Source organism: Ptychodera flava, chromosome 6 (genome assembly GCF_041260155.1).
Source record: "Ptychodera flava strain L36383 chromosome 6, AS_Pfla_20210202, whole genome shotgun sequence".
NCBI classification, from domain to species: domain Eukaryota; kingdom Metazoa; phylum Hemichordata; class Enteropneusta; family Ptychoderidae; genus Ptychodera; species Ptychodera flava.
The window spans coordinates 46,821,894-46,966,072 of NC_091933.1; the positions used below are offsets into that span (position 1 = coordinate 46,821,894).

At 38.1% G+C, this 144,179-nt stretch overlaps 4 protein-coding genes and 1 long non-coding RNA gene across 9 annotated transcripts; 3 read left to right on the forward strand and 2 right to left on the reverse strand.

Annotated features, from left to right (window-relative positions):
• Positions 1-27,034: 27,034 nt before the first annotated feature.
• LOC139135986 (fibronectin type III and SPRY domain-containing protein 1-like) lies at positions 27,035-28,504 on the reverse strand. Its single transcript, XM_070703809.1, has 2 exons — positions 28,032-28,504; positions 27,035-27,799 (listed from the first exon to the last, which is right to left on the reverse strand). Exons 1-2 carry the CDS (start codon positions 28,495-28,497, stop codon positions 27,075-27,077), a joined length of 1,191 nt encoding a protein of 396 aa, XP_070559910.1. The 5' UTR covers positions 28,498-28,504; the 3' UTR covers positions 27,035-27,074.
• Positions 28,505-28,987: 483 nt separating this feature from the next.
• LOC139135982 (serine-rich adhesin for platelets-like) lies at positions 28,988-46,423 on the reverse strand. The gene is made up of 6 exons (XM_070703791.1): positions 45,563-46,423; positions 43,597-43,692; positions 33,555-33,791; positions 33,184-33,206; positions 31,933-32,222; positions 28,988-31,110 (listed from the first exon to the last, which is right to left on the reverse strand). The coding sequence occupies exons 1-6, from the start codon at positions 46,193-46,195 to the stop codon at positions 28,991-28,993; spliced, it is 3,399 nt and encodes a 1,132-aa protein (XP_070559892.1). The 5' UTR covers positions 46,196-46,423; the 3' UTR covers positions 28,988-28,990.
• Positions 38,070-75,698, forward strand: LOC139135984 (organic cation transporter protein-like). Of its 5 annotated transcripts, none has more exons than XR_011553071.1 (12): positions 38,099-38,471; positions 56,054-56,528; positions 56,951-57,054; positions 60,497-60,651; positions 63,928-64,096; positions 66,296-66,455; positions 69,358-69,458; positions 70,995-71,212; positions 71,625-71,739; positions 73,361-73,570; positions 73,733-73,932; positions 74,369-75,698. XR_011553071.1 is itself a non-coding variant. In XM_070703795.1 (12 exons), the coding sequence occupies exons 3-12, from the start codon at positions 56,079-56,081 to the stop codon at positions 73,773-73,775; spliced, it is 1,725 nt and encodes a 574-aa protein (XP_070559896.1). In that variant the 5' UTR covers positions 38,099-38,471; positions 53,206-53,343; positions 56,054-56,078; the 3' UTR covers positions 73,776-75,698. The 5 variants fall into 5 exon arrangements, 4 of the variants coding, with proteins under 4 accessions (XP_070559895.1, XP_070559896.1, XP_070559897.1 ...); XM_070703795.1 differs by adding an exon at positions 53,206-53,343 and having other exon boundaries at positions 73,733-75,698; XM_070703794.1 differs by having other exon boundaries at positions 38,070-38,471; positions 73,733-75,698.
• A 22,406-nt stretch (positions 75,699-98,104) lies between these two features.
• LOC139136010 (uncharacterized) lies at positions 98,105-103,801 on the forward strand. Its single transcript, XM_070703829.1, has 6 exons — positions 98,105-98,272; positions 98,716-98,806; positions 99,013-99,341; positions 101,680-101,779; positions 102,115-102,242; positions 103,790-103,801. The coding sequence occupies exons 1-6, from the start codon at positions 98,267-98,269 to the stop codon at positions 103,799-103,801; spliced, it is 666 nt and encodes a 221-aa protein (XP_070559930.1). The 5' UTR covers positions 98,105-98,266.
• A 762-nt stretch (positions 103,802-104,563) lies between these two features.
• LOC139134371 (uncharacterized) lies at positions 104,564-106,871 on the forward strand. The gene is made up of 4 exons (XR_011552804.1): positions 104,564-104,902; positions 105,320-105,411; positions 105,743-105,831; positions 106,522-106,871. It is a non-coding gene; the product is annotated as an uncharacterized lncRNA (long non-coding RNA).
• Positions 106,872-144,179: the final 37,308 nt, after the last annotated feature.

Consider the following 144,179-nt stretch of genomic DNA (forward strand, 5'->3'; position numbering starts at 1 on the left):
AGTGTCATCAATGTATGACACTGTCCCCGAAAGGAAGGTTGGTAGTATTTTTTGGTCGTGTCGAGCGGTACATGATTGAAACAGCGGGTCCTTCACTCTGGACTCCGCTCCGAATAGCTTAACTTAATTCAGGAAAGTTTTGAAGAGTATTTACTGTGAACTATGGCATTATACATTTATCGGTGGTGGGATCACAAGACGCAAATCAAAGAAGTGACAATCAATTTCGCTTTTTTATTTTTGTTGTTGTTATTCAAAATGAACTCTCGTCAGTCTAAGTTCAACGTCAGTTTATGCACGCTGCTACTAGATTTCAGGGCTGCATTACCTATCGCTCCTCCAGTTTTACTTCTAAGATATGACGAAATAATATGTATATCATTCTAATTGAATTATGCAAGTTATGGGTCGACGAATGCCAGTTTTACCATTGCTTGCGGTCACAATGTGTATTTATTTATATACTTATTTCTAAATATCAGATATAACGTCATTGAAGTATTTATTCGTATAATCCACGGTTGGGATTCTCCCGATGGTGTAAATCTTAACACAGCTGCGTTCCATAAACTGATGTTACATTTAAACTCATCTTTCTCGCAGAAAAGTAAAGTACATAAACCGACTGATTGGTCAACCGACGAAACGTTTATGACTGAAATGTATGAAAACAAGAAAATCATGGAAATGAGAATTAATGATTCACGATGGATAAAATAAAATGGGAATCAATGCAACTAGGTCTTTTTGTTCTTGGACGCTTGACGTCACGTGATTACGATTGCTTGATCACCTGTCAAAGCTTGTCGGCAACTATATTTGAAGTTTGTTCAACCCCTGAATGCGGCGAGAAGAAGGATTTACTTGTGTAGTTACACTTAGTGACTTAGGGCTATGTTGTAAATCCTTCGCTTCTCTTCCGGCAAATGAAACTGTTGCTGAATGAGGCGCGGGGGTTGCATCCAATCGTCCATTTATTATTTACGCTCACTTGACAACGAAAAAATGTACTGTAGTATTTTTGTATCACTTAATTTGATATGGTAGAGCCAGCGTAAAGCCTGGATCATACCTATTGCGCAGACAAACTTCCCTGTATAAAGAACCTAGCTATCCTAAGCGTTCTATCTGGTGAAACGTATTACGATTGGCGAGAGTTTTCGTACCATAGTTACGTGGTGCAAAAAGTAATACTGTCAATACCTTCCTCGTTGTAAATGGCATGAAAGAAGACCCAGCAACAGACTTCAATCTGTGAAATCTGATTTTGAGGAGTGACATTAAAAGGTGCTAAAATCAGCACCAACAGCCATACTGTACCGGAGGATCAGTCCCGTTGTCCTGACAACCGTGACGTAAACTTCCCGCTTGGTCACAGGTTTACACAAATGGCCTAATCTAAGTAAGATTTCTTCTGTCCCTCAACGTCTTCATGAATAGATAGATGAGTAACTCGCTAACAAAGACTGCAACTTCAAACAGAGAATCAAATCTAATTATCCCATAAAAATTTACATCAAAACGTAAAGATAATCATGAGAAGAAACAATCGTTATCCAGATATAGAGATCTTTGACTCAGATCCAATAGCAGAAAATGTCGGTAGAGCGATAAACTTTAAGGCTGACGACCCTAAAAAATCTCCGGTCATAGAGTCTATGATTACTAAAAATCTCAAGTCTCGCTTGATATTTTCCTATCACCTATCCAAGGTAATATTGAATGGGCAGGATGCACTTAAACTGAGGCAAGGTGTGAAAGGCAAAACGCTGTGCTACCGTAGAAATCCGTTCGTAAATGTTACACAATATTAACCGTTTTTGATTACGATTTGAGCGCAGAGATGGTTTCATAGAGACGATTTTTTCGCGATTTGATTGATTAAAAGTATGGCAATGCTGATAAAAATATGCGGAATTCTAACTAACAATGGGAACATAGCCTGCTCAGAGCCAGAGATAAGACGCACATTATTTTGTTTCGGTATCTTACAGAAATCCATATTTTGGAACCCATTGTTCAAATCTGTTATCTAGCCACCGACTATAGGTCGTTAAGGCTAATGACTGACTCAGTATTCGCCAGATCGTTACCTTTATATATAGGTAATTTCTTAGCTCCGGTATCGAATTTCAGTAATGGTGTCTATGCTTTTTATGTTCGGGCTGACGTGAACAATTCATATGTTCTATGGGGAATCCCAGACCTATGTGGTGGCCTCGGTGTCGCTGTATCGAACGTCGACGACAGTCATGGATCCACGCCAGCGAATTATTCACAGCACGGGGACGAGAAAAACATGCAACGGCGCACTTTCGCGTCATGATCATCTCTTGAACAAGTGAGCATACATCAAGTGACATCAAGCAAAATGGAGAAGCCCAGCGTCCTATCAAAGGAGTTATTTTTAGCTTCCGGGTTTTTTATACATGCATAGTCCCGCCGTCTTTTCCCACTCTCTCCCAGAGACATACCAGAGATTCGTAATGATACAAATGACAGCGCAATATTTCTTTTTCTTCCAAAACGTTGATAGGACTGGCCATTATTCGTGAAGAACGCATAAATTGTATTCAAACTGCCCTTTTCACCCGCAAAATTATGACCACGCTTTACGGTTCCAAACTTTTTAATCGAAGTTGGTATTTCAATTGAAAAGAATTTACGAGAGGAATGTGGACTGACAATAACCTTAAAAGCTGCATAAACTGTGTCTTTGATTTGATAAAGTCAGTAACCAATAAAGCATTGCATAATGGTGCAACCAATACAAAAGCACATGAGTATGAAAGCGTCTCTAGGTTAAATTGACCGTGATTTGAAACAGAGCCCCGAGAAGGACCATGGGCCATGCCTTTAATACGACAGTAAAACACAACACAGCAGCAATTAGTAGGCTTGATTGCGCACAGCGATCAAACTTAATTACAAATTCACGAAGGCGGAATCCTTTAATCTGTAATGGGTTTTCTCTGGTTTAAAGTTGCAAGAGAAATATCTAAGATTTACCCCTTTTAACGAGCTCTGCAGCTCTTTGATGTTGTTTTTTGTTTAAGGGACTGGCCAGAAATTGCAAGAGGGAGGCGTTTTTCAAAATGACGCTGCACAAAAATAGTGATCCTTCGAAAATGTTTGCATGAAAAATAATGACCCTTCCAAAGTTTCACGTGCAAACAATCCACAGTTACCCTTCCCCTGCGTATAACAGTCCATATCAATAATATCTTAATTGACATATAATTTCTCATTTGATCTTTAACCTTAAAAGAATACGTTTATGCAAGTTTTAGTTATTTTGATGGTAGAAAGATCTATTTCAAAATAGATAATTCTATAAACTTCTTGAAAGTACAGTTGACTATTTGAAATTAAAAGGGACAATTGCTGTAATGTTTACCTTCATTTATAGTTTGGCTTGTAATTGTACAAAGAGCACTATAAACATATAATATACACTGATACAACAAGTATTGTAGGGAATATTGTTCATATTTTACAACTAGGCTACCATTTAGAGTGCATTGATATTTTTCGATGAAATTCCAATATCATGTTTGTCGTTTACATCTGTACTTTCCGTCCTACCTATTCGAATCACAAAAAATTATATCAAGTGTAAACATTTATAAATGCTCAGACACTGCTAGTTTTGTGTTGTAAAATATTGTCCATAGTTTTCTCATTGACTGTCATGTATAGTGAATGAACAGTTTCGGTGAAATCCCAAAAACCAAATTTATTTATGCACCTGTAAACACCCTATTTTACTTAATTAATTACCTTAATATCGATTATGAAACATATATAAATGCGCAGATATTGCAAGTTTTGTATTGAAAAAAAAACTGTTCATAGCTGTCTCATATAGTACCATGTGTTGTGAATCACTTTCTCGGTGAAATCCCCATATCAAATATTTTGTTTACACATATGCAATTTCAATTATCGTACTCTTGTTAAGTATATAAAATGTGAATGTATACGTAGATACATAGATACACACCCACCCACCTACAAACCTACACCTAAACCTATACCTACATACACATACACACATATACACACATATATATAATATAACCCCCCCCCACACACACACATATATATATATATATATATATATATATATATATATATATATATATATATATATAATACAATATTACTTCAAGTACAAATAGAATGGTACATCCCGATCATACATATATAAGACTGTCGAGCTGAGAGCTAAGAATCCTTTCACTACTTCTGTCTGATGATTGCAGGATGCATGAAACAGATATCATGACTTTGTACTTGAAGTAATTTTTATTTATAACGCTCTGTTTTAACATTGAGCACTGTAATTTCCCACGAGGACCTCTGTATATATATATATATATATATATATATATATATATATATATATATATATATATATATATATATATATATATATATATATATATATATATATATATATATATATATATATATATATACGAAAACCCTGAAGCTGTTGCTCGGACTATATCGACCATAATGTCCCTTTATATGTTGCTCGAAAATGGCGATGCATAACCATGAGCGAAATTTCATGACCCATTAAAAAATTCTTGCGCGATCTATGGCGACCAGCCCCCCCCCCCAAAAAAAAAACAAAACAAAACAAAAACAAAACAAAAACGCCCGCCCTCTCCTCTGTTATTTCTGTCCAATCCTTAAGTATTCCCATTCACGATAAGATCACTGAAATACGTCATATTTCTTTAAATCTATAAATGGCTTCAACTTTAACCTCTCTGGCATTGGAATGGACTGGTAACAGCTGTATATTACAACGAATAAAAAGCAACTGTTAAAAATGCCAGGCTCAGCAGATCAAACCTTTTGGAAGCTTCTCGAACTCCGCTTGTGTCCCTACCTTCAGAAAACCGCTGTTACGCTTGCGCAGGAAGGCAATGCTTTTTTCCTGCACGTTGTTGCTGTTTGCCATGATTTGCATTGATTTACATATTCACGAAATGGAGGGTATAATCCAGACAATCTTACAAGATGGTTTTTTGTCGGTTGAAACCCATCAGTCCGAAAAGTATTTCGTATACCGGTATGTGATTTATGTACATCGCCCTCGAGAATAAAGTGGTATAACAATATAGAACTGCCAGGTGTACATGTCACAATCTCCATATATGATAAACTGTATATAAAGTGAATCAACGAAGAAACACTTTCATCCGAAACCCGTCTTTTCCTTGCAAACATATCACCGCTTTTTAGATGCAGATTGTCGACACTTTGTATGTGCCCTCGTCTATAACTTTGAGGAAATTTTGCCGTTCGTTGCTTATCTTGCTTATGATTTTTTTAACTCAAACATTTATTCCATCGTCAATCGGTCTCATGCAGATAACTCGCGCACTTCACCTGTCAACACCAAGTCATCGAATTGGAATTTTTAGACACAAGCTGCCATACAACATCCATCTGTACTGTGTAATTCAGAATATCTCGTCACACAACAATGTTCTCATTGTGCAGTTGGTTCACAATAATGTGATATGAAATGATCGCCTTCCTGTCAATCACCTTGTGTTGTGGGCATCCTTTGCTTGTCTATGTTACATGAGCAAGAAAAAGGTGACGATGACTGTATTGCTGCCTGATTTCTGACATCTGGCTATCAACCACTGGGAGGAAATTAAACCTCGTAATTGACCAAGTGTTCTGTATAAATGGTTAATTGTCGTTTGTCAACTACAAGAATTTCTGAACCCAATCATGGGGGAATCACCATACCGTAATTAAGGCACCGCCGTCTTGGTTTAATTTCCGCCTTCTCTCTACGCTCAATTGTTGGTGTATAGGATCGCAAAATGGTTGAAGGACATTTTGATTGATTGATCGATTGATTAATGGGGTTAATAATCGAATTAGATTTGATCATAACCTAATGAAAGCTTGTTGTCATGGAGCATTAGTGAGTCGTTACGGGAATTTAGATGGCGTTGTAATCTCTTCCTCTTTAAGAATGTCATTATCACCTGCAGCGACACGCTGTGCAAGAACAATACAGACATGACTTACATCCTCTCAAAAACGTCAACATAACATCATTCCACTTCAACCTCAATTTCAACCACCTGTGTGATTTTTTTATTTGAACACATGGCCATCAAGGTTATCGGTTGGATAGCACTTGACAGGGGTTATGTTCAGTGATTAAATTAAACATTACAAGCGAAAAGAAACCTAAACGTAAATTTAAATCCTTTTAACTGTATCTTTTTTGCATTTTGCCTAACCCCCACGAACCTACCTCACTCATTTTCGCAGAAATGTTTTGATTCGTATCATTAAGCCACGTTGTCTTTGAAATGTCACAATTTCAATCCTTGGCAATGGATTCGGTGATGTTTTTATATACCCGCTCGCGGCGACCACATACAACTTACAAGTTGAAACTTATTTGGTTGTTCAAATATAAGTTTTACGTCTTCACAAATATTTGTTCTGAGGTCATGTTTCGGTGAGCGGTTTTTCATAAGTTGCTTTTGATTTCAAATTATCTTATCGGAAAAATAGATGCAAAAAGATATAACTAATGGGACTTTACCATTAACCGATCTAAACTAAAATCTTGCAATGTACTAGTTAAAAACTAAACAGGAAAACCTGCAAGGTTTGTAATTATTTTCTGAAAATATGTAAATATCGGTACTGTATGTCCTAGATAGAGTCAGGGGAAGACAGGATTTTTAATGAAAACATCAAATATATATGACTCTACGATTTTGTTGCATACAGTAAAAGTGACAAATATCACAAACGCGGCATCCTCTGTTTCTCAACGATATGGCAGGATCATAACAAATCGCAATTCGTGGAAGACTCTTGTGTCTGGTAAAAGCATTAAAAAATCATAGTCAGGTGAAGGTTTGAACATGGTCACCAAGAGACATTACGAATAAGCGAACAGAATGCTAGATTGAATAATTGATGGGAAAACGATAGCCCCCACCGGCATAATATACCTAGAATTCTCAGGACAATCTCAATGCATAATTAATGAATGAAATCTCATATCCGGAAACAACCTTGGGTATTGCATATGCTGCCATCTAGGTGCGAGATGACGTAGCTTATGAGGTTAAAGACCTACACACAGTTTATTTAATTAATGCTTATCCAATGTCGCCTCTTTTTTAAATCAAAGCTGTCTACAAAAGAAAAATATCGAACATCTTTGAAGAGGTTGGTATACACACAGCCTATGTTTTCATCATACCGCTGTGAATAAATAGAAATCGCATCATGTTGCCGAACAAATCGTCCAAAACACCTGCTCAAAGATGTAACCTGTTAATATTAGTATCGGTTGGGCCAGACGTAAAGTGTTTGTTGACCCTCACCTTTGACCCCCAGGGCTTTGACCCCTTTCCACTTGGATAAAGGGAAGAACGGAAGCAAGTTTCTATTCTACAACAGCTTTCTGCTGGCGTCAGTGCTCATGTATGTTACATTGAAATAGGATTCGAGATATCGAGTTACTTCCAAGGCGCTCAGACTGTAATTTATCACTAATTGGTGGCTAGCGCCTTGCATATTACAACCTTTTGTGTTGCCATGCTAACGCAATGAGAAAAGACAAATTTTTATTCAGGGCATTAAAACGAACGTGTTGCGCTCTCTTTCTTTGCGCTCTCGTGACTTGGTTTGTGTTTGGACAGCGGGGATGAGCACTCTGTCTGTACGGAATATACGAACCCAAGTCAGCCTCCAATTGCATGTGTCGGTATAGTTAAATTGCGCACAGAAATTGTTGGGGTATCGTCAAGATCAACCTATATATACATGTTTAACTTTCTAATCATGTGAATAGAACCTGTATGCACTCCGTGTACAACCGGACGTACCTAAATGATGTTGGACAGAGGAGTTGATTAGTCCCGGTCGGTGGCATATTTGCAGTGGCAATCACTTTGTTCAAACAAAAACTCGCTTGCCTTGAAATAATTGCACACCTAGAGAGACACTAGGCCGCATCCTCGTTTTCTTGGAAATAGTTATTCTGGGGGCGCTTATAGTGGTGATTAAATACAAAAATATCACTTAAGATAATATTGAGTCGTGCTGCACCTTTATGTACGGGCCCAATGTTCCTCAGTCTTGCAGTAAGAAGATGGGTATTCGAATGATATGAATGTTGTCTCCTCTAGTGGACGTTGCTTTTAGAAGATATCACTAAAATCCAATGAAATTTACAATTGTAAAGCCTCATTCGTCAATTTCCAATTACTCATTAATTTACAAGACGTCGCTGTTTTGTTTCACAAGAAAAAAGTTTCCACTCGCACCGACCGACTTGACGTTCATCAATGTTCAGTCATCCAGCGCAGTGTCAACGTGTTTCAGCTTCTGGGGAGGGATCGTAGAGTCTTCGCCCTGCCATACCTTTGTTATCTGTTTTAGGTAGAATGCTCCTCAGGGACAGATGTTTGGACTCACAATTTTTCTCCAATTCTTTTCTGATCGATCACCTTTGGGAGGGGGGGGGGGCTAATTCTAAAGCTCTTGGAAGAAGACAATTTTTCACACTCATAGTTTTTCAAAAATCGAAAATTTATTTCCCCATAGAGTTAACACAGGGGTGGCGGCCATTTTGAATTTCAAATCTCGCTAAATGTTAGATACTTTGTTTTTCTCTATACTAGACTTTGTACGGTGAACCCTGATTTTTCTTCTTGATTTAGTAAGAAAATGGTGGAAGGTTTCACTGAGGAAAATTTGAGCAAAATTTTAAGTCTTTCTCTTTCGGGGTGCAAACTATACCTGAAAAGAGCTGAAGAAGAACATCAAAAGAAACAAGATTATGAACATTATGAGTAAGGCTCCTCCCGAACATAATGGATTTCACACGACCTGAACCTGATCATACTTCCCACTAGCATGGGAAGGAAATGCCTTTTGCGCCGGATAATGATCGTGTTTATGGAATTACACGTAAACCATATACACGCGCCCGGTTGGCGTATATACCGTATTACTGACAGCATAGAAAACCCTGTCGAAGGCCGACAGATGTTTTTTGCACGACCACAAGTTTCAAATGAGTCTGTGCGAATTTTCCGCAGAAGAAAGTGGCAAAGTATATAACATATTCGATGGATTAACATAGTCTGACTTCGGTCGCAATTACTCATTTTTCAGGGCTGTAGATTGTTTATGATGTTCAAGTCATACACCTTTACTGCATGACGATTTTGCTGTAACTGTTTCATTGATCTCCAAAACTGAATATTAAGTTTTCACTGTCGCGTTCTCTAGAAAAATGACAATTCTATTTTCTCAATGGAGTTAACACAGGGAGTGGTCACCATTAATGATTTGGAAATATTGGTCAATTATAGGCAACTTGGTCATTTTATTTGGAAGGCAAGGTGGCCAAAAGTCTTACTTAGTGATTTAAAGGTGCTTTATGTTGTGTAGAGTTGGAGAAATGTGTCAAAAAGTTGAAAAGTTCCTTTTTGCAACTCACATTGACTCATATTGCAAGCTTACCTTCATCCTAGTTGATGTACATGCAAAACTACGTTTGCCGAGAAATAAACCTGCTAAATGATGCTGCTAGCGTCTAGTTTGATATTCAAATGGCGCTCTTCACCGTCGTTAGTTTTACCGCATTATCAAAAAGATGAAATGATAAAAATTCCTACTTTATACGACCTAATGAGATATTATTTAGACTAGACTGTCAGCTATAAAACACTGAGGGTTTGACCATTGAGGGATGATGTTTCATGTATTTACTTTTGCCACTTTCGAGAAATCCTAAATTTAGATTTGCCTGAAAGATAGTGAACAGAATCTTTTGCTTCTTCTTTCTCGTACTGTTCTCATTAATTTCATCTTTATCTAACAAGAAAAAAGAACTTCTTTCTTTAAAAGGTTCCGGAAATCTGTCGAGGGAAATAGTATTGTGACTAGAAAAAGTGTGAAATATATGAACGCTTCCTACGAACAATGATCGGATAAATTTATACAGCCGTTTTGGGGGATGGGCATAAGTAAATGAAGTTTGCTTTGCCATCTATTGTATTCTATAGACACAATAATGATGTTGCTCTCCCTGATGTAGTCAAGACACCATTAATCGGGGAAAGATGTCGGTGTGAAATGAAACAATAAATATAATACGCTTGAAAGCTTGTTTGTTTTTTCCAAGATGTCGCTTACAACTTAAAATCTCTCCTCAGTTTCCATATAGCGTCCGCTTGTCAAATAGCGGGAAGTTTACGTTGATTCCGAGGATCGATGTACAGTTACAAGACAGCGGGCTAACAGTTGCAGCAACCCTTAGACGCGGCCACTGCTTAGCTATCCTTTCGAATTCAGACCCGATTGTATATTATTGCCTGAATACATGGGTTTATGTGCCCTAGAGTAAGTGACAATTTACCCGACGCCAGAAGGGCAAAATGTCTCCTGCTGCGAGGGCACATAAACCCCTTTGTTCAGGCAATAATATTTTTATTACATGCCTCTTCACAGTTAATGCTATATGACATTTAGTTACTTGCAGGGCATTCTCGAACAATTTTACCATAATTATCGCCCATCAGCGAACAGATTTTGAACGAAAGTCAAAATAGCAGTGCGCGCATTGATATTTTACATAGCGTTAAGCGCCTACTTTGACGTCGAAAACGTCGAAGGGCTTCACTGGACCGGGTAACTATGGAAACCGGTCAGTACATTGTTCACCGGCCTGCTAACTCCCCGGATGTTCCTATTCAAATCAATGCACTGATTTGCACTCACATCGATACATGTAATAAAAGTCACTCAACACGCCCTCCGCCTGATAGGTTAAATTCCGTTGTCTTTTTATATGCGTTCTGACCAAAGGCCGTCTTTAGGATAGTGGTTTCACCATTGACATAGTGTTGGGATAAAAAATTCCCAAATTACTGTTTAAGAGAAGTCAAACGATAGCCCAATCAGGCCGGGTAAAGCTTCACACAATCCGAGGAGAGTGAAAATTTACTTGTCTGATGTGTCGTGTCTTGCTTAACGAGGCATCATTGATGTCATATAGGCAATCAAATTGTTTATTACAGGCAGTGCTCCTGTATTACCATCAGCACGGACAAGTCTTTAAAAAATAAATTGACTTAATCAAAATTAATAGCGCTGATCGCAAATGACGTCACTGTTCTCTCTCATTAATATGCATAAATAAATATTTGTCCGCATTTCCCGCATAAACGACGACAATAAAACCTGCTAGTGTTACAATGGATATTTAGCGTCACACTTATTCGTATGAATTGATGACTCTTACTACAAGCTGCAACAACAGCCGCGCATACAACGATAAATTTGTCCGAATTTCAGGCATATTTGTCCGAAAGTCGCGCGCGTGCAGCTATATTTAGTAACAAACCTGAAATCGCGATCAACGCTATTTCTGTAGTGACAGTGGCTCTAATGCATCACTGATATTTTAATTATAGTAATTTACATTAACAACAGTACCAGCAAATATACAAGTCAGGACCAGTAATGGTGACTTTTGATGATGGTTTCATTATTTTGATTTATATGTCATTTGAAAGTTCTTACTCTACTTCCAAAAACATGTTGAAATATCCATTATTTAGCTTGTCAACATAGCGTTTATATGTGTAAAATGCACTGTTATTGTTTACATCTGAATTCTAGTCCGGACCAGAATTCAATTGTCAACAATAACAACGCAGTCTACACAACTACAGGCTGAATTGACAAGCTGAATACTGTATAAATTGACAAGCTGAATACTGTATATATCAACTTGCCTTTGAGAGTAGAACAAGAAATTATGGTTGACATTAAAAAACAAAGTGAAAAAAATCATCAAAAGTTAGTATTACTGGCACTTTAATAAAGTCAACTAAAAGTTTTTCTATATAGCAATTTTTATGAAAATGATGCTATGACCTCTGCTGTGACGTCGATATAAGCTGTTGCCAAGCGACGATCACTAATCAATATTGCAGGGTGTATTAGTAAGCTGCTCAGCTAAACTTGATTTTCTGTTGATTAATATTAAAGATTTAAATTTTGATTTTTCATACCTGCACTTCGGATAAGTTGTGCTCTGAACTTACCCAAGCTGTTGTTTTATAAAAATCAAGGCTTTTAATGCATGCATTTACCAATGTAAAGATTAGCTCATGTTATTTACCCTCGTTTTCACCCTTTGAGTGCTGTATTTTTCCCAAAAAAATTTCAGTGCAACATTTTACCAATTTTTATGAATTTTTCTGTAATTTTCCTGATAATTCTGGACCAAATGAACACAACATTTCATTTGCTACAGTTTTTTATCAAAACTTTGGCAAAAATCTGACAAAAATTGATTTGGGTACAGTTTATAAGGGTGATAAAAATTGACTTTTGCGCTCAAAGGGTTAAAAGAAATACTATATCCAGTAAATATTCGTCAAGTGAGCCTAACTATACTACGTCTAGTAAGTTCCCAGAGTGAATACACTTGCGCCGGCGATGTTGATGTATCGTTGTATCCTGCTACTCGACCAACGTGCATATCCTGATGCACGTGTGAATATTGTCGACTTATACGAATTCTACCTGTACTTAATTCGCAAAAGGTCATAATCACGTCCATTATTTAAAAAAAATGTCATCTCAATACCAGACACAAGTTTTATCTGGCCTTCTGCTCATTTTTCTTTTCATTTTGTCGACTTCAAATTTCCTGTTTATCTCATTCAACTTAAACTACACTCATTAATCATATTGGTCCGTTCAAACACCACAAAAAACTATGACATAAAAATACCAGAAAGGACGGCCATGACCAAAGTAAGAAAGCAAACAACACAAAATATCAACAGAGAAAGAAGAAAGTGGTGATGAAAACGAGCCATTAGATAGACAATGCGTTTGTCAGGAGAAGTAAAAAGGCGACGGAAACAAATGGGAGGAAGGAACCATCAGGAGAACCCCGTCTGTTCAAGAACAATCGACGATGACAGGACCAATATAGGACACAGTTCAACGAGTCAACGCCATCTTTCTCCCGATCACACTAAGGCTGGATTGTGCACCGAGGAACAGTTCCGTTGCTGCTTGTGCCCGAGGGATCTTTCCGCCGTCAATAGTCGACCTACATCGGATATGTCAACGATTGACCTGGGAAAACTCAGGAATTTTACAGCGCTGCTAAAGTTTCCGCCGTAGGGGCGTCGGACCGGAGCTTGTTGTTAAAATTATATTGCATGGCTAACGAGACGTAATCATTCTTGTGAAATAAAACACCGGCGAGGATTCGATAGAGCAAAGGAGACTGAATTTACGGTGAAACGGAGTTCTGTAGGGTATTCACAAGTATATTTCTGTACGGTCTGTCGGCCAGTCATGCGACTATCACCATTTTATCTGTCTCGTACCAGACATATTCGCGCTTTACGAATTTCTGCGAGAACTACGAATTACACATGAACTTTACCGCATACTCATCCACTTAAAGATAAAGTCGATTTATTAGATCCACCTTCATACCCTCATACAATTTAGGACCTTTCTTTACGCGAGACCGTACCGGAAAATACACCGTCACTGAGCAATTGACACTAACAGGTACAAGTATGACTTGAGGTGACAGGGACAAGAAATAAGTTCTGTGCATTATCGATATCTTTTGGGTATGAGTATAAATAGCTTTGTAACAGAATGCTTCCCCGAAGGCTAGAAACTTCCGATCTGCGATTAACGTTCTCGGGTAATTATAAGTCGGTGCATTGCCGCTACTGTATACGATAGCAAGGGTAAAGTTACGACACGGTCCCTCCCGGACGGTGATCACGAGTAAAGAAATCGGGTTGAGCTTACCGTTCAGGGAGGGAGCAACATTTTGCTCTCGGAGAGGGTGTGGCGAAGTAAACATGGGAAAATAAAAGCTATGAATTAACGTCGACGGAAAGAACATAAACTCATTAAAGAGAGTTACCAACGGTGAGGATATTTCCTAACTCATTCGACAGATAGTAAATGTGCCATATAATAGTCAAAAATATGAATTCATTATGTTTTGACACTGATTGACAAGTGGTATTACACTTCTTATATTACGGAAGAACCATTCAGCATCGAGTGCTTTATATGTCTTTCAGTCATGTATCTGCGAATTCATTCATTTTTAGCTCACGTGTTAACACACGTGACCTAATGTCGCAGCGATGTCTCTGTGTGTCTGTGTGCCTGTCTGTTTGCCTGTCTGTCTGTCTGTCTGTTTGCGCGATTTCTCAAGAATGGCTTATCGGACCAGAATCAGATCTGCAAAAGGCAAGAACTGATTAGCTTCGAAGGGTGTGGCTTGCATATTTTATGCTTGTTTGCATAATTAATGATTATAGAAACAATGGATATACATTGACTACGGATGCACACAATTGGATGACAATCACTTCAATGTTGATTACACTAGGATATCGGTGAAAGATATTAAGATGAAATGTAAGTTGATTGCTAATTTAGTGAATTTTCCTAATTAGGGATATATCCGAATTGACTTGATCAAAGTTGACGAAACTTGCAAATGTACATTGGTGATACTATGATATCACATTTTTGAAAGTCATTTAGCATTTTGCTCATAGGTAATTGCCTATTTGCATATTTAACAAACTTTCCTAATTAGGGATATATCTGCATTGAATGTATGCTATGTACATTGGAGATACTATGACGTTATTGAAGGTCATTCAGCAATTTTAACACCAGTTATAATAAATTACTGATTTGCACGTTTAGCGAACTTATATATATATAGTATATATATATATATATATATATATATATATATATATATATATATATATATATATATATATACTCAACCAAATATATACATACTCAACCAAGACAAAACGCTGTAACCTCTGCATCACGGAGAAATTTCACATTATCAACTCAGACAAGTCAACACTGCTAAACAAACGTACAAATTTTCTTTCGAAATGTAGACACAGAAGCAAATTCCTTCTCATTTACACTTGAACGCGCCAGAACAACAGCCTCGTTTGCATATACACCTGACCCTATATATAGGTAGCAACGAGCCCGCCAACATCACTCCTGACGATTGCCAAGCGCACGAAACAGTCTGTAGAGTAATCAAGACAAGTTCCACGTCTAGCAATACCTATGCCCTGCGGAAACGCATCGAGCACTATACATTGCCTGAATTGACACTAAGCCACTGATATATATATATATATATATATGTATGTATATATATATATATATATATATATATATATTATATATATATATATATATATATATATATATATATATATATATATATATATAAATTGACGAAACTGGCTATGTACGTTGGAGATACTATGATATAACATTCATGAAAGGTGTGTTAGTATCACCAGGTAGTTACTGATTTGCATATTTAACTATTGGGGACATAAGACTGGAAGGACTCTACAACTCTACAAAAGTTTATGAAACTTACTATGTATATTGGTGAGGTAATTATATTGTATTAGTGAAAGATACTTTGCCTTTTCATGTCAGCTAATTTATAACTTCATATCAAATGAGCTTTCCAAATGGCTTATAAAGCTTCGATGACTTGACTAAAGGCAATTAAACTTGATACAATTAGAGCAGTCAAAGAAATTTCAGCTAATTACATATTTGTATACTTAATGATCTTTGGAATTAATCTGCGGTGGACATTGTTCATGATGTCGATCATAACAGTTTCAATGACGTTTTTCCACGCAGCCACTCACATGATATCAAGCTAGGTTAGATCATGCATGACTTTTGTCCTTGGCTTGTGTGCTCAAATGTTGTATATTTTGAGCTCTGAGAGCCACGCTCGCAACCTCAAAGACTTGATTCAAAGTTAAACTCCTACTAGTTATAAGACTCACTCTCGAGATCTCACATGTGTTCGAAATATGTCTTTATACGATTGTAAAAGAAAATTTTCAGCTTGTACTTGTTTGAAAATTTGTAAGGGATTCGGTTGAAATTGAAACTTCAACACAATGCATTCTGAATCAAATTCTAACCTGAGCACCTCACGTGCTCCTACCTTTGCACTTAGAGTGGTATTTTTTGAACCATATCCTATTTCACAATAAACTTTGTAGTTTGTTCGATTCAAATGAACTTCAATATATCAAAAATTTGCTCAAATGACGACGGAAAAGAAGATCACATGGACGTGGTAGTTAATCCGAATCTGAAAATAGCAATGTTCACAAGCCAGTGCGTTGGTATTTTCCCAATATGCCAAAATGCAATACAGAACATTTCAAGGCTGATTATGATAACGATGGAGGGCATTTAGGCAACAACTCATTCATAATTTGTTAGAATATAGTTTTCTCTAATCTTGATACCTCTCGCAATCCCTATACTCAGTGTTCCCCCTAAATTTTTCGACAACACCCGGTGAAAATTTCAAAGGTCAGCAAAGCCAGCACGTACAGTACCATTTTCGCTCCATATTTAGTTTTGATATGAATCAAACTTACTTTTACTGTTATATTTCACCGTACCGGTAATTTGGGGTTTATATCAGAATCTCTGAGGCTGCCTGCTCTAACTGGGTCAGAGCCTCGGAGGGCTCTGATATCCGCACTCCTACATTTTTAAGCTCTTAAAGTCAACTCTACCTCTCAGCTTACTGTCTATCTCCAACTATTTGACGTTTCTGAAAAATCATCTCATATTTTCCATCCAAATCTGTAATTCAGATACGGTAATATGCAAGACTTCTTATCTGTGAAAGTATCGGCGATTAGGACGTCGCTTTCAAGGTCTGTGGTCAATGAAGATATCAAAACCGGATGAAACTAAGTGCTTTTTAAAGTTCACACATGAGCTCGTTAAAGTAATGTAACTATATAGTTCGGTTCAGGCATGCATTCTAATCTCATGATGCCCGAACAACGAAGACCACAATCAACGTTAAATTGCGACTGCATAGTTACTAGTACTACTAGTACTAGTAACGCTCGAAAGTGTCACGACACGATTAAGTCAGGATTAAAGGACACATGCGTCATGGAGAGAGAGAGAGAGAGAGAGAGAGAGAGAGAGAGAGAGAGAGAGAGAGAGAGAGAGAGAGAGAGAGGGGGGAGAGAGAGAGAGAGAGAGAGAGAGAGAGAGAGAGAGAGAGAGAGAGAGAGTTTTTTTGAGTTTTTTCACAAAATCTTTAATATTTACAATAAAATATGAACAGTCAAATTTTCTCAAATCAAGTTACATACTAGTTTTTAAGGTAGATATAAATGTATATACAAGTGAAATTGTCAATATGCGCTGAGGATTCTGGGTGTGCAGTTCTATTTTCCATTCTTAAATTGAGGAACATTATCTAGAGCAGTGTTCATATCTTAAGAGACAGATCATTGTCAGTGTTCACTTCACAGATGACGTTGTCGTTACACCAAATGTTCTTAAAATTTTCAATGTTTCCATTCATTTTATAGTAGTTGAAATCTACGATGATTCTGCTGCGAACACGTCGTTTAAACATATTTAGTGGTCGTGGCACTTCGTCCAATCGGCAGTATATAGTTGAAACTTTTGCTGTGACCATAAGATAGTTACAAAGCTGATGTAGGTGGCGATGAACTGTTTGTCCCTTCGGCATTCCGATGACGTACCAGGTCAAAGGTATTATATCAGTGTTCAGTATTTTCTGTAGCCATTGGTTCAAGTACTCATGTAACGGTTGTATTGCTGGACAGTCAAGTATAAGGTGAAAAAGTGTCTCCATTTCTCCACAGTGTTTACAATCGGCACTATCTCTCAGGTTACTCAAACACAGATAACGACCAGTTGCCAAGCAGCCATGTATCGCTCTCCACTGGACATCACTGTCACGTCTGCTGAGAGGTTCTGAATACACTGTGTTAAAGTTTGCTTCAATGTCATTTGGAATTGACAATAGGTCGTGCCATGGCGTTGGCAGTCTATTTAAATATTTCTGGCAGTAAAGCTTTTTGATAAATAAACTGTAAATCTCTTTTCTGCAGAACTTACTAAATGAGATAGAATCAACATTAATATCTGATATTGAAATATTGAAATGAATGGGTGTTCTTTCACCTGGATCGTTACCGTTCCCTGCAAAATAACGATCCAGTTGAGTTTTCCATTTATGTGGTATAGCGTTCCAGATCAACTGAATTGCTCTCTCCAAAATTCTAATTGAATAGATAGGCACTTTTCTCTGTATTTCATGCAGACTTTTCTTCCGTTTTTCACCTAAATTGAGAAGGTCACCTATGGTTACAATACTACCTTCTACAAAATGTTTCAAATAGAGAGGGCATTGTTGAACAGGGTGCAGAATCAGTGGGTTATAGAACAAGGGTTCTGACTGAATGTTTGTAACATTGCTGTGATCATTAGAACGCTGTGCATCAAGTAAATTCCAGGTTGTTATCAATTGTTGATAGAAAGAGGGAATGCTGACATCGATATTTACTGTCGGCGGTAAATTAAGAGCAAAAATATTAATTCCACAATTGAGATCAGCAATCTTGCTCAGGAAGTAATTTGCATACTGATACAGGGTGTAATCTGAATTGTCATACAGTAGTTTACGTATGTACATCATTCGGAAACTATTGATTTTGGATTGAACATGGATAAGAGCTTGACCTCCCTCATCAACCGGTAAGTACAATATTTCGTGAGGGAGCCAATGCTTCCCTTGCCAAAAGAAATTCACAAAGAGTATTTGAATATTAATGACTAGGCCATCTGGAGGTATTAAACATAACATCTTATGCCATAGTTTAGAAGCTGCCAATTGATTGATTATCAGAGCTCTTCCCCGGTAGGAGATAGCCTTTGCAAATGGTTTCCACTTTTTAAGAGTCCGTTCAACTGATTCTAATAGACCTTCCCAGTTTTTAGCAGTGTAGTTCACATTATTACCCAAGTAAACACCTAGAAATTTCAAGCCCTCATTATTCCAAGCAAGGCTGAGAGGAGAATCATGTCTTTCACGCCAAATTCCAGCCCATAAACCCTTTGATTTCTGAAAGTTAATTTTGGCATTTGAAGCCCCTTCATACACCTTTAGCCAATATGAAAGACCTTCAAAGTCACCATTGTGAGTGACAAAAATATTAATGTCATCGGCGTATCCAGAGAGGATCTTTTTCCTCGACTCAGGACCAGGCACTGTAAATCCCTGTAGACGACCACTGGTCCGCAGTTTATGTAGGAGAGGTTCAATGCACAGAGTGTATAATTGCCCTGACAGGGCACATCCTTGACGGATACCACGACCGAAAGCAAAAGGTGCTGTAAGATCGTGATTCACCTTTAAAATACTTTCAGCGTTATTATAGATAAGCTGAATACAATGAATAAAACTTTCGCCGAAACCAAATGCTTGAAGAGTGTTAAAAAGATAACCGTGATGAACTCTGTCAAAGGCTTTTTCTTGATCGAGAGACACAATAGCGAAAGGCTTTTGCTGTTCATTTGCATGGAAAAGAGTGTCACGAATACAGTGAATATTATTAAAAATTGATCTACCGGGAATGCAGTAAGTCTGATCTTCATGAATGATCTCAGAAAGGGCAAATTTCAGTCTCAGGGAAAGAGTCTTGGTGAAGATCTTGTAGTCAGCACACAGAAGTGAAACGGGTCGCCAGTTTTTGAGAAAACCGTTATCTCCAGTCTTTGGCAAGAGTGTGATCAATGCTCTGCGACAAGACAGTGGTAAACATCCACTTTGAATTGAATCGAGGAACACTTCATATACATCTCGTCCCATCACGTTCCAGAAACATTATAGAATTCCGACGGAATCCCGTCGATTCCAGGTGATTTATTGTTACGAAGTAAGCCCACAGCTTTAGTGAACTCATCAAAGGTAAATGGCTGATCAAGAGCTTGTTTGGTCTCATCTGAGAGTTTTGGGACATCTGTCAAAATTTCATTGAGGCAATCTAAGTCTATTTCATCAGGGGTATACAGTGATTTGTAAAAGTCTCTTGCTGTAGAACGAATAATCACTGGGTCTTCAGTAATGGTGTTATTAATTTTTAAGTGGGTCATCATTTTTCGTGAGCTTTTTCGTCTTTCTAGATCAAAGAAGTAGCGTGTAGACTTATCACTTTCATTGATGAATTGAAATCTAGAGCGAACCCAGGCTCCTCTGGCTTCTGTTTTGAGAAATTCATTGATCTGGGCCTTTTTCTGTTCATATTCCGCATAGTTAATGTTATTTGAAGAGATGTCATTTTCCAGATTCGAAAGATCATTGATTAGTCTTCTTTTTGCTGCAAGTTCGCTTTTGCGACGACCAATGCTATATTGTTGTGATAGCGATTTGATTTGTACTTTAGCTACATCCCACCATTGCTGAATAGAATCATAATCTGATTTCTTTGTTTTCCAGTCTTGCCAGAAATCAGTGATAAGGATTTTGTAAACTTCGTCATCTAGAAGAGAGGTATTTAAAGCCCAGCAGGCACTTTTACTTTTGATTTGTTTTTGAGTGATACGCATTTGAACAATACAATGATCGGAAAAAGTAACAGGGATGATCGTCGCGAGTTGAACTCTGTTGGTAATGTGTTTAATGACATAGAGACGATCAATTCGCGCGTGTGCATTGTGTCCATGCCATGAATAACAACTGCTTGAGGGATGAAGCTGTCGCCAGGTATCAACTAATTTGAACCTTTTAATAATATTTTGGAGGAACTTTGAGGACTCTGGTTGTGGTTCTCTCCCACTGTGTCTGTCTATTTTGGCATCTATTGTGCAGTTAAAATCACCACCTAAAACGATGGGATCTGAGGAAGATTGAATTCGATTGAGGAGATGTTTAAGTTTTTGAAAGGTAACGAGACGTGTTTGGCCATCATTCGGTGCGTATAGGTTAATAAAGTGGTACTGGTGATTGTTAATTTTTGCGTGAACATGAATAAGACGACCGGGTATGACGTCATCCTTTTGTAACACATCGACCTGTGCTTTTGGATGGAATAATATTGCAACTCCTCCGGAGGAAGGTAGTGCTAAGGTGTAAAAATTCAATGTTTCCCCGCCATAAAACTCTCCATAAAGGTTCATCACTTATTGTGGTGTGTGTTTCCTGAAGGAACATACAATCACTGTCGTATTGAGACTTCAGTGATTCAAGAATGGTGTAGCGTTTCAAAGCATCTCTACAACCACGAGTATTACACGAGAGAATTGATAGACGAGCCAGAATTAATGGCAACAAGAGTTGTAAAAAGATGAACTTCGTCATTATGGAAGGAGGTTGAGAAAAACAATCAAAACATAGGTGCCAGTCCGTTTTTTCTCATATCATTCCTCACCTTTTTCATTAATTTGCCAATTCTTTGTTTAAGTGGTCTATCTGTCGAAGATGCCTTATATGCGTTTGACAGAGCTTCAAGTAGATCGTTTTGATTTGGACAGAATTCTCGGCATCTCTCAACATGATTTTTAAGGGATTTAATATTTTCGAGAAATAGCATGAGTTTTTCTTGTGTCGGTACGGTATGACATTGAGACAAGGGTTGTTGATCACTGTTTATGTCTTCTTCCTGGGAAGAATTTACACTCTCGTCATCTGATTCACTGTCAGAGCCGTCCGCATTGAGTGTACTGAGAACATGAAACTGACCAGAGTCAGGAACAACATTTGCGTCTATTGAAAGCGTCTCATCAGCAGCCTCATTGTTATTATCATGTATTTTTGCTTTGATCTTACGCATAGGAGATTGCAATTTTTCAGAAGTTTTCTTTGTGATCGTTTGAAGCTCTGAAGACTCGTCTTCCGAGTCAACAGCCTGATATTTACTTTGATTGCCAGCAGATTCGCCTTCATCACTATCGTCATCCACATTGTCTATTGAGCGTTTTATTGGCTCTGTGGATTGTGTTGGCATTGCGACATCTGTTTCAAAAATTCGGTCGTCAGACAGTACATCTGTCTCATTTGCATTGTGTGCAACTGCTGAATTGTTATCCGACGGAAGATCGATTTTTTGGGCAGCACTGTCACCAGGACCGAGATCTGTCCTTGGTGTTGCAATGTCATCCTGAGATGATGAAGCTTGAGTCAGAGTCTCGGGTGATGAAGTGTTATCAGTGTTATCATCGGAATCAACATGATTTATATTTTCATTGGCAGTTTCAAGTTGAGGCTGTGGTTCAGACTCAGTGGTCTCTTCAGTGACATTTTTCGGACAGTTCTTTCGAACATGCCCTATACACTGACATGAAAAACATCTCAACTCATCAGTGGATATGTAAACAGGGTAATATTTGCCATTGTAATTGACTCGCAAAACGCCATTGAACGTCTTGAACTCTGGCTTCAGAACAATATAAACCTGTCTACGAAAGGATTTTACATGTTTCAAATCTTGTCTGGGACAACCGAGAGAAATATGACGAAAAGTATGCTCTAAAACTTTCCCATATTGCAACAATTGTCCATATAAACGTGAGTTGGTAATAAATGGAGGAACATTTGATATAATCACTTTTGTTGCAGGTTGAACCATAGGAGTTGGCTGCAGAAAGATTCCATTTACATGAACACCTTCAGTGCAGACCTGTGTCACTTTTGATATTGTTTTGAGAAAGACAACGACACACTTATTCATTCTAGAAGCAGCTAGAATATCAGAGGTATCAACAACTCGAGAAACACTTTCAACATAATCATTAACAGATATGCCTTCAAGACTTTCAAATTTAAGACCATGTCTCATAGAGAGTTTTGAAAAGGCGTTGTCAGTGTCCTCTTCGAACTCCGATACACTGTATTGGTTGGCAGCCATATTGGTATGGCATGCCAACCTAAACCCCAACGAACAGAATCCCTTTCAATCCTCAAGAAAACAGGACAAAACAGACTCCAATTATAGTGGACACCAAATAGAAACAAAAACCAACTGACCGAAACAGAAGTCCAATAGACACAGAAAAGCCAAAAAAGGCGGAGCTCTCTTATCCCATGTGTTCACCGCGTGAGGGCGAGAGAGAGAGAGAGAGAGAGAGAGAGAGAGAGAGAGAGAGAGAGAGAGAGAGAGAGAGAGAGAGAGAGAGAGAGAGAGAGAGAGAGAGAGAGAGGAGAGAGAGAGAGAGAGAGAGAGAGAGAGAGAGAGAGAGAGAGAGAGAGAGAGAGAGACAGAGACAGAGAGCGAGAGCGAGAGAGAGAGAGAGAGCGAGAGAGAGAGCGAGAGAGAGCGAGAGAGACAGAGGGAGACAGAGAGAGAGGGGGGTTCTTGTGAATTCTTCAGCTACACTTTGGCCCACAGAACTACATTACTTTCTCATCATTCTGCTAAAATTGCGCAGGCAAAATCTATCCCTAGTATCCTCAGGTAAAGTGTCTTATTTCTTGTAAATTGGACACACAAATCGGGTAAGCGAGGTGCGTGTGACGAACCAATGGTACATTATAACATCATTCGCTAAAATTAAAAGCCAATCTTCTTGGTTTGCCTGCCCGTCCCTACACATATACACACACATTTAAAGAATAGGGACTGCAAGTGAAAGTATTAAGTGAAGGAATGAAGGGAGACGCTCTGACTATTAGTGTGTATCATCCGCGATGGCGGCGAGAGGAACACAAAAATTTACGGATATTTGTTGACTTTCCTCTGGCTCGCATCAATAAGTTAAAGTTAATGGTCAGCGCGAACCCTTCATCAATAAAAAAAACTAGAAAAGATACCTCGTAAGTTATACAAAAATTAAGTTGCGAAGGACAGATTTACCCTTAAACATAGATAAGTAAGTATAATGAACAGATTCCCAAGGACGGACGCGTTCACTCACGTTATGTGTGGATGAATATTAAGTCATTCATTTTGTACAAGGCAACTGGAACAGTGATAATTCTTGTCAATTCTCTTAAAATTGTTAGAACTAGACAAAATAATTGGTTTCGAGGTCAAGATATCATTTTTTACGTACAAAGCCATTTGATCGCCTTCACTACGGTAATTGTGCTTTAGTAGAACGTTCACTAACATGTATGCACCGTCCGCTGCACGTTGAGTGTGTGTCCTAAAAAATTATCAAAATCCAACAATTTCTCTATTTTTAACACTATTTAATCGACCAAAATTAGGTTAGATGTATTACAAACCGTCCATGTAGGAAATTAAATGAATCAAAGTCTAACTCTTTGCAAAAATCAGTGAAGATCTGTTTTTTCATGACATTCTTAATAATCATTGAACGAAGTAAGGTAATTGGATACGTTAATTATGAAGATGATTTATATCCGCTAACAATACTCATTGAGTCGTTTGTAACAATTTTCTTGTATCGCAATATATGATAAAAGTTGGATACAGGTGAAATGTCATACGCGGTGTCAGTGACGGGGTACATCGTTCAAGGGAGCCGCCCTTGTAGGTAGTATCCGCTTCGAAAGTGAAAGACTTGAACTTTTGCTTCAGCTTTCCTCGATGAAACTTTCAATCATTCTCTCACCAAATCAGGAATCAAATCCTTGGGTCGCCATGCAAATCATGGCCCGAGTCTTAAAAGTCAATAAAATGGCCGGCTTCTGATAACACACACTATGATAAAACATAAATCTGTCGTGGCAGAAATAGTGCCCACATTGACAAAATTTAAACCACATACTTGAACATGAATAGTCGACATGTTTCATTACCTATATTGTTCTGAGGTATGTTGACGTAATGATTAGTCTGTGACGTTAACGTTCCCGTTTTTTCATAATTCAAATGTATTTCGTTTGGTTCTCTTAACGACAGTGCTCCACAGCAAACACAAACAAATAAATAGACAAATAGACAGTGCTTCGCAACAATAACAAACAAATAAATAGACGGAACAAGAAAGTCTAAGAGACTTAACGAAGCTGATAAACACCGTCGGACATACCGATAAGCAAGATATATATAGTTCTTTTTTCATGCAACAATATTTCTCGCACTACGAACCCTCATTTCGTCGACGACTAAAGTGGGCAGAATATCTCACATGGCGCCACACAAAGTATACATATAAGGCGATTAGAGACCATCACGATGCCGTTAATTCGACATCTGAGTTTGATGTTGCAAGGACGGATGTCCAGAGTTTCACCGGAACCACGCATTTCATCGAATTTCTGTGGCAGATCATAAAAAGACGATACACGATAAACATTATCTCTTAAGTGTAGAGAAGAAAACGAAAGCTAATTTCATTTCATGCATGTCACAATCTCGATTTGGGATTTGTGTATCCGCTGCCCTAAGCACAAATACAAATCATGACGAAGGTGAAATTAACCAGTAGGAACAAGTTGAACAAACCAGACTCTGATTGATTTTTCGACAACAGTACCATCATGAGCAATTTGCTAGGCAGATTAAGATAGTAGGACAACACCACAAATCTATGTTTGAAGTACAGTGAGACAACTCCAGTTCTCTGTATCATCCAGACGTTAGCAGCTGTTTATTAGAGGGCAAAGCATTGGTTCCACACGTTGAAGGTAAACATATCGCCATATCAAATCAAGAGGCACAATAAGGATCAAACCGTCCGTAGTAAAACCTTTGCGCGACTTGCGACATCGTCCGATCATTGGACTTTGTCACATCATCGGCATATCCTGCAGACTGCCGCAAGAAAATAGTGCATAATGAAAAGAAAGGTTTTTGCTGAAAAGGTAAAAATTTGGTGTAATACCGAGAAGAAACTTAGCTGACGAAAGAATAGCGCATGGTCAGGATGAAAGTTGTGTATTTGCGTGAATATGATATCTCCTTACTACTTGCTTTGTTAAAATTTGAAACCTTGAATACGATTTCGACACTTTCTGTTTGTTCAACTGAAGTGGAATATCAGTACAGTAGACAATAGTGAGCAACAGCTACCTCATTATTCTATGGTCTTTGCGTTTGGACGGTTTGGTACAGATTTTTACGATATCAGTGGATGATAATGGACTGTAAACCTTTCAAAGTGCGTACTTATGTTGCAGTGTTCCTTTCGTCACTAGCGGGCGCTGTTTACTTCGATTTGTTCCTCGGATGAGGAAAAAAAAGGATGAGTGAAGCTACACTTAAACTCTGTACAGCTTTCTCATATTGTCGATGGACGATGTTGTTGTTTAAACTTCTGTTGAATCGAATTCGACTCTGTCGAACTGTATACCTACATGGTAGACGGCATGACCATTCGGTTCGACTATTCGAGTTATAAGCTTGAGAAGTGAACGACAGCTCCTTGCGGAAATGTGAACCGAAACTTACCACTTTTTTAGGTCAGATAGAATTATTACCGAAATGAGGTAGGACTATGCAATAAGCTTTGTGAAATCAACACATAATTTTACTTCACATGTTGACATCTCGAAAGAGTAAAGCATTCACTGTAAATCAGCTGTAATTTTTATAATTTCTTTGCATTCTTTTCTTTGCATTGTGGATATCGTAAGTATTATCTAATTAAAGAGTTCGTCGTACTGGTTTATGTAGTAGAAGACCAACAGGTGAATCTAGCATGTAACGAAAACATGTTGCCTCAGCAGTTCCGATGTAAATATCTCCCCGGTGCGCAAATATATTCATAAAACTTCTTTCAAAACAAACTACAGTAACGATAAAACTTTTAATGCGATTGGCTATGACTGAGTCGTGTGCAAAGTTTGGTGGCGATACGAGGGGGTTTCCTCGAAATTCTCAGTGAATTCCTATCGGGAAAGTCAAAATCGTCGGTCTTCTTGTACGCATACACCGTGGTTTGTGGTTTTAATGCTGACTCAGCATTTTATCCAAGCCCTGTTTTGACGAGAAAAGTACTAGTGTTTTCGCCTGGAAACAATCAATCTTTATTACAGACATTGCCACCTGGTTTGCAGAATCTGTCAATATTAAAAAAGACGAAGCATTGACAATTCTGATGAACGCAATATTCACATTCTTTATGAAATTCATTTCATACAATATATTTTATGGTTCATAATCGATAAGAATCGTGAATTTCTCTATGAACTGCAAGCAATACATGTACGGAAATATTCAGCTTTTTACCTCTCGCGGTTTTTTAGTTTCTTTGAGTCTTTTTGCTCTTTCCTCGTTTTCCTGCCGGATTTGTTGGCGAAGTACCTTTGGTAGTTTCAAACCGTTGATCACCGTCAACTGATAATTGAGCGAAGTCACCGTGAAAGCAGGGTAGAGCGGTCCGCTACACATATTCTCGAACAAGCGCAGTCTGGACGGGGCGTTGCTGTCTTGCAGATTGTAGAAAGAAAGGGTGTTATTGGAGAAACTGAGTAAAACGCCAACGTGGATGGCGCTGTCACCGTCGTGACCATCGCCAACGAATTTGGTGCACATGCTCTGGTTGATGCGGTTGTGATGCCCTTCAAACCCTGTCTTGTACACATGAAAGCACCATCCCAATGGGTGGAAACAGAGGAGAGCGTTTCGGGGACAATCACCAACGGTGACGCCAAATGAGCAGAGATCGTTGTCTAGTTGACCTGTGTAGGAAACCCTAGTTCCGTAGACCTCCCAGTAATATTCGCCAGTTGTCATGGCAACGTCTCCCAGTACGGTAGGTGACCAGGAGATAAAACGACCCGTTGTTGGAATCTTCGGGATGTTGGCACCCTCCTTGTCGACTTTCTTCGGCGTGACTTGTAGAGTCTTGGGTTTAGAGGATCTTCGCTCTATCGTTTTGTGGTCTTCCGTGAGCACCAAGTCCTCGTGGAGTGTGTGAGTGTCCAGTTGAAAAGATATTGCTAAATTTGAAAACAGAAAAAGGGACAATATCAGTGTCACATTTCACATTTCACGAGCTTACACGTAAAAGGTTTTATCAGCAAATTTGCAGCACTCTTCATTGAAGGAGTGTTATCACGCAATTACCACATCTAATAAATATATCTGTAGTTTTGCTGAACTTCGTTGGGGCACGAGGAGTGTTTCTGCATGCTATGTTGCAAGCAAGATGACAAACTACGATAAACATACCTGTTGTTTTTCTGATCTTGGTTGGAGCACGATGCACCATTTCTTTGTCGTGATTATCATTATCATTATCTCGATGTTCAGATTCTTTTTTATCTTCAGTCTTATACCCAGTGAGGCAACCATCCACGTTTAGCAGAACCGGTCCTCCTTCAAGGTCTTTGCTTTTCAGCCTACTGACTTGGCTTTCACACTGATAGTCCTCTCGTCCACAACTTTCACCGTCAAAAAGCTGTCTTCTTGCATTCCGTGTCATCGACACATTTCTCTGGTTTGAATTGCCTCTCTCTTGCTTGTTGGAAGTTGCTTCAGAGGATTTCGGTGAATCACCGGCGCCCTCTATCGCCTGGACCGATCTGTGTGAAGTGTTTGCTGAGCTCTTGGATGCGCCCTGTTTGACTTCTTTACATACTCCTTCGGTTTGTCGAGACAGTTTGGGAGATGGAATATTGGCCTCCTTATTAGGCATCTTCTGAGGCACAGACGAGTGACATTTCGGGGATGACAAATCCCCAGCTTCAGTCTTCACGGGGACACTTTTTGTCAAGGAAATAGTCAACCCGTGATCGTCGACATTTTTCGAGTAAACCTGATGGTGCTGAAGCGATGTTTGATGGGATTGATTAATTTGTGCCCGTGCTGGGCTGATTTTTTGTCCTGTACTTTTTGCCGTTGTGTCGTTAACCACAGTCTTGGCGCCTGTTTTGTACCTCTATCGTAGGACACTACTGAGGCTGCGATGGGCGATGTGATTTTGTCGCTCCCAGTCTGTTGCGGCGAGTTTGGCGGGGCTATATTCCCTGATGTTGGAGCAGTCGTAAGCTTGTCACCCAAGAACACTGGTGCTAGGTTACTGTTTCGCTTGCCGTTACCATTTTGAATGTTACTTGACTGGCGGGTGGTGCTTGTGAGAGACTTTTTTTGTTTATTTTGAATATGACTTTGAGTGTCACATAAGGTTCCTACCTGGTTTTTTTTCTTGACGGATCAGCACTTGTCAACGCGAAATTCGACACTCGGCCAGATCCAATTTTCCCGTTATCATCAAGAGGTACGATTCCCGTCGGACATGTGTTCTTCTTTTCTGTGATAAGGGCGTCTGATGGTATCTGTGCCGTATGTGACGTGGCACTGCCACCGCTTTTAGTGTGCTCTTTTGCACTTAAGACACTACTGTGGCCATCGATGAAGAAATCATCACCTTGACGAGTTTGTGTCATATCCATCCGCGCTGCCTGACGCCCTTGTGTGCAGCCAACATTCAATGCTGATGCAGTCACAGGTCCACGATCAGACTGTCCGCTGGAAGAACCATGGTGATGGATTGTGCTAGATGTACCTTGGCGTTTGTCACTCACAGCATTTGAACCATTATTGATCGTTGAGGAAGACACTTCGACTTTTGTCGCGTTGCTAGTGTTGAAAGTTTGCGAAGGCGGCATGGATACATTTGGCTGAACAGTGCCAGCAGGAATGGCTGAAGCTTGGACGCCGGTCTGGTCAGTGGGATGTACGGTATTGGTTCGAAAGGATAGCATGGTATTAAGCGATTTCTGGGTAACTTGATCGTCGCCAGCTCTTGTTACTTTGGAGCTATTGATGCCTTGTTGACGCACATTTGTGGAATTATGGGGATTGTGAGTAGCAACACGTTCATTACTTGCTGCAAAAGTTTGCACCGTGTGAGCAGAATGGACGTTACATTGGCCATTGACGGTTGCTGAAGGCAATGAATCGAGGCTTCCATCGTTGATGTCAGGAGAAAAATTGTCATTTTGGAATTTCTTGGTCGGTACTGGCGAATACGTGCCAGTGCCTATGAGAACTGGTATTTTACTGGAGTCAGTTCGAGAAGTACCGTACACATTATAGGTCGATGAACTTTGCAGGTTCTCATTGTATCTGTTCCCCACTATTCGGTGATCCCTCACAGGTGTAGGCAACTTGCTCTGAGTGCAAGAATTGGTAGCACCATTTCTCGTAGTGGCATTCCTTCTTTGCAAGCTGGAGCCAACTTCACTACGGCTGTTTGAAGCGAGGCCACCTGAGGTGCGCACGGTTGTCTCGTCCTTTCTGTTGCTTGTAGAATCGGTGGAAGTACAATTTACTCGCCTGGTGAAGCCTGGATAAGATTTGGTCTGCGCATTGCTGTTGTTGCTCGCCAAAGTTGGAGTTGCGCCATGTATGGCAGTAGAACGCTTTCCATTGGTACCGGAGCTGTCATTTGTGCGCCATTTCTGTGCAATGGACTCAGAATTCGGTTTATTACAAGGAATAATATTATCCTCAGCTTGATCAGCGGACGGGGTCTGAGCTTTAAGGATATGCTGATTAGAATCCCAATTAGCAGCTTTTGCTACAATGGCACTCTGTACATGGGCTACTTCACCTGGTGCTTGTGGCGTCAAGCTATGTTCACCTGTTCCTGCACTTGGTGTTCCTGTTTGGCGTCCATGTTGGTTCTGTGACCACTTGTTCTGGGCTACGGCTGAATTGGCAGCAGATAATGGAGATTGCCCCTGGACTTCAAACTGTTGGCGTCGTTGCACAAACTTCATGTAGGAGCCAACCGGGTCACAGTTTTGGTTGTTCCTATTGGCGGGTATGATTGAGGACCCACGTCCAGTGGCATCTGACAACGTTGAACCAGCTTCGACAGTGTGAGGTTGCTTGTCCCGAGAAAGTTTGTTGCACGGTCGGTTCTCCGTACCCTTCAAGTCGGGCGAAATACGATTTTGCTCGAAACTGTTGTTTCTTGTTGTCGCAGATTTTGTTGTGGTCCCAAAGTTATTATTCTCTGTCTGAGAAGGGTTGAAAGGAACTTTGCCGAAGTTTGGAAAGTTGACCCTTGCTGACGTTGGAGACGAGGCGAAATTCAGAGGAGGAGACTCAGACGGGGTAATTGTCGGGGAGGGCGGACTCTCGGCATCACTACTTTCGCTCGACAGTGATCTCCCTTCTTGTTTCTCACTTTGCCGAACACTGAACTCCGTTGTCGGCCGTTCGAGGTTCCTTGGCTGCTGAGTGACATCCGTATTAGCCCTTGAACCAAAATTTTCTGGAACACGGTCATTGTTGTTGTCTGAAAGGTGAAGTTTGCATCTACATGTTGTTATATTGGAATGAAATAAGTAAATAAGTAACATACTTCCTTAAACTCCTTTTCATTGAAAAATGTCAATGATATTGTAAATTTCAAGTAATTCTAAAAAGACGAGGATTTCTTTGGGTGAAATGAACCACTCATAAGTTTGGTCCAATGAAACCAAACCTGGCTTTATTTCGGCCTTTTCTTCATGCAGGCTGTGTTTTTTTTATTCAATAAAATATCAAATGTCCTGTCATGTACACGGGCAGTGCTATTTATTGTATGTGTAGCCACATATTAAGAGCAAGTTTTTTTCGATCCAACTGTATCAGACTTACATCACATCAACCTCTGATACAATGCGAAATTCTGTTAACATTGTGACTTACTAAAATAAAACATCACCAGGATTCAATATGGTGGCCTTTTCGTTTTAGCAAATGACAGCGATTTTGTATGATAAACTATCAATACAACCCACTTTACTCTCAAGCGGTACGAACATTTTACAAATACTTAATTAGCATATGTGCACACCATGGAGATTTTGCTGCAGATGTCTAAGTATAGGCTAAATTGTTAGTATAATTGAGCAGCCATATTATTGAAAATCAAGTCTATTGGCGCAGTGACCAGTGCTTGTTGCCCTAGTGTACTACAAAGACCATCGCCACCAACACCCTTTGGTACTATCGAATGAAGCCTTTTTAAGAATTTATTTACACACACACACACACACACACAACACACACACAGACACACATACACAAACACACATTGATTACACATCTATGTCAGCATATAGATAGGCCTTACTTTGCTCCAAAGGTTTACCCGTCTCAACAAGAGAGACCATGTGACCTGGAATCTCACCAGCCATCTCGACGACCACGTCGCCTTCCCCGTATCTGTCGATGCGGGGAGACACCTCATTGTGAGCTCCATTGGCCGTCGAAGACGTCTGTGGTTTGGGTCGACCGGCGATACGTATTGATTCTAGCATCTTCTTCGCGGAAGCGGTGTTGAACATGGTCCACTCACCAAGCGGGTTGGTTAGCACATAACTGTACCCGATGACGTTGTAACCTTTCAAATTATCGGCGATCCTGCAACAACAACAACATCAATAACAACATAACTCCCGGCGTTCTTTGAAAGTACCGTAGCACATAATATTGTGAAGATTCATTCCAGTTGCGAAATTACTATCTTCATCACTATCACTTTGTAGAGATCATAGAAGCTAAGGAGAAAGATGGTTTAACGAAGAACAGCAGCGCAAATCTCTTCTTTCAGGATGTGCTGCCTTATAGCAAAACAATATACCTGTATTTGCAAGCATTGACAAAAAGACACTGTCAGGCAGAAACAAAGTTCAGAAATAAGTCAGCGCTCATCTTAGATCTTTACTTCGGAAGTAGTGTATCAAAGCATATTTAGAAAGCGATGTCGCGAGCAGAATCTGAAGTAGTTTTTTTGTGGGGTTAAAATCTGTTGATTTAAATGACACAGATATTTCCTCACAGTTCGCATAGTAAAACTGGCCTCCTTCCTACTCGGTACATTTCGCAAATGTTCGTCGTCACGTCACTCTGTGATAACTGAAACGTTGAAAAACGTCATGGACATCATTTTTCAATACCGGTACTGGACGATCGGTAATATTGTTTGTTTTGTTTTGTTTTTGTTTTTGCTAAGTATTTGAAATGATCCACGTAAAGTCAAGATCAACATCTCCTAATGGTTTCACAATCACGTGAGCATGCGTTTTGCTTTTAAATTCGATCCCATAATGTGGTAGAAATCTTCAGTTTCCATGCAAAAACCTTTTGATAAAGATGATTACGACGAGAAGATAATCTATTTGAAATTGTCAAAACATATCAAATTTAATATCATCATGAAGCTCGCCACGGTCAATTCATCTGTGATATCTAAGGTAAGCACTATCTTCTAAAGAGAACAGACAGTACCAAGGAACTAAGTCGGGATCGGGAAGGGGGTCACCATGCACGTATTAACAGGCTTGACAAGAATGACCAGATTTTTATATCATAAAAATCTTACCTTTCTCGAAGTTTATCTGCTATCTGTAAAAAATGTTGGGAAGTGACAATAGACATGTAAGTATTAAAATCAAATTATGCCATCGATGTTGTGACGTCAAAAAGACAACAAATGGCAAAAACAGCGCAAATCTGTTTGTTGAATGTGGTTTGTAAAATTTTGTCACCACTGGCCCTTTACCAGAAAGACCGAAAGAGACCGACCAAGAGAAAAAATACATGTAAACAAAGAGTAATACAAAGTCATGCATCAGCAAGACAGGTCAGACATCTCTGGAAAATACCGTGACGCCAGACTGACGTCAGCACTAACAAATGATGTCCCCATGTTGTAGGTGACAAAAGAGCGACCTGGGAAAACTTGATACTTACGAGTAGAAACGACGCAGGGTCTGTTTTTGCATTGATTACTTCCTGGGTGAGTTTCTGCAGACCATCGGACTCAGGCCAATGTCGATGAATCTCGGACACCTTCATCTTCAGTTTCTGCAGTCGACCTTGGACTTCACGGTCGATCGTGTCAATCATAGACTTCTCACGAGCGTCGATTATCTTACGCAGTTCTTGGCAAGTTTTGCGGACGTGCATCTTCAGCCCCTCGCCGCCATCCTGCGACAAAAGAAGCATTTAGCGAAATGATCGATTGCTGACCACATTAAATGTCCGCTTGACGGTACTGGCTACAACATCCCCGACCCCACACTTATCGTTCGACCTGGCTAAAGGGCGATCGAGCCACTTGGTTTACTTTCCTCTGGTTTGAAATTAACATGTAAAATTAAAACAAAATTAATCACCCACATGGAAACAATGAAATTTACATATCTCTCTCCTCCTCCGCATATTAGACCTCCAGTACGCACTGTCCGAACACATGTCTTTCTTGGTATTTTCAGACAAAAATTTAAAAATATACGATCAGAAAAATTCAAAGTATTATAATATTTGGTAAATTAGAATAATCAAACATTAAAGAAAAAAGGTAGGGGGTCACAGTACTTGATTTTCTACAAAATGACGTTTAAAAATCGTTTTTCACAAACATCGCTGAAAATCGATATAACAAACCCTTCTTTTCAAGTCGACACACTATTATGCGACAAACAGTGAATAAAATGTTCACATTGAACTCATCGGACAATGAGACGACATTAAAAATGTTGAGAAAAGATTTTTAATTTCAAAGAAGAAAATGCGTGAAATAAGGAACAATTTATTTTTTTACCAAATTTGCCACTATAACACTCAAAATGTTCGAGATTAAAATTTTCATTTGATGAAATACTAGTATTTTCAATTTTGCAAAACTTTGAAATTCTAGTTCTTGTCTTGTTCTTTTCAAAATAATATTTTTTTGGTTAGGTCGCCGCCCTTAATTTTTCACTATTTGGCAAAACGTATCAAGGAATTCACAAATTGAATGCCGTCTCACGATCGTCGTTTTGTGCGTTTTTCAGCAAGTATCATTGATACAGTCGATTTGGCTTGGACTGACATATCTAAAAGTTCCGCCGATGCATTTACAAATTACAAAAAGTAAAAGCTTAACAGAAAAAAACAACAACCTTGAATCTATTTAGGAACTTGACAGAGGAATTACTGCTCTACAAACAGACGACATCTTTATGATCACTATACGAACTTCGTAAACAGACAGCTTACATCTGCGCACAGAACTGCGCAATACATGTTTATTTACTGTGCTTACATTCTTAATAAGCTATATTTGCTCATCATGCACCTACAGTTCACATTGCCAAAAGGGGAACATTTTGAACATTTTTTAACATCTGTGTAATATTTTACTTTTTCTCCGTCATAATTTTTCGAATTTCAATTGGATATTACAATCTGTGGCTACATTGAATTGTCCCGAAGCTATTACTGGAAAACCAGTTCAGCAATGCAGTCATTGCTTTGATTGAGAAGGTACAGCATGATAGCGAATATGTGTGTGCGAATGTTTCATGAAATGTACAGAGTGTGAAGGGGTCGCGGTCAGAAAATTGTAACAACTTAGCTCGGTTAATGAACCACTTTTTCTAAGGGGATTAGATTGTGATGTCTTCGCTAGGTGACTTGGTACCGTCCATAATACACTGGATGTTAAAATATGGTTCTGATAACATTATAGGGTATTGTATTATAGATTTATCAATACCAGTGAATTTTACGACGTCATACCCTCACATTATTACTGATAATGTATTCGATTATCCAGCGTTGTGGCCCCGGATGTTTTCTACGTCTACACATTCATTGGCATCGCCAAGAAAACTATGAAATAATGTCTAAAATCTAAGTCCATAATAGGCTTAAGCAAACTTTACACTCGTACATAATGTTGTGCAAAGTTTGCTTTCTCCCATTATGGGCTGGGAGGGGGTACATTATTGCTTACATCACCTGGGTCAACAAATTACTTGTGAAGCAACGTTTTTAATACCAATCAAACCTATATCTCCACAAGCAAAGACTCACCATCTGGCAAAATTTGAGTACTCTTTGCACGCCTTTGTGTCTATTTTTTGAAAGGAATTCGAAATATTGCCAATATTTAACTGAAAAAGTTTGATACGCGAAGATATCCACACAAATACCCATTCTTTGTGTAGGCAGTTCTTAAAATTAGATATAGGAACACGGGTTGGTTGATATAAATCCCAATTTACGACGGACGCGCAAGTTTCTTTTGTCGGAAGGAGTGGCACATTGTCATGAAACATGAAAATATATGTACAAGAGGGAGACCATCTCGTGGAGCAGATAGTGTGGAAATATTATGCCCTGAGTGTGCTCATAAGTCTGAGAGAGGTACTCCAAGCAGAAAGAAATCGTGAGCAGAAATGCATATTAAATTTCGACTTGAACATTATGAGACTCTGCTTAACATCGGAATCGCAAACAATATAATGTTCCCTGTGTAAAAAATCCGACTCCGTCTGGTCTAAATTTTCCTACTCCTTCATCATCCCCCTCAAAGTTTGCATTTGTTTGTAGCCTATCGCCTTTGTATCTATGATATGTCAGTATTGGCGCCAACGGACTTTAATAAATATTTGTCGGGAGACACTTATGAACTGTACTCCTTTGCGACAACACTTATAATACGACTGTAATCATCCATCAGCTGCTGTCAAGGTCGCGATAAGATGGTAGGGCCAACAAAGGTAAGCGGGCTTCCGAAGACCCGGAACTACTTCTCTTGACTCGACGGGAAACGTGGGAACAATCGACATTGCGTTTCGTTGCAATTTTCGGCAGTCTAGGCTCCCTGTTCAAATTGACCACTTTGCGTCGGTGTAGGGCCGTACCTGGGGGCCGACGTGAAAAACCAATGTGGACACGCTGCGTCGGCCTTGGGCCGACACAGTTTGGTCCCGGTGAGAAGGGGGAGTTCAGGGCCGTCGCAGGGCCGACGCAAAATTTGGTCCGACGCAAATCGCCTGTGTGGACACGTTGCGTCGGCCCTGGTCCAAGTTGACCAGGCCTGCGCCATGGATCGAAGTTGAACTAGTCACCCTATTCGCACAAAACAAACGACGTTTTAGAAACTAAAGTTTACACCTATCGAAAGTTTTCAATCCAGTCTTTACATTTTAATATCATCCCATGCCATGTACACAGAACTTCCCACCAACCTGTGCCTTTGTATAAAATACTATAAAAATAGTAGAAAGTGAACAACCAGCTGAAAGTTAGTTGAGGAGACCTTAACCGCATATCATTTGCATCTCATTGTCGGCTACATGGACTGTGTGCCTAAACCACAGTCACCTGTGTCCTATTCCGCTCACAGTCCCTTGGTTGGCTATTCAGCTCTGGGACTATTCGCCCCATAGACGAGTGTACAGAAGCGAGAAACACTGTGCACTCGTCTATGAGGCGAATAGTCCCAGAGCTGAATAGCCCACGAGGGACTGTGGCCCAAACGGGACCATGTCATTCGAATTCCACAGTGCACGTAATAGACTAGAGAGGCATGTCAAAAATGCCGCGCACTGGTTATTTCTCCACCTTGGTCTTATATATACCATATGCTCATCCAATAAATAGTGAAGATCTCTCCGATTATTAAAAGGGTGAGTGGTAGTCATATTTGCCCTTCTTGTGCGTAAAAACGCAGGAAAATCATGAACAGTAGAAACAGCGTGCCATTATTCAAATACGCCATTTTGAACTTTGACAGGTCAGAGGTCACAAACGAAGGTAAAGTTACGTCGGCCCTGGTACCGGTAAGTGCGGACGCGGACCAAATTTAATCCCAAAAGGACAATTATTTTGCGTCGGCCCAAATTTTAGTTGGGTTGCTAATGTGAACTAAAGTTTGTGTATTGCCAAGCATTGCCTTCATTTGGTTTTAAAAGGACAGGCTGGATATACGGTTAAATCGTAACTTATGCCGGCGACCGAAAGTTTCGAGAAAATGGTTTTAAATTTGTAAAGTTAATGTCTGAACGGAGATCGAACGAAGCGTTGGTCTGCTTCGAAATCATTCACAATGACGGAGAAATGTTTCAAGCGAGACTATAGAGTCATGAGCAAATGTTCACCTGCGATCGAATTCAAAGGTGGCAGTAGGCCTATATTTCTTTTACCGGTTCAATGATGCAGTGCCCGCTAGGGTATACAAAGCGTACGTTACTACGAGTCATGGAACTTTTTAGGGTAGGGTACACACGCAAGGTATCTTCCTCATCGGACTCTTAGGCAGATTACACCCTGACCTTATATTTTCATCGCTGATGGAGAGAATATACACGGAGCATTATTTTACATTGCAAATTTGTGTCATTCTTGTATACAGTCCGTTGTACAACACAAATATAGTGTTTTCGTTGTTTGAAGTGTATATACAGTGTTCGATATGGCCACAGCAATGCATTGTGGGATAACCGGGAAAGGATCGATTGTCAACACTTGACTACGGACAGCGACCTCGAGACGTGTATCGCTTTCAAAGAAAACAACAAGAATAAGTGTTGCGCTGATATTACACGACAATCTCTCGACAATGGATTAAACCTGGCATTAGAATGGACCATGGTACAAACAAACCAAGTGCATAAACGCGCGTAGAAGTACGTGCATTTCCGTGCGTTTACGTTTGTACACTTGGTTTGTTTTAATACTGCCATCCCATCACGTGATCTCTTGGGTGTACTTTAGTCTGCAGAACACATCGCGTCTGCGGAGTAGAACCATTATTGCTCTGCGAATTGAATCCTTGGATGGTAGTTTAAGCTGGCGGCAAAGTAAAGGGATTGACATGTCCTATAAACTTTGCAGGTAAGAATTTGGAGAATGTGTCTCGTTGGCCGGAGATTTAATCGGACTCTCGAATTTTTAAGATCTTTTCTGGTCTACCTCTTGTGGTAGTGTCATTTTGAAACTCATGCGGTAGAAAATGTTATATTTCCCTATAGAGTTAACACAGGGATGACGACCATTTTGAATTTCAATTGTCGTTACTTTGTTTCTCCAGTATCAATTTCGCACGATGACCCTGATTTTGTTACTGATCTTGAAAGGGAATGGTTTGAAGTTTTCTGAAGGAGAGTTTTGGCAAAAGTTTCAGTCTTTCAATTTTCACTGTTTTTTGCACCCACGTTTATGGTTGAAGGCAGAAAAGAACACAGAATAATGAAAATACATCACATCACGGACTGGCACAGTAAATAATGTATGTGTGACCTTTATCATGTTTATTTGTACCTCTGGCTGTCACCAGAGATTTCAAGGCCCGAGGAACATTCCCGCGGTTGTTATCAATTGTGTTGCGTGGAGTGATGACGCATGTAAATAACTAATGTAGATTAAAGCAAGATATATGTTGTTTTTTTCCGATTAACAGAACAAATCATGACACGAGAGCCCATCCGAATTTGACGGTCTGGATTGTACGTTCGCTTGTTTGTTTTTTCTTCACGATCCGGACATGAATCCATGTTCTCCGGCGTTGTTTTTGTTAATCAGCCAAATATTATATTTGTTCTGTGACGAGCCGACCTACCTGATCACAGGATCAGCCGGTATACATTAGAAACAGCTTACGTGTCTACCACTATATACACGTATCACGTATTTTTATTGTCGACAGCGTTCCAAGATACAAAATCATTCGCAGCAAGACACGCTGTGAAACAACGATGACCAAAACTGCTTGCGGATAACCTTCTTGACACCGTTTTGATCATTCATAACATACAAACAACTGGAAAAAAACCAACAAACAAACGAAAATCCGTCTGCATCAAAGTCTCGGCTTGATATATATATATATATATATTCCTATTGACCTTCGAATTAAATATTTCATGGCTGTACGAACTTTAAAAATAAATAGATAAATAAATGAATTAACACATCAATAATAATAATAATAATAATAATAATAATAATAATAACAAGGCAGTATTGCTGAAGGCAATGAGTACTTGGGCCGTGATCACTAGTAGAGTAATTTTGAGGACAATATATACTACTATTCAAATATGGTCTTGAATTTCCTCCTGTCAATGAGGCATTTGATTAACTGGTTATTAAACGAAGCAATGGCATGACAACGGCAAAATATATCTAGCAACTTTTGTGGAGTTTGAGGCAGGGGTTCCTTATTTATAGCGGGAATTGCTTAAACTCCTTAAATATTCAAATTACAGCAAATTTCTTTTGTTCTCGATGGTAGATGTCTAATATTTAGATGGGCATATTTAGATTTCTACCCTATAGTTATCCCTATATACCAAAAATCGGACATCCAGCTCTATTGGCTTGCTCAGAATTAGATATGCGCATAATTAATGAGGTACAATATGTGGTGTCATAAGGTGTCTTATCATACCAAATATGAAGGATGTAGCACTTGTGGTTACTGAGTTGTGGACAAATATATATATTTAGGTCAAAGGTCATTGAGGTCACGTCACATTTTGTCATAATAATTGTATTGCTAAGTATTCCATATTCCTATATACCAAAAATCAGACCTCTAGCTCTATTGGCTCGCTCAAAATAAGATATGCACATAATTAATGAGGTACGATATATGGTGTCATAAGGTGTCCTTTCATACCAAATATGAAGGGTGTAGCACTTGTGTTACTGAGTTGTGGACAAATATGTATATTTGAGGTCAAAGGTCATTGAGGTCACGTGAAGTTTTGTCAAACAAATTTATATTGTTAACTTATCCCTATATACCAGAAATCAGACCTCTTGCTCTATTGGCTCGCTCATAATTAGATATGCACATAATTAATGGGGTACAATATGTGGCGTCATAAGTTGTCCCATCATACCAAATATGAAAGGTTTAGCACTTGTGGTTACTGAGTTATGGACAATAATGTATATTTGAGGTCAAAGGTCACCAAGGTCACATGATATTTTGACAAAATGTCTTAGATATCTGCGTGAACCGATGGACTCACTGATGGACTCACGGACGGATATGAGCCAATCTATAAGCCCCCTGGACTTTATCCGTGGGGACAAAAAAACTGTGTCACTGCATCCTTTAGGCAATATGAATACGATGAGAAACTAAATTTTTATTTTTCTTGGCATCATACATGCGAGTCTATGGAGAACTGCCTTATACATGGGAGTCTATGAAGGTGTAAACTAAAAAGTCCTCTAACACGGCCAAATTTGAAAGCATTGTGAAACAAATCGACGTGCATCTGTATGGGGTTGGGTACTAGGCGTGAACGGACGCACGGACATGACCAAACCTATAAGTCCCCTCGAACTTCGTCCGTGGTGATTAAAAACAACGCAACAGTTATTACAGCTACACCGGCGGTAGGTTCATATCCAGAGCCCCGTACGGTCTGCCGCCGTCGCTTGAAAACAATCTCATGCACCCGGCCATATGGGCAGCTGGCCGGATGCATGACTTCCCGGAGAAGGCGAGCTGTCACGTTCAAGCTCAGGATTATTTGTCGATCAAATTTCAGTAAATTTACCTTACCTAGATGAAATTTTGTCTATAGGCTGAAATTTCGCCGAAGTTTGACAAAATTACATCGATTTTTCAGGTTCATATGCGACATTTTTGAGTTTTGAGTGCAGACAGAAATAAGTTTTGAGGCAACATGACTGCGACCCCATGTTGACCCCTAGCCCTGCGTACGATGCTATGTGCTACAGCTAACACACAGCATCGTACGCAGGGCCAGCGAGAGAGTTGCCGACATCGACGGTTATTTACGAGAAGTGAATAAAAGACTGTCATTTTTGGAAGCGATCGAGTAGCTGAGGTAGGCTGGGATACGGCTTGGGTCCAAGAACGCTGAAAATTTCGGCAGTAATTTGGCTTTTTACGTCAAGTCCCAAAATGGATTTGAAGTCACCGACCCAACGTACGGGTCTTTGCAGGGCTGTGGTGAGCGGGGCGGTTAGCTGTAGCGGAACACACAGCATCGTTCGCAGGGCTAGTTGACCCCCAAGTGAAAATGTGTTCGCGATCAAATCTTCCTATATTTTTTTCAGAATTTTCAACAAAATCATTGCTTCTTACATCTTTTGTAAAATATAAAATACTAAAATAAAACTGCGATGTGCCATGTCTCCAGATTTCTAAAATATCGTTCGTTGACCGTTCGACGCAAACTTGTGACGCAGTTGAAATTCAATACTGACCGCCAAATAATCTTAATGAGACGAGATCAGTCTAGACATCCTCCAAATTATCCAACCATTCGCATTGGAGTTCAGCTCGCTTAGAGTATCATAACATTTTTCGGCCTTCTTTTAGATCGACCCTAATATCTCCCACTTAGGAAATAAATACACAAGCTACCTCGACAAAACTTCGTGCACCATCCAAGACCAAACGCACTACAAATCTGTCTTGACGTCATCATCTCCTTACATGGTAATTGGCATACCGTATTTTTTAGCAAAGGGGACACAGAATACGTCGGAGTATTCAGTTTCAAAACGTATTACATTGTGTGATGTTGTCAAAAAAAGTCATGTTACTGCAGTGGTATAAATTACAAAACACAAAAGTTCAAATCAGTTTATTTTGGACTGGCTTACCCAACATTTCATATTGTTTCTTATGCCAGATTTGACCACGTGCTTACTGGCGACCCCTTTTCATGCAAATTTTGTGTCAAATGATGTGTTCCCCTGGAAAAACAAACGTACGATTTCTAAATGAAGGAGGCGAAATTTGCCCTCAAGACTCGAAACCACCCCTTGGGGTGTACCTAGCTATTTTTAACGAGCTTCTCGAATCTGCAGCTCTATTTCGAAATGATGGTCTGGTTTTCTCAGCTCAAGGATAAGTGTTCTCCATCGCTGTGGGCATTACTATTCTCAACCGGGGGCCCAGTTTCCAGTCGTAATGTTTTTCATTGTGTCCGGGATATAAAACCTTTCCTTTTCAAACTTTCTCTTTGATTAACACTAATCCACATCTTGTCAGTGATTAAACATGTTTCAAGTTTAAATGTTAAATTCTGGTCTCGAGCCCTCCTGTCGACCAAACCGAAATTACCCCTCCCACTTTGGCTCGTCCAGTGGGTGTAGCAAGGGTCGTGCCATCGCCTAGGAAACGGAGGGTGCATTAATTGTTGCATTTCGATGCACATTTTGATTATATTCAGAAGATTTTGTGGCAAAAACACAGATAGAGAAGCATTTATATTCACATCTCACTTATTCAAGACTGGCTGAGAGCAGCACTTCCATTCAGTTAACATCATTACGCCATTTATTATGCCAAGAAAGATGAAGCCAATACATTTTGCCCTCCCTGGTCTCAGCCAGAACTGGTTATACCTTACAGTTTTTTCCCACGGAATGAAAACAAATGTACTTGGGCTGAGGCCCAAGTACAATAAATAGGTTATGGCCCTGGGTAAGACTATTATGGTATTATTATGATTGGATAAGACACTTACCTTTAATTCTTCTCTTTGTTAGATTGGACAACCCCGTTTGTTCTAATTATCATTCAAAATCCCGTGCTTCAACAGTATCGTTCGCTCTCGCTCTCTCACACTCTACCCAAAGACACACAGCTCACAAAACACAGGGGCGTGGTAGCGCCAATATGGTCATTGACATGGCGTCTCTATTGTGCCTCTCAGAAATGAAAGCTGTGTAATTTTGAAACGGACTTGTGTCTACTTGTACCTATACTCTGGAGATATAGCAAACATCTCTGCGCCAAACCGAACAAGTAATCCCCTGATGTAGACAAGTGAACTTTCCCCTCTCTGTCTACGTATGAGTATTACAATATTTGTTTAGATAAACATACTATAGGTGACGATAACACCTTACGTTTGGTTCAGATCTATTTCTAAGAGGTGTTTGAGGGTTAATATAATATAGTGTGACAGTTCCATTCAGATTCCGGGTCTAACCCATTGGGCAAAACTTGTAACGCACTCACTTTAGCGGTCTTCTCGAACGTGATGGCGGCGTTCATGAAAGTTTTGTTTTGGCCGTTTCTTCGAGCAAGTTCAACCGTCTGGGAGGTAACGATCTCCTGAGGCAAGAGAGGGAAGAGGAGGCAGTTGATTAGTTGGTTAAAAAGGAATATCATATACCAACACTGGGCTAATAAATACCAACACTGGACCAACTTCACGATCCTGAAATGTTGTTTTTTGTGCAAGTATTAAAAGCAAACTTTCGCGGCGAAAAAAAGGCTGCAGATTGCTCGTTAAAAAGGGTTGTGAAGGCAATGCATGACTCAGCATAGAATTCAACGACATTAATCGGATTGACAGGTAGAGAGAAAGATCACACTAGTTCATCAAAATACCAGAATATAGGGCTACAGAAGGTCTTAGAATTAACTGATAAGTGTTTCCTTAATTCATCTTGTTTCGTTTTTCCAAAATATTTTTATTTTTAAATTTGCATTTTTCAGGGGTTCAGGGCGGTCAAACACTGGCCACAACATTTCCAGAAAAATGTATCATACATATGACAGGTTAAAAATCATAAAAAAACATCCTAATTCAAGCAAAAATCAAATGCCAAGTCATGAACGCGTGATTTTACGGTTTTTTTCTTTCTTTTTACTTCAGTGTTTACGTAGCTCTAAAAAGTTTAGAGTCGGCAGGTGAAAAATAGGGCAGGTCGGGTTATCGGAACAGCACAATTTTTTTTTGTTCGGCCCTACCCAAAGTTTAACATAAGAATGTATTAGGCTTGCCCATTAACTATGCCGAGGATATATGGATGTATCTACACAACAATATTAGTGCAAAAGTCTATGTATAGGAGATATACATCTTGAAGGACATTAAGGTACCACAATTGTACTCAATCTACAAATCAATCAAACAATCCCCACACAATCGTAGGCCATATGTTCCCTACTAGGCCTAATTGTTTCTTTTATTAAGGTAGAACGCGCCTCGGGGACAGATATTTGGACTCTCAAACTTTGTCAGTTCTTTTCTGATCTACCACTTGTGGGGGTTCATTTTAAAGCTCTTGGCATAAGAAAACTTTTCACAGGCTTAGTTTTTTGATAATCGAAAATTTTATTTTTTCCCATAGAGTTAACACAGAGATGGCGGCAATTTTGAATTTCAAATATCGGTAAAACTCGAGTAATTTGTTTCTATAGTTCCAAAATTTGCATGGCGACCCCGATTTTTATTCTTGATTTTGAAAGGGAATGGTTGAAATATTCTTTTAGGAAAGTTTGAGCAAAAGTTGAAGTATTTCACTTTCGAGGTGCATACTGCCTTAAATTCATTAAAGACGTCCGCTGGCGCTATCCATGATATCTTAAAGTCGAGATAAATTTTCAGGCACAAATGTTTTCCACTTTTGTTAAAATTGAAAATTAAATAAAGGGATATAGTCGTCGGAACTTCGCTCAAAGGTCGTATGGGACCCATACAACCAAGCAAACACTGTATCTGAGGTACGATGGTGATTGATGAAAGTTGAAACATGTCTGTATTAATCTACATCGTATTATTTTTAAATGTTGCAGCTATGATGAGGTGCATCTAGATATTGTGCACGAAATACATTGTTTGTAAATAAGACACTCGCACAGGTGCAGTTCCGACGACTGTTTACCTTTAAGCGCGATTACGGCTTTACGAAAATGTATGTGTAAACAAACAATCGAAAAAAAATCGAAAATAAGAGATAGACTACGTTCTGATAACGACTTTCGGTGATGGAACAACCCATATTTAACAAAACGATATTAAAGGTTTTTCGAAGACAGAAAGCGAAGTAAAATCTAATAGTTGCTATAAAATGCAGGACATTTTGTTGGGAAATAATGGTTTCAATACGCTTTTATTTCAGACATTGGGGTACATAGTAACGAAAATAAACCGAATAGAGATTTTCATTCTAATTTTTGAATGTCACAAGCTCACCTTGACGTTGTTATAAATCCCTACAATATCGACAATCTGGTGGTTGCTATGCTGGTTCAGGGTTCTACAAGCACCGCACGACGGTATGTGACACTGAATGCAATAGAAATCCAGGGTGAGGTCATGGTGTTCGGGGCACCTCAGCTTCGTCTCCCGGCAAAGCTCTGCCACATCGTGCTTGGTGTACTGCCCTCTCGTGGGGTGGTATTTCTGCATACATATTGCGCAGTAGGACAGGTCACACTTGAAGCAGTACTTTACGGCCGGTAAGACCTTGTCCTGGTTCTCACACAGCTGACAATCCTTGAGCACCGTCTTGAGACCTATCTTCTCTCGATAACTGTCAGTGATCGCTTCCAGAAGGAAGTTCCTGACGAGAGTATCCACACCGTGCTTTGATAAATTGTGAATGCACTTGCAGATGATGCAGTCGATGAAATATTTTTCTTTGTTGCTGAACAACCCCCACAGCGACCTCCTTTTCTCCTTGGTCACTCGCCCGCTGACGCAACAGTGACAGAACGAGTGAAAGCACGGTAGGAGGGTGGGCATCCGATAAAGACCGTGGCATATTTTGCAAGTAAGTTCGTCCCTCAAAAAGTTCTTGGTGGATTCAAGCATCTCAGATTCCATTTTAGAAGAAACAAGGGTGATCTCAAAGATAGATATGGAAAATGTGGTTCATATGGGTTTTCGCCATCTTCTCATCAAATTCAGCTCTTATCCATGTAGTTAAATTAACACAAGTCGTTAAAATCTAAGAACCGCGCGCGCAAATGCGCGAGAATTCCATGAAGGTCGGGTATTATTTGCTCTGCGTAACACTAGTGCGGACGCACATAGGCGATTTTTCCGTTGTTGCTAGGCGTGTCTATTCCAGATTCTGTCGTCGCTAAGGCGAGACGACAGGCGCCAACAAGCAGAAGCTGACTGACAGGGCGACACATCCGGTAAGCTGAGCTCTCCAAATTTCATTAAATTTTGACCGTTAAATTAGATAAATATGTTTTGAGTGCGTTGACTCTAGTAGCTTGATAGTTCGACAGTTGTTTTGATGGCTTTTCCCCAACATTTGACATTTTTGTCGGAAATACGGCAAAAACTTTCAATGTCAATTGTGGGTGGGTTATGACATATCCGGCACAAACTTGCGAAATTAATACCGTCGTTTGAGAAGTTAACATTTCCGTCTCATGGGTTTAATTTGTAAAGTTTTAGTAAATTTATTATCCTTACTCATCATTTAATGTGCTGGAGCGAAATCGGACTTGGGGAAGATCAGATGGCATTCTGGAGCGATTTATTTTCACCTATGTACAAACCGGAAGTGAAAATAAAGCAGCCAAGGAGGCCGTACAACATGTCTGGTAATCGATTGCAACTAAAATAATATTCCAGGGTTTAACGGAACTGTTATTTTGCAGAACATCTCTTTGGGATGAGCGGAAAATCTTCCTCCGTATGTGAGAGTTTCATTAGTTTCCGTTGCAACATTTTATAAGTTCGCGTGCAGCTTGACTCACGAGCTCGGCAATCCCATTGCCTCATCACTTATTAGCTGAGAAAAGTCTATTACACCCGGCAGGATAACCACAAAGTAGGCAGATGACCTGACCGTATTGTGCTCAGGGATATTTGCTGAGAAAAGTCTTTTACACCCAGCAGGATAACCACTTAGTAGGCAGATGACCTGGCTGGCTAACAGTAAAGTGTATATAGAAATCTTGGCCTTGGTAGGATGAGAAGTGACTTAAACAGATGCATGGATGTTGTATATTATTGATACACAATAGAAAGAGAAAGTAGAGCAGTAGATAACGTACAATATCATTATATTAGGAAATCACTAAATAGCAGGGAGAACTAACAAGTACCTTTGAAGTGAATAGGGTATTTAGGGAAGGTATGCTCATTTATATAGTTATATTACACGATAGCAAGAAAATAATTGATTAAATTGATACTAACGTAATTTACCACGTTAATATGCATGTACATTAAGAAGACCAAGGTGTTTTTTTAATTGGATACATACCTAAAAATGTTATTTATACTTCCCATTTAATGTATTGTCATTACATTTGTTTTCTACCTGCAGATCACGGCACATCTATACAGTGAAAGAACTGACACAGCAAGTGCAAGAAGAATGTTTTGCTTTTTTCAAATTTAATTTTGCAATAAAATGTTAACCTTAACAATATTCCTGACTGTCCTGCAATTTTATTTAGTTGTGGCAATATGGAAGCTTAGAATAAGTGTTGTATGTGTTTCAAAAATTGTTTGGGTGTAGTACCCTTAGACAAATTACAAAATGCATGACACAGAAATATTTTATTCTATCTTAAATGAATACCAAGATGACTAAACCAAAGCCTCAGCAGTCCTGCAATCATTTTCGAAGGCAATATATGTCTGGATGTGTGCTTAGACATAAGAGCAAATGATACCTGAAATATACAGTAAAGCCCCATTAGCAGTATCTTTTCTACACATGCACTTTGCAATATAATGCTCACCACAATATATTATCTGATTTTCAAAGATAGCTTTTGCATTCCCTGTCATTACTTGAATCCATATTTGGAAGCCAAAAATTATTGTATTGTATTGTTAAAAATCTAAGTTCTTCACCAAAATTTGAAAACTTTTTTATCACATTTGTGAAGAACTTTGGCTTTAGGTACTTTTGATTGGAAATCATATTTAAAAATAATCCTAAAATACAGCTAATATGCCTTAAAAACAAAACACCCTTTTCCTAAAAAAAGTATGTAGGTTGTTTTACAATGACGTAGGCTTACTTTGTTAAAAGAAAGGAAAAAATCATCTATAACAAGTTACAAAATGGATATGAAGCATGATTTCTGAACAAAAAGGCAATGATGGTGAAAAATGAAATTTAAAAAAAAACGACAGAGACGGCAAAGGTCATTGGTAGAGGGCGGCTTTATTTACTAGCTAGGTCATGGTCGGTGGTGTTTTGGGCACATTTTAAGTTAACATTTCCGTCTCACGGCTTTAATACAAAAACCGAATACGTAGTCTCAAAGCTTAGTATCTGCGCTATCGGTCACTGGCCAAATCTAACTTGGGGACGACAAGGTGACGGAGTAAAACGCTAAAATTTAGGGGGGTGTGAGTAATTTTGAGGATAGGAACGCACGCGACGACTTTGTTTTTCACCATAATTTTTTTCACAAAATGGACAATTTCGTGTAAAAAGTCTGTACCGCCCTATAGGTTGCGTATATATCTTCCATAATATTTAGTTTTTACGGCACACGGAACACGGGTAGACATACCCTAAGCGAAAAATCTCCATGGTTTCAATTGGAGAATGCGGCGATATAAATTTGAATTTTTTCGTTCCATACCCCCCACGTAGAGAAGTTCGATTTGGTGCGTTCCAACTATGTGCGTCGCCACTGTCGTCACCTACCGCCCTGGGAACGTACGCGGACAAGCCTGTAAACGATGAACGCACAGAAATAATAACATTCTGTCGTTGTTATAGAGATGTTGTCTGCAGTTTGGAGAACCGTCAATCATAAGTTTAAGCTTAGTTGTTAAAATTTATCTAACATTTTTCCTATTGACAGTTTCCACCTGTGTTTGGTTATTATTGACTCGGCCTGGTTGGCGGACATTTTGGATCGATCCGCATTAGCCCACTGGAGTAATCCAAACCCTGGCTAGGTCAATGAGGTCAGCTCTGAAGAGGGCCTCAAACGACGGTCGTGATGGAATATGTAATTGTGAATTCCCAGATACATCTGTCAGTTAGTGAAAAATTGGCTAGGATGACCTTCCCAAAATTATGCTTTTTGACGAGTACGAGACAAAACCTAAAATTTATAAAAGTTTGACAAAATTGACTGTGCGAGAGGATTTTGATATTTCATCAAATAAAACACTGAATCCCTGAAATGTTGGTTACAATAACAGCACACTTTTTGAAAATTTCTTAAATCTTTACTATTCGAGTTTATAATGTTGTGTTATTGTACGATGACAATAATGTGAAAATTTCATTCACTGTGTTACCTTCAAATTAACTAAAAGAATGGCTTGTTACATGTATATCAATACCTTGTTATATCGATATTTAGGGATTTTAGTGAATATTTCGTTAATAGCATAGTAACTCAATCATTTTGTCAATTTTTGGTCATTCTCATACTATGTTGGATATAATACTTTCAATTTTCCGGGTCATATATCATTAAGGGAAGTGCGTGGTGGTAGGCCTAATACGGTGCGCTTCGAGAATGAGCCGTAAAACTTTACACTAAGTCCGTCGTATGTATCTCATACTTGTTCTCAAAATATTTGAAAAATTGTCCGTGAATGAGCTAAATAGTAATTAAATACCCCGCGTCCGTGACATTTGCATGAATTTCAAAACTGCAAAGTCTTAGCCAATCTTTTGTTAGGTATATACATATAGGGCGTGCCTTCGACTTTGAGACAAACGTCTGGGTCAGGGTGTTGACCTTTTATCTGCTTCATGTCAGTATACAGTCCGGGTTATGTCTCAGTAGTGAACTGTATGGAAAAAAATGGCTTACCGTATATGTAATGAGGGTTAAGGAAGAATCAATCTCGTACTGTATATGTAATTTAGGTTAAAGGTTACTTGGGTTCGCTTTGAAATGTTATACTGAGATCGCGATCTCACCTGACCGATCAACCGATCGAGCACGACTGTTGGCTACCTGAAAGTGTCTCCGCAGCCCTCGTCGATTTGCAACACTGTCCCATGATGAATTCAGAAATAGCCGAGTTTCTTTCTCTTTGACCATTTTCGACAAAGAGTTATCGGACGTTTTTCATTCTCTTTTCCTGGTTTTGGTAAACTCTTCGGCGATTTGATCCGCCGCACGTTTTTTTGAGCGAAGGGTCAATGGAAATGCATGGCGATAAAAAAAAATCGTGCTTCACCGTGCTCCTATGACCGACAAGAACAATTGACCCGCCGTGGCTAAGCTTGAAAAATTCTCCATACTACAGATGGTAAAATTGAATTAAAATTTGGCCAAAAAAGGCGATATTTGGTGACAAATTACCTACTGTAAATTTACAAGTATCAAATCCTGATTTGAAGTAGTGGTACCTGGCCAGGAAAACCATCCAAAAAAGCAACATTTCGATGTAATAACCACAGTCACTGTGTTGGTCACCATCTCGACCGTGCTGAACCATGTGCGTAACGTTAATATCTAAAAACTGTCAAGTGCTAAAAATAAAGGATGAATTCCAGCCGAAAAGTTCCGAACTCTTTGCAATCTATAATCCAAGGTTTACGTGGTTAATTATGCATGACTTTGCGACTGAGGTTCGCTGATTGGTCAATTATAATATCCTCTGTTCATGCTATTAGCGATGTTTCACTAAAGACGAACGCGAAAGAAACGGTTCGTCGTATCTTCAAGCATACCATTGGTCAGCTTTCGTCGCATTAGCGATGTTTCACTAAAGACGAACGCGAACGAACGGTTCGTCGTATTTCCAAGCATACCATTGGTCAGCTTTCGTCGCATTTACGTGTATCGTCGCAAATTCTGTAACGGGATTGGGTGGTACCCTAATAATTAGTAATCGTCAGTTCCGTTCGTCGCCTTTCGTCTCATTATGATATTCTTCGCCTCATTATAATATTCGGTACTGCTTTGAATCGACACCACAGTGCAGATGCATTCATGCCATCCAATCAGAAACGGGCTTCATGCATGACAGATGGGTGTCAGGACGGTAATGACAATCGATAAAATTACATGTCATTCACCTACTTGAAGGAAGGTCCCGCCACCATGTGTGGGAAGGTGGTCTAAATGCCCTATTTATTGTCATGGGGCCATACCATATCAGACATCCAGTATCAGGTGAACCGAGGTTCATGGCCGCAACATACCACTTAAGGATGTACGAGCGGTACGCGCGCGAGGAATTTGTCTCTTCCTGAAGGATTACATTGAAAGTTGCTGATAAAACAACTTTTACTATTGTCATTTTCATGAAAATTTGCACAAAGCTCGTCAAATGAAATAAATAATACTGATCAAATAAAATTTTATGGTCACCGTGTGCTACATTTTGAGATAAAAGGCATTGAATTATTTCTCCCATAGAAAAATGCATCGCGGTGAAAAAATGCCGACTCAACATTTTTCTCATAAATGTTAACATTCACTGTCTTGTATCTCACAAACGAGCGCAGTGACCCCCGTATTTTTACGCATTTTGATTATACTTACAAAGAAGAATCCCAAAATCGACAATTTAGAAAAATGACATTACTTTCAGTTTTCCGCTCATACGGTACATTCAGCTCATGCGTACGGCGCTGCATTGAAGTCCCTTTTGTTGCAAGTTTTGTTCATTGTCTTTTCGGCAACACAAAGCATGGCCCGACTATTACAATGAGACGACCGAATATTATAATGAGACGAGAGGCGACGAACAGAGCTGACTATTACTAATTAATTAGGTACCATCCAATCCCGTCACAGAATTTGCGACGAGACATGTGAATGCGACGAAAGCTGACCAATGATATGCTTAGAAATATGACGAACCGTTCGTTCTCGTTCGTCTTTAGTGAAACATCGCTATTGAGACATAACCGAGTCTGCCTCCCTGTCCTCTTTCTACCGCTGGCTGCGCCGTGTTTACGAAAAGGGTCAGGTATGCGCCAGCCATTTTGCCCAGCCCCATATTTTATTTTGGGCAAAATGGCGGACGCGCGTGGCGCATGATGACACGATGGAATGTTCGAAATGACTGCGCTCTTGGCAGTAGCAACAAGATAGGGAGGGCAGTCACCATGAACATCCAACAAGCCTTCAAACAATCAATCTGTTTCAGTATGCAAAACGTCGTATAAGGTGAATTTAGTTGTGGAAGAGCGTACTTCATCTGAATGACAAAATCGAGTTTATTTTTTGTTTGCTTTTTAAATTTGAAATCACTCATAACACAACAGACGCAGGTGCTTCCCTGCTCCCGCAGGTGCCAATGAACATGTTACATAATATCGTCTAATCATAGCCATGAATAGAATGGCGCATACCTGACCCTTTTAGTTATAAAGTGGGGCAGGGAACCAGACTAGACATAACCAGGACTGTTAAGTGGCGCCCTCATAACCAGAGTGTGACATACACGTAAAGTTTATCTAAGCCGAGATATTTCCGCTTCTTCATGCAAGCAAGTGACTTACAATATCAAACACTGCACCTTCAGTTGAAAAGTGTGAGAAACCAACCTCTCTTACACTTACGTTTGGAAGATATAATTTAGCTAATAATTAATAATTTTTTCACAAAACCATATCCGATATCAACAATATTACAATTGTTTGTTTTGATACTTATGAATGTTATTTCTGTATTTGTCTGGGATACTTGTATACCGAATGCTAAGTTTGTGAACCAGGTGACTGCGCATGCCCATACGCATTGAGTGCCAGTCGATCGGACTCGTGATCGTGATCGTGGTGCCCCTTCGTCGAACGCGATGTGCAATGCGTTATAAAGCAAAGGAAACGTGAACTGTGCGTATTGCAGGTGACTGTTTACCTTTGCAAGATCTCTGTGGAAAGACAGTGCGATTTAACAGAACTCCGTGAATTGCCTTTGCAGACATACGTGGTGCTGATTGAAAAGTTAATCACTGGTAAACATCGCGGAAGAGTACAAGGACATCGTCGAACATATTATCTTTACGTCTTCAGTAATCTTACTGGTCAAACATAGATTCACAAGCTGAATATTTTTAGAGTAAGTATCTAATCGGGAATAACTTTCCTGAGAAGGGAGGGGTCACTACAGGATAGTACACTTTTTTGCCAAGACGTTCCTCGGGGAAAGTGTGAGCCATTTTCTCTCAAAATCCGGACAAAAAATCAGGGCTGACTGTGCAAATGTTGGTACTAGAGCAACAAATCGTCTAACATTTCCCAATATTTGAAATTCAAAATGGCCGCCATCCCTGTGTTAGCTCATTAAAGTCTCAGGAAAACTTTTAGATTTTCGACGTTCACAAAACTCAGATTGTGAAAAGTTTACATGCTCAAAGAGCTTCAAAATGAACCCACACAAGCGGTGGATGAGGAAAGAATGGTAAAACTTTCAGAGTCCGCATATCTGCCGCCGAGGCGAATTCTATCTCAAATAGTCCAATTTCAGTTTTGAGGTTGTCGACGCAACCAACCCGTGCATGCATGTTTATTCAAGGTTGCCATTGTTCACAACTGAATTGATTATTTGGAGGTAAATTGATTTTTAAATACATATAGACTTAAATTAAACTGTCAGCGATAAAATTGTAGACTACAGATAAATAAAATTTTCATAATGCCGGAGGCGTATTCTTCCTTAATGGTACTATTACTCTTTCGACACCGTATTTCTCTTCAATAACAACGTTTACGTATATAAAGTCGGTGTATCAAAGCCGTTCGAGTTCGCGCTGTCCAGGCCAGGGCCACTTTACGCGCGAAGAACTCAATAAGAAATCGCGCATACATGCGTGTATACTATATCACAATGTCTTGCGTCAGGAAAGTCGCAGGGGTGGACCCGATTCCTGGTTCAATTATTTTCAATATTTTGTACTCCATAGTGATCGCAATGACGGCCATCCCAAGAAAAAGAGAAAGATGTAGGACAATATTTGTATCCCGGCATTGCATGACGCTGATGACGGACATCCGTCATGTACACTGTGTACATTGCTGACAATTCAGTCGCCAGCCTGTATGTGTACAGTAGACGTCGACGCGATTAATTTGTTTTTTAGGCCGTTGACCCAAGAGACTTCATTGTACACACATTTATCTGGTATGGATCTGCAACAATTGTTTGTTTATTGATTGTCTCAGTATCATTGTCTCCAAAGAGGGATAAATATCGTGCTTACGTTTCAACAACCGTTGAAACATATAGCAACGATATCTGAAAATTGAATACTCCATTCAATTATAATAAACAACATCACGACCTCTCAAGATTAGGTTGTCAGTGCCAATTCCCTCAAACGCAGGCACGACATGTATTTATGATGGCCCTATAACTACAAATCCATCTCTGATCAAATTTCATATGATCCGCGGGTTCACCAGATTATCACAACGAATCGCATGTAGAGTTCGGTCAGATAGGACGCAACTGTCATACCAGAATCAATACAAGTACCTGAAATCTCTACCCTGGTAAAATTGTACATTTTCTCCAAGTGCAACATTCACCCGACATTCAAATTAACGTTTGAATATTAAAGGTCAAAATACACTGAAGAGAGAATAATCAACATTAATACTCACACAAAACCAACGGACACTTCCAATACATCAGTATATATTGAGAAGTTCCAGTCACTGTAACAACAATTAGAAAAGCTTCATCAAAGACGAATTCAGAGGACATTCTTGCAGATACAAGTCAATTGTTTCACTCGAAAACTGCAAAAACGAGATCACGATATACGAAATATATCTTGTATCAATATGGAAGTTAACCAAACAAAAAGTCAGCGGTACCTTGTTGACAAAGATAAGATTAATGGCCTTGTGACAAAAGTCGTATACACAATGACTGTCTACTTCACAGCGCCTGTTAAATAATAGGGGCGATTAAAGATTAGCAAACGTTTGTCCAGGTAACCAATTATGGCATATAGAAGACACAGAAACGTTAAGGAGCGTCTCGTTAAAGTAAAAATCAAACATGAGAAAAACATAAACGATCTGTCTAAGCAAAACATTGATACTTACAAGTTCACGAGCGATACATCGTCTATTATATAGAAATCATCATTATGAAATATAAATATCATAAATAAAATCGTTTTGGTATGCCATCAGGATTGAGCTTCCTTTCTGCTCAGTGATATTTGAATCAGAGTAAGTCTTAGGTAAACACCATGTGCCAAAAAGAACGTATAAGAAACATAGATTAGAAGCAAAAAATAACCAAAATACAGGTGTTCATAACAGTTGTTTACAGTACTATACACAAGTTTTGTGCTTTTTATTATGCTCACAATATTTGAGGTGAACACAATAATTTATGAATATTGCACGTGAAAATTCATTTCATTTAGCTTGATAATTGTCCCCAGTCATCACACTTCCAGCATGGCTAAATGTAACTAAAACTGCAATTGTAATTTAATTTATGAATAGATCGTATTTTTGGGCTCGTAATTTATCGTTATTTGCATGTGCTATCTCGTTCTAGTTCGTTACTGCTCATTAGTTTATTATTGCTAGTTACATGGTTCACTTACTCCATTTTCTTTATTCCTCTATTACTCTGCTCAACTCCACGGAGCGGGCAAGAGTAATTTTCCTGCATTTACTTCAGTCAGGACTTAAATAAGCCTACAAACTTTGGACTAAAGTACCATTGTAATTAAAGAACTCCGTTGCCGCTTCTTTTTACTAATCTTATGATTTTCGGATTTGTTTTCGGCCACGCGTGAAATTAGGATTACCCAGGGAAGTGAAAAAAAGATGTTACAGTACGATGACATTTTGAAGAACATCTTGGGGGAGTTTGGCTGGTATCAGAAGAGGAATTGTATATTACTGTGTTTGATGGCCGTGACAGTGAGCATCTGGCAGATGTCACCCGTTTTTCTCCATGTTGAAGTAGCTCATTGGTGCAGGGTACCTGGCTCAGAAGACATTTTGACAGAATGTATGACTTTTAACTTAAGCAGAGACAGTTGTATTGAAACTCTACATGACTTGACAATACCCAAAGAGTATGTCTATGACAACAAAGTTTGTAGCTCTGTCTTGAAGCCCAGCAGTTGTCTCAGGTACGACAGTGATTTTTTAGAACTAGAGCTGCCATTTATCGATCGAAGAAATTTCACGAACACATCGTTTAATGCAATCGCTTGCGACCATGGCTGGGAATACGATACACGGAAATATACGTCAGCAGTCATGCAAGAGGTAAGTTCTACTTTTCTCCTGTCCTGGCCCGAACTTAGTTAAGTCATCTCTAAAAAAAGTCTGGTCCTCTGATCAGTGTCAATATTAATGTAAGTCATGTAATCAAGTGAATGATCGATCATTCAATGGAAAACAGCATCTCTACTTTACGTATAATTTTGATTACCCGACAAACTTGGCGGTTGCTCAACTGGATACTTCTAGAACACCACAGCGAGCCTAATTGCGTCGTCATTCCAATATTGTACGTGGTATTTTTAAGTGGTATACTCCTGGATTTTGCAGGCCAAACCCTGGCCATAATAACTTGAAGCTCCCTGACATTTCACTCCGCATTACTGTCATGTAACAACAATATACATGCATAAACAGTTTCTGTAGACTGCAACATAGATTTAGATTCTTTGTATTTTGCCATACAGTTTGATCTAGTTTGTGAAAAGTATTATCTTGGAACTCTTCTCACGTCAATATACATGGCAGGATTTGTGATAGGAAGCTTCATCTTTGGACCTCTTTCCGACAGGTAAATAAGTATAGAGCAACGTGCTTATAAACTCAAACATTACCTCGTATACTTACCATTACACGAAAAAATACTATTGACGTAATAAGGCTACTCTTGTTTGCAGTTCGTTACTAAATATAGCTGCTGTTGAGCGAAATAGGACGAAATTCGGACTGATTTTAACACGATTGGAACTTCTTTGGGATAATTGGACAGAACTAATGTCGGTTTAATCTGCAAATGTAAGTTCATCTGCTTTTATCTGTAAGCAATGCACTTGTTTTTTATGATTAATTTGTAATATTGCAACATTTAGCCATACGGCACAGAAATTTGAAAAATATTAAGATCCAATTCCCCCACATTAGTTCCAGTTTTTTGTAAGTGTTGCATGTGTGGCTGTTGTTGCAGCTTTCAGTCTGATCTGTGAACATATCTGTTCTTGTTTTCATCGAAACATCGGCAGTCGCGTATTAAAGGGACAGTAGCTGTAACTTTTGATGGTTTTTCCCTGTTTTTTGTTGTATTTCAACGGCAAGTTATTGTTGTATTCCCAAAGCAAGTTGAAACATCTACTATTCGGCATGTCAACACTGAGTTATACATGTAAATTGCGCTGTTATTGTTTACATTGGATTCTAGTCCGGACCAGAATTCACTTGTCAACAGGAGCAATGCAGTCTGCATGTGTAGAGGCTTAGTTGACTACCTCCTCACTGTTTCTCAACATGCCTTGAATACTACACGGTCACTCCACAACTGTAGGTTAGAGTAATCTCGTTCTCAATTTTATGAGAAATGTTTATTCTTGCATATTAATGAGACAACACTGGCGACTGAGACAATGCATACAGACACCCTTTCTATTCAGACCTCTTTTGTCCTTCTCGATAAACAAGATCATTACACCACAGGGGACCAGGAAAAAACAAAACAATAAGTATACAAATAAACAAACAAACAAACAAATAAAACAAACAAAAATATACAAACATACTTACAAGCATACAAATACGTAAATAAATAATAAACTAATATACAGACAAACATAAACATAAATAAAATAACAAACAAACAAATATACAATATCATAGAACGTTGAATAAGTAATAAGCATACAAACAAAAAAACCAAACAAATGTATACACACATGCACACACACACACACACACACACACACACACACACATATATATATATATATATATATATATATATATATATATATATATTTATCACATAAATGACCCACCCAGTTATCTTTATAGTGTGACGTCACACTATAGGTATAGCGTGTGCTTATCACTCGACACCTGTGTTTGGATGATGTTTGGTAAACTTCTGATACTATCTGATCAAGTTGCTGATTACTTATGATACTGAATCTTCTGAATTCAACAGCTCTTTCTCTTATCCTCCGCCACAGTGTAGATCTATTTCATCGTCGTAAACCACGCGCTCTGGCTCGCGATAATGATCTATTTACAAGCAACATGGCTGCAATAATTTTAAAGGCGGAGCCTCCCTTTAAAAGGACGCCAAGGTATGGCAGCGTTCATTGTGTAAGTGGACACCAAACAGGCAACACGCAGGCACTCGCTCCAGAAAATGCAACTTTTTAGTTTTCCCCGGCCGCAAAAACCCAGACAGACTGCCAAGCGGTCAGCGTGACGTTGCCGCTGATCGAACTCTGTGGTTATATTCAAAGTCTAACGCGACTGGAAGACAATGCTTTAGGAAATTCGAGCGTTTGTGGTGGGGAATCAATGACCATTGACTATTTGAACTGACCGTCAATCAAAAGCTTGCATAAACTCTGTTTGCAGGATTAGCAACATGTGACAAAAGGTTGAGATGAGTTTGTGTAATTAATGTTATAGAAATCAAACATCATACTGGCCATGTGTTTGACTGGGAGGAGAACTCCACTAATGCGAGAACCAGGGATTGAAAAGTGCCGCTTTAAATGGAAATCCAGCAGATAGAGCAAAATTAACTTGTTTTAAATATATGTAAACACATGGTCGTCCAGATGCATGCGTTATTATTATCTGTCTTTCACCAAGTCACAATGCTGGCAGGGTACTTCTTCTCGCCAACAGAGTATTTAATTTTTCAGTCAAAATTTCCAGCAGTCTCCGTAGACTATAGATAATCATGTCAATACGTAACTCGCTATCATTATCCAACAAACTATAAATCTGATAGTCAAGAAGAATTAACAGGTTTTTGAAGACACCTCTTCATGCTGTCAACTATAAAATCGGTATCCTCACTCAAAAAGCACAACTCACATGAATCTATCAAATAGTCTCTGTCCTCGTTTAAAAATGAGAACTACGCAGCAAAACCATCTGGTTGCACTGTTCCTGCTGCTGGTATGTAGTCTCATAAAATCCAGCTGTGTTAAAAACGTGTATGAAAATGAATCTTTTTCTAGAACATGTAATTTTGGTTCACTGGACAAACAGAGGGTTTGAAACCCTTTGTTTCAAGTTTCTTGAACAAGTAAAATCATGTTCATGGACACAATCATAAAATTTAGGATAAAACAATGCCTTCATAAATATAAACATAATATTTGTAAACACAAAGAAAATATACGAACATACTAAGTAAGAATGGCTTTCTAAATATAAACACTTAAATTGATGAACACAAAAATAACTTATTGAACAACAACAACATGAAATTAATGAAGACAAACATCAAAATTATCGAATAACAACTGGGTTTTTATGAACAACAGTATGGTTTTTATGAACACAAACATGAACTTTTAGAATACTAACATCAGAAGTTGTTAAACACATATTTGTTTTTTTGTGTGTGAACTTTGCAACTCTTGCAACTCTTGGCTTGCCATAGACTGTTTGTTTTTGACGTTTCGAGGCCAAACTTGCTGAAATATTTTGTTGCCTGTACGGCGGCAAGTGATTCTTTATCAGAAACGTTGGATACTCCTGGCTTCTTGCCAAATTGTGAAACAAGAAGCTGTGAGAAGGCAAATGTACCTTGCTGAACATTTATTTGCTATTTAACGTAATGAACAGCCAATAAAGTTGACCAAATCATTCTACCCGTTTTTGTTGTTGTAAAATTATTGTTTCAACCCAGCAATGAAGGCTTCCCAGATGCACAATTTGAAATAACTATTATAAATTTTTACTCCACAGTGAGATATAATTATATCAGATCATATTCTGCAATACTTTTACAAAAACCACTTTTTTGTTGTTAAAAATATTTTTAGAACATTTTGGAGTCGCACGAGTATTCAGTCGGTGGCATAGTCATCCCGTTTTACATCTAGCATTATTGTATGACTATATGTGATGTCAACGATATTATGAACATCACCTCGTAGTCACATGACATTTATTTATCACATGCAAGTCTGCAACAGATCTGTTGGCTTAGGTACACTCATGCTAAAATTGGCTGTTTGATCGTTTGACAGGATTGGACGTTTGAAAAGCTTATTGATAGCTGTGTGTGGACTCCTAGTATTCGGAGTGATATCGGCATTTTCACAAAACCTTACCATGTTAACGGCATTCAGGTTTTTAACCGCTATTTGTGGCACCGGAATATACCACCAGTCCTTTGTTTTAGGTAAGTGCACAATGGCACTTCGCCGGGCCATTAAAACGCGGCAATATTATTTCACGGGGAAGGAAAGTATAACTGCTTAAATGGCAACGAATTCCCATGCAGTTTGCGAGTGTTGCTCACGGGTCGAGATGTGTGAAGGTCAAAACAAGGGGAAATGGATTGCTCCCCCCAAAAAATAGATTGTGTTGTCCGACATATTTCACAAAATCATCTTTTTTTACCTGTAAAGGAAAGATATCTTCATGAATTTATGATTTTTAGCTCATATTTGGTATGTATATAAATACCAGAAAGAGCATATGTGGTGAGTCGGTGGCGTCTATATGTTTGTGTGTATGTATGTATGTATGTATGTATGTATGTATGTATGTATGTATGTATGTATGTATGTATGTATGTATGTATGTATGTATGTATGTATGTATGTATGTATGTATGTATGTATGTATGTATATATGTATGTATGTATGTATGTATGTGCGGATGTATGTCCGTCACATGCAAAAGCTCCCAAAGCGCCGCACCCACCATCTCAGTATTTGGTGTACTGGTAGACCCAGGGGTTAAGATGTGACGTTGTTCAAATGAACATGTCAGTGTCAAAAATATGCAAATGAGGTAAGAAAAAGGGGAAATCCTGCAAATGTGCGGGAGTGGTGGCATGAACTGAAACAGATTATGAGTCATTTCCTGTCATTGTTCATGAACTGTTACATATTAACAGACCTGCTCAACCTAAGAGGGACTACCTGTGTTGAAACATTTCTCTTCTATGCATGTTGCTAAAGTTGACCTCCAGTACCTAAAGTTTCAGACCTTATTTACTTTTGTGATTATTTTTTCTTCTGGTTTATTAATTAGAGGTTATTACTCAATATCGCCTGTTCCTGTGTGGTATCAGCATGAGTGTCATTTGTCACAGTGCTGCGTAAGACATTTACACGAGACGAAGTCGAGTGTCTGACGCAGTACAAATGACACGAATGCTGATACAACACAAGGAACAGGCGATATTTAAATAATAACACATGAGAGCGAGGGCAATATTACGATTTATTGCCTGCCCAAGGGATGGTGGTCATGATCGAAATATTGATGATACCCGAGCCGTAGGCTCGTGATATTGCCCTAGCTCTCATGTGTTATTATTTTTATTACACCGAACAAGCAAACATGCAAAGAAACAAAAACACAAAGACTTCTTCGAGTACAGATCGCCTTCTGAGTCCGGACCTCAGCGTAAAAATATGTTGTCAGTGCCGAGTCTAGGGCTGCCGCTAAAGTTTGCCGATCTCCTCGGTGGCGTATCCAAATTAATTTGTTGCTTGCATAGTCGCTGAACACAGAAATTGCATTCCTTGTTGCCATTTTCGTTCGTTTGCTGTTTACTTTCATCAAAATATCGTCTAACTGTGCCGGTGACAGCTCTGCATGATTTATAATATACCCATGCCCATAATTTTAGGGAATTTTGAGGCTTTACTTTATTACGCCTTGCGCATAAATATCAGAATGTTTATGTGAACAGGCTTCATTCATAAAGTATACGACGAAGTAGCTGTGGGTCCATAGCTGTGGTGTTTTCGGACGGGATTCCTGCCTTTTACGGGCTGGTTTTGACTTTTTACGATTTTAACCCCGCCACCACAGCTATGGGAAAATGCGTAGAAAAGCGTCCATGTTACGCCCGACAGCACCCTTGTCGCAACTTTGTTCGGCGATATTTCGAAAAGTTTCCATCCAAATTACAAATTGCCAACACTCATCGACAACTTGGTTATTAGGGACTCACCACGACCAGAAATCCGCTTAAAATTCACTGAAATATCGCCGTTTTTCTAGCTTCAACCGACATGACTACCCGGAGATCGCCATTTTGCTGGCGTAAAACTGTTGTTCGAGGCTGTCTGCAGAACGTCACTACAGTGACGTAGCGGTGACCTCTCAACTTATAAAAACAAACTGAGAGATTACAGCCGGCAGCCGCGCCGCATAAACAATCACAGATCCCAGGACTGAACTATTTTTTTCCCAAGTTAAAGTTTGATTTCAGTTATGTGAGACTGGCAATGTCCATAGGACAAACGATGATCATCGATATCACACGATGAAATACTCAGTTTGTTTTCTATAAGTTGAGAGGTCACCGCTACGTCACTGTAGTGACGTTCTGCAGAGAGCCTCGAACAACAGTTTTACGCCAGCAAAATGGCGATCTCCGGGTAGTCATGTCGGTTGAAGCTAGAAAAACGGCGATATTTCAGTGAATTTTAAGCGGATTTCTGGTCATGGTGAGTCCCTAATAACCAAGTTGTCGATGAGTGTTGGCAATTTGTAATTTGGATGGAAACTTTTCGAAATATCGCCGAACAAAGTTGCGACAAGGGTGCTGTCGGGCGTAACATGGACGCTTTTCTACGCATTTTCCCATAGCTGTGGTGGCGGGGTTAAAATCGTAAAAAGTCAAAACCAGCCCGTAAAAGGCAGGAATCCCGTCCGAAAACACCACAGCTATGGACCCACAGCTAACGACGAAGATGTCAACATCAAGCGTGATTTCGCTGCAAGTCGTTCATATCTCAATGAAACCCAAGAAGAAAGACACCGGGATACAAAAATCGTCATACAGAAGGAACATTTTAAGGTGCAATATGCTATTACAACTGTAACCGATCAAAAACTGCTCAGCTTTAAATCTATTCTGATTTCGATTGTCGTACGACACGGAGCTCGCCCGGAGAGGACGCCATTTTGTTAGTTTACCCTTAGAGTTGCCATGTCAACAGTCGTCGCGCGTGCGCGACATTGCTGTCACGCCACGCGCTCACTACCTGTTCGGTGGAGACGGTGCACAGTACCGGCGCCGTGCGAACGGCAGAATGTTTGCTAGAACTTGACCAAAAAAATACCATGGGAAAACATTTCAAGACTCAACGTGATATTTTTGTATTTTGCAACCAGAAATACCCGTGTTCCTCGAAGCCCTTCAAGTTTTTTTACGTCGGCGACATCGCTTGGCAGGCGGGGAGCGGCAGCCATTTTGTTGTTTACGTTGTTTACCAACAAACTGCTAATGTAGTTCGGGAAAACTCTCAAACTGATGATGTTCATCGTGCATATCTCGACGTTACCGTGAAATATCACGGCTGATATTTTACGGTGAACGTCACTAGGATGTAGCAATATGGGCATGTATATGATAATTATTTTATATCTGCCAGTCTTTCTTTGTCACCAGTATGGATCATACTGACTCGTTTTACCTCCCTCTTTCAGCTACCGAATTGGTGGGTCCATCCAAACGTCCCTTGATGGGCGCACTGTTCATGCTAATGTATGCAACAGGTTATATTGGACTTGGAGTGATGGCTTTCTTCGTCCGCAGTTGGCGAACACTACTGCTGACGATGACTCTACCGAATTTGGTATTTTTGTCATACTATTGGTAGGTGTGGTACAATTATGTCAGAGGTGGAACAGTCACCAACTGATCATGCTCTGTCAAATAAATTGTCAAGTGTTACTGAAGTTTGAGGAGACCTATTAATACTCCTTTGTCGAACAGCTAAAGCAATCATACGTCCTGTAATAAGAGGAAAACTACTTTACAAAACTACTTTTCTTCTAATTTTAGGCATCGTAAACCCCCAATACGAATATGTTAGTGCAACTTCTTAGGTAGTATGTATAGCGTTAATGCCCTTTTGTATTGAATTGTATTAAGTTCTTTATTCCCAGTGATATAATGGAGGTGATTACAAAATCCAGTACAGTGTAATGTTGTTGTTGTTGTTGTATTTTATTTATTTAAGTGTCCTATGTGGACGTATTCACCATTTAAATAAATTACAATGAAATGTTTTCTATTGCCACATCCAGCCCGCTGGGCTTATAAGACACGTTGAATACCACATTGAAGACAAAAAAGGATACATTATTTGTAAAGTGTGCTTTTCCTTCTCGAAAATGCCCTATAAATGTAGTCTGCTACATCATTACAGAATTTTGTCATAAGTATACATAACTTGTTATCGTTGCTTAAGTCATTAAAATCTGGCATAACAGTCAATATCTTGTCTAAAAGTGACTTACGGTAATCTTTATACAGAGTAAAATGAAATTCATCTTCAACATGAAGAGGACAGAATTCGCATAACCTCTGTTCAACTGCAAGATTACTGAATCTCCCAGTTTCTATTTAAAGTGGGAGTATGCCCGTCCTAAACTGGGCCATGAGAGACCGCTTCGCACGAGACATACAACCTGTCAAATACATTTCTTTTCCGTATTCCTTTTTAAAAATACAGTACGTCCTTAATTTTGACTTTTGTTGCACATCTAGTTCCCATTTTCTAGCATGAAAAATTCTTAACAATTCACGAGTAATAGTAGCTTGACTAGGAATTAATGTAATAATGCATCAATGGGAAAGGGGATCGAAAATAGTTGCCTAGCAACTTATCTAGTCTAACCGCCGTAACTACATGTTATTAAATAGAACATATCACTCGGCATTCTGTATTCAGAATCGTTCAAATCACCTTAATTCGTACAAGCACTATGCATAACTTAGATGCCATCTGTGTGACTATCTTTCAGTTTTCAGAAAACATTTGCACTGGAATTGTGACCTGCAATTAATTATCTCTAATATTTGATGGTATACTGTTCCATAGTTTTGATCCTGCAAATTTTAAAGTAATCTCGCCCGATGTCAGTTTCTGAAGAGAACCAGGCTAGATATTTCAGTAATGAAACATGTTGATCCATTTGTACTGAACAAACAGCTTGACTAGGAATTAAGTTGCAATAGACGATAACTTACTACTCTTTGACTCCAGTACCTTAATTGTACGGAAATATATTTTTGGCTTTTCCGTTATGACAGAAAACGAAATTCCGAGTATGCCATATATATGTATCTTATCTTCTTAATATAATATTGGCCTCGATATGGAAAGACGTGGACTTTTTTTACTAAGACTTGCCGCAAGGAAATTATTTACCATTCCATTTCAAACTTTAAAGTACAATTCAGGAATCACCATGAAAACTTCAGTGTTAAAAAAACAAATTACCCAATATTTACCGACACTTGAAATTCAAAATGGCCGCCAATCCTGTGTTAACTCTGCGGGGAAAATTAAAATTCTCTTTGCATTAAAATAAGCATGTGAAAACTCAATTTTCTCCATGAGCTTCGAAAGGAACCCCGTAAATATACCAGGCGAATAATGTACTGAAGCTTGAGAGTCAGAATATCTGTCCAGAAGGCGCATTTTGCCATAAAACACTCGGATCTTTTGTCGCGAACATCTGTCTTATATCTGTATCCCCGTGTAACGTTACAACGGCAAAAATAACAACACCAAAAACAACATCGACAGTCTTGCTCCTTCAGTTTTCCTTAGCGATACATCTATGGTGAACAGCGCCGCATCAGGTCATTTCAAAGAACATTGTGTATAGAAAATAGCCATTGCGCCAATCTTCTATGTAACTCGCGAGATAATGCGTTAATCGTAGTAACCAACGGATTATGCCAAGATCTTGCAATAACCTTTTTGGTAGATAAGTATGTATACACTTGTATGTCATCTCGCAAAGTTGGTGAATAATATGCTATTCTTTCCGATATCTCAAGTGTTCTAGATGAGTCGCCAAGGTGGTTACTCTCTGTTGGTAAAAGGAAAAAAGCAGAGAAAATAATAAGTAAAAAGGCACGGATAAATGGAGTGTCAAAGTCTTCATCTGATGAACTATTTGCTCTGTTCACTTTGAATACAGAAAAAGAAGATATCGAGGTAAGAAGACCTTATATTGGACATCTGATAATAGTATCGATGTTTGTTGCCTGCACTGCATGGTAAATTAAACTGTATACTAGTATTGGTGTCGCTTTGGACATGATATCAGCGTCAGAAAGTTTATCCACATGCACTGACATTTTCGAAGACCTCGTAAACTTTTCCTTCCGAATACCCGTAGACCTGCAAGTAAATGATTAACGATGGGGATCGCTACTGAATGCGCTTGCTGTGATACTTTGTCGCATGTCCCGGGGACAGGACGTAAAACTGTGGACAATTAGCTATGATGTATGAAAAAATTCATAGCTTAGGGACGGACCATTAGATCTTGGGAGGGGTGTGGTCAAAAACAGAAAAAAAAATTTCAGAGCAGAAAGTTAGGGAAAAAAATCTTCAAACTAGTTTGCAAAATAAAAAATAAATAAATAAGAAGACAAATGCGTAAAAAAAAAATCTGCAAAAGTCTTTAAAATCTTGAAATTTTTTTTAGATTTTACCGACAAGAAGCAACTTTCTGTATTTTTTAGTACATCCTCCAGGCACATTTTTAATTTTAATTTATACATTTAGAGTGACTGTATCCCTTATACTGGAAGTTGTGATTATCTTATCTTTTCAGGACTTTTGTATTATGATCACTTGAAAATTATAAAATTATAGAGCCTGTTTTCTACTTGTTTCCTGCTTACAAACCAAGCAGGTACACTAGGTAAAACATTGAAACTATGGTATCGTTGTCAAGACAGAAAGTTGTATTTGCCTTTTAAGATCAAGGTAAACAGATGCAGGCCACATCAGGTTCATTTTTTCACAGCATTTTATTGCAATGATGAATACAAGAATGGGTGAACAAGTAGAAACACGTCAATAATGATAAAACAACATATCAAGTCATTATGAATTATTTTGCTTTTAAAAAGGCATTTTCAATTCTTTTTTCTCAAAAAACAGCCTCAAAAAACAACAGCAACACATTTTTTAACATTCAACAATACACTTCGTAGAATGCCATCTATCCAACAAATCCCAACACAAAAACACACAAAAGGATTGAACTTTGAAAGTTTCTCGATAGCAAATACTGAATAAATCTGCATGAATAATCGTTTGTTTGTAGCAAATGCTGAATGACAATTATCTGAAGAATTTTTCCACCACAATAAAAGAGCATGATTTAAACAAATCTTAAGGGACTTATGTAGCAAATTTCAAAGAAATTGGACAAGCCCTTTCAGAGAATACAGATTTTTTGACCAAGAATGACATAAATTGCCCTAAAAAGACAAATATTGAAATTTCATCACATCTATACACATCCAATCAATTTGGACATGCTGCTACAGAGAAATAGATGTTTTGATCAAAAAAGGGCAACAATTGCTCTAAAAACACAAATATGCAAATTTCACTGTATTTTGCAAACAGCTTCTCAGCTTGTCAAAATCAATTGTAAATCATGAGATATGCATGATGTTTGGTGGGGTGAATGTAGGCATTTCACCACGCAGTATAAAGGGAAGCCAGGAAACCAAAATAGTCAATTTTCAAAACTATAGGAAGCTACTGGGGAGCAAGAAGACCATGTTTCAGAGGAAGATGTGTAATCTGAAAAAAATGCTCCCCAAGTGCCACCAAATAACACCATTTTAATCTCTATTTTTCAAAAGCTCCAACGGCAGGAGGGGGACACCCCCCTCCTGACCTCCCCCCGCAAAAATATTCCCCAAGTGCCACCAAATAACACCATTTTAATCTCTATTTTTCAAAAGCTCCGACAACAGGAGGGGGACACTCCCCTCCTGACCTCCCTCCCCCCGTGACCGCTTGTGCGACCGCTTTTGGTGCTGTGCACCACATCTTTGCCCTCTTTATCTTCAGACAGCGACGAATTAAAAAAACATTATAAATCTGAAAATTTACTCTGAAAAAAAAAATTGCACACCTAATCTCCATTGGAAAAAAAAATTAGAAATTTACTAAAAAAATTTCACAATTGCATTGTGACCACCCCCTCCCAAGGTCTAATGGTCCATCCCTTAATGTTTTTAAAAGTATTTTGGCAAGGTTGGTTTGATCGTGATAGTTAACTTAAGGGTGAAGCATATAATACATCCTGCGTCTCGTTTTTGACGCAGCACAAAAGATTAATAGGCGAAATGGGCAATGACCGATGCATCATATAGCCTACCCGTGCTCAGAATTTTACAAATTACAGAAAAGCTCCTCATTTTTCCGGTCGTTCTTTCCTTTCGCCACTTGCCTAAATATTGAAGCATTTTTCATTCATAAACTATATCATTACGACGTAATTCCACTTGACACCACGTGCGACAATATGCCTTCTCCTCCCTAATTTACGGAACACCGTAGTAACGGAACCTATAAAAAGTCACATGGGAACAAGTTTTTAATCATGGTCGAATATCGCGTAATGCTGTATCGCTCTTAAAGTCTCCTCTGCTTCAAAATCTTCTCGATTTCGATCGCGCCAGATCATCGACGTCGTACAGAGCGGTTAGTGGCGGTCATATTATTTGTTACACTGTGAGTGGCCATGTCAACAGGTAACACGCGCGTGACGTCGCAATGTCAATGTCAATGTGCATTACCTGTTTTCTGGTAGACTGCAAACAGTATAATTTTTGCTTGGACTTGTACAAAATATTGGCATGGGTATATGGTAATGCAATGAATTAGCCGAATGTTAGGACATTTTCTTTCGAGCACTGCACAAAAGACAATAGAAATATAAACTACGATCTCGCGTGTGCATATATTAGCACGTCACCTTCAAAGACATTTTTGTGCTTTTTCTAGATGTGCATGAATCACTCAATTGCCTTTTAATCTTTGTTTTCTCTCGCCATACCGACAACAATGCCATTGAAACATGTAGGTCAAATCATCGGGACTGAAAAAAGCGAAAAGAGGTCGCGCTTTGGATCTCGTGAAATACCCAAACCTAAGGAAGAAGATTCTTATAATGTGTTTTTCAGGGTAAGTATCTCTATTATAGAGAAGTGTAGTTTACAAGTATAGTTACACGTGCTTCTGACGGCATCGTACTGGCGGAAGTATTATATAACCTTGCTAGTATGTGAATTCAAGGTTTAGTTGTGCGTTCCCGATAATTTTGCTGCATTTTGTCTCGCAAAACATGCGAAAATAGTGTATTTTTCACGTACAATTTATTTATTTATATGACGGCTATTCTTACACCCTTATACCACCCTTGAATTTCATGGGTTGATTTTGTTTGATACAGACATAAAGAATTTTAAAGAATTATGTTGGGCGTCAGAGAAAAAAATTGGAGTGACACCACATAATTTAATTCATGTCACTTCGAGGAACCGTAACTATAGTCCTTCATGTACTGGTGTAAAGGCAGTGAACTGAAAAATATTGTGATATCAAAGAGGTTTGGTAACTATTGTAAACACCTTTGATGTCAGAATATTTTGTTGAGTGTGCATCAGTACAATAATTGCTATGATTTCGGGCCGAGAACAAAACCTTGAAGTCTCATTCCACATTTCACACATACAGGTCTGACATCCTGACAAGATTTCTTTAAGTAAAAAACACTGTATCAAATAAAATTAACCGATTTAATTTGAGGGTAGGACGAGGTGTAAGAATAGTCGCACGTAGTAAAAGAAATCTTTATTAAATTTCACGAATTTCGCACGTTTCTGGGAAAAACGCAGCAAAATCATCAATCGCGCAACTAAACCACGGACTGCTTGCCGTCAGTGTAATTACGTGTGTCACTAAACCTCTCTAAATCTATGTGCGCGTTTGTGAACATTGTTCTGTTTGTACTGTGGTCTAATCGAATTGCGGGTTAATTGCTGGTTAAATAAGAAAGAAAATAAGAAATAATCCACAACATGTATAGAAGCACCGTAGACCAGTGGTAGGAAGCACCGTGGACCAGTGGTAGGAGGCACCGTAGACCAGTGGTTAGGGTAACGGACTCACTATTGGAGGATGGTGAGTTCGAGACCCGGTTTAAGTCCCGGTAGATCCAAAGTAGCGAACGCACTGTCAGAGGACGGTGAATTCGAGACTCTTGCTCGGTGTTGTGCCCTTGAGCAAGGCACTTTACTCCTAAGTGCTCCATTGGGGTAGTGGGTTATGGGTTATGGCTAGCGCCCGTTGGATGATGGACTAAAAAAAAAAAAAAAAAAAAAAAATAGAAGCAATTTTCCCCCGGACCAAAACTTTGTGTTTCCATCAATGGCTGCTAGGTTAAATGTGACAGCTTGAATGATATCCTTATGAATAAGTAATTTTACGTATGTTCAAACCCTGTGGTTCTTTTCGATCGTGTGTGGGAACTTATAGCCTTGACAGGTATTATCTGTGCATGAAAACCACATTCAACAAGAATTCTAAAACACATAAAGAGTGCTTGTCGTACAATGGCGAGTACAATTAATACGTTACATTTGGTGTAAATAGCATGTGTATTTATATAGAAAAGTTTCAAAAGATTCGTTAGTTTGTAAAACATGTTTCTTAAATCAGTTTTACAGCAGGCTTGGTATACTACGGGTTTTCTTTCAACACGCCAAACCTTGGAGGAAACGAATTCATAAATGCTGGCTTGGCGGGTGCTGCAGAAATCCCAGGCAACTTCTTGATGTTGGTATTGGTAAAGTCCATGCTTGGTCGAAGGTTAACGTATTTTGGCGTATTCATACTTGCTGGCGTAGCGTCTCTGTCAACTGTCCTTATAAGTAAATGTAAGTAGACGTTTTTATTATGGTAATTGGCATTTTGGGTTAGTGTTGTAGAATGACGACTGTAAAACTTCACGGTGACACGGCAGTTTGGACTCGTCCTGTTGAGACACACTTGTGCAATAGTCGTGACCGCATTCACAGATTCACAGATGACCATGTAAACGTAACCAGCGCGTGTGGAAGGGAGAAAATCCGGTGTAAACGTTTAAATGTAAAAATGGTGTAAATGTTTGATTTTAATTTGATAACCTGCTTCAAAATCTTTCAAGCTGTACAAAAGGCATGTGTGTAATTCAGAATTGTGTGTCCCTGCACTTTCACACATATGAGAACAGCCTCTCTCTCTCTCTCTCTCTCTCTCTCTCTCTCTCTCTCTCTCTCAAATTTCTGATCGTTATTGACAAATTTTCAGGCGGTGATCTCATGTGGCTGAATACAACAGTGTCAATGCTTGGTAAATGTATCATTACAATAGCATACAATTTATCATGGGTGTATGCGGCTGAATTGTTCCCAACTCCAGTGAGGTCAGTACACTCTGTTCTTGACAGCTGTTTCGATCGATATATTTACTTTATCATCCAACAGGGGAGACGCCAGTGGGTTAAGTGCCTATCTAACACTACGCTGTTGATCAATGGCGACTAAAGTGCCGTGCTCAAGCTTGGGTACAAGACCGCGCTCTGGTGTCGAACTCTCCATCCTCCGATAGTACGGCGCTACTCTGGTCCCACCCTCAGGTCTCTAAATCACCATCCTACAATTGTTGGTCCGGTACCCTACTGTATCCAGGCTTCTGTTTGCAAATATGTCACGTAGCGTGGGCAGTGATATAGCAGTAGACGTATAAGAGACGGCACGATACACCGAAATACACTTTAAGTCGTAGCACTTTATTCAGCTGAGTAACGTACGGTTACACGGTAAAACTTCTATGTCTCACACTAGTCTAGTACTTAGGCGTCTGTCTCGGTCAACGTCGTCTCGAGCGTCGCAACAGGTTCTGAACGGCTTCTACCAAGACGAATTTGTATGTTATGTCACATATTTTATCGGTGTAAGTTGTCAAGAATTTCACAATTTAAGAGTATATCATGGAAATATTGCCATAAATTATGAAACATAATTTCTCATCTTTGCCTCCAGGGGGTGCACTTCAACATCAAAGTTTCCGGTTTTAGAACTTTTGGCTATATCTGAAAAACTAAGGTGGTGACCCCCACTTTTTTTTCTATTGATATACTTTTTGGTCACATATCCCTCGATTGCGGAAGTTTCATAAATTAGTTAATTATAGATGCATACCAAAGGCATGACAATATGCAGATTTAGAGACGATTTAAGTTGTATACTTTCTAGACAGAGAGACACTTCACTTCACTTCAGTTCTTGACGTGTTCCTATACAGAGATGTAGACGATCTGAGACTTTGACGTACTGACTTCTGTGTGAAGCCCAGTCTGTTTGACTGTGGTGGACCACGTCTTGGTAGAAGCTGTAGAACCTGTAGAACCAGATGACTCCCTGTTTAATTCAAGACCCTTTGCCTGGCTATGTAAACGAAAAGACGCCGTCGTGCATATACTCGAAGCACGTTTCTATAACTGTGAAAACCTTCGCATGGCGTCCTTGGTAATTTTTCTTAAATATGCATAGCGTACTGCTGCTTTACGTCAAGAGTGAAACATAATGGTCAGAATCACATAGGAAAAAATGAAAAAGAAAAAAAAATGACCTAAAAATTTGTCACTCTTCTTTGTCACCAGATGCATCATAAGAATCTTTGTATAGATAGAGTAACGCTCAACTTGTTTCGTTATGAATTTTTTTTGCCCTTCAATATAATTCTATTCGCATTTCACGAGACAAAAGTGTACTTTAGTCAGTCACCTTGTTCGAACTTTAATTCATAGAACATTTGAAAGCCCTTCTCCAAAACGAATCTTCTGAAAGATGTGCTTAACGAAAGCTTTCTTCTTTGGGCGATTTATTTTGATTAGTCACATAGAATAAAAAAGTAAGCAGGCCAGCATCAAGCATTCACGTTTTAGATTTGCATATGTACACATCTCTGTGCAAGAGTCATGAAGTATTCCTTGCAGAGAAATGTCTTTATAATCATTTATCGAATGTTTTCTTCCGGCTCAGGTCCCTCGGAGTCAGCATGACAAGTATGAGTGGAATGTTTGCAAGTATTTTGGCCCCACAGATAATTTATGGTCGAGTTCTGTGGATCCATTTACCTCAATGCATATTCGGTATCATGCCTCTCATTGCCGGATTCCTTGCGTTGTTGCTACCGGAAACCAGAGGAAAAAAACTACCCGAGACAATCGAAGATGGAGAGGCTTTTGGAAGGTTCGAATTGCACCCTTGTTTGTACAGTGCTTAACTCAGATTTACTAGGCGTCTCAATCTTTCAACCAGAGGCCTTATCGTATCACTCGTCTCTCATCATTTTGTACAAAAAAGATACCATAAAGCAACTAAATATTATTTTCACCTCTTTTATTCTTGCAGGAAGCAACGCTGCCGAAGACAGAAAACGTTGCCCAGACGTTGACTTGAATTCTTATCCGGGGATAGTTCTTTGAAATGTAACCTTGCATCTGAAACGGTTATAAGTTTTGTTCCGCCATAGTAAATCCAAGCTGCTTATCAAACATTCATTGAATAATATGTAAATTTCGCTGCATTTGAAAGTCTTCGGTTCAACAAAGGTTAGTATTTTGCGATATAGATCGAATAATCAACTTGAACGGTGTGCTTTGTTTATGTTGATGCCATACTGTAACGAGCCTGATGTCTAGCACCCAACAAAACAGGAGTCAATTATGGAGGGTACTGCCTAGGCAAGATAATGTCAAATATTATGAAAAATCAAAAAATACTGTATCCGGTACATGCTAAGTGTGTCTACGATGTTCAAACACCAATACTCGGAGGGGTTTACTTCTATATTTACGCTAGTATGACGAATTGAGTTTCATCTCTGCCTAGTGGTTGACAGCCTATGTGAATAAACAACATACATCTTTTTTAGTTATTTACACATAATTAAACAACACTGCATTGCAAATACTTGCATCTAAGCAACAGTTTATATGGATAAACTTCATGAACAGAGGTCAACGGCATTGATATTGCTTTTTAGAGAGTGTATGGATTAACTCACACCTGTGTATGCACCCAACCATGACAGTACCTCCATGATCCAACACATCCAAGCTTGCCACAGTAACCATGGGATCAAGTGTGAAATCCTGGGGATATTCGAATGAATCTGTAATATGAAATGGGAAAAGTCAACCTGTCCTTAAGTTTCCTTTTCCATTATTGCGCAAATTTTACACCGTCGTTTTCCAGACCCCAAACATGTTCCGTTGTTTAAAGTGTAGTAAGATAGGAGTTAAGTTGGACAGAAAAAAAACAGAAGACCAGGACTCTAAACATAATGATTAAGGGGCTTGTGTTTTTCAAAAAAAAATACCTATCCTAAAAATAACGGACACAGTTGAAATCATATCGATTTTTTGAAGTCATACCGATTGCTGTTATTTAATACTTCAAGTTGGGTATAGAGACGCTAGATTAGGGCATGGAATCGAATTAAAAAGGGAGGGCCTTCGTTCTTATGCCCACCGTAAAGAGAGATGTTGTTGAAGACCCGCACAATTTTGAAGTAATACTCGTCGCTGCCATTAAATTCTTCAAGTCATATATAAAACAAAAGATAAAGGATTGGAACAGAATTAAGGAAGGGAAGAGAAGAGCTAGTGTTTTTAAAAAATATACCTTCCCTTTAAAGAGATGCTGTTGAAAATATGCACATTTTGAAGTCATATCGATGGATGCTTTGTAATACTGGAAATGGATATTAGGACCCGAGACATAATTATCAAAGGAGAGGGCTAGTGTTTATTTCAAAAAATACAACTACATCAAAATAAGGAAGCCATAATGATTGCTTATATTCAATAATTAACGTTTGCATTAAAAATGAAAGATAAGGGATACAAACAGAATTACCAAAGGGGACGGCTAGTGTGTTGGATTGACCCTTCAATAACTAGATATTCAGAAGATTGCCCTCTATCTTTCTTAAGACCCTCTGACACAGAGGTCAAGAAACGTCCTGGTAAAACAATTAAAAGGTTAAAGATTAAATTACACCTACGCAGACACATTTTCTCCTCCATCTTAAAGCAAGTAGACATGACACGTAGATCTGACAAACAATCCAGCCAAAAGTACTACTATAGGCGCAACGATGTAAGTTGATTTCCCTTTATGACTTTCGAAATATTTAGAAGACCATTTTGAATGCAGTGCCTAGATATTTTAGTAGAATTTAGTTCTTTTCCTCCGTTTACTTTGAACTTGATTTACCTCGACTCTCCGGCATAGAAAATGAATGACCTTGTATTTTAATCTCTTTATTTACCGAGTTTTCACAGCTTCGTGAATAAACCTGTGCTAAACCAAAGCAACTGAGGGTGGTTATTTCTAGGAGTGGTTTGCAATTAGCGGATACAAAAGTAACTGGACTAGTACTCCGCCACAGGTAGTTTTTTTCAAAAATTAACCCATTCAATAAGAAGATGCTGTTGAAGACATGCACATTTTAAAGTCATACTTGTTGCTGTTATTTAATTCTTCACATTTGATAAAAAGAATACAAGGATAAGTCTTAGGAGAGGAAAAGTGTTTTTGAACAGATACCTACCCTAAAATTAAGGGAAACATTTGTGGTCATATGGACAATTTTGAAGTCACATTAAGTGCTGCTATGTAGTACTGTAAGTTTGATATACAAATTTACGATTGGGGTATGGTGCAGAATCAACAAGGGTGGGCTAGTGTTTTTCAAATTTATACCTTCACTACAGAGGGACGGTTTTGAAGTCGTGGTTCTTTTTGCTATTTAATACTTCAAGTTGCATAAGATTTGGACAGATAAGGGATTGGGACAGAACTAACAAGGTTCAGGGCCAGAGTTTTTCAAAACTATTAATTGCCAGTAAAGAGACATTTTTATAGTGACATGGACAATTTTGAAGTCATTCGTATTAATGCTATTCAATAATGTAGTTTGATACACAAAATACAAGATTAAGGCACGTGACAAGGCACGTGACAGAAATAATCAGAAGGGAGTTGGTTTCCAACAATATACACTTTTGAAGCCTAACAAGTTGTCTCGATGAAACAAAAGTATTTGGATACTGCAATAGACGTAGTTCTACATAATAGCAGATAATTGATAAACACTTTTGTCTTGTTTTCTTTAAGTTATCGAATTTGATTTCTTTTTGAAGGGAACATATGTTGTCAGCTACCTTCCTCTCCTTAGCTACCTTGTTTTGCATATGTTACCATTTTTCAGTCATCTTTTTGGGAAAACACTTTATTTATTGCATTTATTTAATGCAATGGTTGATGTGGAGTATTATATTACCATGCCCTGTCCATCGCATTTTAATTGATCGAGCTGAACCACGTGACTGCTCACAAATACACAGTAGTGGTTTGTTTACATGCCCGTGAATATGAATAATATCGTAAACATAATAACTTTACGGCTAAAACGAAATTTGTGATTTGTTCAAAGATCATATAATCAATCAAAAATAAAATGGAACACTTGTGGGCTAAGTTTAGACACTCTTTTCAAAACAAATCCGGATTTGCAAAATTTTTGCAGCGCGCACTACTTACTGACAAGTTCTCGAGCCCCGAAGTCGTTCGCACGGAAAATTTTCGTAAATTTTGACGATTTTGGGGGGTTCGGTGATAATATAATTGAAATAACAGACTCCGCACTGACCATTAACGTTTATTTATGGGCGCGGGCGAGAGGAAAGCCGTATTAACAGGTTCGGCAAGCCTCGCCCATTAATTTTCGGCTTTCCTCTCGCCCTTGCCCATGAATAAACGTTAATGGTCAGCGCGTCGTCCGTTATTTCTATATTCTCCACATGCCTTTAAATCAGCATACCTAGTACGTGCAGTATTTAAAAGTGGTTACAAAGACAAATTCAATATTAACAACTGTACTGCCATCATACCGCGCATGACTCAGAATGTGATACAGTGTCTGTAATGAGCTCCGCTTTTTTCGCTTTCATCTGCTCTTCTACCTCTCATCGAGTTCCATGGTGGACAGAATATGATTGTATGCCTATCTGCGGTAAATCTAGTTTATGGTTTACTGACTTTTGACTCTTTCTGGAGGTGATTGATGTGAATTAGAAAACTTGGACCCTAGAGTGTTTCTAATACTCAAGATGGCGTCATTCTAGGTGAGACAATTTACATAAACTTCATGAACTTTGTGAACTTCACTCATATGACAATGAAGAAACAGACTTCGGCATTTGCTCCAGAAACGTTCATTAAACAGAAATATCTCAGCATTATCGACAATCTTCCCGTCACTAAGCTAAAATCTTTCTCGAAGTGGCCATATGTGCACAGGATGGAGAAAGAACTGAAAGAACTTCGACCAGATCTCGGCGAAGACGCCGTTAAGGAGGTACGCTACCATTCCAAAAATTGTTGGGACATTCTTGAAGTTGACTTTTCTTAAATAATCTTTATGTGTTTATTGCAAAGATATGAAAAAAATATGGGGTACCCATGCAAAATTTTTGAAAAAACACATGCCAAAATTGACAGAAAACCACTAAATCTCCCATTTTGCGAAATTTGCACTTACCAGCAGAATCTTTATTTTATCGCAAACGATTAACAGATCCCAGTGTGCATACCACATTTTTGCATTGCCAGGACACCTGCATTAGGACAATCAACTAAAATTTGTGATGTCTTGTCTTAAAAATTAAATATTAGACCCTAAATTTATCATTTAATTGTAAAATTAGTCTTTTTTAAAAATATAAACTTCATATAAATGCACAAAATAATTTTCAAAATGTTAAAAAGTACAGCAATATCTATCGAACAGAGAGTGTTCTCTGATTTAGGAGCAAAAAAAGTTGAGGTCACCGCGCAAATTTTCTTACTAAACAGCTGAAAGTGACGAAAAAAGGTGAATTTTGTTAGACCTGAGATTTGACCCTCTAGCTTACTGATATTATGTCAGAGCTACAATTGTTAATTATTCTCTACTGATCTTTAAAAATTAAAATAAATGTCGATTTTTCAGTGCAAAAATATAATTTCGGTTGGTTTGATTCATAATAACGTCTGAAAGAAATATTATAAGGTCGCTAGCATGATTTTTTGCCATTTTGTCCTGTTATTCACGCTCACCAGGTTAGGTAGTCTAAAAGGAACATGTACGTCTTCTGGACAAAAAAGGGCACTCTCCTATATAGAATGGTTATAGAGTGTAAGTCCACCTGTCATTGCATCGGCAACGCATTGAACAATCGCGCATTGGACAGAAGAGCGAGAGCTACCGAGACGACCACACCCATTGAACCCGACGAACCGTCTCTTCTCACTAAACTTGTTACAACGCCTATAAAGTTTATATCGAGTAAATTGCCTTCGACAAGTGGCTTAGCCGGTATGTCTCCATTTGACTCTAATAACACTGCCGATACTTTGGATATTTCTTTGTCCGAATCCGAGACTGTAATGACAAACAAAAAGAAAAAGAAAAAGAAGAAAAAGCAGTCAACAAATGTAAACTCGTTCGTGAAATCTAGAGACGAGGAATCAAAAGACACAAAGTATTGCGTTGCAAATTGTAAATATGGTCGATCCGATAGTGGTGAGATGATATGTTGCAGTTTTTGTTGCCAGTGGTTTCACATCGATTGCCTTGGCATTGACGAAGAAGAAACTCACAGATTCTTTTGGCCATGTTTTATTTGTCGTGCACTTCCGCAAAATATTCTGAAGATACGCGATGATGTAACCAATCTACGATCTCAAAACTGCAAAATCGTTTCTGAACTTGAGGCGGTTAGACAAGAACTCCGATCCCTGCAAACATCGAATACCAGTTTATGCGCGCAGCTGTCTGACAAAATCAATGAAAATGAAACCTTGATGAATAAATGTAAACAACTGCAGGATGAATATATGTTTCTTAAAGAAAAAGTGCGAGTGCAAAGTGAAAAGAATGTCACACCTCTGTCGACAAGTGTGAATGGAACAGGTTACCAATCTTAGGCGGCCTCATCTACAAATACAGATGGCCGAAGTAATCAGCGTCACACTCCTATGAATTAACGCCCGCGATCACATGCTGTGTCAAGTACCATCCTACCAGCAGCTCTACATTCTCCTCCACAAATGCACACACTTCTTATTGGAGACTCCATCATCAGAGACATTGACGAAGCTAATGCAAATTCTAAGACAGTCTGTTTACCAGGGTGTACAATAGAGGAATTGCGTATGTATTTGCGTAATAACTATGCCGGACTCGTAAACTCTATGGAAATAATCATTGAGGTCGGAACAAACGACTGTAGCATGAAGAACACTCTGATTCTATTTTGGCGGACTACAAATTGCTTATAAAGGAAGCCAAATAGATTGCGCATGGTAAAGTGACTATTTTTAGTATCTGTCCGAGAGCTGATGATCTAGCAATCCAGTCACTAGTCGAAGAAGTCAACCACCTGTTATCACGTCTATGTGAACATGAGCGATGTTGTTTTATTGACAACGACTCCTCCTTCCGATATCGAAAGAACGCAATAGTATCGTCACTCTTTCTTAGAGATGGCATTCAGCTGTCCTATGCTGGCGTCGATCTATTGTTACGGAATGGCGATCTCACCTCTCTCTTTGTGACGCGACGAAAGATAACCAATTGTAAGCCTTCTCGCCCGTACTACAGTGATCAACGAACTCGCGAGTCCGGCGACAACGGTCCGAGACCTTTCAATGGACGGGTAAGGCGTAATGATGTACTAGGCCGCTACCCATACAATGCTCGACTCATCTCACGAAACTATGGAAATTCCAGCGATCAAAACAACGCCTATAGAGGTCGACAACGTACCTCAGACTTCCCCAGAAGTAATTACAGAGTTAAATGTTACTTATGCGGCGAAGAAGGTCACGTTCAACGAGTGTACCGACATGGAGCTGTAATCAAGTGTTGGACCTGTGGAAAATTAGGACATAAACAGAGCTCATGTAATGCGCGATTCGGTTAGCTTCTATAGGCAAAGAAGATCAAGCCAGCCAAGGATCACCACGTATAAATAGAAATGAACCACAACGCCCAAGTAAAACGAAGAAAGGTGCTCTGAACATTTGCTCTTGGAATATTCAGCATATTTCTAACAAAACTGACCAACTCAGGTATTTAGTACTGTCAAACTACGATTCGGTCCTTACATCTGTTGATATATTGTGTCTCGTTGAAACATTTTTGACGGAATGTAATTTAAGTTCTGAATTTTTCATGGATGATTTCCTTTAGAGAGAAAAGATAGATTACAGAGATTTGACGGTGGCCTTCTCACTTATATCAGGTCTAGCCTATCTAATGATAGGAGACGAGACCTTGAACATGATGACCTTGAAATTTTGTAGTTAGAAATTAACCGCCTCACACTCGAAGTCTTTTGTTTTCTTCCATTTACCGACCACCTAACAAAAACCATGATACAGATGTTGCTATTGTAAATAATGTAGAAAATGCCTTCCTTTAAGCTAAAGAAATGATTATTTGTGGTGATGTAAATATTGATATTCTTTCTGATCATGGTGTAAAGCACTTCATTTACCAGTCTCTTGTAATGCTTGAAATGACACAGATAATTGATGGTATTACTCGACCGTCTTCAAAATCCTGTCTTGATCACGTCTATGTCACCAACCCTGAAAACTTTTTCAATTCTAGCATCAGGGAGATAGGTCTATCTGATAATTTCCCCATTCTTACGAGCCGTAAATCGAATGCTTGTAGTGTCAAGTCAGGTTCCCGCATTTCTGTCAAGTAGATCTTTTAAAAATTTTGTTGAGTCGGATTTTCTCTCCGATTTGAGAACTGCCCCGTGGTACTTACTCAATGACATAAATGATGTTAATGCTGCATTTGAAGTGTGGATTTCTATTTTTAATCGTGTCTGTGATTTACACTGTCCTATCATTGAACGACGGGTAAAGCGTTTTAGACAACCAAAGTGGTTTTCTGTTGACATTTTAAACGCGATAAAGAAGCGTGATTTGTCTCTAAAACGTGCGAGAGTAAACTCATCTGTGGATTTTTGGAATGATTACAGGCATGAAAGAAATAGAGTTGTGCATCTCATAATGCGTGCCAAGAAATTGTATCTTACGAATACTCTTACAGAGAAACAGTCGAACCCTGCGACAATATGGCGTATTCATGATAGTGTAATGAATCCTAATGTGTCACGCAGTCCCACTTTTACATGTGGTGATGTTTTTCTTAAAAGTAATATTGATATTGCAAATGCTTTCAATCAGCATTTTACTGGCATTGGTAGTTCTGATAACCCGTCAATTCCTGTTAACTTTGAACAACTTATGACTTTTGTCAAAGATAAGTTGACTAATATTCCAAGATTTAAAATTCCACTTATCAAAAAGAGTTTTGTTTTTTCTTATTTATTAAAAGCGAAATCAACTGGTGTGGATAATTTTAACTTTAAATTGTTAAAAGTTGGTGCTCCTGTAATTTCTGATATTCTCACTCACCTGTACAATTTGAGCTTGCGGTTTTCTGTCTTTCCTAACGTTTTCAAGTGTGCGAGAGTTGTTCCTTTATACAAAGGTGGAGGTAATGTCAGTAACATGTTAAATTACCGGCCGATTTCAGTTTTACCGGCCCTTTCAAAAATCCTTGAGAGACATGTACATAATCACCTTTATAATTATTTGATACATACAAACTTGCTAATTGACACACAGTCTGGTTTTATGAAAAACTTTTCCTGTCAAACGGCGTTAATACGTCTCACGGATGAAATCTTGCAGAATATGGACAAGGGGTATATGAACAGTCTTCTTTTACTTGATTTATCTAAGGCTTTTGACCTTATCAACCACAACATTTTATTACAGAAACTGTCTTGTTATGGTTTAGCAGAAACTGTTGTTGCCTGGTTTACGTCTTACTTTTCTAATCGCCAGCAATTAGTCAGTTATCTAGGTTGTTCATCAGAGAAACATAATGTTACAGCTGGCGTCCCACAAGGGTCAATCCTAGGTCCGGTGATATTTTTGCTTTTTATCAATGATTCATCATTATGTGCCGATACTTCAACTTTACACATGTATGCAGATGATCAAAATTTACTGGCAAGTGGAAAATCTATTGATAATGTTATTGAAAAAATGAATAATTCAGTTTTGCCAATTTCCAATTGGATTACGGCAAATTCAATGCGCATTAATATCAACAAAACAAAGTATCTTCTGGTAACGACTTCTCACAAGTTGAATTGTTTAAAAGAGTCAAACAAATCGTTGTCTATTTGTATTAATGAAACTGAAATTTCTCGTAGCAATCACGGAAAAATATTAGGAGTAACTATTGATGAATGCTTATCATGGAACGACCATATAGAATTTCTTTGTAAGACTATTAGTAAGAGAATAAGTCTTTTGTTAAGATTACGTCCTTTTATTCCGATGAACCATCGTCTTGTTTTGTATAATGGATTAATTCAGAGCACTATTGACTATTGTTGTGTTGTATGGGGAAATACCACAGCAAAAAATCTTGACAAAATTTTCATATTACAAAAGAGAGCGTTACGTATTCTGTTTGAATTGCCTAATGATTACCCTTCAGTCAGTTTGTTTTCTTCGTTAAATGTCATGTCTGTTAGACAAAGAATTGTATACTTTATGGCAATGTTAACTTTCAGGTGTATGACCGGCAGTGCTCCACATTATCTGTCGAATTTATTTGTATTTCAGAGTAATGTCCATTATTATCAAACGCGCTCGGTTTCTCTACAGGATTGTTACATTCCGAAATCTGCTTTAAATATTGGACAACGGAGTTTTCATTATCGTGCAACTCAATTATGGAATTCACTGCCAAATGATATTAGATTAGCTTCGACTATTGGAAATTTAAAGATGCTTCTGAAAGAATATATAACAAAGAACATTCCGCTATAATCTTATTTATTCATTCTTACCAGTTTTGTGACTTGTTAATTATCGAGCCCCGATGAAAATTACTCATTTGAGTAACTCGGACGCTCATCAAAAGTATAAATAAATAAAAAATTACAAAAACTCTTCGAACTGTGTATTTTTCGACGCCTACAACCATGGCTATCCAGTAATCACATTCCACATCCGCTCCAAGCGGGATATCAACCAGGGAAGAGCAACGTCACAACAGCTTTCGGCATCCAAGAGACTATCAACTATCACATTGAACCTCGTAATAAAGTCTTCATGTGCAGTTTAGATATACAAAAAGCCTTTGACACAATTTGGTGGAATGGAGATTCCTACGCACGATGTTCCACTGCCAAAATTGCCGAATCGCCATCGGCAGATACACTTCGAAAGATTTTCCAATATTTCAGGCAATCAGACAAGGAGATATACTTTCTACAGCGCTCTTCCTTGTTTATTTTAACGATTTATTTAATGAACTAGAATCTAATGATATTGGCTGCTTTGTTGGATCATCGTTTGCTGGTGCGCCCGCACTAGCAGATTACATATTAATTCTTGCACCTACCTTGTCTATCAAAAACATGCAGACACGATGTCAGTGAATTCTGCTCACTATAAAGACTAAAACTTTCCACACGCAAATGTAGCTTAATTGTTTTCGGAAAAACGATCGTTGAGCACAAATCTAGGCCAACCCATTCAACCTTATACTCCTGAACAATACAGCAGTCAACTAAAGGGACTCAATTACAATCGTTGGCATGAAATTGACCAGCTCTTGAATTCCATGGAGATAACTTTTACTGCCTGTAAACAAGCTAGAGTCATCATCAACTCTCTTCGTAGCTAGAGTATCAGCCCGAACGGTCTCAACCCTATTTTAAGCGCAGATGTTTGGAAAAGGATACGTATCCCGGCAGTTTTCCATACCTGTGAACTTTGGACCATCTCCGACACAGAACTTCTCATGCTTGAAAGATGTCAACGTTATGAAGCTAAGTTTTGATACCAGGTTTGCCCACGAGAACTCCGTCAGACACTGCTCTAAGCACGCTTGGTTTATATTCCATTGAAGCATATTTAGATTTATGCAAATTAAGACTCTTTGGCACTCTTTGTTGACTGAATAGTAACCTAGTATGCAAGAAAGGTTTCTTAATTCGACTTTGTGAATTCAAAATTTCTGCAGTTCAAAAACAAGAGGGTTTTATACCCGATATTGTAAGAATGTTCTAAAATACGATTTGTTTTGTTTTTTAGATGAATTCTACATTTCCGGCTTCTTTCCATTTAAAGAGATATGGAAATCTATTATAAAGGAAGCTGTTTACCGGAGAGAAAATAACCTTTGGAGAGCAAGGCTTGAAAAGAGACAAGAACTTGCATTATTTCATGCTATTGACGTCAAACTTGCACCATTTCCGTTATATGTTTTTGTTAAAACGTTTTATAAGTACAAAGATATTGTGTTACAAATACTAGAGTCATTATTGAAACTGCACCTGTACCTTGCCAAAAGTGTGATGAAAACACATTAGTGCATATTACCACTACTTGTTCCTTGACGGCAATCCACAGGAACTACTTTAGGTCAAAACTCACTGACAACGCCAGTGTAGAGTTTACAGTCCATTTATTTAATTTTCCTGACAAAGACCTTGTTTTAGTTATGCTTGGTAACACTGATATTATTCGCTTTTTCCTATTGAGTGAAAGAGAAATTCTTCTTCACGCTGCTCTGGAACTATTTCAATCTTGTCCAGCATAGAGCTACCAGGTACTTAGTTCCAAGTGCCAATTACCACTATTTATCAATATTATAATTATTCTCCAGCTGTAAAAAGATTTTGTTGATGTAACTCTTGTCAATGAAGGAGAAATAAAGGACCACCACCACCAACAACAACATGTCCGCTACCCTCCATTATTTTTCGTTACCTTGATTTCTATGCGCTATTATTTTGCAGTCAATTTTTGAGCAAACAAAATGTTCGCTACCTTCCGCTACTCTTAACTACCTTGTTTTCTGTACGCTATCATTTTGTAATCATTTTTTGAGAAAAAAAATTGTCGGCTACCTTCCTATACCTTTCGCTACCTCGTTTTGTATGCATTACCATTTTACAGTCAAAGTTTTGAGAACAAAATGCCCGCTACCTTCCGCTACCCGCGGCAACTTTTTTTCTCCGTGAGCTACCATTTTGTAAATATTTTCGGTGGGAAAATTGTCTGCTATCCTTCTCTGCCGTGTTTGCTGTAAGCTACCATTTTGCAGTCGCGCTATCTTTCGCTACCCTTCGCTGCCTTGTTTTTTATGAGTTACCCTTTTGCCGTCAATTTTGAGGACAAATGCTGATGATACTTGTAAGAATAACTTTGAGAAGACTTTATTTTCACCAACCTCCTTATTACCACGTTGATATGCGCTATTGGTCTTTTGAATGGAATTATACCGTATGAAAGCGACTTTATCTTCCAGAAATGAAATCTACAATTGTTAATTAGAGTCGTTAACGTAAGTTGACCTTTGCAGTATTTTCAGACGGTCAAATACAGTGAGTAAACGAACTATGTTGATCATCATCATTTTATTAACTTCAACACCGCACGCTAAATTATTGATCGCTTATCGAATTTTCAGTGCCAGCTATATGTGAAGCGAATACTTTAAACCACATCGACTTCAACTGAAAACAGTTCCGGGTCAGTCTTATACTCTTTGAATTTCTTGCCCATATCCTCCCCTTCGCCATCCTTAACATCGCTGAAAACAATGAGCCGAATATTATGCACTGTATAAGATCTCAATCGTGAATTATTGGTCGCGTACATAGATGTATTTAGACGCAAACTTTGTCTAAGACGACCATTAGACGGAGAAAATATACAACACAAGATCACAGATAGAGAAAGCAAACAAGGGAGAAATATCGGGTCTTTTTGAAAGAGTCAGTAAGAGTCAGTTATGTTGCGTCTGCCCATAAATCAATATGTATGTCATAGTAGGAAATGGTCGCTCTCTTGAGGTAGAATGCACCTCGGGTGTAGATATTCCGACTCTTAAACTTTTCCAATTCTTTTCTGATCTACCACTTGTGGGGGTTCATTTTGAAACCTTTGGAGAAAAGAAAACTTTCACCGTCTTAATTTTCTGTAAATCGACAATTTTATTTTTCATCATAGAGTTAACATAGCGATGGTGGCCATTGTTAATTTCAAATTTCGGTAAATCTATGGTAACGTGTTTCTTTAGTACTAAACTTTGCACGGTGCCCCTGATTTTATTCCTGGTTTTGAAAGAGAACCATTGAAGGATTCCCTGAGAAAACTTTGAGCAAAAGTTTGTCTTAGACTTTCGAGGCGTTCTTGGTACTGTCAGATAGCGGGTTTTGACTGAAATTTACAAACGGTATAATTCGCCTCCCCCCCCTTGCAAACGGTATAATTCGCCTCCCCCCAGTATTCCGACCGAGTGTGGCTGCGCCAAGGACGATTGACGGAGAATCACTCGTCTGCGACGCAGCGACGCATGAATACGTACGGTTATATATTTGTCACATGTATTGACTCAGTCTTTCTGGTTTGATATTTAAAACTTAATCCGGGGGAGAACGATGGGGACTTTTTGAAAGGAATTCCAAGAATTCATGCGCACAAAGCTCTCGTGACATGACAGCGCTCAGCTGTTCATACTCATGTCGTGGTTAACTTCGATTACGCCGTAGCTGCTCTTATGGATTATAGAAACTCTCGGTGAGGATTTTCTGTGCGAATCAGACGGAAATACGTAAGAGGAGGAATTTTAACACGTACTATAAAACCAATGTGAGTGAACATTCAACCAAGAAGGGGTGTCCATTTTTGTCGATATTAGAACGTCATTCAAAGAACATCACTTTGCGAAATTTGTATTAAATTTCAAATTATCAACTTTATTTTTTACGAGATTATCAATGTTGACTTTAATACTTAGCGAATATGAAAGAGTTTGTCTATAATGAAAAATGGTCTTCGTCTCTAATTAAAATGCCGTACGAGTGTCCTCGGAAGTTCAATAACAATGTAGAGCTAAAGGAAACATGATGCATAAAATGCATGCACAATGCGATAACTTTAATTTTCAAATTCACTAAAAATCGTGCAAACTATCGTCGCTATTAGAGAATAAAATTGCACTTTTCCTGCTACGTCTGAAGTCCGGAGAAGCTGATCGCTGGTGTCAGAAACGACAACGTTCAGAGTTTCCTCTGCTTGGCTCGTTGACTAGATGCTCTGACAACGTTGATCGTGTTTTTTTAACCTTCAAACCGCCAATGTTGCATGAGAAACACCAGTTGCTGCATAGCAATATGTCTTGTCTCATCGAAGACTCTTGTAATGCTGTTGGTGGAAATTGATCAACAGGCTGCCCTGACAACACAAAATGTCAGAGCAGCGTCACTTAGATGTTAATGAAAAAAAACATTGAATGAATGCTCTCAAATTTAAACGGAAAAAACATATTCCTAAAAGTTCTGGTATCGACGGTGTTTGTATTTTACGAAGATATTGCAATCCACCACATATTCATATGTTTCATTACCCTCCCACTTCTGCACTTACGGATTTTGAAAATGAGCTCCGAACAGCTGATTTTGTTTGTTCATGTTGGAAGTAGTCTGGGTTCCGTATCCAACACATGCTGATGATGATTTCATCGCAGTCGTATACCAATAGTGTGATGTCATACTAAAGGGATAACTTAGTCTATGTATGAAATAAGCCATACTTAACTAAAACGGATTGGAAGTCGCTCTCTAGAGTACATAAGGCATAGAAAAAGCTATCTCTCTTCCACAGTGCAGCAAACCTTGCAAATGACTATATGTGCTACGTTCAAGAAGAATATTTCAATATCTTAATGCAGAGCAGTATTCCAAAGTGTGCCAAGAGACACATCCGCATATTCTGGCCATTGAGTAGTTTTATTCGTAACATATGCCCAGCATTGTCAAGAAATCCAACACTTAAAACAAAACTTCGTCTAAACAAATGACGAACTATTTCTTCTGTTTCTGTGGTATTTTCTGTTGCGGCAACAAGATTATGAGCCTTTATTTCGATACAGTCATCTGAAAACACTGTCTGTTTAAAAATGCATGATTGTATGATTATGTTTGCTTGACTTTAGTACAATTGTCATTATATCTAGCTAATAATAGTCTAGGAAGGTTTGCGCCATGATCGGTACCTTCGTTTACTTATTACAATATTTGAAAACAAACACGGCCTATTTTTGTCGAGTGAAAATAGAAATTTGCCATTGTTCTAATCAAAATCTATCAATTAAAATATATTATTCATTGTATACAAAGAGTAGGTCTTCTGACCTTTTAGAAGTTAAAGCGTTTCGCATTGTACATTCATTGTTGAAATGGGATCAAAGACGTCCTGTCTATGCAAAGTGCTGTTTGCTGTTATATAATAAGTTGTAATATATTTTCTTCGCATAATTGTGTAATCTGTGCAATAGTTACCGTGAATGGATTACACAATTTCCATCGGTCAACACAATCGCTTAATTACCACTTTAGGGGCCGTAGATATTATTAAAAGACGCGTATGGTAAACGCAGTTTCTGTGTTTAGGATGGTGTCTGTATTTAAATTAACGTGGGCAAAAATCGCACTACATGTTTTTATATTGCAACATCTCACTACACATTTTTATTATCGCAAAATATCGCGCTATATTGTTTAGCGTGTACCAGGTCAGTGCGAGACCAGCACTACACCCGCATTCTTTTGACATACATGTGGTTCAGCGAAAGAGTAACATAACGTAATAATACTGTTTGATACTCTCTTTCAAGTCATCTCATTCCATTGGTTGCGGCATTGTTGAGTCGGTGCTGAACAAAGATTGATTTTAGAGGGTGTATGAAAGGGAAGGGGGTAGCATATGCGTGAATTCATAGCGACATAATTACCGATTGTTGGTATGTAGATACAGAATGAGGCTTGATTGGATTTTCGCACTTCCAAACTTTCGTTTAGGGGAATGGGAGTGGGGATGAGGCTAAACGTACTTAGTTTCGTTTACCATGCGCATGTTTTAATTATCCACAGCCCCTCACGCCATACTGTAGCTTGGAGAGGTATTTTTCATTTTCTATTGTCTATTGGCTGATTGAATTATGCTTGTATAAGGAGTCTGACCCGGGTCTACAGCATCAGAACCGATCCTTAGCAGAACTGCATTATATGTGTGTGCAAATATTTATGTACGTAGATGGCAAGCTAAGCTAGATGTTCTTATAACAAATGATACGTTAATTAACTGAAATCCCACATGGGTGAGAAGAATATGCTAATTTCATGAACCTTTTCATTCCTTTTAATAATTTAAGCTATTCTATGGTTGGCGGGGTTAAAGAGGTTAAAGACGCCACAAGTTGTTCTGAATTACTCCACGCTAAGAAAGATGTATCAGATGTCATTTCTTGTTGTCGGTCGTGCCGTAGACGTCGGACGAAAATGATCGCTTTGGATGGAACAACCAGAGAATTAGTCATCTTCGTTATGACTATTTATGCTTGCAAATATGCACTTTGTATGATTCCGGGTAAGTCACAATCATTGTAATTTTGCTGCGCTCTATTAATATAAATAATTTTAAGCAACGGAAATGGGAATACTCTCAAGTCCACGCTGAGCAATTTTATTTAAAATTTATTAAATTCACACAGTGGCAGTGCCTAGTGTGAGGTAGGTGACTGTCTATGGGCAATGCAGCGTTAGCTAATCCTGTTGACTTGCATGTAGAAATGCGGGAAACATAAATGTTATTGTAATATAAGTATTTTTTAAATTCACAATCGTCTCGTTATAAATATGCATTTCGAAAAGTGTATGTTTCGAAAAGTGATGTAAACTGCTAGATTTCGAGTTTAAGTGGCAAATTATTTTCTTCTTTGTAAAGAACGCCTGAGAAATGTTGACTCAGAAACTTTTTCCGATCGCATTCGTGGAATATGCTGTCATGCGTCTTCATTACTTTGTTAGTAGCCCACCTGTTTCTTCCTATATGAAAGTCCATTTTAAAGGAACGTTTCTGAAATCTGCTTAGAAGCGCAGTAACCATGTTTTACTTTTAATCAGCTTATGTTTTTGAAGGCCGGATTTTGTCATAACGCGATGTGTGCTGCATAAACTTAAAATGTGTAATGTATTTCTACATACGTGTCTCACGGTACTTATTATCTTTGCATTTCATGTATAATTTCGGTTACCCACAACACAAACAATTACATAGCAGATAACAATACTTCTACTTCTGCATAAGTTGATGAAGGGGCCTATGCCGACCAAGCTTATCAAATGCTATGTGAGCCTTTGTGCATAATGCTAATACGTCTTTGCGTGAACAGCAGCATTGCCACCTTTTCATATAGCAAGCAATGTATAGAACGAAAAAATTGCAAACTGGAAATGATGCCAAGTATCTTTGCTGACAAGCTGAGACGACATTCAAGTGAATGCCGTACAGTCAATGCGGTGTCCATGGCGAATGCGGGTAAAGACAAACCTGAGAATAATGTCAATATCATTGCTTTCGCTCATATATATCTGCAAATTGCGAACACTTGTCTAGCCTTTTTCTTGATAGGCTTCATTTCAAGAAGAATCCTGTTGCATTATTTTCGTTTCATACGATCTATGGAAAGTGTTAGAAAGATGTCAACAAAAACATAAATCCACGACAGTGAATTTTATACTTTCAGACATAACTGTCGAAATAAAAGTAATGCTCTGTTTTCGTACCGAAACGGAGGTAGATTGCGAATATCTGTAAATGATGCTGTTTTTCATAAACTCAATTTGTAAGTCATAAACAAATGTCTCAAACACCTAATCCAAAAATAAACTATACCTTCTTAATGAGATATTTTTCAAGTATTAACACATGCACGATGATTTATTAAGATATGTGGCAAAAATTTGTGTGCGTGCAAGCTGTCCTAAGGATCTTCCAAATGTGTCTCAGGATATTTTAAACCTTCTAAAACAATTATTTGTGCCAGAAAAGCTTCCAGAGCGGTGAATTTAACCCCAGTTGATTTCTTTAAAATTGTGCTCCAAAAGAAAACTAAGCAAGATATGAAAAAATCTGAGACACACTTTGAAAGAGCGTCGTTACAGCTTGCATTCCAGCAAATTTGAGTTAGATATCTTGAAGTATTGAGACAAAACATGGGGAAAACAGATTTTTGAAAGCTTATGCAAATTACCTTTCACGTGATAGCTATGTAATTAATTGTGACACTATGGTAACCAAAATGTTTACGGTTATCTGGGCTTTCAGAAAATGCACGATTTACGGGGATTCTGAGCTTATTAATCACAAGAAAATTGTTAAATTAAAAAGGTCAATTGGTTGTCTTGCACCCTTAAATGGGAATAAATGGTCAGGTATCGATTATAAACGTCGAGTGAAACGAAAGGCAATATAATGTCTTCGACTTCTAACTCATCAATTTTTGGGGTTCTTGCTCACTAATAAATGTGGCAGTTACCCTTCGCTCATTATTCCCTAAATTGTGCATTTTGCCGTTTGCCTTTCACCTAAACGAAAATGACACATTTCTCAAAAATCACCTGCTTTGTCCTATGCATAGTTTTGAACATTTTGAAAAAGATGACTTTGAATTCTAAATGTATACTTGACTGACATTCATTTGTTCTATGGTGTAAGACATGGGTAAGCAGACAAAGTTATTTTAAATCACTTGAAAGTAATCCGTTTTTCCTGAAATCGTTCTGTTTAAAATCGTGCTTTATCACTTACTGTCGCTGTCATTAGATCGTGGTATCACTCACAGTGTTCCGAATTTTGAAAATCGAGCTGCCATCATCATCATCATCATCAGCGGTGGCATCGTCATTACAATCAAAAACAATTACGAAGGGTGCATGCAAAAACAAGATTTTTCACTGGAAAAAAATAACATTTGCTTTAGTGTTGTAGGAGATTGTCTGAAAACCACGTAAACCTAGCTGTCCAATCATTGCCTATGTTTACGTTCGAATTTTTATAGCTTAAACGTTAGGGACAGATGGTTTATCATCAGATGTTCGCTTCATAAAGATGAAATATTGATACGAACTGTATCGAAAATTTACTAACGTTCTTTAATTCATTGCAAAAGATTTACGCATTGAATTTCTGTTTACCTATATAACCATTCATTCTAAACTTCAATTGAAGCCCGCATGAGTATAACATGAAGTGTCTCTGCGATCTTCACACAGTGACATCAACACCAATGTATGGGGTTGGAAATGACTTTCAACTGTACCGGCGATACGGCCTCCAAGGTAACTGGTTTGGACCACTGCCACAGAGCTGTTGTGTTTTAACAGTGACCAATCTTGTAAATGGAACGATAATTGGTGTGAGCCCTGACAACGAACTCCTGCAAAGAACAAATGATGACACACCATGGGTCGGACCGATTCCCAATAGCTGCTGCGTTACAGATGTCACTGTTATGCCAGATGGTACGCTTGTCGGAATTGACCTATACTCTTTATTGAGGACACGCCCGGCAGCAGCGGGTATCTGGAGTGATCCCATTGAAAACAGCTGTTGCGTTTTATCTATATCACCATTGCCAACTGGGGGTATTCTTGGGCTTGGTATAAGCTTTAGACCATGGAGCCGTCCAGGTATACAAGGCATCTGGAGGATGGTTGATAATAATGCAGCTACTCTCGGCGTGTCAGTCGATCAAAATGGTGTGCTCATAGGAGTGAACAGCGCGTGTGAGTTACTATTACGAACACAATATAGTTCTCCAGACTGGTTGTTAGTTGATGAACCGAGAAACAGTTACTGTATGCGTTCAGTTTCCTTTATGAGACTGGGTGAGTAACACATACGGTGCTTCCACAAAACCTCCTCATTTAATTTCACACTTGCTTCCTTTTGAATTTGAAAAGTCTTCAGCGACACCTCATAATTGAACGTTTACTGATAGAGTATTAAGGCTGCGTTGACTAATAACGATTAGGGGAATGGAGGAATCGCGATTGAAATCTTATTTTTTCAGATAAAAATAATATTTTTTCATTTAGTCTTTTCTGTCCAAAGTTTTACTTTTGTATTATATTATGAAAAGAATTTGAAAATTTAGAAAATCAAGCATGGTGACCCCATCTTTTTTCTTTAATATTTGATTATTCTCATATGCCAGCATTCGAAAATTCGCGATAACTTTCCACGTCTCTTGATCTTCCATATGTTGCTCTGTGGCCTATATGTTTCACTGTCATGAGCGTCATGTGACCCAAACTCTTCTTCAACTACCGTGTACATCAGAGTCAGAGTTATCTCTGTCACTGCTCAGGTATGCAGTAACAGTGACACTACAGTAGCAGGGCAGTATCTGATAGTGGCACTGCCCGTAGGCAGTTAACTTTGATAATTTTGACAATATTTTTGTTCAGTTTATACAACTGGGTTCTTGTTCTTCCCCCTACAACATGTTGAAGTGTCCTGTATGTAGCTTGCCATCACAGCCTGTGTATGTGTACCATGCTTTTGTATCACTGACAAGTGACTGTCAGTCTGGACTCTAATTAAATTATCACCTAATACATTTTTATATATACAGGCTTTGTCAAAAAACTGAATATTAATATTTTTTGTTTGAGCATGCTGTAGGGAGACAGCAAGAAACTGTAGTTGATATATTGCGTGAAAATATCGCAAAAATCATCAACATTTGCATATTCTGCCCTGTTACATGTACTAGGCTTGTTTGGTTTTTTACGACAAATCACACGTTTAGATTTTTTCAAGATAAAAGTCATGAAATGTAACAAAATGGTTCTAGATTTTCTTAAATTATTACAAACATTACAACAATTCGATGACATAAAATGGTTTCCAGCCCCCCCTCCCTAACCGTTTTTGTGAACGCAACAGACTGCGTAAAGAGTCGATGAAATTCATACGGTGACTCTTCTGACAAAAACGTGTTTCTTATTAGTGTATACTATACTAACTCAATATTCAAGTTGTTGAGAGTGATAAATATACATAATCATAGTAGAATTGAGCTTGTCGGTCTTATTCTGGCCTTCGTGTTTCGCGCTTCAAGGCCGAGTTCGCTCGGGTAACAAATATCAACGTATATATCCCACCGATTCATGCAGTAGCTGGAAGACAAGGTTGAACGACTCAATTGAATTCGCGTTGACGTTCATTTTACCTCTAATTACTTTCCATCGGTCAATGAATATTGAATTGCTTTACAAAGTCACCATGCTCTTTTTATTTCACGAGATTCAATTACCTATCAACGTTCCTCATTTCAACTCAGAGAAGGAGAATCTATTGTGCTTCCTTTCTGTCTTAATTGCTTTATGTGGTTTAAAAAGTCGATTTGTAGAAAGAAAGAAAATAATTAAAAGTAACGACAGTGAAAGTAAAAATAGGTCGTTAATTTCTTCTCTTAAACAATTGCAAGTGCTTAATGGTAACGGATTGGCTAAGGTCGACAAAGAATCGAACTGCATTTATTGCTTTAGAAGTTTAAGCTCTGTTCGATGAATGAACTTCATACTCGAACTTTCATTTATCGGTGACCAGGAAAATTTTAGGAAAGAGAAATTTACATAAATGAAGTACGTTTCTTGAATTTATGCCACGATATAAAAATTATCCCTATTTTCCGCCAAAACAGTATTTTTGCAAACATTCCCATTTGAATGGAAATTTGCTGATGTATCTGAAAAATGGCAAAGTTGAAGGTACTTAATCAGATATTTGGTATTCTTTATACTTTTTTAAGTGCTGAATAATACATTACTTGTTAACAAATTTCCTTATTATAATCAATTCCTGATAATCGCTATATGCAGGTTATCATGGATTGAGTTGAACTGTGTCTTTCCTATCGACGTTCCTAGCTAAAGGATCTGTGCTAATTCAAACCTTTATATTCATTTGACTAATTCTCTTCTATTAATTATTGAATCATATTCATTTATACTAATGACTCTTAATTTATTTAGTCAGTTGTGGATTGTAAAACTAACCCCATGTTTATAACGTCGACAAATGATTTCAATCTTGAATACTACAAAATAAACAAACAATTATATACGACATGTAGGGCATGTAATTATCCCAGACAGACACTTGTGAATATTAAAAATCTTCAAAGTTTCCTCAACTCCATCGCTTTAAAGGCAAGCGTTACCTTTCTTCTTGTCGGCTGATATCCTGATATGCACATTTGTATATTCGTCTTCGTTGCACAAACCTGCAGTGTCCCTTTGTTTGTTAGTGCATTGTGTATTGTGTATTTGGTGTCAAGAACCACATGTAAATTTCTCTAGAGGAGATAATAAAGTTTTCTGAATCTGAATCTTAATACTGCATAGGTTTCGTATGCACTTTGATAAAGTCGTTAACCTGCATGATGTTCTCAACAATTTTCAAATCGTTATTTCTTAATTTATGAAGCAGGGCATTAAGAATTTGTGCAAGGAAAACGGCGGCAAAGTTTGGGGATAAGAGATGAAGACACAAAACTGTGTAACATTCCCTTCTATACCAACCAAAGGTTAAATGTGCCTTGATGACGTGTGGCTTAAAAGTCTGTTCTTCGCTAGCCTTTTATTACATATAAAGCAAAGTACATACCAACACTGGCATTGAAGACAGTTGTCGCGAAGGCAATGTGATAAAGATGACATTGTAAATAAGATAGTGTCGTATCACTATTGTGCTCCGTTTCTCGGAGAATCTCACGCATAAATTAATGATAAATCGATTGACGATGTGACGTGTTCTTTGTGTTATTTCTTCATTCAGGCACCCAGCATCATCTTGTGTGTCAATACGGGTGTCCTTTGACGCAGTTCAAATAGCATCCTGTCGATACGACCAACGAACATGTTATATTCGGTTGCAACCTGTAAATCATTTGTAATTCTCCCTTTTGTTCATAGAAACTGAAAGTCCAATCATAGCGTGTTCACCAGATATCAACTCATCGACACCACTTGATGTACCTGTAATTCCAGTAACATGGCCATTACCAGATGCTACTGATAATTCAGGAATCGCGCAAATGCATAGAAGCCACGAACCTGGAAGTTACTTTTCAATTGGCGCTACAGTCGTTTCCTACAATGCTACGGACTATTTTGGCAATGCTGCTTCATGTTCATTTACTGTTACAGTGAAAGGTAGGATAACAAATTGTGCTACGGCCAAGATTAGTACCTCGTGCAATGGCATTTCTGAATACCGTTTGCAATTTACAGTATCACGTAAAATGGCACTCTTTGCGTTTAATAACAATAATTTTTTGAATTACTGCAACCTATACATTCTTAATTTAACTAGTTTTTTTGAACTATTTGTATCATACAGTTTGGTTGCATCGTTAAGACGGGGTTCCGTAAGAGCTGCTTCTGGAACTATCATTCTTTATTTTTTGAAATTGTAAACCTAAGTTGTTGTGATACTATCGTTTACATTATATGTCTGTCTAATATATTGGAGATCTTGGGTAAGCAATTTCTAAAACTAGGAAGTGCACGATTAATCTCGGTTACTGTTGTTACAGTGGAGATTAGTTTATATGCAATGATGTAAATGAAGTAGCGTTCTATAAGACTCACACAAATGTGCATTCTACGAGATTCTGCAGTGCCAGTGGTACCCTATTTTCAACTTTAGGGACGAAGTTGTGTTTGTGTGCAATACAGTAGGAACAGTGAAATTAGTGTTAATCAAAGGCTTTCGGCTACGACATACGGGTTTTTTATGTTGGCCTATGTATTGTTAGACTGAAAGATCCGTCACTCGAGCGAAGGATCTTTCAGTGTAATGTACTGTATCCCTACCCTAAACTCTAACGACTCCTTTGGCCAACGGTGGTTAATGTTAAGGTAAAACGCACCTCGGGGACAGACATTCGGACTCTCAAACTTTTACAATTCTCTTCTGATATACCACATGTGGGGGTTCATTTTAAAGCTCTCGGTTAAAGAAAACTTTTCACCGGCTTAGTTTTTCGAAATTCGAAAATTTTTAGTTTTCTTCCATACAGCTAACACAGGGATGGCGGCCATTTTGAATGTCTAATATCGGTAAATCTTGGGTAATTTGTTTCTCTAGTACCAAAATGTGTACGGTGGCCCCCTATTTTTATTCTTGATTTTGAAAGAGAATGATTGAAAGATTCCTTGAGGAAAGTTAGAGCAAAAGTTTAAGTCTTTAACTTTCGAGGTGCATACTACCTTAAATGCTGTCCATGTCTACTTATCCTTATTCTTGTTAGATCTGTACAGGATATGTACATTTCAGTTATCACGTAAAGGTCGGCAGTTGTCGGAACTCTGCTCAAACGTTGCCAGGGACCCCTTCGACCGATGTCAATACTGTATCTAGAGTACGTTAGCGATTGATGAAAGTTAAAACTTGTTTGTTAACAATTACTATCGTAAAATTTAAATGTTGAAGCTATGTTGACTTGATGCATTTAGATATCATGCATGAAATATATTTTCTGCAAACAAGAAAGCCGGATATGTGCAGTTTCGACGACTGCCTCCCTTTAAGGACCACGATTTGTGTCTGATTCTATTGTGCTCGGAAGAAAAGTGCCATAGCCTGGTAATAGTTGAGAATGTATATCTGAGCTGAACGGAATTTATTTGTATCACTCTGTCTTCCGTCCGATACGAAAACATCTTATCATATCAAACTTTATCTTATCAAGCTATCGTTATTAAAATAAAAGATTCCTTTCTGCTTCTGATAACCACCATGAAGTTAATAGTGCCATCAACATGAATCAGATTTTGTTCTATTTAATTGCGGCTGTGAACCAATGAAGCGATCGTCGGGCCTATTATTGCCACTGACCGACTGAATGCAAACCTATCAATAATGGAAGTAAGTATTCCTTAAATTAAAGCTGTAAATGCCAAGGATTTCCTGAATGCTTACAAGTCGTTGATTAATAAAGTCATATTTAAGTGTGCAGTTTTGTGACCGTGGCGTGATGTATGGAATTCATAATTCCGTTCTCGTAGTTTGTTATCACAGTCTTTGTTCATTTGTGTGTGGCAGTCGGTGTTCTCGCCAATTCTTTCAATGATCGTCTCGAATTCACCTAAATTGGTATTGATTACAAAGTCACTATGTGTCAACCGCACAGTTAATTTCATTTGCCATGATTCTTACGGGTACGACTGAATAGATAACACCTTCTATATACCACGTGTCTAAAATCAAAAGGCGAATTTAGCATCCATTTATGACATACATATGTATATAAAGGCTTGTTAAACACAGTCACGAAAACCTCAACAGTTTTGTTTCTGCCTCTCACACAGATTGCTTACAGTTTCGATGAATTGTCAAGGGCTTTATCTGGTCTCGATGATTTAAATTTATCGCAGGAAGAAAGCCAAATATTGGCCATAGGTAAGTAAAATGAAAGATTTATTGCCCAGCTGCGGAAATTTTCTATAAGCGTAAAACTGTTCAATGCCTTTTCCATCACTGTGATGGCCACTTTGATAAGTATTGACAACTTTACGTACACTGTGAATAAATTGAGGACTCAACGCTGCAATGAGAAATAGCGAGTGTGTTTCAAAGCTTTCAGCTCTTATCTGTTTTCATTACAGACGTACTGTTGGCAATGGATGCGGTTCTTACATCATTACGATATTCAGTCCTACAATTTGATGATAGCAAAGATAACAGATATTTATTGACAGAATCCACGATGAAAACAGCAGACCACCTCTCAAAGTTTGTTCTTCGCAACGCTGAGCCTGGTACTGGACCGATAGTATTAGACACGCCATCGATAGAATTAAACTTGCAGAGTGACTATGTACACAATCTCAGCAACTGTTCCATAACAATCGGAGGCGGTAATGGGTTTGTCCTACCATCGTCAGATAAAATCTTCTCCGATCTGCAAGCAGAGAACGAAACATTGCATAGGATAGTAAGTCGAGCTTCATCCGATGTCAAATATGTAATACATATAGTTTGCTAAGCTTATTATCAGTCATAAACTGTGATATTTTTTTTAAATTCTCATTCTTGTGTGATGGTATTTGAATAAAAAATGACTGAAAGAACTGTAATGCCATAGGCGTCTGAAATGGCGTTGCAATTAACAAACACACTTTCTTCGAAGCAATATATCTTTGCAAAGATTACAAGAAAACGTTCGTAAATAATATAATTTCAAAAGGCAGAAAATCTAAAGTTTAGTTTGGAAGGAATAATTTTCTCAAAGGATGAAGGGGTAAATAAATTGATTACAAAACGTCAAGTTTTTTATTAATCATAAAAATGTTTTAAGCAAAAAAGCTGGTACTACTTTATGAAATTTACAATAATTTTAAACCGTTTTAGACTAGAGTTATATAGAGAAAAAACGACAAATTTTGATTCGCGTTATCTATTCTAATTTTTAAAGGGAGGGGGTTGTCGGAATTTTGCCCATAGGTTGCCAGGGACCCCTACGACCGATGTAAACATTGTATCTGTGAGTTATAACATATTTCTTAGCAATGAAAATCGTAAGAGTTAAATGTTGCAGCAATTTTGAAGTGATGCATCTAGATATAACGCATGAAATACATCGTTTGTAAACAAGGAAGCTGGACACGCGGTTCCGACGACCCCCTCCCTTTAAATGTTTTGGGGTTAAAGACTGGCATTAAAAGTGATTAAAATCATAAAATGCAAAATTGAAATGATCTTTTTCAAAATTCAAAATATATATGAGCTTTATTGTCAAACAAAATTCGTTTGTAATGTAGTATTAAAGAACGTAATGAGAAATGTTTCACAAATTTAGACCCTGCCAGTTTATAGTCATGCTAAAAGGTGAATCCAACCAATGGTTAAGTCTCGGGGTAAGAAACTAAGTGAATCTTAGCAACACATTACTTTGAGCTGGATGACCTCTCCGCACGCTTCTCTACCTGTCTTTTATATTGTCTCTCTATCCAAGTTTGTTTGTCTGCCAGTCTCTAGGCTAGATAACAAGAACGGCTCATATGATCTATTTACTTAGTTTGTACCCAATATTCTCATTTATACAGTTATAGTATATTGTCGTACGTTTGCTCCTGTAACAATCTCACTATGGTCTGTCAATAATTTTGTTGGTATACTTTTCGGATATTGATAGCAGATAAAGCCGGTTAAATGAAGTGGGCTTTAAATAAGTATACTTGGGCATATCAGTGATCAAAAGGTTCACTAAGTGAATTCATACAACCAACGCAGAACAGTCAACCGGGGCACTTCTCCCGGTCTCGAAAGGAGTGTATCAGTTCAGTGTGCTCAGTGGCAAACAAGATTTCACAGACGTGCCTGCATGGCCTTCCATCACTGTATCAGCTGTCTGCGGTAGAGTCAACCGTCTGAATTTAGTCACAATGTCTGGTTTGAAATATGCAATAGAGTGCCTTCATCGGACGTTGTTTTGGAGAGATATATTAAACACGACTGAGAAACAGATATTCTAATGTTGTTTAAGGTATGTATATACCTTTTAGACACTTTCAGATTTTTATTTTTTTCTCAATTGAACACGTCCCAAACCCCAATAAAGTATACATTTTCTGAAAGCCCTGATATAGAGCTATCCGACCAAGCACTGTACACGGTCATTATTTGCATAAGAGTCACGTGACAAGCGTTTTACTAAAAACGGGTTTTTCCCGCCTTATGCAAACACGCTGCAAGATTTCCTGTTGGAATTTCTTCATTGACAAGCCTTGACAATATCCTTCAAAACCGTGTCTGGGATTTTTTTATATGCCTTTGTTTTCTTTAAATGCGCTCTTAAAGGTGTTAGATGAAGGTGCTTTTCAAGGAATTTTAATTATCACGCCATATAATTTGAATGGAGCCTCCGGGAAAAAATCGCAGACACGGTTTTGAAGGATATTGTCAAGGCTTGTCAATGATGAAATTTCAACCGGAAATCTTGCAGCGTGTTTGCGTAAGGCGGGAAAAACCTGTTTTTGGAAGGTTCAGCAAAACGCTTGTCACGTGACTCTTATGAAAATAATGACCGTGTACTGTGCTCGGTCGGATAGCTCTATATCAGGGCTTTTAGAAATGTATACTTTATTTGGGTTTGGGACGTGTTTAATCGAGAAAAAAATAAAAATCTGAAAGTGGCTAAAAGGTATTTAGCTACCTTAAGGTATGTATATATGTAAAAATAAATAGTACTTGAAAAGAATCGCGTTTGTCTCCTTTTAGAAAATATCTGTGACCATTGGTCAAACAGCGCCATTTTCTCTTATCTCACACAGGTGAAATGCTTGAAAAAGATACCTACTGGTGTACATGACTTATTATATAATGATGTTATCGCATTGTCCTTTACGAACAGTTCAGGCAATGAACTTGAAGGTGACGATCTATTCATATCTAAAGTGAGATACCTTTCAACTATTAACTGCATGGATGTTTGCTATTTTCATTAGCTTAAATATCTGAGTCACAATGGTAAAATGCCATCGTTGCTATCGTTGTTAGTTTTCTCAAAAGTATTTAGTGGAAACTATAACCATAAAAACGACTGTGAGCCAGACATATTTGTTTGTTTCGATATAAGGCAACAACAAAGCGATAACAGTATTCTTAAACATTTTAGACATGGTTTTTGCAACGATCGATGGTAAGATAAACTTTTGAGGCCCTTCAAATGGTATCGGATTAAAATTGCTCTCTTTGCATTTCCTCAGTTAAGGATACTAAAGAAGACATCCTAATCATATTTGCAAGTGACTCACCTCCCGTTGCCACCCATGTACTTATGGAAGGTTTATATTTGGAAGTGAACGATGTCACATACTTTGGTTCAATCTTTGAGGTAGGTGGGTGGGTGAATTGGTAGGCAGGTAGGAAGGCAGATATATGTGTTTATGTATGTATGTATGTATGTATGTATGTATGTATGTATGTATGTATGTATGTATGTATGTGTGTGTGTGTGTGTGTGTGCGCGTGCGTGCGTGTGTGCATGCATGCATGCATGCATGCATGCATGCATGCATGCATGTATGTATGTATGTATGTATGTATGTATGTATGTATGTATGTATGTATGTATGTATGTATGTATGTATGTATGTATGTATGTATGTATGTATGTATGTATGTATGTATGTATGTATGTATAGGTAGGTAGGTAGGTAGGTAGGTAGGTAGGTAGGTAGGTAGGTAGGTAGGTTGGTAGGTATATTGTGGTAAGTAGGTATGTACGTATGTATGATGTATATGGTCAGGTAGGTAGGTAGGTAGGTAGTTAGGTAGGTAGGTAGGTAGGTAGGTAGGTAGGTACGTATGAATGTATATATGCATGTATGCATGCAGCCATGCAAGCATGCATGTTTGCATACGTGAATGCATTCATGTACATATGTCTGTCTGTATTTACATAATATGTATGAATGTGTGTATGTATATTTATGTGCATGCGCGCTCGGGTGCGTGCATGTATACGTATGTGTGTGTATCTATGTATCCAGGTATCTCTTTATTGTGGTGAAAGGGTCAATATTATTATGAATGAACAATATTGTTGTGAATATTATTTCATCTCATATAGTTTATTTGGTTATAAAGACCTTTCTAGAACAGTTTCAGCGTTACATGTTAGTTGCAAAGTTTTCAGAATTTCATTATTATTATGTCAACGGTACGATTTTGTAATTTTAATATTTTGTTGAAAAGGTGCTAGAAATATGGGTACTGCATAGCAAAGCGAATCAGTCAGTCTTGGCTGACACTAAGACCGCACTTTGATTCTCGCCATTAGCTTGAAGGACTTCCTCTTTTCCTGAGAATGCGCAACTACATGTGAATTTTTTGTCTTCCTGTGCTGAAACTGATGTCACCTTAAGAACGTCATTAAAAAGGTGTACAATTTGCGCACAGTTAAGAATAACATTTAGGGTTTACACCATTTTTTGTAACTTTTTGCGGACTCGGCTTGCAGTTTAAAGCTAAACATCTTATTTATTTAGTTTTACATTAATTAGTTCAAAAGGAAGAACTCTTCTTGTCCCTACATTCTTACCATAACAGTATGCATCCAATAATAGGGCAGGTAGACAAGTAGACAAGTAGCAATAATGGTAGTTCAAAGAAACACATATGTGAAAAAGCGTATGAAAATGCATGAAAATTTCTGTCTTTGTTCCGAGAGTGGTTTTGTCTGTACCACCTTACTTTCGAGTATGGCGCAAACGTAAACATTGTGAATTACGTACATAACTGATCCAAAGCTAACCAAAGTGACTGGCGGTTTTGTTTTCGATGGATGTTGATCAGTTATTGGACAAAAATGTTTCTCAAATTTCGGAAGGACCTTGGATGACCGTTGACCTACTTTCACATAAATCTCATCCCCAACAGGTACGGCTCTAATATTTAGTGGCACGAGTGTCGTTGAGTCTATCATTTTAACGACTATTCCACCTTATATAATGGATATGCATATACTCCTGAGGTTTTTATTTTATTTGCATATGATTATGTATGGGACCTAGGGTTTTTTCAAAAGTTTGGGATAATTTCATTTGATCCTTGTTCTACTTTTTCCATATCAGCAAGTAAATCAGTTACAGCTTTGACATGAAGTGGCATTAGACACGTTGATGGTAACTTTGTTGTAGATTTGTTATTCAGTCAATTGATTATGCAATTTAGCTAGCTTGTAGGGTATCAGTTTGGTTTTTCTTGAATTCGGACAAGTAAAGAACAAACTTAATTCCTAGAAGTGGATGACCTTGGATGACCTTTGACCTAGTTCTATGTGTTCCAACTAGTATAACATGTAAATCCGTAGTGTTTGAACCAACTTCTTTCATCCTTTGCTGAGGACTTGTGCTGACAAGTATCTCGGAAAAAGCATTGTTTTTAAAACCAGGCGATTGCTGCAAATTATCTAAGTCATCAAAAAGATTGGCCTCGATGATAAGGCTTAAATATTCTCGGTTTTACTTGACCTTTCTACTGTGCTTTTTACCCTTTGGTTGAAAATGTTTTTGCAGATTTTTAGTTTAATTACTTTTTGTGATGTGTTGATTTTATTTCAGCGTCCTTGATTACTTTTTGTGGATATTGACGCCTTATAAATATATCATAAATCAATTATGATGATGATGATGATGATGATGATGATGATGATGATGATGATGATTATAAGGTACACTGCACTTACCCTCACATGTTGCAAGTAAATTAAATAGTTGCATTTATGCGATGATCTCATGCCATAAAGCGTTATCCTTTTTCAGGTATTCCAGTTGCTGCATGCAACCATTATCATTTTAACAAACTCACAAACAATATACGGAAATACAACAGCATACATCTTTCGTGAAATTGTCGAATATTCAAGTGGTTACAGTGGATATCAATTTACGGTGGACGTCCAATTTAACGGGGACCAGTCGATCATTTTCATCCCAGAGAGCTACTTTCTGATGACTGGAGAGTACTATCTGACTTTCACCATTCCGAAGAGTAAGTTCCGTGCTGATAGACTACATATTCTACAAATTCGAAACGTACCTACATGCGTCATGATGGTACAAAAGCACTTATACAGGAAATTTTTGTCTGTCTTGAACACGCCTTAATTGTCATTGAAAACGCATTCTATTTATAATGATCTGAGATGATAATCAAATTCGAAAACTAAACTTAAATTTATGCTACATAGCAGAAGTTAATTAATTTATATCTTCCCACTGGACACGTAGCAAGGCTCCGTCAATTAATACCAAAAAAATTCGTTTGGTCATAACAACAAACTAAAACCAAAGAACGCGATAAGATTTCCCTTTATTTTCTCACAAAGTTTAGATTTTTCTACGAAATACGATGTATGAATTATACTATTTGTGGCTCGAACATTAGATAATAATTTTTTATTTATAGAACAGATCGTGAAGTTTTCAATGCGCGTGAAACAAACAATGTGTACGTATCTGGACAGGAGAACAAGTTCCTGGGACGCACATGGTTGTAAGGTACGTAAAAGTTATATGCAGACTTCGACCAATTTTACGATATTCAATGTTATATTATTATACACAGTTTGCTTTACAAGTAAATCACGCAATAATTCAAATCAAGTACCTAACTTTTTATTTCATAAAGTTCGATAGAAAATAATTGAATAAGTTAACGTTGTCCTCATCTATCACTCTCTTTAAATATCCCAAGGGTAAGTTTTTTATTGCTTTATGGTTGTAAAGGCGTAAACTAAACTGAATCTCCTTTTATCACCGTTAATGAAAGATGTTAAAATTATGTATTTTGTATGTTAGTATTTACATTATTTCTCTTCTTCGAGCCTAGGTGTCGTCATCGAACATAACTTCTACTGTATGTTTGTGCAATCATTTGACCACGTTCACTGCCATCATAACTTAGAGAATAAAGATAAGGTGAGCGAGCGAGCAAGAGAGAGAGAGAGAGAGAGAGAGAGAGAGAGAGAGAGAGAGAGAGAGAGAGAGAGAGAGAGAGAGGAGAGAGGAGAGAGAGAGAGAGAGAGAGAGAGAGAGAGAGAGAGAGAGTGTGTGTTCAAAGTACAGAAGGGGAGAGAATAGTAAAAAGAAACTTTACACTGATCCATAGCCATTGAAGAACGGAAGATTCACCACTGACGTGAGACAGAGATTGAAGTGAAATGATCAAGAATTCATTTTATGCACTAGCAAATGGCCTAGTGAAAAGGAGCACATTCGAGTTCAACCAAATATTCTCTATTAATAATGACTCATTATCACCAGATATGCATTCTGAAACGATATTCATGAATACACTGTGCATAAATGACAACTAAAATAAATGTGGCGCTTATAGTTATGCCCAATATGAAGTTGACTCCCATCACGTAAGCATATGATTAGTGCTTCAATTACTTTCTTTAAGAAGTAGACAATCTGCATATGTTATCTAAACCCCTTCCCCGGCTCTCTAACATGGACTTCAAAGGCAGGGGTGTTCATTTAAGTTTGTTTTGAGGAAATCGTGTCCAATAATTTGGCATTATATAAACTTTTGAAAATGCCATCTCCTATGAAGGATAAATGATGATATGGTTGTGTGCTCTTTCATGTTCCATGTGTTTACAGAAAATCTAAAGGGAAATTACAAGTGATTAACCAGTCGCTACCTAATCTTCTTCAAAACCTGAAGGACGGGTTTTGTCCCCTGACCTGCTCCGTCAGGACGTCTTCAATGGACAAGTCATATTGAGTTGACCAATGGATTTGATCCGAAGCGGAATATCATTCAATAATATATTTTAACTTTAGGAGAAAAATGCTACTTTAAACTTTTGCATGCATTCTCCATGTACTTGAGGTAGCAATTTCTCAACTTGAGGTATCACTTCATTCAGAATAACGTTTGACACAGAAAGTTTAAGTCATAATATCAAACTCGATTTTTGCGATTTAGCTGACTGCTCTTACAATCATGACACGAGACTACTCAGAGTATCTAGAATCAATGTGTTGTAATTGTTTTCATATTTGTTTGAGTAAATACTAGAGTATAAACTAGCCTGAATGTGTACCCTTGATTGAGGCTAACTGTAAAACTACGCTGGAGAACCTATTTAACGCCAGACAACGACATGGTTGCGGTGAAATCCTGGCGCAAAGCTAATGCCGTCCTTTTACCAAGAAATGGCGCATTCGGCCAACTGATAAACAAAATCGGAATTTTCAATAAGCAAATTGAAATTAGGTTATATTTAGAGTTTCAAATGTTAATGTAATTTACAAAATACGCTCTTGGACCTATTTCCAAATGGGCAATCATTGGTTGTTTTCAAGTATGCTATATACAAAGTAGACACTTTCAGATTTTTTCGTGTTTTTTTTTCACTTGAATGACTCGTAAACCCCAATACAATATATATTTTCTGAAAGCCCTGATATAGGGAAATCCATGGATGTAAATCCGACCGAGCACAGTACAAAGCCATTATTAACATAAATGTCACGTGAAAAGCGTTTTCTTTAACCTTGATCAGTGGCAGATAAACTCTACAAGTGCAATTAAAGCCTTGTGTTGGCACCAGATTGTCTCATCAGAAAATTTATCCACCAGACTACAATTTCAATGGAAAACAAAAGGCTATCACACCTCCATAATCCTTTTACAGACTAGAACAAAGGCGATCCCAGGGATCTCGAGCATTGCCCACAAGTAGTAGATATAAGTTCCTTTCTGTGACAAATAAGAATATTTACTCCCATTTTATCCATTTTTAGCTAAAAGGAGGGGATTTTCCCCCTCTGTAGCTAAAATGGATTGCACAAACATGAGCAGCGATGAGTCATAGCCAGCGCATTGCGCAAGTCCCGTTCAGAACGTGGATGACCTATATATGACTCAGTGGGGAATTCCCCATTACAACAGCGTTCTATTATCAGGATGAAAGGGAGACCATTTGTTCGATAGATTCTGACTGTGATGTAATTATAAAATTATGCTCTTCCGTTCCGACAGGGGAACGTCTTCTGGATGTAAGTATATAGATGTGAATTTTATCCCTTACGCATCTTCTGGCTGTGTTGTAAGTATATAGATGTGAATTTTCACTTACGTTAGTATTTATCCCTACGGAGTCGCATTAACACTTATGTTAGTATTTTCCCCTATTGAGTCTGTTGCGCAATACCGTTCCGATAGGGCTTTTGCAATACCGTTCCGGTAGGGCTTTTGCAATACCTTCGAATGTTGCTTAGCAGCCCGTGATGTCATGACAAAGGTCTGAAATTCTACAGTTTTCATGAAAAATTTCTACGGAATTTTTCTCTGAACTCGGGAGTTAACTTTCTCACGAGATAGATAAAATTTTAGAAATTTCCTCTGACCTTAAAATGTGCCGGAGGTCCACAAGTTCAAACAAAATGAGCCGTTTCAGATAAATGGTACTGATATCTAAAGTGTTCACACTTTTATCTTTACGTACAAATGTAGTTCCAGAGTCATTCTCTACTCTATTCCCGCCAACAAAACACTCGATATTTATATCATTATGGTCTTTATCGATATTTATAATAACATCACAAGTTGTTCTGTTGTCTGTTTTCATGGCGTAATATCCAACCAAATCATCAAACTCGTCTCCTGTAGCTAACTTTATGCATCTAATGAGGACTGTACCATGCTGAAGTATTTTCATATTGTCTGACATCTGTTTATTGGGTGACTGTAAAGTTAATACAGCTGACTCATCCCCGTCACTCTTCAGACCAAGTTTCCGCAAAGTTGTGTTTCAAAATAATCTTACTGGGGTGCCGCTAGCTGTATATAAACAATAATTTTCACCTGAATTAGTCCAACTTCGTAGTGTACTAGACTTCATAATTACAGTATTAGGACTAATCTTGAGATGAAATGGTAAACCGAGTAGTGTAATGTATGGATTATTGGGAGTAAGCAAATGGCGAAAATCTCGCATCTTATTTTTGTTAACATTACTGTCAAAATAAAACACATTTGGAGTCCCCGGAGGTTCACTCACCCCACCTGCAATTTCACTATCCGATATTTCTACCATGCTACGCTGCACATTATACGGTCTTAACTTCTGACTAGACCCATCCCATTTCAAAGCAAAGGGAGTAGGATCATTTGCAGCCTTTGTAGCGTCTATACTTTCATCTACATCTTTCAGTTCGGAAAAGTTTACAGCGTGCTCTGAGGCAGCGGATAAAACAAAATATTTCTCCCTGTCTTTATATTGAAGGACGTAATGTTTATTATGGTTACCTGAGATCTTAGTATTATTGTTAACTTTAACATCACGAAGATTTTCAAGACCAAAATTTAGTCCATAATTTACACCTAGACCAAAGACAGGACCAGCTGACATTATTGTAGTATATACAGTGAAAAATTAAGTAATACCTTGTAATAATATACAACACGGAGATGATCATTTGGATTGAAAGCAAAATGGGTGAACCCGTTACTGTTAATTTTAACCCTTGCATTGACATATCACAGTTTACTAAAATAAGACTGCTAGAGTGTGGACTATATCATTCGTGGCATAACATAACATCAATGAATAATGTAATAAAATATCAAGAAGGCAACGACCAAAAAAAAATAAGACGACAAAATCAATACGTCCGGGTAACTACAATATTGATACCCTCAATAAAGCGATTCGGATGCAGCCGAAAATCAATTTCGAAAAAAGTCTACCCACAAGCCGCGTTCTTCTAACTCTGGCTAAAAATGTTAAAGTTTATTTTAATGCCACAGGTAGCTTCGCCAACCTCGTCGGCTTTTAAGATAGGCCAGAGGACAACCCTGTGACAAAAAGTACTATGAGTCCAAAACGAGCGGATTTCACGACCGTCACTAAATATATAGTTCATTCAGATGCCGTCGATGTGACTGGAAATTATGTTTCAAGCGGCTCCGGTGAATACATACAGGGGAAAACCTCAGACTGTTTACAAATACTTCCCATCCGGGATACAAAAGAAATAGATGAAAAGGTCACCTATGACTTTAAAAACAGCTCATTTTCCATGCCATTGAGAAAGGGTTCAGATTACATGAGTTCAATGCGTATTTGGATGACAGATCAGGACGGAAATATATTTTAAATATTTTAAATTTCGGTTTAAAAGAGGAATTCACAATGACGATTTCGCTACATGTATTGATATAGTTCAAGAAATCAACTGTGGTTTTAAAGCAGTAAGCCTATTGTCAGCCAGAGAAAATCCTGCTATTGTACCTCGTAATATCCGAAAAGGTAGTAAGATAGAATTCTTGGCATTTAAACCATGCTTATTTAAGCGTAATCTTTCTTTCCCTATAGAGAGGTTATTTTGTGTCATGCCTTATAAACCAGAAATTCAAGACGTGGAAGAACTAGTCGACTTAGAAAGATTAGGTGAGATATATAAACAAATAAAAATATTATAGTGGATTTTGATAATTTAGAATAAATAGTTTTCTTTTTAGAATTTTCCTAGGTCAGTATATAGGACAGTTACAATGGATCCAGTCGTGAATGAATATAAGATAAGCCAATTGACCGATATACTTAAACTCGATTTAAATAGGGGGCTAGACACTCAAAAGTACTAATACACCATGACACACATAGATATAACAGATTCTTCAGGTCTCTAGAAAATCCCTTCGGTAAAAAACCGAGGATAGATTTCAAAGATCTTAGAGACGAAATAATAAAGAAATGGGAGGAAATGATGACACAGGACCTTCAGTTTATTCTGAGGAGACTTACGGTCAATTACAACATAAAAAAGCATTGCTTACGAAAAGCATTCAAAGATGCAGTTTTACGAAAAGAATTTCCTGAAGTCAAGCGGGTTGAGGATATCGCCACGATCGATATTGAAGGCATGGTCGAAAATAGAAAGATGTACCGCGTTTTTACAGAAATGGAAGTCAAATTTTCAAATCCAAAAGATCAAAGTGTACAAACTCGCACATACTATGTTATCTATGAAGGTATATACACAAAAGAGGTGGAGGATCGGAATCGGCTGTGAAAGAACAATTGATAGAACGCTACACCAAAATGCTTGATAAAGCTGAAGCTGTTGTGGGTTCTGGTCTCGTTCTCGAGGAGATACTTAATTCTGAAGTAAGACTGGTAGAAGTTCTACTTGGGGCCGGTGGCTTATGCAACAGCCCCCTTTCAAAACGGATTCAACTGCTTAATAAATGGTTAAAAAATAAGAAATATGTGAGCGATCTGGTTCTACCTCCTTCCGTTCCGATAGGGGAACGTAGTGGTCCTGGCGAGAACTGCTTCCAATACGCAGTCGTAGCAAGTATAAAGTTAGGTGATACCGAGTTTCGTGAAAAGAAGGCTGGTCATACCAGAAAGCACTGGAATACGTACACTCCATTTGTGGTCTATTACTGCTGGGATGGTATTCCATTTCCTACGCCCGCTGATCTGACCGTATTCAAGTGCTTCGAGCAGCAAAATCCGGGGGTGAAACTCCAAGTGATTCAGATCTACGAAAATGATCCTGACCCGTCCGGCATAACTGTGTTATATAGTGGTCGTTACGATAGGGGGCCAGGAGCACAGATAGCAAATATCTTACTGATAGTTGTTGAAGACGGCTCACGCGATCCTTCAGAATACGGCCACTTCGTACCAATTACTAAATTAAATCGCCTTCTTAATTCTAACAGTAATCGTAAGAATAAGCACAGGCAGAAGTGTATTTGTATGGTTTGTAAGCGAGGTTTTGCGTCAACAGAAGAGTTGGAAGTACATCAGGTGTATTTTGGGACAGGCACGGCTCAGCCAGTTTTTCCTAAGGAAGTATGCCAATTCAAAGGACATAAGAAGAAAATTCCTTGTCCCTACGTTATCTATGCAGATACTGAAGCAATTATTGAGAAGGACACCGGCCTGCACATTCCAATTTATATTTCTTACGTTATGATTGAGCGATGGCCGGGCAACCTGCCGAAAGTTTTTAGTAAAAGAACAATCACAGGTACAGATTGTGTTACAGAATTTCTAAAGTGTATGAAGAGAAGTGCTGAGTATTATTCGAAATCATAATATTGGCAAGTTGCAAAGATGAAAGGGACGGATTGCCAGACTTGTGTTGCATGTGAGAACCCCGCCACACACTGAATAGTAAAGGATGAGCTTTGCTATAATTTTTATTGTGAAAAGTGCCGCCCGTCAAAAACCATTCCTATATACTTTAACAACCTCAAGGGATACGATGGTTCTTTTATTTTGAAAAAGTTACATGAAATAGATGAGGGTACCGGACCAGAGCCAAATATCATAGCTAAGACGGGTAATGGTGGAATTATGTGTCTTATGAAAAATTTTATCTCCCCACCGTGTTCCCCTATTGGAACGGAAGGGGCGTGGAAGGATCGTTGCTTTTCTATAAAGTTTATGGACAGTGCGCAGTTGATGTCTGGGTCGCTTGCGAAGTTGGCAAAGACTGTGCCAGAGGATAGATGGACGGCAGTACCACTTTCGCATCCAGAGATTCAGCGGGCGAAAGGTTTCTTCCCGTACGAATATTTACATTCTCCCGAGCGATTGGAAGAGGAGCTCCCACCGAGAAAAAAATTTCACAGTGAACTGACGGAAGAGGATATCGAGGAGCACGAATATAAACACGCATGAAAGGTGTGGCGTGAAGTTGGCTGCCAGACCATAAAAGATTATATGGAATTCTATTGTGATACCGACGTTCTCCTTCTTGCGAATATATTCGAAAATTTCCGTGACACATGTTTAGAAGCATATAAGTTAGACCCAGCCCACTATATGTCGGCGCCCGGCTTGACATGGGATGCTATGTTACTTTATACAGGTAATAGATTTAAACTTATTCAGGATGAAGAGCAGATGACTTTCATTCAGAGGGGAATTCGAGGTGGTATCAGTCAGTGTAATATTTATTATTTACAAACAAATCATCCAGCTTATGCGACAGAAGAGCCTGGCGGAGCTGGCGGGAATTACGATCCGGAGAAACCGTTAACCAAAATAAAATATCTCGATGCTAACAATCTTTACAGAAGGGCAATGAGTCAACCAATGCCAGTGGGCGGACTTCATTGGATGTCGAGGGAAGAGTGGTTTGCTCGAACGGCTGACTTGCCTGACGGTGGAGCGTATAGCTTCCCACCCTGTTTTCTAGAAGTAGACTTAGAATACCCTACCGAATAACATGAAAAACATTCTGATCTACCTCTAGCTCCGCATCACTATGAATTTCCGAGGCAGGGTAGTCGACTGATCACGAGTCTTATGGACAGAGAGAGATACGTCTTACATTATAAGTTGCTTGAATTCTATCTTCGGATGGGAATGCGACTGAACAAGATTCATCGGGCGCTTGCCTTTGAAGAGGCTCCGTGTCTCAAACAATATATTGACTTTAACCCCTTGACTACCTATGGCTCCGGATATATCCGGCGCCATATTGAATTACCATATACCTTGAGTGCCGGATATATCCGGCACAGTTAAATAGGCGTATTAGCTTCGTTTTTGTCACTAAAAATCCCGTAATTTCGGCGTCGGCATGCAGCGCGACTAAGATTGATGTATTCCGATCTGGCCTGAATGTGATTGCGCCCCCGTACGTCCGAGTATGGCCAAAATCCGGAAGCAAATATCGTGACCCATGACCTCGACCCTGAAAGGTCAGGCTGATCACAGAAGCGTCGCGCTGATTGTTTACAGTTTTCAGAAGTACGGACGATCGCGAAGATGTTTATGGTTTTTTTTAATGAAATGAAATGTTTATTTATTGAAAACAAATGATTTATATGTAAATATGTTCTATTAACAGCAATATTCGTGAATGAAACTAGAGAAAATACAATTTTTTACTATAAGCCAGTGAAATTTTATAGCAGCCATATTATCAATATGACTGGTCACATGACTGGTCATGTGTTTGGTCATGTGATATGTTGTTCCCTAAAATGTATTTTTAAATACTGTGAATTATTTTTTAATAAATCATATCCATTTTAGATGCATGTTTCTGCAAGGAACATAAAGCAGGTGTTTACAAATATAAAATGTGTTGATTTTCAAATACAGAATCATATCAGATGCTGATGTTTGTGGTTCATTTACTCTGCCTTTTGTGAGAAAAATCTTAAATAGGTACATCTATAAATAAAGTAAAGGGTAGTTATTATTACATATATGTAAAGACAACGTCACGGAAATTGCAACTGTATTCAAATTTGGGTCATTTTATGGATTCAAAACACGTCCTGATGCTTCAAATATTCATATTCTTTGCCAACTCTGGTCACATGATGTGTCATGTGATCAGTCACGTGACCTGGAAATACAAAACTTATGTATGAAAAAGTGGGAAATTTCATGCTGATTCAGAAAATATATGGTTTATTGGTAATTACTTAATTTTTACTCTAAGCAGTGTTCATGCAATGACCACACCCAAGATTTTATCAATATTTACATAAGGGGCCTGGTATATAGGAATACATTGGCCTTGGTAGTCAAGGGGTTAACACTAAAATGAGGACAAAGGGAAAGACAGATTTCGAAAAGAATTTCTATAAACTGATGAATAATGCAATGTTCGGCAAGACAATAGAAGACGTTCGAAAGTACAGAGACTTTAAATTTGTGACGGTCCACAGTAGTACCGATAGTGGTTGTAAAAAGATTCAGAAGTATAATCCAAAGATGAAACATATAACTCTCATAACTAGTGAAGAGGATGGCGATTCCTGCGACAGTGCCCTACTGGAACTGAAAAGGGATAAATATGAATATAAAAAGCCACTTTTCATTGGCACGGCACTGCTTGAACTTTCTAAGCTGCTTATGTATGAGTCGCCTTACAATTACTTTTGAAAGCGGTTCCCTGGAATACGATTAGCCTACATAGATACTGATAGTTTTATTTATAGTGTGCCTCTTTCTTCTTCAGACACAACTTTCAATGATATAGTCCGAGAAGATGTGGAACAGAATGGTGAGAAGTCTATATATGATACTAGTGGTATGAAAGACGTGATGGGAGTTCCAAAGATTAATAAAAAGGTGATAGGTAAATTTAAAGATGAGATGAATGGTGAACCTATTCTTGATTTTGTCGGCATACGCTCGAAAGTGTATGCTTTTCGGACTCCAACTTCGGAGACGAAAAAAATAAAGGGATAAAAGATGTTTGTGTTAGAAAACATTTGAACTTTGAAGACTATAAGGATCTGTTTGAAACTGGCATGTTCCGAAGGAAGGAGACCGAGCGGGCACAATTTATACAGCTTGTACGGAAAAAACCTGGTGAAATCCGTAGTGAAAAGCGTAGTAAAATCATGATGGCTCCAAATGATATTAAACGTGTACAGTTAAACAATCCAGACACGGGCTAATTGTTTGCAGAAACATGGCCGATAGGGAGGGGTTAAAGGCAGGGGGAGCCTATAAATACCTCTATCTCCCTGGGCATTCATAATCCAATATGAGTGGCGTATGGTAACAGCATCAACGAATGCTCCCGAAAATCTTGAGCTTTCAACAACCATGGTGTAAATTAAAGCGCTGTTCCAACATATTACGTTTTTTGAATACTTGTTGCATCACCTTGTTGGTGAAATTCTCTCATTTTTTCCATTTTAAGATGATTTTTGATGCCAAAACTGCTTCGATATTTTGTTCAAAGCGTCCATAGAACAATAGATGAAAGCATTCAAACAGCTGCCAATCACGAGGGGACGCGAAAAGGTGCAAACGATCAAACATTTGTTGTGTACATCTGATCGATTACGATGTCAACAATAAATAAACGATTCTTACCACTGAGCAAAATGCTTGATCAATGGTTACTTAACACGAATCTCAGATGAGTTCAAAAACAAACGGACTGCTTCATGCGGACTGCCTCTCCCTGTTTGTTTGTTGATCTGTGTAGCTGTAGGCCTATGAATGGGTGATGTGTATGTTGACCTGCAGTACGATATTTTACGATAGATCTCTTTTGGAAGTATGTTGTGGCCTAGCACTGCGTACGATGCAGTGTGTTCCCGGCGTTATACGGCCTCCCACCTCGGCTCTGCTGACTGCCATGGACAAAACCGGCAACATGCGGATCCAATTTGGAGGGAGCACGAAAAACTACTTTTCTGACTGTTTTTGGCCGAAATCAACTCGAGTCCGATCCAAATCCAATTGCCTAACCAAATCACTCAACCGCTAACAGAGTGCGAAAAGAATGCTCTCGTGACGTCTAAAACCGTTGTTTGCTGGTGATGCATGGTCAATGGCCGAGGCAATGGACACCAAGTGGATACGTTCATGCCACGATTATGCAGGTGCCCATGAGCTGCATTATTTCCTGTCAGGTCGGGATGATGAAACTTAATCGCGATTGACTCATCTCTGTCGGATTTGACCAAAAAAAGACACTTGAAATAGATTATAGCATCAAATGTCACATTCAGACTGAAACATGATGAAAGGTCTGAAGATCACCGTGATGTCATTCTTCACTACACGTTCTTCTGAGCTTGGTTTTTACTAAATTGCTCTAATATTATCTGACGTTTTCTTGATCAATTTTTCTTTCCCAACCAGGGCACAACATTACCTTTTTTACTTTCATAGTAACCTAGGATTCATTTAATTCGCAGATCACACGTAATAGACTCTTATGTTCTTCCTTGATTGTCTGTGACTGAGTTTGCTTTCCCGATTCGCACTCATATGTCATGAACCTTACGCCATTCTCAGAAATACTTTTCGAACAAACTCAAGAAATTCGACAACTACATACGAATAGTCGGCAAAATTTACAGAGACTAGCAATAATAATTATGGTCATTTTACCATCTTTAGCTAAGCGGATTCGCTTGGCAGAAGCAGTATATAACAATCTGAGTTCCCAGTTTTACCCTACCGTGTGAGTATAGTATTCGAACGAGTGAGATCATAATCTTACGATGATCCGAGTGGCCTGGAGATTTTTTATGATATACAATAAATTGACCCTATCAAAATTACTCTGTTTTACATTGCTTGGATATTGATATTTTATTCTATACTTTTTTACTTTTGATTTTTTATTCTCCATTGGCGGCAGCACATGTACGGTTACAATCGTCATGTGATGACCGTAGTGCGATTGTAAAGTTGTCGGGAACAGTTGTTGTTCAGAAGAAAAATCATTTTGTATTTAGAGGCTGCAGTTTGGGATTGTTCATGATAAACAACCAATTATACATTTCCTACATCTTTGGAACGGGGATTAAGGTAATCTTTCATGTGATGAAAATTTTTTGAACGTGTTTGCAATGTGTTCCCACGATAAGTGTGAACTGATATTTTGTCAGTAAAAATCGTCAGAAATGGTCCAGTAACCATGGTAAAATAGACACAGATGAAAAAAATCATTGCGAGGAAGATAGGAAGAAATTCACATAGCAATATTTGCTGTCGTATTTCTCAGCAGGAATAACCAATTTTTACACGTTGTGTATAAGAAGAGCAAGCAGGTGTTCGGCGGTCAATTGCTTCTATCATAATAACCTTGATCGCAGCTATTTGGCGAGAAGACAGCGGGTACTTATAATCTTGCAAAATTATTGACATTATGTCTTTGTATTGACAATTTTCGATCGGAAGCAGTTCCAATTAACAGCCGCGGTATATTAGGAATCGTATTTATCACTGGACACCGAACTACCTGCTATCAACATTACGTTATGTACCATCGGCAGTAACACATTGGTACCGTCCTGAAATTTCAAAGCTAGAATGTTTTTACCCTGACATATAATACAGTGACCTTGCACACTAATGATCATTCCAATGTTTCTGTTGGGGTTTGTTGGCTTTTTAATTTTCTCCGTGGCCCAAGTAAGATTTTTTTCAATACGTTACACAGTTTGATTTTTTTTTAAATTTAGTATATTGCCGGTTTTTTGGGTAAAGTTGTCTGGAATGAAAGTTTGAGTTGACGCTGACAGAGCAGACGTTGAGCCTGGTACAGTTGACTGAGATCCGGTCGGTTTTGGGTCGTTTAGTCCGGAAACCTGCAGAGTTCTGTATGATCGTCGTTCGGAATTTAGGTGAATTATATGGTCAAAGTAATTCAGTAACAATATACGCCAGATTCCTTGTGTTGTTTTTGTCACCGTCATACGCGTATATGGACGGTTTTTGATTAAAAACGGTAAAAATATCCAGTGCTCGTAAATGCATGCACAGTTTATTCAGTGACTGATTACGCAGCAGTCGTCAATTCGACTAGGATTTGCCACCACGTAACAACTGTAAACACCGCGTCAACAGTCCATACGAAAATTTTGTGCTGAATCGAGTAAGATAATAATTGGCTTGCAGTGGGATAGGTCAGTCCATCATCCATCAAAGTTGTTGATCCAAAAAATCTCCACTTTGCATCAACTATATGAGTGGCTGTTATAGTTGTACACGTAGTTCCATGGGCTTTCCTCTGTCCCTTGTAAGGAGCTATGTTCAAAGTGCGTCAAGCTACGAATATCGGTGAAGTATCGGGTACATTGATTTTGTTCAAAGCCACTGCCTGTTTGTTCCCCGTGTTGTTTTTTTGTGTCGCTAACGTTGGCTGGCTCTATATGCGTACAAACATAGCAGTTGGGATTAAGATTTCCTGGATAAATAGATACACTCATAGTTTATTCCGTCTCTGATGCAAAGATACACACTGTTTTACATGTGTCACTCCTAGGCCCTGTGATCGATTTCCATTCCTTTAACTTTCATAGCCATTTAGTCCGTAATGTCGCATGTAACGCTCGAGCGGCGGACTAAATCCTACTTGTTTTTGAATTTCTTGTGCCTGATGAAATATGTTTTCAGTAAGGTCTGAGGTGCGTTCCGAAAGGGTATCTTTATCCTCTTCTTTCTTTATAGATGCACCTTTTTCTTGTATTTGTGTAAGCAGCTGTTTATATTGAACGTAATAATGTTTATATTTCTCTCGCCTCTTTGATACTCCTGTTTTTCCTTGTATTACATCAATAATAACACCTGGTATAGGAGTCAAAGCTAAAAGAAGTGGAACTGTCAGAATGGCTGCTATTACAGCTGAACTTACAAGAATTCCCTTAGTCACATTAAGAGCAATATCAATTCGACCCATCAATTTATAACTGCGGCAATACGCGGCGCTGGTTCTTTCGATATAGTCGGCCAACATTTCAACGCTTTCAACAACTGACAAGTGCATTTTTTTACTGTATATATAAGGGATGATAAAAATAATTGTAGTAATATAGAGAGACAATATGGCAACAGGAGGAGAAGAAATACCACTCCAGGATTTCGATGAATTTAATACTAATTTGGATGATGATGCTACTGCTGAAACATACTTTATAGATGACGATAATGCCCTTGCAGAAGCCGACCCTTTCCAGGTTGGCAGATCACGCGACAGCTCAAGCGATAGCCCGCAGGTGGATCGTACGACTAAACAGAGAGTAGAAATTACAAAGCAAATGGCTGAACAATTCTTAGACGAGAAAAAATTAAAAATCCGAAAGCACGAAGCGAACTAATTTTGAATGCAAAGTTTGAGAATGGAAAGCTGTATTATAAAAACCTCAGGCTGTCAAAACTTACAGGACGCGGATTTTTAGAGCTCTCCTCATTAAAAAAAAGTCCGGGATCTTCAGAATTTAAAACTAAAGTATACGGATGGAGTGGAGTCGAATATCGCTCTAGCTGAGAGCCCTACTATGTGAGTCGTACATTGTATTCTGAAGATGTGAAAAACGATAAAATACCGGCTGAGAAGATGACACCAGACGACATGGGTATATACAAAGATGAACTGACATTCTTACGGCAAGATGCTAGCGGTGATGCACATAAAATACAAGCTTTTGAAAATAAAATCGAAAAATGGAACAATCTAAACCCCGAATATAGAGCTATTAATGACGATGAAGGATTGCGAATATGCGTCTTGGCGAGCTTAACAATGAAAAAGTTAAAATAAGGCTCGAGAATAGAGAAGTTGAAAAAGAGTTAAAGAAAATTCCTGAAACACACACCCAAGCAAAAGAAAAAGCCGAAAAACTACTAGCTGAACTCATTACAAGAGAAGCTTAAATTGTTGATCAAATTGAATATGAACATGATAAGATCAGTGGAGCACGTGAAAGTCTGGCTATGACTAGGTCTCTTTTCGTGATGTAATTTCCGATCTAGAATTGTCACTCAGGCTGAAGCTGACAGAGTTATTAAACGAAATGGTATTACAATCGCTGCAATACTGACTGCCCTTGGGATGACAATATCAACAATTGCCTTGGCTGTGACTAAAGGAGGACGGTCAGCTGGAACTGGCGGCTCTGGCCCGCCCAAAGTATATACAAAAGCGGCAGAAATTGTAGAGCAATTTGGCGAATAGTTAAAAATATTGGCCGCAAAAAGTGCTGCTGCGATACCTGGTTTAATTGGTTCCCTTGTCAGTTTTCTATTAAAAACAGCAGGATCGGTGGTTGGATTTGTTGGAGAACAGCTATGGATATTTTTAACAGGTTTAACATTAGTCATAATAAATAAAATTATGCAAATCCAGGTGTGAGACTTATAGATGATAATCTATATCATAACATATTAGCTTTCATTAAGGAATGTCAAAAGACTAACTTCTTTAAGCGACTAGAATTCCGAAACGTCTTTCAGGAGGCGGAAGATGACCAGGAGTGTCAACATTTACAAGAATATTGGGTTCTTCGATTGATTCGTGACACAGGTAATCGATGTATCTTTCAGTCAGATGGAAATATTTATGTGAAGATGTGATTTATTTTTGAATTTTTTCTTCTATGTTACTATATACAATACACGAAGTGAAAAGATGTGATTTATTTTTGAATTTTTTCTTCTACGTTACTATATACAATACATGAAGTGAAAAGATGTGATTTATTTTCTTTTTAACTGTACTTTTTTCTTCTTAGTTACTATATACATTACACGAAAATGGGATACGATAGATCATTATTACCGAATTTCAGCAACCGAATACCGCAGGGAACGAAGTCAGAAAGAACTCATCATGTGGTTGCTCATAATCCAAGTGAGGCAGATCCAGGCCAGACACTTATCATACGATGTCCAAAGTTAGAAAGCGGAGTAGTATTAGTTCCAGATACTTTCGACCTGGTTTTTGATCTCGAAGTAACGGGACATGAAGATAACCGAGTAGTACAAAATGTTGCAAAAAATATAATCGAGCGTATGGTCCTCACATTTTTGGGGCAGGCACTTTTCAATTTGAATAAATATAACCTTATTGAATGTTATCGCGATCTCTTCAAACATAAAAAGGAGAGAGCAAATATGACACTGTACGGAATTCAGAACGAAAATCTAAGAAAATTGAGAAGTGGCGCGGCCGATGCAGACCCGCCGTCGTGGACGATCATATACTTTTCAACACATATAAAACAAAATATGCTATTCGTCTGACTCATCCCCTCATAACAAGGTCATGGAGTTGCATATCCATCAGCGTTAGGGAGTCATATTGAATGGGAAATTACGCTTGCACCTGCCACAAAATTACTTGTCAGTAATCAGACTGTTACACCCAATTATAAATTAAAAAACATTCAAATGGAATATGAATCAATCACTGATCCCACCCTCGAGATGACTACTGCTGGTTATTACAACAACGGTAAAAGTTATCTTTACGAGCATTTACATTATTTTCGAACAATCCCATTCAAAGAATCAACCATAGTTATCAATGAAAATATTAATGTACCACGACGTAGCATAAGGGGTATCGAGATACTCTTCACTAAAAATCAGAATCAGTCAGAACTGAATAGTGAACTTTTCTTTAATCCATCCATTGAATCTGTGTCTGTAATGATTGAGGGTATTGCGAACAAAATATACGCTCTGAAGATGTTACCAAGACAATTTTGGACAGAAACACAACGGTATTTTGCTGAAGATCCGGACTGGTGTGAAATTGACATGGATGAAGTCGATTATTTAAAGACTAAATTCTGTCTGTTTATCGATCTGCGTAGTTTTAAAGATATTGAATTTCATGGAAATGGTTTAAAAGTAATGAACACAAAAGATGGTATACAACTTAAAATAATAAAAATGGATACATCAGTGAAGGGTGTCGACGCTCACGATGATAATATATTTGCTCATGTTTATGTTATCAGTGTTGCTCAGGTCTCTGTTGAGAATAGTAGATTAAAGTCTATACTATTTTAATGGAAATTGTCTTTGAAGGGACTCGAGTTCAGAAAAATTCCGTAGAAATTTCTCACGAAAACTGTAGAATTTCAGACCTTTGTCATGACATCACGGGCTGCTAAGCAACATTTGAAGGTATTGCAAAAGCCCTACCAGAACGGTATTGCGCAACAGACTCAATAGGGGAAAATACTAACATAAGTGTTAATGCGACTCCGTAGGGATAAATACCAACGTAAGTGAAAATTCACATCTATATACTTACAACACAGCCAGAAGACGCGTAAGGGATAAAATTCACATCTATATACTTACATCCAGAAGACGTTCCCCTGTCGGAACGGAAGAGCATAATTTTATAATTACATCACAGTCAGAATCTATCGAACAAATGGTCTCCCTTCCATCCTGATAGTAGAACGCTGTTGTAATGGGGAATTCCCCACTGAGTCATATATAGGTCATCCACGTTCCGAACGGGACTTGCGCAATGCGCTGGCTATGACTCATCGCTGCTCATGTTTGTGCAATCCATTTTAGCTACAGAGGGGGAAAATCCCCTCCTTTTAGCTAAAAATGGATAAATTGGGTGTAAATATTCTTATTTTTCACAGAAAGGAACTTATATCTACTACTCCCACAAACTCCTTTAGCTACCAAATTCGGTAATATTAACAGTGGTTTGTTTTATGCGTCTACTGCAGTATCTTGTTCTCCTCCCTGAAGAGTCATGAAATGCCCAGTATTTAGCATGTCAACACAAACCATACAGTGAACAGTCAGCATCTATATTGTTGAAAAGAGATCTCGGATCAAGTAAAGACTAGAATTCATTTGCAAACAATAACAGTGGTCGTTTACGTAGGTATGTACTAGTGTATGTTGCTAAATACAGCACTGGGTATTCTATGTGGGAATTGAATGAGAAACAATTGTTGATACACAAATGCCAAAAGTTACAGCAAATGTCCTTTTAAGATGAAGGACTACCCAATACCAACAATATAGTCATTTTTTAGAGATCACATTTTTGTAGCTGAAAGAATGAGGATAACCAGATATGAACTGAATATGCTCACGTGCATTACTGTGATTGGTTGACAGAATGACAAGAACATTAGATAAAAGTGTTGGAACTGATTTTGTTTATAGTTGGGTGGCCAAGGCACTTTTTCTACTTTTGACAGTAAAGTGGTATGGTACGAAGGTGAAAAATAAAAGGTTGAAGGAGCTTGATTCATTCAATCAAAAGTTATGAATTTTTTAATAATGAAAAATGACAATTTTTGGCTTTTTCGTCAAATTTCTGCCAAGAATTCAGTCTCATGAAAGTTCGACAATCTGTTAACTTTGTATTTATGTCATATAGAAACATGAAAATTTATGTTCTGGATCAAAATTTTGTTCTTATTACAGAAAACCGGAAAATGGAAAGTTTATAGTACTCAATGTTCAGGGAACTATCAATTTAGGTGAAATGTCCATGTAGAAGATGACTTCCTTGTTAAACTGAGATAGTATAATGTAAAGTTCGATATGTAATATTTTTGCCGCTGAATGTCCTTGTATATTTTTGTATTACAGATTTGCGTTTCTATTTAATTTATTATTTTGCAAAGTGCTCTGGAAATTTTTGGTTTTAAATTTTCTACTCTGAATTTTTTTTCCATTTCTGACCACCCCTCCTCTCCCAAAGTGTAATGGTTCGTCCCTTAGGGGTTTCACTGTAAGTAGGTCAATCTTGTATTTGTCTATCTAGTGCAGTTTTTATATGGTTGAATAGATTCTAGTGAAAGTAGAAATAACATTTGCACTTTGAGAATTATGTGAGGGAGGAAATGGAAGTGTTAGGTATTGAAATAATGATCTTTTGCGTATTAATAATTCTTGGTAGTGTATTTGAGTAATAGAAATAAAATGAATAATTCATGACATGAATATATCCTAGACAGTGGTGATGTTTTTGGTTATGCAGTTATCTTATTGATAGCTAGTGGGATTTAAGTACCAAGACCATCCTGAGTATAACAAGTAGAATATATTTTCCAATGGAATAGATGGATACTAAGCTGTCAAATTATGGTGGAATTAGATGATTAAATAATTATTGATAGTTATCAGTTAGTAATTTGTATGTGGAATTCAAGATTGAAGCTTTAGTATTGAGATATTAAAGAAAAGGAGGCAAGTTGAAATGACAATGACAGCATCAACAGGGCATAGTTGAATGAAATGCTTTTTAATGTTGAATGGCATTGAAAAGGTCATTTGAAAGTTATGTTTTGCATAATTTTGTGCTTGACATGACTGCATAACTGAGTATTATGTGAGTGACTGTTGTTATAATTTCTTTATACTGCTACCCACACTGGTTTGTGATCACTGTAGTAGGATTCAAGTACACCAAAATCTGTAGACTGAATATTTGTATAAATATGATCAAGGCAAGATCCATAGTTTGTTGTTGGTTGTTGGATAACTTGTTTGTATTTGAGTTGGTTTGTCATAAGTTCAATCAATTGTTTTGCTGAAGATGTTTCTTGTAACAAATCAATATTGAAATCACCAAGTATCACTGTTGGTAGATTATTGTGGAGTTCTTCATTAAGATTTAAAAGAGCTCGTTTTAAATTGCCTATTGGTGTTGAAGGTGGAATATAAATAGCAACAACTTGAAGTAAGCCAAATGTTGTTTTGTATATTGCTGTGATAAACTCGCAGTGTAAGTAATTGTGTGATTGTGGAACCGACTCCAGGATGTTCGCTTTGCTATACAATACTAGGCCATGATATGGTCTTGTTGTTTGATTTCTGTTATCGTCATGTCTGGAAATTTCAAAACCTGGAATTGTGTAATCATCATTTTGATCACCACTTTGTAATCTTGATTCACTGCAAATAAGTACATGAGCTGATGTCAAACTGAAATCATTGACAACATCTTGAAAATGGAAATGAAGTGATCTTACATTTTGATAAGCAACATAAATTTGTTTGGTATATCATATGGAAAAGTCAAGCAAAGTTGTAACATGGAATGTGATCGCATGCGTTGCATTTCTTCTGTGACATCACTGCTGACAGATATTTGATTTTCCTGTAATGTGGTTATGTGAAGACCAGCAAGTTTTGTGACTCTGCTAAGGGCAACATAGTGTATATGACACTGGTTTCTGTTTGAAGCAGTACTGAAATCAACAACTACATCAGTGAGAGTATCACCTTGGCAACGGTGGACAGTCTTTGCACTGGCTGGTCTGATGGGAAATTGTTTTCTAACAACTTCAGCATTTTTATGTCTTCCTACTCTGAATTGCCGTGATATCTGTGTAATGGGTGTCCATGCTTTGGTTACTCTCCTCTGGTATAAATGTCGTTTTCTTGTCGCAGTGCTTTGCCAACAGTGCTATCATCAAATAAAATCCATAGAACCATGACATGATCTAAGTCTGGTCCATCAATAAACTTTATTACTCCTGGAGTGCCATTTATTAATCCATCATCAACACACAGATTCATACATAGTTCAACTCGTTGATTTATTCCAATGGATAATTGAGATATACTAATCCCATTGTCTTTTGAGGACCTAACATTGCAACTATGGTTAATGTTTTTTGTTTCACTGTTTCAGAGACATCCCCAATTACAGTATCAGTAGCAGATACATTTGTTTTAGTTTCTGTAAGTCTGTCGTACACTAACACATTATGGTTATCAACAAGTCTGTTTCACAGTAGAGATGCACTATTGAATCATTGTACGGTGGACTTCCATTATTGGTTTGTACTATGCGGGTTTTCAGAATACTGATGTCATGTGAAGTGTGTTTTCCTTCACGTACACGATTAAGTAATTGTGCGAAATCCAAGTCATCTTTTTGACGCATAATATCTGTTAATTCAAACATTTTGAATAGGTCTTTCCAGATATTTAAGCAAGTGGTCCATAATCATGCCTAAGATCATTAAATATCCAGCCATCAAAGACAGGCTTCAATTGATACAGGTCCCCAAATGCAACTATACTGACACCACCAAAGAGCTGATTGTTTGCCATGATTTGTTGAAGCCGAAGGTTGATGTAGTTGAACATACCATTGCCAACCATGGAGATTTCATCAATGAAAATAATTTTTAAATTCCTGTATTTTGCTTGCAAAGTATTTAGTCTTTCTGATGTTAAGGGTTATAGTGAAATCCTTGGCTTGCAGGAATCTGCAGCGCTGAGTGAATTGTACTCCCTTTAATATTGTATGCAGCCTTGCCTGTTGGTGCCATGAGTAATAGTAATACATTGTCAGGATTTTCACCAGGACGACTTGAAAGATATTTCAAAAGTACTTGATAAAGTGATTTCAGAACAACAGATTTACCAACACCTGCTCCACCTGTAACAAACACATGCAAAGGATCTGTTTTTGTTTTAATCCAATGAATTATATGATAGAATATTTCTTTTTGCTTCTTGTTAAGAATCTGTAAAATGGGGTACAGCTGACTGTCAGGCATTCGTGGGTGTTGAAGTTCTTCAATATTGGGATTGTTTACAGCCATGCCAATGTCTTGTCCTATGTCATATTGTGAATGACTGTCATTCTGTGGGGCAAATATGTTCATTGTGTCACTTTGTCTGCATCCTTCTGCAGAGTCTTGTCTTTCCTGATGTTCTGTATTTGGAGCAATATTGTCAAACATATCCACAGCTGTATTCTGTACTGCTTCAATTGCTTGATCTAATGCCTCAGCATTTTTATTGTAATCCTTTTGTTTAGTATCTACTTCCTGTTTTATTTGCAAATAGCGGTCATGGTATGTACTACAACCAGCCAATAGTTGATTTTCATGTCTCCAATGATAAAACAACATTACTAACTCTCTGTAATGATTTTCTGAGTCTCTCTCTTTATGAAAACGAACATATCAGATGACTTTACTTTTTGTGCGTTTTTTGTAGATAAGTTTACCGACACGATAAGTTGTCCCACTGTTGTTGTTGTCATCATTGTAAACATCATCATTGTCTTTCTTCTCTACTTCATCAGGTTTTTCCCTTTCAAAAGTATACCAAGCTGCAAAATCTGCCAAGCACAATTTCTCAAGGGCTTTTGGACGACGCTCATATTTTTTCAAGATGTTGTCACTTTCTATATCAGTAGCATTTGCCGGCATATTTTGTATTTCATCCAGTGGTTTCAGTAGAATAACTCGATCATTAGGGGTGATGTATTAACAAATATGACATCTCGTGATGCTCTCCTCAATTTCATTTGCATAGTTAGATACACAGCCTCTTGGGCACTAACTTCAACATGATTTAGGAATTTGTTTCCTATATGTCTGACACTCTCCCTGATGTCTTGATTTCCTTCTCTCACTTCATCTACAGCTCTAGCTAGCAAGTTACTCATTCTCGTTGAGCTTTGCTGATGTAAGATGCTATGTACATTGCACAGGCATATGGATCTATAATAAATTGAATGTCCATGTTTGCCCTCCATGCTTTCAGTAGAATTTCATTATAATTATTTATTCTGATTTCATTAGGTGATCTTTTGAGGAAGATTTTTTCAGATGTTAGGGATGACTGTATTGCTTTAATGTAGGTCTCCTCATCAAGTTGTATTTTGTCTAAGAATTCATCAAATGAGAGCTTTTCTCCGAATTGTAAATCAGAAAGTACAGTTTTAATACGTGTATAGTGTTCTTTAAGGCTCTGTTCTGTTGTTTCATCAATATCCATAGGTAATGGTTGCAATATCATTGTTCTTGGCATAGGTGGTAGAGGAAAGCCAAATCTACAAACACACTGACCTTTGACTTTACATGTTTTTGCATGTCTATGCATCTGATAATTTATCAACTCTGCAAGGTTTTCATCACTGGTTTCATTGCTGCATGTAATATACTGATCTATGAAATTAATAATTTCATCATCATCATTCTCACCATACTGTGGTGCATCTTTGATCCATACAAGCATGTGTACATGTGGTGACCCTCTTTGTTGAAACTCGACTCTGTAAAAGTAGTCCTGTATTTCACCAAGTGGATGGTGTGAACTGAGTAGAAAATCATGCATAAATTGCTGAAAGCAATGGTCAAAGTGTCGAGCACAAGTAACCGGGTCTGATTTGATCAGTTCAGACTTAGTATTCCATGACATATTTAATATATCATTGTCTGTGTACTCTTTTCATGAACTGTCTTTCCAAGAATTTTCAAAAGATGTATCCACTTGGACTCTGCTGATGAGAAGGACATGAAGTATGTAGGAATTGCAATTTGGCGTATCATAGCAAAAATGTCTCTCTTAGCACTTTCCCAATATGGTGGTGACCCTCTCAATGTTTTTAATGCCCTGAATCCTTCATCAAGTCTAACTATCTTGTCTACATTTTGAGGAGATTGCACTTCACCAGCTGTTACTTTACGGCCTTTCAGATTACATTTGTGTAAGCATAATGATGCTTTGTCTTTGATTTGCTGAATTTGTAATTTTTTCAGTTTGAAGAAAATGTTCGGAACAGATTTTGCAACTCTTCGATCTTTATGTCGCAGTTCCCATTTGCATAGTGTACTGTATGATACTGGGATGTTTTGTTCACTTTGTCTCGGCTGACCACAAAAAATTGTTGGAAATGAGAGTTCTTCGGAATACTTATCTTGAAATATACCTAAAGGTCTGTTGCCTTCACCCGGGGCAAAGCAAAATGCTCCTTGTGAATCTATGTTTCTATCATAAGAAAGTGAAAGCATTGTATCTAATGTTCCAGCAGCCTGATCCTCTAATTTGATTTCTTCTGTCCAATCATCATTGTTATCATCACAATCATCATCATTGTTATTATCAACATTTCATTACAGGATTCCTGTTCATCTATTTCAGAATTAAGATTGCAATCATTGTCCTGCAAAATTCTTCCCAGTCATCAGATTCATTCTGATCACAAACATTCCAATTTGTACCAATTGTTATCTTTTCCGCTTTATACAAAGGACTGTTTTCAACTAACCACTTTGCTGCCATTATCACTTTGTGAGGTCTAATATTTTCAACTTGGTAGGCATGATTGTAGCTTATTTTCCTTTTGAATTTGACAGGTATTGTTTGTGAATCATTGATAGTTCTGGGTAATGTTGAAACAGTGCTAGATACATCAGCTATGACATTTACAATATTGCCTTTGAGACTAACTTGTCTACCCCGTGGCAATTCTCTGATTTGCATGAAAGGAATACGTAGGCAACAAGTCTTTCTTCAAGTGGATGTAATTTTAACTCTGGTGGGATTCCTGGGAATGACATTTTGTTTGCTACAGCACAAGGTGGCAGCTTGGACTGTTTTAAATATGAGTAACAAGTTTGACATAATGGTGACATTTCATCATCTGTGGCATTTACATAGGATGATGCCAATGATGACAATTTACTTTTAATATTATTGTAATTTACAACACTTTCTCTGTACCACAGCTGTTCACAGCACACACATACAAATGTTGGACCATTCTGAACTGATTTACGGAAAACTTCAATAAGTTCATTAATTGATTTGGCACCACTGCAATTTCTTTTAATTTTCTTAGCTCTTGCATCACTTTCTTTTTCAGCTTGTCTGTACACTTCATCAGACCGTCTGAATTTCATTGATTTAGCATTTCTCTGTTGTTCATTTTGTCTGTACATTTCATCAGACCGTCTTAATTTCTTTGATTTCACATTTCTCCGTTGTTCACTTTGTCTGTACACCTCATCACACCGTCTTAATTTCATTGATTTCACATTTCTCTGTTGTTCATTGTGTCTGTACACGTCATCAGACCGTCTTAATTTCTTTGATTGAGCATTTCTCTGTTGTTCACTTTGTCTGTACACTTCATCAGACCGTCTTAATTTCATTGATTTCACATTTCTCTGTTGTTCACTGTGTCTGTACACTTCATCAGACCGTCTTAATTTCTTTGATTTCACATTTCTCTGTTGTTCACTTTGTCTGTACACCTCATCAGACCGTCTTAATTTCATTGATTTCACATTTCTCTGTTGTTCATTGTGTCTGTACACGTCATCAGACCGTCTTATTTCTTTGATTGAGCATTTCTCTGTTGTTCACTTTGTCTGTACACTTCATCAGACCGTCTTAATTTCATTGATTGAACATTTCTCTGCTGTTCATTTTCTCTGAACTCTACCATTTTCCTTTTTTCTTGCTTTCTTTTCTTGTCTTTCACTTTCTCTTTTCTCTATAATTTGCACAGTCTGTGGTTTCAGCCGTGTCATGAAATGTCTCTGTATCTCTTTTCTCAAGGAAATCATAGTGCCCACTATCATTTGTCCTTCTACACGGATGCATGGTATAATAGGTGTATTGTTTCAGAGGATTCACCTTCAGTGTCGATGGTTCATTCAGAACATCTAGATGAACTGCAATTTTTACACTGTATGCCATAGCAGCTGCATTTATTTCAATATGGCCACCATGAGTTGCCAAACCTGGGTCAGATATAGACATGTACTGTCTGTAGTCATCTTGATTATTTACATGATATCTCTGATATTCACCTTTAATGAACTGCTCATATTGATGCCAATGATCAATTATATAGTTGACAATTTGTAATCTTACAGCATTATGATGAATCTGAGATCCAAAGAGACCTTGACTTATAGCCCTAAATAAACAATTGCCATCACCCTCAATAACCACCTTTCTGTAAGAATTTGTGGACATTGTCTTTATGTTGGAGATGCAATTTTCTCTTTTCATTTTTGGCCTTGTGGCTTAATTTCTTTACTCTCATTGTATTGATGTTTTCAACTTCTAACAGATGTGATAAGATTCCTTCAGATTATTGTACTTGTTGCAGTATCAAAAGGTATAATCTGGAATAAATGCTGTTGTGTTTCACTCAAGAATTCGTGTACAAGTTATCCTTGTATTTCTCTAGGATGGATGGATTATTAGATAAAACACCAAGAATAAATAAATATATCTCTGTATGTTGTGTATATATATCTTGTGGCAGTCACTATAAAATTAAAGCAAGTACTCAAATCTTCCAATTTTTAAATATTTATTTGATTCTTATGATGGTGTGATTGTTATAATAGTGAAAAGTGAGCCTTCTAACGGCCAAATGTCTGAGTGTTCTGTGAGCCTTCCAACGGCCAAATATGCAAATATGAGCCTTCCAGCGGCCAAATGTGCAAATATGAGCCTTCTAGCGGCCAAATACAAGCCTTACTATAGCAAAATCAACCTCTTGAGCAGTAGTGGTGCAGGACTTTGGCTTGTAGATGTAATCTGTATAAGAAATAAAATCAATATATGATTTGAGTGGCAGCATGGGCTAAGGGACGGACCATTAGACTTTGTAGACTTTGGCAAGGGGGGGGGGGGGTGGTCAGAACCGGAAAAAAAAAATTTTCAGAGCAGAAAATTTGAAAAACAAAATTTTCAGACTTCTCTCCAAAATAAAAAATATTCACAACGTACCGATAATAAAAAATTCTGCAAAATTCAGAAAAAAAAATTTGCAAGTCTATTTTCATTTGAAAAAATAAAATTTAAATTATCGGACGTAAAAAAACATTTTCAGAATCCAGTCGTGACCACCACCCTCCCAAAGTCTAATGGTCCGTCCCTAAATTTAAAGTTCAAAAAATACCCAGTAGAAAGTTCATACCAACAAAATGTCACCCTATCAAAAATACTGCCAAAGTACTGCTTCCATTTGATCAGGACTTTTCAAATAACTGCAACAAATTTGAGTCATGTATGTAGCCCATCATGAACTGTATAATATATCAGTCTATTGAATTCTAAAATTCTTTGACAAAAAATAGGAAGACATATACCATAAAATATGCAAATAAACGGACCTACCCTAGGCATTTTCCAGGTAAACGTTTATGATTTATCTGCTCAATTTCAATATTTTGAAAAACAACCTTTATATACAACAACTACACTTCCCCCTCTATACAATGTTTGGTTCCTTGAAAAAATGTGTACTATGTCTTGAATGACCATAGTCGGCCATATTTCTACTGGAGATGCGTATTTTTTATTGAACGAATTTGATTTTTTTTTCCATATTTACGACTCCTCAAGCACATCGTTCTCGAGATTCAAAATTTTTGATCACTACCATAATGAACAAATTTATCTTTATCTCGATGAAATCATGTCTATTTTCACAAATTCAAAGTCTAACCTTTTGACGCAATAAACTTCTGACGTCGCACGGATACGCATACTAGTACACCTTGGCCACGTCGGCCATCTTGTTTTTCCACTAACACGTATCCTCACCACTTGTTCATATTTATGACTCATCAAGGACACCGTTCTCGAGATTCAAAATTGTTGATCACTACCATAATGAACAAATTTATCTTTATCTCGATGAAATCATGTCTATTTTCACAAATTCAAAGTCTAACCTTTTGACGCAATAAACTTCTGACGTCGCACGGATACGCATACTAGTACACCTTGGCCACGTCGGCCATCTTGTTTTTCCACTAACACGTGTCCTCACACTTGTTCATATTTACGACTCATCAAGGACACCGTTCTCGAGATTCAAAATTGTTGATCGCTTCCATAATGAACAAATTTACCTTTAGCTAGATGAAATCTTGTCTATTTTCACAAATACAAAGTCTAATCTTTTGACGCAAAATCTTCCGACGTAAGGATACGCATACCGTACACCTTAGCCACATCGGCCACCTTGTTTTTCCACTAACACTAACATAACACGTATCATCGCGACTTGTTACCATACAAAAGAGTGAAACACTTACCTGACTTTTTCCTGTGACGGTCCTCTAGATGCACTTAGGTTTATGAAGCAGCTGAGTGCCGTTACCTTGCTTCGGATTGCCAGCAATAGCCGGCCTTGGACGATATTTCTGACGATGAATACTACGGCTTTACTCCAGCCAGAGACGATGCTGAAGTTGGACTCAGTTTCGGATTCAGTTTCGGATTCGGTTCTTATATTTCCAGCTTATGTTATTATTTTTTCGAAGAATATAATAACTACTGATACACAAGGAGATATTTTAACTAGATGAAATTACTGCACAAATAGCATGTATTTTATCACATAAATGTAGCATGTAGTTCATGACATAAATGTTTCATATATAATCATAATTCAGTGTTCTCCCCAGGATCAAGCAAAAGCGTAGCGGCTAATTTGCATAATCATTTGCATATCATTAATTTATATTTGCATATGGATATAAGCTTGCACATGCACCCAGGCATTCATGTACACTCACAACAAAATGCAATGGTAACACACAAGTATGCAATTTGAACATCATGGAAACTCTTTATTACACTTAAATAAATCATCACACTGCACAGTATAGTACAATTGCAATTAAAATAGAAGATTCAAACAGTAACAGCAAGTTCAGATTGAAAGCAAGAAATGGTTCGTCTGGTTGGAGTTTCATTAATACATATATTGCTAATAAAATTGTCAAAAATTGCCAACAAAGAGGAAAATTCATAAGTTTAAGCTTTACACAATTAAAATGTAATTGAGTTTTATATCATTTTTGAACGACAAACACCGCGAATAATGTTTCATCACAGGGATCAATTTCAACCAGCCGACCCCCCCCACCCCCCGCGTAACTACCACTGCCACTGAACATCGTCGTTCGATTCTTGATTTTAAAAATACCACAAAGATGATCACAAGACATGAACTAAGTACGACTAGAATCACTCGAAAATCAGGTGTAAAATCTTTCAGAGAACGTGTCAGAGTGGAACCACACGCGACGCCAGGATCAATGTCAACACGTTATAAACACGTCGGCCAACATGGCCGCCGCCATATTGGAATTTATGCAATGTGAACTCGATCGCGATCGTGATCGTACTCGGACAAAAAAAAAGATCATCATTGTAAAATCATAATCAACCTCACTAGTCAACTGCTTCTTTTGTTTCTTTTGCGGTCCATTTCGTTGATCGAAGCATGGGAATGTGATCAAAGGCCCCGCTAGTGCTACACCGCCTAACTCTGTGAATACTTGTCCTCGATGTATACGATATACCGACTGAAGGTCTTTGTTGGTCGTAATAGTTGTTGTAGAATGAAAACTTGTGAACAACCCAGCCGATTCTTCTATTGTTTTAGCGTTCCTCTCAACACTTACGGACAAGTTATCGGACGCATACCATACTTCACACCTTCCACTCTTTCACCAGGTTGAAAGTTGCTGTGAGCGCTAATGTGTAGACAATGCATGCAACAGCTGGTAGCTACGCAGAGCGCTAGCGTGTGAACTAAAGGATGGCAGGAATATTTCAAAGCGTAGCGGGGAGAATCAAAGCGTAGCGGGGAGAGGCGAAAGCGTAGCGGGACCGCTACGCTAAATGGCCTGGGGAGAACACTGATAATTTATAAAGTTTAAAAAATCAAAACACTTTAGGCAGTAGAGCAAGGAACTGTAATGCATGACTACACAAGACAAAACTGCTGAAAATCAGTCAAAAGTTACAACTTATGAGCTGTCCATCTCAATTATGGGCATTATGCAGTTCAGACTATTCAAGCTAACAGTACTACGCACAATTCAAAGAAATGCATTCAATGCTATCTTTATTACGCAACATATTATGTAAAACAACATCAATCAAAACATCAAATTAATACAACATATTAACATTAAACCATGTGACACACATTGTGACATATAAAATGATTAAAGTATGTTTTTTTAAATATTGTTTTCCTTGCTCGACACTTCCTTTAAATTTTAAATTAGAGTGCTTTGAAGCTTTCTGTAATTTATATTTTTTAACCATTTGTGAATATATGCACACAATTTATGCCATGAAATATATGCATTGTTTTATTGTGATCTTATTTTCACTTTGTCTAGTGTGATTAGATATTATTTTAGCTGAAAAAAGGTCCAGGGAAAGTAAGGAAAATCCAGTATTCCACAGTGTAACAATTGGCTGAAAATATAAAATTTCTTTCAGTCTCTCGAATCCGAAACCGAATCCGAAACTGAATCCAAAACCGAATCCGAAACCGTGTCTAACTTCAGCATCGTCTGGCCAGAGTGCTAGTGTAACTTGGACATCATGCTTCCCATAGACTACCATGTATCAGAAAAATTAAAACTGTGATAACTTCATTAATATGCAAGCCACGCCCACCAAAACCTTTTCAGTTCTAGCCATTTGAATTCTGAAGATGTCTACCAAATTTGACTGAAATACGTTCAGCTGTTTTTGAGATAATGGGGATACAGACACACGGACACACAGACACACAGACACACAGACACACAGACATGGCTAAACCATATGCTCACGTGTGTGAACACGTGAGCAAAAAATGGCCAGAAAAATGTAGGGGATACTAACATGATTGGAACTAATTTGGATAATTGGATTTTCATATTTTTCAACTTTCTCAAAAGTGTTAGGTGCCGTACAGTTGACTTGTGCAACATTACAAATTATTCATAAAAACAAGTGTTTAACTTAAAAAGAAAAGCAGTTGAGATTACATTTGCAGATTAAAATGACATTATTTCACCATCCAATTATCTCAAATTAGTTCCAATCGTGTTTACTTAAGAATTAAGAGTGGCAATTGTTTTCTTTGAACAAGTTAATTAGCAATAAAGTCATTGAGGGAGCTCAAAATCAGAGGGTAATGGATTGTTGAATGTACATTATCTCAAGAAGTGATTGGGAACAGCCATTGTACAAGCTACAACATAAAATGTATCTGATTCCTGGAAAATGACAATATTCTTGGTGTGGGGTAGTCCTTCACCTTGAAAGTCTGTACCTGCCACAGTCAAATGTTTGCAAACTTTTCCAATTCATTTGCACCGATGGGAGCGTACTTGTGGAAAAAGTGAGAAGACTTGTCTAGTCAGTGAACACACCCTGCTTTGTATATTATTAGTATATTATTTCTATTATTTCTTCCTCTGAGTAGTATTTAATGTTAAAAAAAAAACTTGGCAACATTTACAACCAAAGTGTTTGATGATAAAAAACACTGACACAACAACGTTTGGGACAAAGTAATCGTCAAAATAATCAAGAAAAGGGCTATAAAATGGATCATTTATAGTGGACATAACAAAAGAAGCATTCATGTTTAATATTTTTCTTCAGAAATTTACAACCTGATTTGTTCATTAGCCTTCCAAAAGTGTGCCACTTGCAGTCCCTACAAAATATGCTTTTTTTGGCCACTCTATTGTAACTAAACGACCACTGTATTCTTCCTAAAGTGAAATAAACTTGTCAGACTCTCTGTGTCTTAGTGTGTAAGCATGCATGTATATATTGGGTGAAGATGGAAAAAAACAGGGATTATGAGGTTTACCATAGATTTTCTCTATAATTTACTAGGGTGGACCATGAAAAAAAATCACCGAGAAAAATAGAAAATCTTCTGGCCTCCCCTGTAAGTAAATTCTGAACAGTCCCGTCAGTGATATACTGTAGATGAATACTTACATTACTTTGTGTGGGTAGTGGATTCTCAACTTGATGTCGCTCTTGACTTCGGCATCAGCCTAGTATTTCTTTCTAGATTTGAAATCTCTGAGAATCTTCCAACTAAAAATCCTTGACAGCTTCTCTGTATTCCTAATCATCTTCAAAGTATCGAGCTCTCAGGACAATTAACATCTGTAAAGCATAGTCATTTTAACACAGAGATGGAAAGAGTTGTGAACAATCACACAAAATCACCGATACAGTGTTTTAGTTTCATGTAGTCATCTTTTTATCATCCTAAAATTTGGCTTAAAAGGAAACCGTCGTCGGAACTGCACCTGAGCTAGTTTCTTGTTTAAAAAAATGTATTTCACGCAAGATATCTAGATGCATCTCATCATCATCATAGCTGCAACATTTAAATTAAACGATGTAGATTATGACAGATATGTTTTAACTTTCGTCAATCACCATTGTACCTTGGATACAGCGTTTACATGGGTCAAATACGACCTTTGAGTTCAGTTCCTACGACTGTTTCCCTTTAAAATGATTTTGATTATGCCTTCCTTGCATGCAATGTTGCGTGGTATATGTATCATTTGTAAAAAACTGCTACGTTGACTTCCTTTTTTAGTTACTTTGCTGTGTTTCCATGATAACATTTCCATAAGTGAATACGTAAACAAAATCACTTCATTCGTTTCTACTGACTAGAAAAAGGGTGAGTTACATTGTAAACTTGTAGTTAAGTGAAAACGTTAGACTGGAAGGTCCGTCGCTCGAGGGCGCTCTCTACGCTCCCCTCTTACGAGGTGGGCGTAGGGAGCGTCCTCGAGCGACGGATCTTTCAGTCTTTGAAAACGTTTACTGATTCTGGAATTCTGCCGCAGTGTTTGCAGCACATTTTGCTCAATTGTGAATTTAGCATGAATTTTTTGTTGGACAATTAATCTCTGGTTTCGTACCATGTAGCAGTGCAGTTTGAATATCATCTTTTCTGTAAATTTACTTTGTACTAAGCTCTTTGTTGGTGGCAAAAAATCGAAGGAAAATGGTGGCGCCCTATAAGAAATGAGTGAAAGGTGTGTGTTTAATCAATGATGTAACACCCCTCCCCTCCGGCCAATCTAATGGTGAAAGCAAAATTTGCACAATCCGATTACATTACGGAGTGCAAAGTTTGCTTGAGTCCATTATTGGCCAGGTGCGGGTATGTTAATGCTATTATTTTGGTTTCGGTAATGCCATTTAATTTGTAGAAGTAGAAAATATATGGGGCCACAATCCTGGATAATCGAATACATTATCGGTAATAATGTGGTGGGTGAAGACACAATATTTACAAGTACAAAGCTATAACAATAGAAATCTTGACGTGCACAGGCAAATAAAAACAGAAAAGTAAAATTTTAGGACATTATCGATTGATAATTTAGTTTATGACATAAAAGACATAAAAGGTTAAAGGAAGCTTTAGACTCAAATATTTGTTCATTTGTTCAAATTGTCGCCATCTCTCTAGTTTGAACAGCAAATTCCTTTCGCGTGAACTCCGGCATGCTCAAAAGTAATGTCAAAGCTGAACACTCCATGCTTTAAAACACGGAATTTCCAATTGCATCATTGTGAATGAGTCAATACTTTACATAGGATACATCCTCTATAATCTTGAAAGAACCACTACCTCAGCAAAAATGCAAACGGCAAACAAGTAGACAGCCCAAAGTGGATTGGTTATTATTGCCACAGCAAGATGCACCACTCGTGTCCTTGAGAATACCATGAATAATATTATTGCAGGTGCAATTTTCTCTCTGCAAATGGTAAGCAGTTGGGAACGATTTACTCTCAGACGTACACCACAATTTCTATAGAATGAGCAGTGTCATTTTTGCAGAACAGTGGACCCAGTAGTAGGAAAAGTCACACTCTAAAATACCCCATTCTTTCTGAGATGGACTTATCCAAAGCATCCATAACATGGCTCCGGCGAGCAGCGTCTCAAGTTGGATAATTTTCTAAATTGATTGGAAAAACTGCTCTCTAATGATAACCTGTAATACCTTTATTGTCTGTCATGAAGAGTACATCACCCATTTATTATACAGAGGGGCTGCATAAACATCGGTATTTTCCAAGGCCACAAGGAGGGGGTAATAAACGGCACTGCCCACAAGAAAGAGTATAGGTTATAGGTGTTTCATAACAGGCTAGGTGTTCATGCTGTTCTGTGTTACTTCTTATGTGCTCGGATTATGACAGATACAGCTTCTTTCCTTTATGTTATGACATGATGGAGATACCAAACCCAGTTCGAAGACTGACTTTGGGTCGTCAGTCACCTCTCGTCACCAAGCGAGAAGCTCTACGATCAATTCCCCGAATCTCGAACGTCACCATTGCCAAGCGCCAGACACTTTGCCGACGAGCGAGTTCCCCGTGTGAGTAAATCCTCTACGATCCGCTCTCAAGAAACTATCAACTTGAAGATTCACATCGAGTAATTCCCCGATGAAGAACATCTTGAAAACGAGAAATCCACTCTCCTTGTGACGAGGAAACGGGCCACCCACTATCAACGAGCCATGCAGTAGTTCTATGATGCGATCAGTAAGTTTGAAATTTAGAATGATAGGTTTGTTTAATATGATTGTATTTTCGATTTATAGGAAACACAACGACATGCTCTCTAATTTCTTTTTTTGTTTTAAAAGACTCGTTAATCGCATATCTACGACAAAACAATACATAGCAAATCTTCGAGCCTACTACACACGCGGGATCGAATACATAAAGCAAATACATGTGGGTTAGGAAAGAAGGGAATTTTTGAGTACAATTCTGGGCTTTTAATTTTTCGATTATTTTGCCATTTCGAAACCTGCGTTTGTATGCAATCACTGTGAGAAAATTTTCAAACGACGAGATCGCTGAATAGAATTACTGAAAGGAAATTAACCAACCTCGGTAACCCTACAAACCAAACAGTTTTGACAGAACTACGACCAATTGACACGAACTATACAAGCGCTAGAAAAAGAAACTGAACGCAAGATACCTCAAGAAGTTAAAGATTAACCTACGGACAAAAACGTAAAGACATTTTCTTGGTGCGCTAAAAAACAACTAACCATGAGAAGAAAGTTACTAACTGAAGAAATATGGACTGAAAATGAAAGAGCGAACTATACAAAAGCATTCTTACTTGCATTTGTTATAACTGTGACGTTTATTAATTGTCTTTATCAGCTGTTGATTAACATATTGACATTTGCTGTGATTTTATAGTGTGAGATCTCGTAGTGTGCGGGGTAACGGCCGGCTCCATCATACTGCTTGATGTCACACCCTCAGAAGCAAAACACTGTGTTTCACAATTCAGTATGATATCGGAATTTTGTCTAAATTATGTTGTATTGTATATTTTTTCTTCGATTTTCTAGTTTTCGTTGTGTATTTCTAATGTTGCATCTCGTTGTTCACTTTTGCTCTCAGTTATGCAAATTACCCTTTGTATGAAAGTCAATTGTTTTACTTTCGCTGAATGCCCGAATCTGAAAAAGTTCATTTTTTGCTTCTCTAAAACCTTTAAAAGTGTTTAGTCAAATAAAAATATCATTTCATGCACTTTAAACCACACGTTTCCGTACGAATGAGGATTAATTTGAAAGCCATTTTTGCAAAGATTTTTGGAACACCAATGCTTGGTCTCTATTTCCGTTTTACGCTAAGCCAGCGTGTTTTTCTTTTTATTAAGATTTACAAACAGGCTTTATTTATTATAATGTTGACGGCAAACCAAGAGATGGTCACAAGAAGACGCACAAAGTCCGCCATCCGAATGCCTACAGGCTCTTTACTATTATTCTTCGAGGCCAAACGAGCCCAATTATTACCCGCCAAAGACGCGAGGATTATTTATTTAGGTTAATAGCGATCATGCATTTTATGATTTTTAATCACACGTGTTTCAGACTTTCTTTAAAGAAATGTACTTTGTCATATTCTCAACTCAGAGGGAACGGACGTGTCATTTTGAAAATGAGGTCATTTTCTATTTCGAAATCGGCCCATGTCATAATCTTCTTGGCTTAAGAAAATAATCATACAATACAAACAAGAAAAAAAAAACAAAGACAAAAGTGCTGGGATAACACAGAAAAGTTAAAAAATTATTTCACTGTATGTGGTCCCACGAATAATAAAATCACAAGCAAATCGGCACGACAACAATTAATAAAAAACAAAATAATTTTGCTCACGTTGATTCATTGCTTCATAAAAATACTTCTTTCACTTTCTTTTAAACAGAGAATCTGAAGTAATACTCTGTATATTTCATGGAACTTTGTTCCATTCAACACTAGCTGTATATACAAAACTATTCTGATAAAACCGAGCCCCACCTTGAATAAAAATAGAATAGGGTCCGGATCTCGTTCTGTGGACATGACTGTTAAAAACAAAATTATCAGACAAATATTTCGGTGCTAATCCTAATGTAACTCTATGAACATGATTGAGTTTTATATATGCGACTCTGTGACATCGAGTATCGATGGCAATTATGATTAGAAAGAAGGCCAGCGATAGAATAGCCTGTGTAAGCACCACGTAGAAATCTGATGTTAATCTGCATATTATTGAGAATGAAACATTTACTGGCTGTCCCTATTAATACCATCTGGATTTCGCTGAGGGCGTACTTGATAGTGCAACATCCATCCATATTTTGATTGAAATATACACTTTTACCATTTACTTGTCATTTGAAAGGATGGCCTTGACTATATTTTATATGCAGTCACCTTATACATGTATGCTGCAACGGAAAGCCATCTGCTGAAAACTCCATTATGCTTTACTAAAATAATTTTGAGGGAAAAGAGCGCGCGTATTTTTCAGGAGCAAGCGCCCTTTATCCGACCACTAATAAGGTCACGTGACCTCAGAACACCTGGCCGTGTCAATGTACTCACACGCCATGCACACGCGAGCGCCAACAAAACTCTTGACGGTCAGCATAAACGACAGCATGCAGCATATTGTCAAAGCAACTTCTACTGCAGTTTGAAGAAAAGGCTCTCAAGATGAAGAAGGAACATTATTTCCTCCAAGCATCGATATTCAAAGTTCAAGAAAATACAGTGTTTTCAATCAGGTTCGAACTCATAGGATCAAGCCACCGAGCAGAGAAGCAACAGACAGACCATTCGGCCAAATCCCAAACCTCAAAGTATAGCGGTTCAATAACCGAGCTAAGATTGGGTAAACAGTGTTATTTGGACGTGTTTATTGACGAATCTTTTCCTCATCATAATTCGCAATTTTACTGGTAAGTCAGACTGCATTCTGCGTTCACAAACATTTAACACGATTGGAACTAATTCGGGATAATTGAATGGTGAAGTACTGTCCATTTAATCCGCAAATGTAGCGTCATCCATTTTTCTGTTTAAGTTACACACTTATTTTTATTATAGCGCACCTAACACTTTTGAGAAATTTGAAAAAATGAAGATCCAATTATCCCAAATTAGTTCCAATCGTGTTATTCAGTAAATCTTAGATGTAGCTGTCGGAAAACAGACACACGTACGTATTGTAAAAACAAACCTCCATTTACTTGCCAAATTGTCGTGGACCTTATACTTCCCCAACAGTATCAATAACAACGTACTAAAACCCAAAACATTCATGCTCTAAGCATGATGAAATGTTTGATTGTCCAAAACGGAAGTATTTAGAATCTAGTCAAGTGTGATTTTCACCTTTGGTTCTTTTCCCATGGTCATAATGACAGCAAAGTTGCCAAGACGGTCACACACACTCCACAAAACTCCATTGGCTGTTTCGACTGTGAACTTGAACGATCACTCTGCAACCGTCGGTACGCCATATACTGAGAGAGAGAGAGAGAGAGAGAGAGAGAGAGAGAGAGAGAGAGAGAGAGAGAGAGAGAGAGAGAGAGAGAGAGAGATTTAATATATGACTTTCGAATCCTATACCATAACAATGATAACATTCTACAAGGACGCAGTGACATCACGGTTAGATCTCGGAAATCTTCAGTGTAAATATTTTAGCTGTCTACATACGCATGGCTAGCTCCAAGGTGGAGAGTATCCTTCCTGTGGATGATGATCAAATCAATCTATTTTTTGTAATGTTATTTCTAGCAATGATATTCGTACTTTCTTTACGACCTATATTTAGTTATTATTTTCTTTAACTTTGCTCTACACCCATGCACGTTCTCTGTAGATTACATGTCACTGCCACATTTGAGTGAAATATTTACCCATAAAACATTCGATGGTGTTCGTACCGTTTGAAGTATAAATTTTAACGATAAAAAGTACTTTTTCCCCAATTATGTAATAGTGTGTCTTTTCCATTATACAAAAGACACCGACTCTACTGGAGTTGTAGCCATAACAACACAATAAATTGACTCCTGAAAAGGTCTGATAGATATCGTGAACAATGGAAGCCCATAAGGGACATTTTTTGTGAGAAAAAAAATTATCTCGTGCGCAAGAGATACTATCTTGTGCGCACGTGAAAGTATCTCGTGCGCACAAGATACTTTCTCGTGGCCACGAGATAGTTTCTTGTGCGCACGTGATATTATCTGGTGCGCACGTGAAAGTATCTCGTGGCCACGAGATAGTATATGGTGCGCACGTGATAGGAAGTTTTTCGTGCCCACGTGATAGTATCTGGTGCGCACGTGATAGTTATTGAACCTTCTAAATCTTAGCTAAGGTGTCCGAATTTCTGATTGGTCATTCGTTGGCCATATTGGTTTTCTTCTATGTTTCTTAAGCATTGGCAGCAAATGTTGAAGTAAATATTGAACTTTGTTCTACCACTAGTTTATCATCTCACTGAACGGTTTGCTCTGCCTTTATGCTAAACAAAGTAAAGAAAGTAAAGACGGTAAACAATGGGAACTGTGCAGTTTGTATTAGTTAATTTTTGCAAGAGCAAATCGGATGGTTTTTTTTAATTTTTTTATTTATTTTTTTTTGAAATTTTTTTATTTATTTATATAAACATAAACAATTGACAAAAACACGGATTACAAAACAGAAGAAGAGAAAAGATACAACAAACGAAAGAAGGAGAACAAAGCAGCAAAGGGGGAAAAGGTGGAAAAGATTGGTATAAATTATTCATTTAACAAATGTTTCAAGATATCCCACTTCCGGTGAAAACCCGAGAGTTGGTTTTTACGTTCACATATTTTTGCCTCTAACTTCATGACATATTTTAAAGTTTCAATAAACATTGCAAATGATGGTCTAATATTACAGAATAGTATCGAATACAAATGATACTTTGCGATCAGAATGGCGTGGTTTAAAGCAAGAAATTTTTTCACTGGGTGAACACCAAAGATCACACTAAAATCATCCAGACACACATAATCTCTGGAAGAGTGTTGCCATAGTTTGTTAAACTCCTCCAAAACCTCTTACGTAAGGACATGAACGG

Excerpts from the sequence above, each read along its gene's own strand:
- LOC139135986 (XM_070703809.1), bottom strand. The coding sequence starts at position 28,497 with ATGCCTAATAAGGAGGCCAATATTCCATCTCCCAAACTGTCTCGACAA. Across the intron at positions 27,800-28,031 it reads CAAGATCAGAAAAACAACAG|CAATATCTTTTCAACTGGAC; the intron begins GTATGTTTATCG and ends TTTCAAATTTAG.
- LOC139135982 (XM_070703791.1), bottom strand. The coding sequence starts at position 46,195 with ATGGAATCTGAGATGCTTGAATCCACCAAGAACTTTTTGAGGGACGAA. Across the intron at positions 33,207-33,554 it reads ACCCTGCGTCGTTTCTACTC|ATAGCAGATAAACTTCGAGA; the intron begins GTAAGTATCAAG and ends CATTTTTTACAG. Across the intron at positions 32,223-33,183 it reads GCAGATAAACTTCGAGAAAG|GATCGCCGATAATTTGAAAG; the intron begins GTAAGATTTTTA and ends TTGTTGTTGCAG.
- LOC139135984 (XM_070703794.1), top strand. The coding sequence starts at position 38,452 with ATGTCCTATAAACTTTGCAG. Across the intron at positions 38,472-56,053 it reads ATGTCCTATAAACTTTGCAG|GATTACCCAGGGAAGTGAAA; the intron begins GTAAGAATTTGG and ends GCGTGAAATTAG. Across the intron at positions 64,097-66,295 it reads GTATTTTTGTCATACTATTG|TGTTCTAGATGAGTCGCCAA; the intron begins GTAGGTGTGGTA and ends CGATATCTCAAG.
- LOC139136010 (XM_070703829.1), top strand. Across the intron at positions 98,807-99,012 it reads AAGCCAAATATTGGCCATAG|ACGTACTGTTGGCAATGGAT; the intron begins GTAAGTAAAATG and ends TTTTCATTACAG. Across the intron at positions 101,780-102,114 it reads TTCAGGCAATGAACTTGAAG|TTAAGGATACTAAAGAAGAC; the intron begins GTGACGATCTAT and ends GCATTTCCTCAG.